Here is a 124,941-nt window from a genome sequence, read left to right as displayed (position 1 = left end):
ACAGTGGAGGTGCTAAATTCTTTAGGGTAACTAAATCCTCCTTCCTAGTCAAGTAGGCAGATCTTTGTGTGATTCTGATTACTGAAGCATCGCTCCTACTTCTACACCTCAAGATTCCTCTACATACTGTGCCTTCCTCTGATGGAGATTTAGTCATTTTTCACTCTGCAAAGAGACACTTTTCCTAGAGTCACTAGAACAAATATCAAACAAGAGCCTTACAGCTTATCAAATATACTCACTTTAGAGCAAAGAATGTGTCCCCAAGCACTGATTTTACTTATCTTATGATACTACACATCTCAGAAAAGTCATGTCATTTTCTAACCTAATGATTCCAGAGCTGGGGCTGAAGCCTAACCCTCTATACATTGGGCACCTGGCAGGAACAATCCCCTGAACAGGGCACCAGTCCATCTCAGGGTGAACACACTCACACACACACCACATCCGGGCCCATTTAACGTCACAAATCCATTTAATCTGCATGTCTGTAGAAGGAAACCAGAGTACTCGGTGTAAAGCCGTGTAGACATGAGGAAAACATGCAAACTCCATGCAGGGAGGACACAGCACATGAACTGTAGCCACCTTGCTGCACAACAGCAGCACTACCATGACTTTTTAAATAAATAATTGTCCCTGTAAAAGTGCAGGACTCCAATCGGATGTGGGTGTGTTAATTGAGGTGCAGGCTGATAGTGTTGCACAAACGTGCATAGGAGGGTGGAGGAAACTGCACTTAAAATTACGCAGCAGGGTTAAAAGGAGCCTGAACAGGACAGAATTGAGAACAGAAGGAAAAGACAGGTTAAAGGACAGAAGAGAAGGGCTGTAGCGAGTGAGACCCTGTGCGATAAGAAGGAAGAATGTGAGCCCTGGGAGAGGAGTGTGCGGCCGGTTCTCCAGGGGGCTGTTGAGTACAGAAGCAGGAGCAAAGCAATTACTCTGAAGGAGTCCACCGCAAAGATGTCAAGGATGCTCTGCAGCGTCCTGTGGATTGCCACGGGATGGGCAGCAGGGACATAAGCAGCACTGAAGGTTGCATGCGCTTGTTGGAAATCATCTCTCCATACTGCGATCAGGGTAGGCCGGGGAGACATTTATTGAAAAGGGAAGCACTGGGGACAGAAGATTCCTGACATGTTTTAACCTCATTTTTATGGATATTTATTGAGTATTAACCTCCACTGACACTAGCTTTTATGGATTAGTTATTTATTGACCGATGATGCACTGCAATTTGTTTGGATTGTTTGTAACAAAAGCACAGTTCACTTTTTGCACCAACCCCTAGTTTAGAATATATGTGCCCTCATCTGCCAGGCTCCTCTCAGTAATATTATCAAGGGTGGCGGATTGAAGAGGGTCCCAGAAGAGATGTTAGCTTGGAGCTGACCTGCATCCTCACAGTCTGCTCTGTTTTTAAACAAGTCTTGCTGTCCTCTTTTTGTTCCAGTAGTTTCTCTGCTTGCATCCTTGACGCTCTGAATTCAAACCATTATAGATGCTGTAAAAAGGCGCTATATATGCACCAGACCCGACGCAGATTAGACACGGAGGCACACGAATAAAATAAATAAACTATTTATTTTCTTCACCTCTGGGGCACGCCTTCCCCATAATCCCCACAGGCACAACACAGTCCCAAGGACAATATACCAATACAAAAGTGTTCTTTCTCTGCACCACCATTCCTCCCAGGCAACCTTGTTCTCCTCCACCCGACTCTGGCTGCTGAGTGGTGGTTGCTGGCTCCTTTTATTGGGCCCCCAGAAGTGCTCCAGGTGCATGATTGCTGACATCTGGCTGCACTTCCAGGTGTGGCGAAACCAGTGACCGGAAGGGTCCAGCAGCTCCTGCTGCAGCAACCCCTGGTGGTGCCTGCGGAACCCAACAGGACTGCACAACACTTCAACCCCCATGAAGCCCTGGGGAAGTCTAAAGCACTGCTGCAACTCATAGAGGCTGCCATGTAGCATCCAGGGGGAGATATTGTGTTTTCCATGCTTGCTCCCTTGGAACATATACTGCAGGGCGTCCCAGCTGGGCATGGGCCCCGGCCATCTGTCACAATGAATAAATATTAAATAGTACCATTTTTATGGTGTCTTAGAAACTTGGGTATGATTATTGTATATGTAAGGCTGGGATTATTAAATTATTTATATTTACACTTAGTTGTTTCGCATTGTTGGCTGTTTTGCAATTAGTTATTAGAAAGTTTATATTTAGTACATTTCCACTTTAAGCAGTTAGTGTGTTTTTCATATTCTAATGTGTATTTTAGGTTACATGTAGGAATATAATTCTATAGTCAAAATCCCTTCAATACACCATTAATGTTGTCTGAAGACCCTTGGTGTCTTGTTGACCTTGGTGTAGGCCATCTCTTCTGCACAATTCCAGATGAGACCCCAGTTGTCCATGCCAGGTCTTCTGCTGCCTCCTCAGGACAAAAAATCTACTAAATGCTTCACTTGATCTGCTGAGTTTCAAAGCTGTCAAATTATACAAAAATTAGAGTCTGAGTACTAATATTAAAAAGTAAATATCTGAAAGTATTCAAACATAGGTTAAAGGTTCTAAGTGCTACTGCAAGTACATTTGTTTTTATCATGCCTTTAGTATTCATGTTTTTAACATGCCATTAGTATTCATATTTTTGCTTTTTACTTATGGTATGCCTGAAAGAATGCAGCTCTTATGAATCATATGCTGATGCAGCCTCCACTTGGGAAAACACAGCCTTTCCTTGAGCATGGAGAGTGACACGAGCAAAGAGAAAAGTGGAACTGGGACCCCTGACATGTCAGTAATACATATACACTGTGCAACTGTTACTGGCCTCAGGCCTAGGGGAACCTGGGCCAGGTACAATTCACTGTTGCTACAGAGTGTAGCATAAAAGAAACAGGCAGCAGTCCCGAGACTCAGACCATACTGTACTTCTCTGTTCTACTTTATTCTCCTTTTACCAGAAATATATAGTTTCTGCATAGATCAATATGGCAATCAGTGAAACAATGGTGCAAGCCAATTTCCTTCTCTAGAACAAATGGTGTAAACACATTTACTTTGGTTCAACAATGGTATTGTGGCCAGCTATCAAAAAGTACTTTAGATTAGAAAACACATGTCCCCAGAACTCGTTAATTTTCAAAGTAAGCAGACAGTTCTGTTATCACCACATTGTGTGTGGATGAGATACTTAATCAAATTACACTAAGAAACACACAGAAATGTCATTTTCTTTAGAATACTGAATTCTAGCCCATTACACAACCTTTACAAAATCGCTCATAACTACTTAAACATGTTAAAAGCACTCGATACTTTAGTCCCCTGCATTCTGCACCCCCTCCAGCCCCCTACTCCGTTATGTAACTTCCTGGCCCTTGATGTGATGTCAGTGCCCATCTACATTTTATGTAAGGCAAAGCTCTGTGAGACTATTTGTGTTTTGCAAATTAAGTTACTGAATATAATAAAACTGGCATTGTAATGAACTTTAAGTATTTTTCTTCATTATATTTTTTATTTGGCAAACACTTTCAATAACAGCAACTTAAAAATTCTGCTACTGAGTAAAACACATACAGCAAAATTTTACAACAAATCACAAGAAGCGTAGGTAGATCAACTGTGTCTCCTGATTTGAGAAGCTTGCAGTGTGGAGTGGCAGCCACATGCAGCGGCAGGGGTCCAATGGTAAAAAATATAAGATTACACTAAATGGGATTCTTTATCCCCTTTACAGATTCAGTGAGCATATCACACATTTAATATTAATGCTTATTTTCATTACGCCTGGATTTAGGAATTATGTGTTAAGCCAGCAGCCTCCAAAATACATGTGTTGGTTGAGGTAGCTAAGTATGCTTTCTTGACACTAAAAATGCTCTTCAAAATTGTGATTTTAAATAATTAATTTTATAAATGACAATACAAACTAACAATAAAATGCTAAAAAACACATGCAAAATACAGAAGTACTGTAGCACAGTCTGTCTAGAGTAACACAAAGCCAAAATTAGTGTGAGGTAATACAGAAATGTAGCAAGCATATCGACATAACGGTATCCCGTTTAGTTTTCCTCCCACCACTAATACACAAGCAAGGCGAGCACGGCGGCAAAACTAAACCTCCGAAGAAACTTTCAATTACCTGACATCTCAACATTTCAATTTTTTTTTTTTTTATTTATTAATTTTATTACAATCAATACATAGCAATCAAGTTTTTATAAAAAAAAAGAATTATGCTAAGAACAGATCGATCCCCACCCTTGAGAGAGAGAGCAAGCCAAACGGTGTAAAATTTAAGGCTTGTAAAAAATACCTAAATCAACAAATTCTCTGTGCTTTATAAACTCATTTCAAAATATTACTGATTAGATCCTGCCATGTTTTGAAAAAAGTCTGCACAGATCCTCTAACTGAGTATTTGATTTTTTCCAATTTCAAATAGTATAACACATCGGTTTCCCACTGACTTAAAAGAGGAGAGTTTGGGTTCTTCCAGTTTATCAGAATAAGTCTGATTCAATTTTTTTTCTGAGGATTTCAATAGTTTCTAGGACCTCATGCTTTTTACAGCACAGGCTTACACAGCTAGTTGTATTATAATAGTAAAGTGACTGAAGTCTTTAAAGTTTGTGGTAGCTACCTATCATTTAAGTCCTGATAAAATGATGATGCTTCACACTGCCATCAAATTTAACTTCCTTTTGACTTTCTGTTGGTAACTTGGGCTTGTCTGATTTTTCACACATTTGTCAGTGTCAGGGGTAGCTGAAGAGAGTGCACAGAGGAATATGTTTTCATTTGCTGGTGGCTGAATCGTGTAGAACTTTGGAACAGTTATCTACTGGAAGACGACCTGTTCTGTAATTGTGCGTGCTTTCCTGAATTTGGCAGTTCAGTGCGCTATGAGACAATGCCCCAAGTGCCTGCTGACCTCTTAAACAAACACTCCGGAATGTTTTTTGTGAATCCTCAAGATTTTCATTTTTTGTTGTTCATTTAAAAGAAGTCAAGCAATTTACCTCTGTAAGTAGCATGCTTTGTTTCCATTTGTCTTGTGCAGACAAAGCACAATGGCCATTGCTCGCCATGCTTCACAGTAAAAGTAAAATTAAAACTTTGGAAAATGTGGGTTGTGAGCTCTTTTAACATTCTTGTTTGGTTCAGGTTTTTAGGATAAATTTTTTGAGGCTGATACTGAGTTGGAAGAACAGGTGGTGCTACAGGACATTTGAGGAACCTGTCCATGTTCGTTGTCTTTCTTAATGAAGCGTGTGGTGTATAGTAGTTTGTCAGCTACTCAAAAGTGCAAACTTTTGTCAGTCGTTTCAGTTCCACAGTATGAAGGAGCAAAATATCTCTTTGACTGAATTCTGCAAGCAGTAGCCTCCTAAAACATTAAAAAGATGGCCGTTTTGTTTTCTGTTATTATTTTCTTTTTAATAAAGCTGATGATCTATGTAGAGCCGTCCAGCAACCCACATATGGGTCACAATCCACAATTTGACAAACACATCAGCAGGGAATTCAACTACTGGCTAACACTGGGAGTGAAGCTGGGCTTCAAAGGCAGCCATAATTCACCTTTAGTGCAGACAGTTTTCTAAAGTAGGAGGCTAATCCAAGAGACTGGTCAGGTTTGAGAAGACTGAAACCCAGATAAAAGATTACATTAATACTGTAAGATCCTTTTCTTTAGAAATGCCCTAATAAAAAAAAAATATGTTGAATAAAATAGTTGGATAACATCTACTGGGTTGTCTATCGCTTTTCAACAGGTAAAATTCACACATCCAAATACTTTATAAATGGTATACCTCATAACAGTGTATTTTAAATATGAATTGAAAAATAAATGAACAAGCAAACTATAAAATATTTACCTGTTCCATTGCTGAATGTTCCTTCTGAGCAGTTATAACATTGGATGCAGCAGGGACTGGTCTTCACACCGCTTTGCTCGACTGAACAATTTTGTTTGCATGAAGATGGATGAAACTAAAAGATCAAAATAGCAAGTGCTTAATCTTTCAGAAGTATAGGTTATAGCTGGGTACTCTAGATCTATAAAAATAATAGTTTACAATTTTCAGCAACCATTCACAAAGATACCAAACATCATGTGACTTAAAATGTGCTTACTCTTGTATATTCTCATGCACAAACTTTACACTCATTGGCCACTCTTTTAAGACCAGATGCTCTTTAGAGCAGGTGCCTGTTCCTCAAAACAGTCCATCATGTTGCTTCATCTCAATGTAAATAGCACTCAGACATTGTCAAGAATATTACTTGTTGTCCAACCAAACATTAAAATTGACAAGATGTGAGATCTAAGCAACTTGGACTGAATTATCATGGTTGGTGTTAGATATGGTGGTTCCAGTATCCCAGAAACAGTTGCCCTTCTCAGATTTTGTCCACTGTAGTCCAGAACTTAAAGAATGAAACAGTAATAACAGTAATAAGCACTTTGAGCTACTGTTTGTATGAAAATGTGCTATATAAATAAATGTTGTTGTTGTTGTTGTAAACTAAAACCTCCAATGAGTAGTGGTTCTGTGGGTGGGAACAATTTGTTCATAAGAGGAGTCCAAGGAAAACATCCAAGTTCAAATAACAGATTGGCCTCAAATATTCACACAGCGGTGCTCAGAGGGGCATTAGACATTAGACTGGTCTTTGAAACTAATACAGGCTATTATTCCATCGTAGGAAATGTAGAGGAGGGTTGTGCTATTGCATTGGACTAGTGAAAGTTTTCTCGGCACATACAATGCCTTTTATTATCAACTAGCAAAATACCTGCGCTTCGCAGCGGAGAAGTAGTGTGTTGAAGAAGTTATAAAAAAGAAAAGGAAACATTTTAAAAATAACGTAACATGATTGGCAATGTAATTGTTTTGTCACTGTTATGAGTGTTGCTGTCATATATATATACAGTGGGATGCAAAAGTTTGGGCAACCTTGTTAATAGTCATTATTTTCCTGTATAAATCGTTGGTTGTTACGATAAAAAATGTCAGTTAAATATATCATATAGGAGACACACACAGTGATATTTGAGAAGTGAAATGAAGTTTATTGGATTTACAGAAAGTGTGCAATAATTTTTCAAACAAAATCAGGCAGGTGCATAAATTTGGGCACCGTTGTCATTTTATTGATTCCAAAACTTTTAGAACTAATTATTGGAACTCAAATTGGCTTGGTAAGCTCAGTGACCCCTGACCTACATACACAGGTGAATCCTATAATGAGAAAGAGTATTTAAGGGGGTCAATTGTAAGTTTCCCACCTCCTTTAATTTTCTCTGAAGAGTAGCAACATGGGGGTCACAAAACAACTCTCAAATGACCTGAAGACAAAGATTGTTCACCATCATGGTTTAGGGGAAGGATACAGAAAGCTGTCCCAGAGATTTAAGCTGTCTGTTTCCACAGTTAGGAACATATTGAGGAAATGGAAGACCACAGGCTCAGTTCAAGTTAAGGCTGAAAGTGGCAGACCAAGAAAGATTTCGGATAGACAGAAGCGACGAATGGTGAGAACAGTCAGAGTCAACCCACAGACCAGCACCAAAGACCTACGACATCATCTTGCAGCAGATGGAGTCACTGTGCATCGTTCAACCATTTGGTGCACTTTACACAAGGAGATGCTGTATGCGAGAGTGTTTATTAAATAATAATAACAAAAATTTCAACATAAAGTGCAGTTTTTCTTCTTAAAAAAATAAGGCAGAAACATAAAAGGTAATTTGACCAGCTTCACCTTTAAACTCTGAGTAACCTTAGCAAAATTGTTTTGTACATTAGGCTAAAACAGTGTGATCATTGAACATTTTGTAATTAGATGTAATTAGAATTACTAACGTTCACGGAAGTCCAATGATCCCCAGTAAGAGCCACAAAATCTGCTTTCTGTAATGCATCTAATTTTGCTTGCTTTTCAGTGTCATAAAGCTGTTGAATTTTACTTGAAATAGTCTTTCGGCACGGCAGTTGGAAAGTTGGATCTCCTGACGCTAACTGTAGCACATTTTCTAACCCCCTATCTCCCACCACTGTTAGTGGTCTACAGTCCAAAGCAATCCATTTTGCGAGAGAATTTTTAAGTTTGACTGATGCTGACTTACTAATTTTGGTCCTGAAGCCAGTCATTTCATGAGGTTTGGGCTGCCGACACCTTTTGTTGGTACTCGAACTCGTACTGCTAGTGCTAACAGCATACACAGTTTCTGTGCTCACTGTAACATGTTTTGCATTTAGATGGTACCGTAAGGTTGAAGTGCCTCGGTGGTATGCAAACTCATTTTTGCACAGTTTGCACAAAACCACGCTTTTATCAAGGCTTCTGTCGGGTAGTCTTTAGAAAGGAAATTTGCCTCCGATCAGTCCTAGCAACGCACTTTCTTCCGACTCTTACATTTTTGTAGCTCTGATGTGTGCATCAATGTAATCGATGTACCAGGAAATCATGCATTGACAAATGTTCCCCTTTGCTTGGAATGCAAAGTGTGATTAAATGCGTTATTTTTTTTAACGCGTGTAGCACACTCCTAGTTGGGTATAATAGTAAACGTGTTTATTTGATGCTAAAAACGCGCGCGGCTTTCAGTGCCACAGGAGAGCGGGAAGGGAACTCGCGCGCCAAGAGGTTGACTCTTCACCTGTTGAAGACTGAAAAGAAAAAAAACGCGGCTGCACAGTCGCGCGTTTTCCGTTTTTTAAGCAATACAGAGTTCGGTGATAAGGACTTTTTTTGGAGGACCGCCACAGCCGCATTCCACAGAGGGCACAGCTGGCATGCAATGCGTCTGACATGATTTATCCCAGAAGGAGAAAATGCAAATAAGCAGTGTCAGAAATATCACAGGAGGCAACAACTAATCAGGGAACGCAAATAAATCCCGCATCAAGACGAAGCTACTGGCGTCATCCCAGACGGAGCTGTGAGATTCCTGTGTTTAACCAAGAAGGAAAATGAGAAATGTGGGGAAAAGTTCTGGAAGGACACCGTGAGTACACGTGAAGTTATGTCCTGCATATGAGCTCCAACTAAGCGCGCCAACGATTTTTTTTATATATATATACCTATATATTTATTGTTGATTTCTATGTGTGAACCTTACTTGTGCTGAAACTCAAATTTAAGTTGAACTGTGATAATATCCCATAAGCGGTGTGTTTAAATAAATGTGTTTTATGTTTTTTAAAACATAACTTCACGTGTACTCACGGTGTCCTTCCAGAACTTTTCCCCACATTTCTCATTTTCCTGGATGGATATTGTACTTACATTCTTCATGACATCACTGAAACAGGTGAATATTACATTTGCGTCGTCTACGTCCACATAGTATATTGTGATATTATATTTATTTTCACTCATGTTGCCATAACGAATACTGTCCAGGAATGTAGTCTTTTCATACTAGACAAAACATTTTAAAAGTCAAAATCATATTCAATAGATACAATTAAAACAATTGTCAACATGTGGAAAGTGCACGGGCTGATACAGTGGTAAAGTCTAAAGTGGAAAATATTCAGACCCTGCACTTTCTGCACATTTTATTGTGTTGTAGGTTTAGGGTTCTGTAATAATTCTTAGCACTCTTGTGGTCTACTGCACTGCAGACAATCGGTCATTGTGATATAACCAAATGTATTAAAATGCAACAGTCCTATGTGGTCCAAGTATGGTATAGCTCAAAATACGTACATATTTGCATGTGTAGGTTATTAATATTTTTTTGAAAAACCAAAAGTAACTTATACATTGGATATTGATCAAGCAGTGAAATATTGAAATACCAATTGGTGTCATAGTTGCAGGACTATGTCAATTCAAATATTGATGTTTCACTTATAAAAACCATGCAGAACTTTATTTGAATAAATGTTTTGCATTTACTGCTGTACAGCCTGTGATTACTGTATGTATCAGTGTATTACTTGAGCTCTGCCTCTGATGTTGCTTGTTAGCTGATGTGTGATTTAACAGGTAGGTCTATTATGAAACATTTTTACTTTACACAAGACAAAAATGCTCCTATTAATTTAACATTTATTTAGATGTTAAAGAATAATGGATTTTAACACTAATAAAATAAATAGAGCCCTTGGCTATAAGTGGATGTTTAGCCAGTAGTTATTACTACCCTCACCCATGGTTTAGATATGTATTTTATTATAGAACTATGATACCACAGTTATGCTCTGTAATTTAAGAAAAATGGAAAATTCTCAGTTTGACAATAAAAACATACAATTAATTGAAATTTACCACAAAAAACTGGATAACCATCTATGTCATCATGATCAGTGTTGGTCCTGGAGGGCCGCAGTGGCTGCTGGTATTTGTTCCAACATAATTGCGTCAAGAGAAGTCATTTTCTGCTTTTGATGTGCTTATTGATCAAATTACATTTTTCTGTTTCATTTGAGTTGTCTCACTTAAGATCTTAAAACCTTAACTGCTTATTTTAGTCTTAAGTAGCTGTATTCACTGTTTTGAAGTTCTCCTTATCTACTATATAATAAAACACTAAGGTCTGCATGTCCAGTCCCCCAGTACAGTGTGATTGGTCAGCTTGGCTTTGGTGTGATTGGTCAGTTGCAGAAGCGTGAGGGTGAGAGGTTTGAGGAGGATTACAGGTGCACACTGAGAGAATCCGCTTCAAATATGAAAAGTATAAAACCAGTCAGGAGTTGAGAAAGGAGACTCGACAATAATGAAAGTCTGTGAAGCAGGCTTTATGGGAACAGGCTAGAGAGAACGGAGCACCAGTGAAGAGAGGATCAGCAACACGAAAATACAAAGAAAAGGTACATATAAAGCAAAAGACAGCAAATATTTTAAAATTATTCTGTTGCATGTCTTTAAAGGTATTGTGGCTAGCTAACAATAAGATTCAAACGTCAAAGTAAACAGCAGTTCTCCATCTAGCTTGTTTCCATCTACACCTGTTTTCATTGTGCACTGTTTGGTGAAATGCTTAGAAGGAAACTGAAGAGAAAAAAGTGCAGGACTGAAAATTACTCATCTGTTTTATGCTTTAAATCTTTTGGATGATATTCTTTAAAAGGAAAAAATTGACAATATAAGAATGAGCTGATATTGCAAAGTTAAAGCAATAACAAGCCATGAAATGTAATAAGATTTGTTACTGGCAAGGATTGTTCATTAATTAAGCAACTGGGCTGGAACAAAAACCTACAGCCTATGCAGCCCCCCAAGAAAGAACTTGCTCACCACGATATAGAGTCAGAATATACAATGAATTGAATCTTCTAAAGTGAACCTACCTCTACAGAATTATCTGACATATTAGTCCAATTCTGGCACCTTTGCATGTTTTGCACACACGTGCCATTAACAACATTATAAAGGTTTTTGATAAAACTGTAAAGTTGTGAGGCCACCACAGCATTTAAGTGAAACAATCCATTGTAGAGATTCCAAACAGTCGTACTACACCTCATAGTGATATTGACGGTGGTTGTGTTTTGTTCATTCTCAAACAGATATGTTTGATTTGCCAAATCTGCCGTTAGTACTTAAACAAAGAAAACACAAACACTTTAGAGCCATGCTTACATTCACTAATGGTTTCTGTATATTTTTGCGTTGTCACTGTTCTTTAATGTCCTTGACAGAACCGGCTAGGATTACACATGAAGTAGTGATTATGAGGCTAATCAATTTTAAGTATAAAAATCAAAATCGAATCAATTTTTATAAAGCACACTAGTCTAGAAAGAGAATTGTGTTGGGCTGTGAATTACCTCAAAATATTCTTTAAAGCCATCAATTATTTTCATCTCATAGTAGGGCATATATGTGCCATTTAGTTTGGCATTAATACTTGCCAAATTAAGTGACAAATCATTTAGATTGTCAAGACAACAATATATGAAAGTTTGGCTTAAATTCTTAGTGTTATTGATTAGCTCCAAAAACATTTGAATTTTTCCAAGATAAACAGTGGCATTGACGATAGATTGCATGCTGTTGGTATTGAAGTCATCCTCGTCAGCAACAAATTCAGTAAGTACAAGGGTGCTGTCTTCACAGTAATTTGTGCTGTGTTCATTTTGAAAAACTTCAACATTTGTGGATGTTTCATAAATAATTCTCAGGAGATTCCACTGGCATCTTGAAAAAGATCCTGCAGTCCTTTACTGATATTATTTGCAGCATCAAGTGGAGAGGCATTTAAGAGTAAATCGGTATCATTTATTACAATCTGTGGAGGTAAAAATAAAAAAGTGTAAGCTCACAATAGTGCTTGAGTATGGCTTTTATTTGAAAACATCATTATTTAGTTTCACTGATCTTTTCATGGTCACTACATTCTAACAGAAACTTGACATGCGTTAAATTTGGAATGAAAAATCTGTCCATTTACATTTTATGTTTTAATGCAAACAAATCATGGAAATAAAAAGAAAAACGAAAACCAGAGTGAAAAAAGAAAAAAGAAAAGAAAAACATGAGGGGCTGATCAGTCAGAACTAGTGTTTGAACCCAGACTGAGAGTAAACAGGAAATTTACTATTTTCTATTCATTTACATATATAAAAGTAGAACATATTAGGATATTACATTTGGTTATGGCCAAGGATGGTAAATGATACAACAATTACCTTAAAAAATATTTGATCCTAATGGTTTTAATATACTTCCCAATACCATTCATGTCACTTATAAAATTATGAACAGCACAGTCTTGACTGCATTTATTAAGGAGAAATCTTATTAATAGTGCTTTTCAAGCTACATTATCATATCATTTTATCTACTGTAATATATAATGAGAAGTCAAGCAAAATTACACCTTTTATTGGCTAACTAAAAAGGTTACAATATGCAAGCTTTCGAGGCAACTCAGCCCCCTTCGTCAGGCATACTGCATATTGTAATCTTTTTAGTTAGCCAATGAAAGGTGTCACTTTGCTTGACTTTTCACTACATTCATAATGGCTAACACTGTACAACACCCTTGTTCTACTGCATAATTAAATACTAAGGTTTGTGTGTCCAGTCCCTCTGACCAATCTGATTGGTCCGTTTGGCTTTGCAGATGCTTTCGAAAGAGGAATTGTGAATATGAGACGCTTGACGAGGAGAAAAGGCAAAGGAGGCATGCTGAGAGTCACCTTCAAGGATGGGACGTATGAAAGCTGACAGGGGACGAGAGAGGCGTCACGAAATGACAGAGTCTAACAAATAGGCTTTACAGGAAGAAGGAGTGCTGATCAAGAGAGGTTTAGACACCTGCTGCTACCAAGGAAAGGTGCACATAGGGCAAGAGATAGGACACATTTTGAAATGATTCTATTACCTGTTTTTGACAAGTAGCGTGGCTAGTATCACAATAAAGGCTGTTGTAATGGGGATTAAAAACTGGAGCTTTTTTAGATTATTAAGTAAGACTCATAATATTTAATTTGAGTATTTTATTTAGATAAGATTTAGCTTTTAGGTGAAAAGACTGTGTGGCCAATTCTTTAACATTATTATAGAGCTCATGAGGGAAAACAAGAATTATGTTTAATTGTGTGTATTTGAAAAGATTTGGTGAAAAAACTGACAGGCAGACGACAACCTCATACTATCAGGGAAAGAGGAGATGAAGCTAAATGAAGACAAGTATTTGAAGGGTCAGTGAAAGAAGTAAAAGTTTTAGAAGATATTGTGGCCTTCTGTTTGAGACCATTCTAGAAAAGGGGTTAATTAGATCTGCTCTTCTTTTGAACAATCATTGAAACAAATTGACGTGGGATTAGCACAGTGGTGAGTTCTGGGACATGCAAATGGGATGAGAATTTTGAGATGGACATGTAAATGTAAAGCAAACTTTAGGAAGAAGTGTTACCTGTTTGAGTGTTATTAGTGTGAATAGGCGCTTAAGAAGATATGAAATTAGGATGTTTAGGGACTTTGTTGTTTAACTTGAAATCTCATAATTAGCTTCAGCTAACTTCAGGTTTACAGGTAGCAAAGACCAAGGGTAAGATCTCAATCGCTTAATTTTTGACTGATTAAAGTTTCTAAAAATAGCTATAAAGCCATAGTATAACACATGCTTTACAGCATTTGAGAGAGGCAGATGCTATATTACTATTTAAAGGGGAAGGATGACATACAGCTTCTAATTCTAATAAGAAATGAGAATGCAGCGTTGGTATGAGAGAGACAGAAGGTGTAGGCAGTAATGAAACCACACCAAAACAACATGCTGTCCAACGATGAGAGCATAACACTGCTTATAAAATAAAAATGTGCCGTGAAGAAGGAGAGGACAACAAAGACTGCACCATGACGATGGTGGAAAAATTCAAAGAATGTTTCAGTTGAATTAAGAAGAATGGGCTCTTTAAATCACAGGCTTTTCACACTCCTGATTATACTAAAGCCAAGCTTAGTGTGTGGACACTGATTTGAACCGTTCAGGTTGCTCATATCTTTTCTTCTGCTTTTGACTTTTAGCATATATTGCCTGGTTTCTTTGTAAATGAACATAAGTAATGATTAACGTTTGAATATTTGCTTACTGAAACATGCCTTGTTTAATGACATCATTTTTCCCCAGTGTGCTTGTTCAAATGAATCGTAATTTGTTTAGCTTTGTCAAAGACAGAGATCTGGCCGTGTTGGTGCATGTTTTGCATGTTAGCTAAACTGAGGGCTGTACTTGCTCTGCTAGAATCGTGCAGCCATTTCAGAGGTAACAATGGGTTTAAGTAGCCAGCATCTGGCCTCTACTATGGTTCTGAAACTGAGCTTGCCAACTTCCACCATATTGCTCTGTTTGATTCACAGAGCGCTTTCAAAGGTAGTGGACCTGAGAAGTCCCAGCAGGAGTGCAGCTCTTGAAGTGGCTCTTGGCCCTTGCTAAGGTATTTGTATTTCACCTGTAGACCAGCAGGGTCAGTGACAGTCCCTTAGCCACTCTTGTGTTAAAACTTGAGTGATGAATGAAAATCACATGGGTGAGCAGCATGTACATGTAAATCAAGGCTAATAATTTAAGCATTTCCAGTATTAACTTATCCACTAAGAAGACAAGAACCTTAGAGGTTAAAGTATCTTTTGTGAACACTTTCACACAACAAAACACCAATCAAGTTTATTTTGTCATAAATGATGCAGGAAGACAGAATACATGAAGCTGTAATGAGTACTTGCTTAGTTCTATATCTACAAATGGTGGTCTTGTTGTATGGTTTAATTGCATTTGTTCATACTGCAGGGTTCTGTAGCATTTAGCCTTTTTCTGGGAACTTTCATATTTTAGGAAATCTCAAATTATGTTTGTAGATACCCGAGCCAACTTCCTTTGAAATCTTATGTGTTGAACGGACATTAAACATATGTTTTATCAGGTATAACACTCTGTATACATATATAAATAATTATATACAAATCTAAGTTATTGTCATTGTGTAAAGATTATCTTAAAAGAAAAGATGTGTATCAAACACTGCTTGGCTATGAGAGATCTTTCAGTCAGAGACATGAAGAAAAGTAAGAGGAAGTATATACTAAAACTGAAGTGTTAAGATTTGTAGGCAGAAGAAACTGCTAACAGTGGAAGAAAATCTAGAAAATAGAAAACATTTTAACAAGTGTTAGATAAGGAATTGTCATAAGTGAGCAATGGTTGAATTCCAGAAAAAGGACAGGAAAAAAACTATTGTCACACTACCATATGTAATCCAAAAGTAGTAGGTAGAAATCTTAAATTCATAATATAAATTGCCTTTTCCTGGTTTCTGAAGCCAAAAAAGGTTTTCTCCTTGAGCCTATACATAGTAACTTTAAATAAGAGGATGCAACAGGATGAAGGCCAATCACATCTTAGTAACAGTACACAGTAACCAACCAGTGCACATATTACTATTGAATGCAAAAATTAAAAATAACGATTCATGCAAAGCAAATGAATAAGACGTTATTTCAATGAAATAATTGTCATAACGACTAAAATATTTAGCATAAATAAAATATACTAACACAATGATCACAAACCTAGAGAGTGTGTGAGGTTTCCAAAGCACCAGGTGTGAATTGTCAATGGGAAGAAATGAAGAAAATGTTGTTGGAAATAACAAAGAAAGTTTGTAGTCAGCAACGAGGCCAACAAGATACAAGGAGACATGAGGCTTTAGTACTGATAAAGAGAAAGAAATTTAGGGGAAGTGGAGATGATGAAAATAGTGCCAAAGAAAAGGCAGAAAGTAACAAGGCAATCAATATGGAAACAACATAAAATGCAAAAAAAGCAATTGAGAGCGCGTGTGAAACTAATACAGAAGTTTTGAGTGAGCTGGAAAATGAGGAAGGAAAGAGGAATCTGTTCAGCTCATAAAAGAGAACACAAAAGACAGGATGTCGTAAGTGAGAATTGTGTGAGAAATGCTGAGAAGAAAACCAAGATCGATAGCAATGGGATTAAGGATACCTGCAAAAGTACAGTGATCCCTCGCTATATCGCGCTTCGACTTTCGCGGCTTCACTCCATCGCGGATTTTAAATGTAAGCATATCTAAATATACATCACGGATTTCTGCAGATAATGGGTCTTTTAATTTATGGTACATGCTTCCTCAGTTTGTTTGCCCAGTTGATTTCATACAAGGGATGCTATTGGCGGATGGCCACCCAATCAAAGCACGTATTACGTATTAAATAAAACTCCTCAATGATATACGATATGCTTCCCACATGGTGCTTCACACACTTCAAAGCTCTAACAGCCTGCATTGATTTTTGATTGTTTGCTTTTCTCTATCTCTCTCACTCTCTCTGACATTCTCTGCTCCTGACGGAGGGGGTGTGAGCAGAGGGGCTGTTTGCACAGTGGCTGTTTGATTAGAAGATATGGAAGCACCTGTAAAAAATGCTGAAAGATTACTTTCACATTGCTCCCTTCATTGCGGCGGCTTTATCGCGGTGATTCCCATACTTAAAAGCCCAACAGCCCTATTTATTTTTGCTTGTTTACGTTTCTCTCTCTCTCTGACATTCTCTGCTCCTGACGCGCGCACTCCTCTGAAGAGGAAGATATGTTTGCATTTCTACTTCACGGATTTTCACCTATCGCGGGTGGGGTGGGGGTTCTGGAACGCAACCCCCGCGATCGAGGAGGAATTACTGTAAATGGACAGTTGCTGAAAGAGGAGAATGACTGGGATAATGATGTTCACTGGAAGAAAACAGAAGGACCTACAGTAGCTGTAAGTTTTCAAAAGCAGTGGTGTCAAATATGTTCAAGGCGCTTGAATGTTCTGGAGTGGAATGGTTGACAGAACTTTGTAAGATGATTAAATGTGAAGGATTATTCTTGAAGACTGGAAAATAACTGCTTCTTTCAGTATGCAAAGGAAAAGAGTGATCCATTGAAGTGTAGGTCATATTGAGTAAATCCGACTTTTAAAGGAAGTGATCATGAAAAAGATAAATAAAAAAGTCAGGGATCACTTAAACATTAACAAAATACAGCTTGCTTTCATGCTAGGAAATGCAACAATCGATGTGATCTTTGTTGTCAGGAAAATGAAGGAGGAAAAACATTAGCCAAGACAAAGGACGCTGCATTTTCCAATTTTGGATCTGGAGAAGGTTTCTAACAAGGTGCTGTGAGAGGTAGTGAGGCAGGTAATGAGAAAGGTAGGTATGCAGGAAAGGTTAATGTCTGTGTTGAGGACAGCAGATATGGATAGTAAAAGTGGTGAAGTGGTGAGGTGAAGAATGGATTCATCCATTCAGAGTTCATTGCTTTTTGTGATAGTGACTAGTTTAGTTTTGCATACTGTTTTGTGGAATTGGCACTAAAATTCATTTTCATGTGATTTTTGACATCACAAAATGGAAAAGTCAGCAAAAGAAGAGTTTTTTGAGAATTACTTAAGGTTTTTTGGGTTCAAAAACAAGGAATATTCCTTCTTAAAGCCTCATTCACATTACTGTGTTTAAGTGCATGTTTTTCTGCAGCTGTGTAATGCAAGTAATCCACAGCACTCCAGTAAAATTAATTCACATCAACACAGATGAACATGCTGCATTTTTAAAAATGGTGACATGCTGCATATTTTCCATACTAAGACAAGTCAAAATACATAATCTGTGTTGTCTCCTCAGGAGAACTCAGTATGAGGACAACCCACCCTTACCATTACCTAGCAACCACTCTGTGCTGTTTCTTGATTCAGATGATCTTGAGAATATCCACACTTCTAATGCAGTGGAGGAATTAAATGAATATTCCTTGTCTCTCTGACACAACTTTGGAATTGTGATCGTCAAGGTTTGCTTCACAATTGGCACACAGGACATTGTACTACCAGAATAATCACAACACACATCTCATGGCTCAAGAAAATGTGCACATGTGACAGGGAAGTAGTCCTGTAATTATTTTTGCTTTTCCACTAGAGATCTTTTTTTAAAGGGAGGCACATATCAAATTAACACAGAAAATTGTTTCCAGATTAGAACTAAACACTTTCATTCCTGAATCAATAGCACACATCTTTTGGCAGGGTTTTTGCTGGAAATTCAGTTTTTCATAACATTGCTAAAAGTGATGGAGAAGTTGACCAGAGAATTGCATGAATAGTTGTCATAGGAGCTCTTATACACTCATAATGATGTGGCAATCTCATAATGATGACACAAAAAATAAATGAGAAGATACTGAAATGTGAAGCCAGTTTAGAAGTCAGGGCCTCAAGGGGGCAGGCGTTGAAGAAGAGGTGAGTGTATGGCCATGCAGCAAGTGTAGTAATGATATTGGGAGAAACTGAATCCAATGCACAGTTTGTCAGAAGTGGACACACAGAAGATGTTGTGGTATGAAGGGTATTCTGCATGTACAGAGTGCAATCTTTGTTTGTAGTAAGTATGTGACAGGAGTGCAGAATACTGATAATGTAAAGCTAGAGATGTTTTAGAGAAAGTAGGGGGGTTCTGCTACAAAGGTGACATGTTGAGATGCAGGCGCAGCAGTGATTAGGCAAGGTGAGTAATGTTTTGAAGAAATTTCACTATTTCTCTGACACTGAACAGTCAAGTTTATGAAAGCTGTGTGAGAAGTAGTATGCGCTATGGGAGAGAGACATGGGCAATGAAAGCAGAAGATAGATTATAGCCGAATTAACATTTAGAGATATCTCAAAATGAATTTTGGATATCTTAAAATGTAATTTACTTTTTAAGATATCTGAAACTCGCTTTGAGATATCTTGAAATAATTTCCTTTACATTTTAAGATATCTGCAATACATTTTGAGATATCTCAAATGCATTTCAAGATATCTCAAATACAGTTTCAGATATCTCAAAATAATTGTTTCTGCATTTCAAGATATCTCAAATAATATTTTCAAATATCTTAAATTGACCTTTCATGCATTTTAAGATATCTTAAATGCATTTCAAGATATCTCAAAATCATTTCCTGTAAAATTGCCTATTATTTCAATGGGACTTCTTGTTTATTATAAGATATCTTAAAATGTATTTGAGATATCTTGAAATGAGCAGGAAGTGATGTTGAGATATCTGAAAATGTATTTGAGATATCTGAAAATGGACAGGAAGCTGTTTTGAGATATCTGAAAATGCTATTGAGATATCTTGAAATAATTAAGTGTCCTTTTAAAGATATCTTAAAATGCATTTTAGATATCTTGAAATACAATTGGAGATATCTTGAAATACATTATTAGATATCTGAAATGGAGCAGAGACCCATTTTAAGATATCATTAAATTAATTTGAGATATCTAAAAATGTATTTTAGATATCTCAAACAACAGTGAATTTTAAGTTATCTTAAATGTTTCTTGAGATATCTTAATTATTTTTTGAGATATCCTAAAATAACTTCCCAGTCATTTTAAGATATCTCGAAATAGACAGGAAGTTTGAAAGAATAGGAAATGTTACAGGAAGTGATTTCGAGATATCTCAAAATGTATTTGAGATATCTTGAAATGCACAGGAAGTTATTTTAAGATATCTCGAAATGTATTTGCGATATCTCAAAATGCACAGGAACCTATTTCAAGATATCTCGAATTGCATTTAAGATATCTTAAAATGCATTTCAGATATTTCAAAATGTACAGCATATCATTTCAAGATATCTTGAAATCTATTTAAAATATCATAAAATGCTTTTTAGATATCTTAAAATAGATGCATTTTTAGATATCTGTAATTCAATTTGAGATATCTAAAATGCATTTCCAGATATCTTAAAATCCATTTTGAGATATCTCTAAATGTTAATTCGGCTTGCCATATAGATACAGTAGATTATGCAAGACCTGAAGAATATGTGGAGTGTCATGGAGTGGGAGAAAGATGAATGCCAAAGAAAGACTTGGTATGGTGTTTTGTGAGGAGAAATAAACTAAGGTTGTTTTGGCAAGTAGAACAAAGGCGAGAAGGTGAAATGGATGAAGAGATGCACCAAGATGGAGGTGGAGGGGATGAGACCAAGACTGAAGCTAAAGATGGTGTAGTTAGATTTCAGGGGCAACCAGCCAACCTTGGTAAACCTGGTAAATCCCCTTTAAGCCAGTTGTGATAATAATCATGATGCTGATAACGATGATGACAGAGTATCTTCTTATATAATACGCCACCGTGACTGTCCGTTTCTCTGTCCAGGATTTTGTTTTACCTGTAGCTCGCAAACCGTTTGAACTATTGACCTGAAATTACGTACACATATACTATATGATGTCTAATGTCTGCTTTCGGGGTGATGATTGACCTCCAAGGTTATTCCTCTTTCCAGTTTTATTTTATTGTAGAATCAACTCTTGGCAGTAGCCAGCAGGTCGGCCGTGCAGCACATGAGTACAAGCACCTTTCTCATTTCCTACCAACTTTGTCGTCACTACCCTACCTCTTCATATCTTAAATCATTCTTGAGACAGATTGAAGACTTAAGTGCCAGCTTAAGTGAAAAATTAAAGAAAACGTACTGAGTAACTGCAACACAAACAATGACTTAATCAGTTTTAACGCAAAAAAATGCTGACGAAAAAAGAGAAGAAAAGAACCACTAGGGTGGAGGAAAGAAGAGCTGCTCAGGAAGCAGCAAGCACATCAGCCTCTGAGCAAATGAATGATAAATGTACAGAGAAAGAGGATGAAAACTAGGAAAGCTCAAGTCAAGTGTATTCACTGCACTTTATCGTGCAGTGTGCAATTACTGGTTTCGAGTTGAAACTGTTTTTGAGTGGATCACACATACAACACAGCAGTTGAGTCTTTTGTGACATGGATGTGACATCCTAGGCTCCAGCTTCACTCCCAATGGCATCGTGTGTGACTTTTGCACATTCTTCTTGCATCTGCATGGGCTTTTCTTCACATACTCCATTTTTTCTCACATTTCCAAAGCGTTTGCCATCCGTATGGACCCGGGCAGCCCCTGCCTGGTAAATACAAAATATTATTCGCCCTCCCGGGCTGGCTGTCGGCAAGCAGGGACCTACCGTCCCGGATCCTTTCTAACTGAGGTGCCTGCCCCGGCATGGTCTTCATAAACGCCACGCCATCATTCATTGGCAGCACCCACACAGGAGCTCGCTGCACCCTTGCCACGCCCGTTGCTGTATTGCCGCACCAGGTAGGAATCCGAATTCCAGTGGTGGTCTTTGGGATTTCTTCTTGGGGATGTGAGCACTTCACACCCTCGAAACGTGTGTGGGGGTGCCTGCTGCTCCGGGTTGTTCACAAATATTTATTTTGGGGTCCCCGTCTTGGAACAGACAGAGGGCCCCACGTTGGGCGCCATTGTGAACATTGCCCTGGATACAGACAGGCAGACACGCTAAAGTCACCCAAAACAGGTTTATCTTCCACCTGACTCTTGTGTCTTCTGCAGGGAGGCGGCCCCTTTAAATAATCACCCGGATGTGCTCCAGGTGTGATCCCAGCAATCTCCCATCGACACGCCCAGTGTGGCGGAAGTGCCGGCTGTCTCCACGGAAGCACTCCGGATGTCCCTATTTTCTCTTCCCCCCAGCACTTCCTGGTGTGGCTGAAGTGCTGAGGTCTAGGGTCTTCCTGGTATTGGGTCCCCCTGGTGGTAACCCCGGGTCCCTACAGGGTCGAGCTTCCCAGCTCTTTACCCGAGGCCTCCAGGGCGGTCGCCCCCTCGAGGTCTGGAGGAGGCACAAGCCCTCCTCCTGTCTTCTCAGGCGTCCCGGCTGGGTACCACCTCCATCCGGGTATGACACCGTATTTATTTTTTTTGGTTTTCCAATTAGAGCCCAGGCAGATCAAGTGAGTTGTTCATGGTCCCACAGTGTCAGTAGCCAAATTTGAACCCGTAAACCTCAGGGTTTGAAATCCAAAGCCTTAACCACTGCACCACACTGCCTGCCTCACTGTTTTTATTAGGAAGGCTGAAGAAAATTAACATTTCTGCCAGCAACCTACAGAACTATATTAGACATGTCGTATTGAGAGCATACTAACTTTTTCATTCTTGGCCCGGTCTGTTTGTGACTAATATAAATAATCCAATTGGGGTCTGCTTTCTGTGGACAATCAAAATTAGGGCTTCAATAATGATATAACAAAATAGCAGAAACAAAAGTGCATACTATTGTAAAGAACCAGACACCTTACTTAAATAATTGTTTCGAAATTCTTCCTTCTACACAGTTAAAAATCAAGGTGCCAGAGTCTTTTTTCTGAACAATACCACAGGGGACAAATTTTTGTTTCCAAAAAATCCCTTCACATGAAGATTCCAAAAGGAACTTAGTTTATTTAGATCTGTAACAGTGAATTACCATGAATAGATGGTCACAGATTTGTGAAATAGGATTTTATAAGGACTCTTGCTGCACAGGTCCAGTAATAGAAGATAAGTTCAGGTTTTCTTATTCTTTTATTGCCCTGCTCAGTAGCTTACTATACATTAACAATATCATTTTTTCAATATTTAAGGAACTTTTTCAAAGCACAAAGAACCAACTTCATATGCAAAGAACCCTTTGCAGAATGAAACAGTGCTTTGTCAAGCAATGGTTCAATGAGAAGCCACATAGTGCCGACATGCAGCAATAAGGTAGATACTTCATCGTCGACGACACGGTCCAATGCGGCCTCTATGCCAGAAATCTTGCGAGGCACTTAACATTAACTGCTGGTTTAACATAGTTTAAAATTCTAACATTCCGCACTATGGAATGGCCAATTATGAGCACTTTATTATTCTCAGTTTCCACAGGCGCTCTGATGATATTTATTTACAGCAATCTGAGGTATTAAAGCGGAACTTCATCTCTCTATGCACCAAAGCTAAAAGAAAATGTTGGAATTTAATTGTATCTGGTCCCTTACCAAGATTATATAGAGGGGATGTGATTTATAGCAGATTGCATTCCTTTCACTGCTGGCTAGAAACCTGGTGTGCAAATAAAAGCATAGCATTTGTGAACAATTGGGATGATTTTTGGGAAAGGCCTGGATTTTTCAGAAGAGATGGTCTTCATCCTAACTGGAGGGATCTTATGTATTATCCCAAAATATGGCAGCAAAACTGCCTGGTTGACTGATTAGAGCACCATCCAGGCCGCAGTCATGTGATCTTAAATCACAGGCTGTTCTTTATCCCACCTGTTATTTTCCTGAAGCTGTTACCCATAATCCCTGTTGTGGGGCATCCAGTAAATTTAGTCTTGATACAAACCTTAAATTAATTGATAACCAAAAAATAAGGTGTATAATTAGACCAAGGGATAAAACCAGACCTCCACCAGGGGCATCTGTAATAGAAATTTACTTCAAATTAAAACAAAAAATATATCAGCAGTTCAGAAAGAACCATGCAGTTTTAAATGCTGTTTATTGAACATTCGCTCTCTTGGCACTAAAGCTGTTTTGGTAAATGATATTATATTAAGTACAAAATCTGATCTGTGTCTTCTCACTGAAACCTGGCTTAGTAAATGTGACACTGTTCCCTAGCTGAGGCGTCACCAGATGGATACTCGTTCCTTCATAAGTCTAGAGATTCTGGTCGAGGAGGAGGCCTTGGAATAATTCATTGTAACAAAATGCAAATCACTTCTAAAAATTTAGGCAACTTTACATCCTTTGAGGCATTCATTTTAAATATTAAAACAGATTCCAACACAATTATAGTGCTAGTCTACAGACCACCAGGGCCATATTCATTGTTCATGACTGAATTTAGCAACCTTCTATCTGATTTGGCTATAAATTATGATCATGTAGTTCTGATGGGGGATTTTAATGTACACATTGATGTGGAAACTGACACTTTTAGCAAATGTTTTACTTATTTGTTAAATTCAGTAGGATTTTGTCAGATTGTCAAAGGTCCAACTCATAATCATAACCACACATTAGATTTAATTATAACTTACAAAGTTGAAATTCAAAATTTAAATATTACTCCATTAAATGAAGTTATTTCCGATCACTTCTTAATTACATTTGATTTAGTTCTGCCCATGCCAATGCACTCACAGATTAAAACAAAGACATCTAGATTGTAATTCTGCTTCAAAATTTATAGATACCTTGAGTAAGTCGAGTGTAATTGTGGAAAACCATTTAGATCAGTTAACATCAAATGTAAACGTGGAAAACAATTTAGATCAGCTAACATCACATTATAATGTGACCTTGAGAGATGCTCTGGACACAGTGGCTCCCCTTAAAACAAAAATGATCAAAGCACATAGAAACTCTCCCTGGTTTAATGAAAACACTCGAGCTCTTAAATTAGAGTGTCGAAAACTGGAGCGCAGATGGAGAACAACAAAGCTACATGTCTTTCAAATTGCATGGACAGAGTGTTAATAAATATAAAAAAGCCCTCTTTAAAGCTCACTCAGAATACTATTCTACATTAATAGATAGCAATAATAAAAATCCTCGGGTACTGTTTAGAACAGTGGCTAAATTAACAAATGGCAATTCAGATCAACAGTGCAAAATACCAACAGATATTAGCAGTACAGACTTTATGAACTTCTTCAATGAGAAAATTAAAAATATAAGATCCCAGATCTCAGCATCACAGTACAAACCAAATACTAGCTTAGCAGACCCTGCCGCACATTGTAGCACTGAGGTGTCCTCTGGCAGCAGAAAGAAGAGTACTGTTTGAACGACTCCTTCATGCACAAGACTCGCTCTACTTTGCATACTTCATAATGGTGTCTTTTCCAAAAAGGAAATGATTATTAAAAAAACACTTTGCATATTTTAGAACACTCCCTCTTTCCATTGAAGCTATTGAACCTACTTCTTTGTTGTAATATTAAACTTAAATACTAATATTAAATTAGCAGCTGGGCAGCAAAAGGATAAATGTTTATGTCATATCAACAGGGTCCAGGCTCAAGTCGCATGTTACATTTTCTCCCATAGAAATGCTGTTCTTTTTTTTTATTAACTACTCTGAATTGACCAGTATGAGTGATCACAAGTGTGCCCCCTGGTAGACTTGCTTTCCTAGTTAGTGCCCGATGGTGCCAGATAGACCCGGGCCTGCCATGGACTTAAAATAGCAGTAAGTTGGTTTATAAAATGGATGTATGTATGGACTTTACACATTTGATTACATTAAGACAATTTCTGAGGGGATAAAAAAACAACTTTTGCATCATGACATTAAATTTAGTGGCTATGAAAACACAGCAGACTCAGAACCTGAAATAAAGATTTGTAGCAATTTGTATGTCTGCATGTGTTTTTCAATATTTCATAAAGAAAAACCTCCAGGTAATTGACTTGTAAATCCAACATTTTGTTATATTTCTGATTTTTTTTTTTTTTACAATATGCTTTTTAATAACTTTTATTCATTTTCAGATATACACAGCCTCGTAGTAAGAAGGCCAGGATTTGTGTCCTGGTCCTTCCTGCATGGAGTTTTCATGTTTTCCTTGTGTCTGCATGGATTTCCTCCATTGTGCTCCAGTTTCGTCCCTTTATCCAAAGACAGGCAGGTAAAATTAACTGACAACACTATAAAGGCCCTGATGTGTGAGGTCACCCTGCGATGGACTGGCTCCTTGTCTGGGGTTTGTTCCTACCTTATGCCCTGTGCTAGCTGGTATAAGCTCCAGCCCCCCTCAGGCACCTGGTCTGGATTAGAGATAGATAGATAGATATATAGATAGATGTAAAAGGCACTGATAGATAGATAGATAGATAGATAGATAGATAGATAGATAGATAGATAGATAGATAGATAGATAGATACTTTATTAATCCCAAGGGGATTACACAGGTTAGAAAATGACATGACTTGAGATATATTCATTAGGATAGATAAATTATGATGCAGCAATCAAACACACAGTTTTAGAAACAAAACCTGGAAAAGCAGTCATGTCCAAGGTATGGTAACATCTTGTAAATCTCTGAGATGGTTAACATTCTTTAATCTTAACACTAAAAATCCCCTCCCTGCCCAATGTGGAATGCTACTGCAAATAATAAAGAAAAGGCCATCATGTTATACTTTTTCATATTGATTGAAACAAACAATAGGAAGTTTAACAGCAGTGTTAGCAGGAGGTCAGATGACTTCTTTTAGAATAATTCATATTTTTCAAGCAGCACGTGAACGTCTTCTTATTCCTTTTTTTGCTGCAAAAAGCTGATAAGCACTGGAGTGGTCAAACTGTCAATGGGGGTGGTAGAACTTTTAATTTAGTCGTGTTTTTTTGTTTGAAAGTTAAGAGGCATTCCCCAGGGTGTGCGAAATGTAGTTAAGTTAGTTTGTGCACAAGAGTAAAGTGATCATAAGGGAATGGATTCCCCCATTTTGTTTTAAGTGCTTTGTGCACTTCGAGCTACATTTTTTTGTATGAAAATGTGCTATATAAATAAATAAATGTTATCTCGGTGCTCTTCTCATAACACAAGCACTGGGAAAACAGGAAACAAAAGATTTCTGTTTAGGGAAAGAAATGTTTATATCTTGTACAATTAAATCTCTAATCACGCATACATCACCTGCGGTTGCCGGCACAGTGGGGGAGCGACGAGGGTCTAACCAGTCCATTTCCTTATGGCAAGTCGGGTGGAAGATGTTAAAAGCCCTTGTGCCATTAGTTCAGGGTGGTCAGTGTTGAGTACAGGTGTCACTCTTGTGCACATTGCAGATTTTTTTTTCTTTTATTTAAAAAAAAGTGCTGTTGTCTGTTTTAAAGGTGAATTTCAACCTTGTAACACCAGAGTACCTCCTATTTTTTGGGAGTGCTTCAGCACTTGTTCGAAATATTCATTTTTGGGCTGCAAAAGAGTCATTTCATCAATTATCTGAATTTTTTCATTATTATTATTATTATTATTGACATTTGGCAGCATTGGATTATCTGCATTTACAAAGCCGTTGCCAGTAACTACACTTACTGAAAGTTCTAGTTATTTATTGAATTTATTGTCTTTTCTTTGAGGCTTTGGATTTTGTTGGATTGCTGCATATTATTTTTGCAGATTGTTACCATTTTATTGCACATTTTCTTGTTATCTTTTTTTGTTCTTCTTCATTTTCTCACCAACAAATACTTGATTGTGACTGTTCATCCAATGAACATCTATGACTTTGGTTTATAAATACTTTGAGCTTCATCTGTGTTTTAGGACATTTTGAGCGCTTTCTGGCTATGAACTACTAGCGGGCACTGACACTCGCCAGTCTATCATGACAGTTTGCACCATAACAAAGTTATAAATAGAAAATAACAAAGATCAGTATGGGAGATTTTTAAATGCAATATTGAAGGCATTCATTATAAGCACATTGTCTTGGAGCAGTATTAGTTGTGAGATGTAGACATTTAGAGTAAAAAAATCCCCAAACCTTAAAATTCATCTATTTTTCATTACAAATTGGCCCATTCTGGGCAATAAAAGGATAAGACAAAAAGTGCCAACGGTCACTGCCTGAGTGCGTTTAGAGCTTTTGGGATGAGCCAAGAGAACCACAAGGTCCCTACAGGAAAGGCTCTGAAGTGTTTGTAAGAAATTCAAATAGACTGAGTGCATGGCTGAGGCAGCATGTGGTAGATGCTTTATCCAGATAATCCGATCTGCTGTACAGCTGTGATTCCACACTCAGATACAGTGGGTTAAATACTCTGATTGGTGCACTGAGAGTAACAACGCTAAAGCAGTGATGGTTTTTGAAATAGTTTGGCCATTCCGTGCACCATTAGAAAGACGTGGAGAGAGCAAACCAGATGAACAACTTCTTTAACAGGTTTGACCACCCTAACCCACTCTCACCTCGGAATACTGCACCCTCCACCCTTCCTTCTGCTGATATCTGCATAGGAGAGAGTTTCCCCCCACCCACAATTACGGCAGTCCAGGTAAGCAGAGAGCTGAAGAGACTTCATGCTAGCAAAGCAGTGGGTCCAGGTGGAGTATCGCCACGACTGCTGAAGGCCTGTGCATTGGAGCTGAGGAGTCCTCTACAGCGCATCTTCAACCTGAGCCTGGAACCGGGGAGAGTTCTGAGGCTGTGGAAAACATCTTGCATCAACCCAGTCCCAAAGTTATCACGTCCTAATGAGCTGAATGACTTCTGGCCTGTCGCTCTGACGTAACATGTAATGAAGACCATGGAGCAGCTGCTGCTTCACCGCCTGAGGCCACAGGTCCGCCACGCCGTCGACCCTTTGCAGTTCGCATACCAGGAGAAGGTGGGAGCGGAAGATGCCACCATCTATATGCTACACCAATCCCTCTCCCATTTGGGCAGAGGCAGTGGTGCTGTAAGAATTATGTTTCTGGACTTCTCTAGTGCCTTCAGCACCATCCAACCTCTGCTCCTTAGGGACAAGCTTACAAAGATGGGAGTAGATTCATACCTGGTGGCATGGATCGTGGACTATCTTACAGACAGACCTCAGTATGTGTTTCTCGGGAACTGCAGGTCTGACATTGTGGTCAGCAACACAGGAGCGCCACAGGGGACTGTACTTTCTCCAGGCCTGTTCAGCCTATATACATCGGACTACCAATACAACTCGGAGTACTGCCACGTGCAAATGTTCACTGATGACACTGCTATCGTGGGCTGCATCAGGAGTGGGCAGGAGGAGGAGTATAGGAACCTAATCAAGGACTTTGTTAAATGGTGTGATTCAAACCACCTACACTACACTAGTGCTGGATTTTAGGAGGCCCAGGCACTTCATAGATCCCGTGATCATCAGAAGTGACTGTGTGCAGAGGGTGCAGACCTATAAATACCTGGGAGTGCAGCTGGATGATAAATTGGACTAGACTGCCAATACTGATGCTCTGTGCAAGAGAGGACAGAGCCGACTATACTTCCTTAGAAGGCTGGCATCCTTCAACATCTGCAATAAGACGCTGCAGATGTTCTATCAGACGGTTGTGACGAGCACCCAGTCCTACGCAGTGGTGTGCTGGGGAGGCAGCATAAAGATGAAGGGATGCCTCACGCCTGGACAAACTGGTGAGGAAGGCAGGCTCCATTGTAGGCACAGAGCTGGACAGTTTGACATCTGTGGCAGAGCAACGGGCACTGAGCAGGCTCCTGTCAATCACGGAGAATCCACTACATCCGCAGAACAATATCATCAAAATTCACCTATTTTTCATTATACATTGGCCCATTCTGGGCAATAAAAGGATAAGACAAAAAGTGCCAATGGTCAGCTCAAATGACATAGAAAATATTTAAAAAATTGTATAAAATTATTCATATTCAGTATATGATTTTGATTATGCTTGTTTTTATCAGACAAAAACAAAAATAGATAGTAAATTATGTGTTATAGTAAGCTTCCACTAACATTAAACTAATATTATATCCAAACTTGTTAAATGTACAGTTCTGTCTGATTGTGACACAAAACTAAACTCAATAGTAGCTCTTTAATCATACCATAATTACTGAAACTAAAACTGAAAATAATAGATATTTAAATAAAATAATAATAATAATAATAATAATTACACATTTTAATTTGTAGGCTCCTTTCTAAACACTGAAGGACACCGAACAATAGACAAACCACAGATTATAAACAAAAGTAAAATACAAAAGTTAAAATCAGACAGAGCAATTGTAATCAAAGAGAAAAAGCAATAGAAATGTCTTTGTGAAATAAAAACTAAATTAAAACTAAAAATATTAAATGAAGGAAAACTAAAACTAAACTGAATTTCTAAGTAATGTCAGAAAAAATCTAGAAATAAAAACTAATATAACAAGGGGAAACTATAATAACCTTGGATCTGTCTCACATCAACTTTTAATCCTTATTAATCACTACAACTACAGCGTGTCCTCTGTGTGTTGGCTGACTAATGTGTTGGCTCAGATCAAAAAAGTGCAAGAGGTTCATGAATTCTTTTGCTTTCAGGTCACACTGATTATTGATATGACAATTAAAGTTGCCAAATATTATGAACCTGTCATAGCTGGTAATTACAATAGACACTAAATCTGAGAATTCCTCAAAAAAAGATGCATTATATTTAGGAGGTCTATACACAGACAATACTAGAGACTGAGAAACTCCATGAATAACAACGGCAAGATACTCAAAAGACTTTAATGTACCAAAGCCAACATCTTCACACTTTAATTGGCTTGTGTAAATATTTGCTAAACTGCTGTCTTTCTTTCCTTGGTGATCTACATGAGTAAAGCTGTAATTCGGAGGTTTTTTACATGAACTGAGGTTGGTTATTAAAGTATTGATGCAGTACACTTTTGAAGAAAAGTTCGCTATAGAGGTATTATGTCCTAACATGGCATTATGGAAAGAATTCGAATTAAAAGTACATAGTCAAGAGAAACAAATTACCTTAGGAATGTTTTCCGAGAGGACCTGGGCGCCGAATCTATTTTGATGCAGACCATTTCGCCTGAAGAAACTCAGCCTTTCCCAGAAGAGATCCCTGATGTTTTATCACTTGCAAAAGCGTTTCAGCCAGATGTTTAATTCCAGCAGACGACTATAGTACTCATTTGATCTTCTAACCAGAGGTATGGGACCTGAGATGAAGAAATTTCGCAGACAGGGTCCTCTCCTTTAATATGTGCTGCAAAGGCCGCCATAACACCGATGCTGACTGCTGGTATCTCGCGTTGTTTACCTCAGCATGTACTACGATGAATCTCACTGCCCTGTTCTTGTGCTTCTCAACTACTGTCAGCACTCTTCTCATAATACAAGCACTGGAAAAACAAGAAACAAAAGATTTCTGTTTAGGTCAAGAAATGTTTATGTTTTGTACAATTGAATCTCTAATCACACATACTTCACCGGCATGGTGATGCTTGCCTGGGCTGATGGAGGTGGTCTAGCCATTAAACCCCCACCTGCATAGATGAAACAGACCGATTCCCTTGTTGTTGGTGTTGTCACTCCAATGAAGCATGGGGGTAAAACTCACTTGTCCCTGAAAGTGAGTGGCACAGCGTGGAGTCAAGGTGGCTGAATCGTGATTTTCTGCAACAACCTCAGAGGTCGGGGAGGACTCATTTAGTAGGTGAGCCTTCAGTTCCCTCGGGTGCCTCCATCTGGACAGGAGTTTCTGGATCTGGTGGTTCAACAACACGCATCATCTCATTGTTGGCCATTGTCTGCTTCCACTTCTGTTTCGTGCCATAGGAAAGAATGAAAAAGAAAGAAGGTCAGTCTACAATGAACGTGTCAGGAGTTTTTGTTGAGTTAAATCACAGTGGGATGATAATAACAAATTTACATAGGAATTCAAGATTATGACTTTGTTCACTGACTCTTATGGGACCAGATATGATTCTTAAACAAAATACACATCTAGGAACAATCTGTTAAAAAGGTATGTAGTAAACAGCAGTAAAATCTGCCACTTCAAAGGCTACACCCAAGAGGGCTTCTTCCTAAAACACCTCTCTCCAATTTCTCCAGTCTGTATACTTTAAATTGCTGGGATTTAGTGGAGTAACCAAAAGAAACTGAACAGAAGACTTGCTGATTTGAGAAATTAGAGAAAAGTCAAGCAAAATGACACCTTTTATTGGCTAACTAGAAAGATTACAATATGCAAGCTTTCAAGTCTAGCAGTTAGGATTCCTGGTTTTCACCCACGCGGCCCAGGTTCGACTCCTGGTATGGGAACAAAGAGTTTTGTCCTCACAAGTGGCGCAGTGGTAGTGCAGCTGCTTTGCAGTAAGGAGACTGTGGAAGATTGTGGGTTCGCTTCCTGGTTCCTCCCTGTGTGGATAGTGCTTTGAGTACTGAGAAAAGTGCTATATAAATGTAATGTATTGTTATTATTAGGCAAGATGTAATACAGAAACTGGAGTTCCCTGTGTTTATATGCACACTTGGACAAGAAACAACACTGGTAAATCTTTAAGTGAGAAATCTTAAATGTAAAAATTAATAGATTCCTCCAGGCTGGGGTTCATTTAACGAGAGAGAAGAACAATGTATGGTCAAGATCTTTGGATAAGATAACTGTCCAACAAAGTCCTTTGAAGTTTGTGATGAGTTTTTCAAAACAATATGGGTCTGTAGGCAGGTTATCTGTGTCAGTCTGAGAGATGCAAACAGTCCTTATACCTGGCCATAAAACTCTTGTCTCTGTTCAAGCCATGTTCTAATGTATTAAATTTTAACATGAGTTTAACTTCCCATTCTTTTCTCTCTTGCTGTGTTTTGAAGTTGCCCATAAGCCCTGTGACTTTAAAGTCCCTCTCACAGTGTCCATTGGTGTTGAAGTGGGCCGCAACAGGAACATCTGTGTTGCCACGTTTAATGTGTAACCTGTGTAAATTAAAGAGCTAAAATTACTGTTATCAGTTCAGGAGCTCAGTAGTTCAAAGTAACTGAAGTCAGTCAATCATTTGATAGCCTGCTTAGTCCTGAACAGTGTCCCAGGGAATGTTGGAGCCTAACCCAGCAAGCATATGGCGCAAGACAGGAACAACTTGCTGGACAGGGCACCGGTCCCTCGCAGGGCATTAACTGAAGCTTAATAATTAATTTGTACATTTTAAGAGCACGGTGACAGAAGAGACAGACACGGTGACAGAAGAGACAGACACACACACCTATTTGGCATGTTTGAGAAGAGTTTCCGTCAGCTATGTTATTTGACTGTCATTTTGAATATTGCATCACAATTTGGTATAACAACAACAAGCATTGTGGCCTATGATATGCTATGTGTTAAGATGCTGTGGCTATTTTGTCATGGCATGTTTGCATTTCCCATTAGACAGTATGAATACAAAGGGACACCAGAGAATCTCAAACCACAGAAACAGTATAACACCAGACATTATATGAATCAATAAAAGGCATTTATTTACATCATCCGCCTTTCCAATAATCACCTCTTTGAAAAAAAACACAATTACATAAAACAAATTCATTCTCTCTCATCTCCACCTCCCATTGAGTGTTGCCCACTGCCTCCCAACTATGACATGTCCATGTATGCCATATGTATGTTATATCTTTCGGGAAGCACTCCGGGCCATAAAGGAAGGGAGGTCCTACACTGTCAATACCCGTTATCCTCCCATGGGGATTCCCACAGGACTGCATTTCTGGTTTTCACATCTCCTAAGCACCCTTGCGATTGTCCTGACAAGGTTGTCATATGAAGACCACTGCCACCTGACGTATGGGGGATGGAACCGCTCTCCAATCTCAGCTTCTGCCTGTCCATTTATTAATTCATACTGAAAAGGTGCAAAATAATTTTCCTGTCCCACTGGCCACTTTGTCTGCATTGTCGTACTGATCTGAGGTAACATATTTTTCTCCTGTTTCAACTGGGATGCCCGTTCTCCTCCTACAACAGTAATGTTGAAATAGTTGTTAGGGTGTGTTGTCAGAAACTAGATGTTGTGGACCCTTGTCCATGCCTTTACTGGTATCATCAGGCAGATCTGATATATAAGTTTTTCCTTCTGAAATCTGCATCTCCTCTGGCTCTTCATTAGTAGGTCTCTTGATAGCAGTCCTTTTGATGGACTGTGACACACCATTTACTTCAAATGCATATTTTGCAGCTCATATTTTCTAGGATGTAGCTGCCAATTCTTTCATGCTTACATTAAATCCTACGCTATCATCATAATGCAGAATATCAGAGAGCACACACAGCACCTGCAATAACGTATCGTTCATGTTTACCACTCTTCCATCGATGCTGTTTAATGCCAATGTACTGTGTAATCTGAAGCTAAAGAAAGATTTTTTTCTTTGCATCATGTTTATTTTTAAAACATTCAGCATTCTCTCTGCAAATAAGACACATGTTTATGTGTCTGATAGGGTCTTTTTAGGAGACTTCTCAGCTGTAGATGGTTCATCATAATCAGAAGTTTGCTCTCAGTCAGACTAGGCCAGCACAAGCACCTCTGATCTTTGCAGTTCAACATCACCACCCTTAAGAGGCATTGGATTGGTTTAGAAATGTGACACTCAGTGAGCCATATAATTGTTCCCACCCACTTTTAAGCACAACTCACTTATGGTTGTCTCCAGACGTACTGTATATATTATACAGCAGGCTCAGTGAAACTATTGTACCAAAAAAGGTCTAGGGTTTTTCTACTTTTTACACTTTCCACTGTACACAACTAAAGCTTATGGTTACGCTTGATAAAATTCATTATGAAAAATGTGAAAAAATACCAAATATCCACATCCTAAACTTCAACTTTTAAAAATATTTTTTTATTTTAAATGTATTTCCTACTTATGTAAACAAACAAAGGTGTGGTGTACTGCCAACACTTCTTGATACGAGAAATGATTTTTTTTCGTGGTACTTAAAAATACACTTGAATTCAACCACTGGCTCTGCCCAACCTTATTCAAAATGTTTACTGTGTATCACAGATATGTAAATAAACAGACCTTTTTTTTTACATTGTATGTTTGTTCATATCTTTTTGCTCATGTCCACAATTTGCATTCTAGCCTGACATTTTTGAGGAAGTTTGTTAAATGTAAATGTACTGACATGGATAATGAATGGCTGTATAATTTTATTTAAAACTGAGTAATTTTTCTTAATTTCAGAATTCAGACAAGTGAGTGTCACTGCTTAATGACTGGCATTCACATTTTCAATCTTTTATTATTTGTAGGGTCTTTCATTATTACCACTGTTCAAAGAGGATTACAAAAAGCAATATACACTGTGTAAAAGACAATGCAGTGTCCACCAGACACACGTTTATTTACATAAATATATAAAATTACTATTTACCGTTCACAGTCCTTGGTTCTCTCGGCCACCTCAACTCCTGCCACGCAAGCTCCATCCTTCTTCCTCCAGACTCCGGCTCTCTGAATGGAGTGAGGCGGCCCCTTTTATCCAGCCCGGATGTGCTCCAGGTGCCTGATGATGGACCTCCGGCTGCACTCCCAAGTGTGGCGGAAGTGCTGCCGTTGGACCCGGAAGTACTCCGGGCATAAACCTTTCCTGTTCTGTCAGCACTTCCTGGTGTCCCGGAAGTGCTGTCCCACAGGGATCATGGACCGCCCAGGTACCCAGGGAAAAGAAGTGCCGCTCTCCCGGTTCCTCCTTCCTCCAGGCATCCTGGCGGGGCAGGGTTCCTGGCCATCATCTATCACAAACGTTGAGAAGAAAGCAAACAATGGTCTTATGCAATACATGTCAGTTCTAAAGTGTTTTTATTTTAAACGACAAACATGCATTGACAAACTATCATAACAATTTAAAACAAGACATTCTTATGGCGAAATATTTGATGGGGATGCCAAAAAGGGTAGCAAGATGCATCAGTAAGTCTTACCAATGAGCCATCTCCCTCCCAGTAGTAGTGCATGGCAGAGACTCCTAAGTGTTCTGTGGCTGCCATCAATGAGCTGAGAGTCCAAACCCAAGACAATCCTGAGAGAGGCAGAGGTACAGGAGGTGAGAGCGAGTTCTGGAGTCACCTTAAAATCTTACCACACAGAACCAACTTCCTGATTTCTTATTCTTTTGCATGTTTGTCACACAAAATGTTTCTGATCATCAAACACATTTAATCATTAGTCAAATATAACACAAGTAAACACAAAATGCAGTTTTTAAATGATGGTTTTTATTATTTAGGAGAAAAAAATCCAAACCTACTTGGCCCTGTGTGAAAAAGTAATTGCCCCCTTGTTAAAAAATAACCTAACTGTGGTGTATCACACCTGAGTTCAATTTCCGTAGCCACCCCCAGGCCTGATTACTGCCACACCTGTTTCAATCAAGAAATCACTTAAATAGGAGCTGCCTGACACAGAGAAGTAGACCAAAAGCACCTCAAAAGCTAGACATCATGCCAAGATCCAAAGAAATTCAGGAACAAATGAGAACAGAAGTAATTGAGATCTATCAGTCTGGTAAAGGTTATAAAGCCATTTCTAAAGCTTTGGGAGTCCAGCGAAACCACAGTGAGAGCCATTATCCACAAATGGCAAAAACATGGAACAGTGGTGAACCTTCCCAGGAGTGGCCGGCCGACCAAAATTACCCCAAGAGCGCAAAGATGACTCATCCGAGAGGTCACAAAAGACCCCAGGACAACGTCTAAAGAACTGCAGGCCTCACTTGCCTCAATTAAGGTCAGTGTTCACAACTCCACCATAAGAAAGAGACTGGGCAAAAACGGCTTACATGGCAGATTTCCAAGACGCAAACCACTGTTAAGCAAAAGAACATTAGGGCTCGTCTCAATTTTGCTAAGAAACATCTCAATGATTGCCAACACTTTTGGGAAAATACCTTGTGGACTGATGAGACAAAAGTTGAACTTTTTGGAAGGCAAATGTCCCGTTACATCTGGCGTAAAAGGAACGCAGCATTTCAGAAAAGAACATCATACCAACAGTAAAATATGGTGGTGGTAGTGTGATGGTCTGGGGTTGTTTTGCTGCTTCAGGACCTGGAAGGCTTGTTGTGATAGATGGAACCATGAATTCTACTGTCTAACAAAAAATCCTGAAGGAGAATGTCCGGTCATCTGTTCGTCAACTCAAGCTGAAGCAATCTTGGGTGCTGCAACAGGACAATGACCCAAAACACACCAGCAAATCCACCTCTGAATGGCTGAAGAAAAACAAAATGAAGACTTTGGAGTGGCCTAGTCAAAGTCCTGACCTGAATCCAATTGAGATGCTATGGCATGACCTTAAAAAGGCGGTTCATGCTAGAAAACCCTCAAGTAAAGCTGAATTACAACAATTCTGCAAAGATACATCCATATATATACATATATATATATATACATATCTACATATATACACAAACATATACATACACAGAAATACATATATATATATACATATACACACACATATATAAACATATATATACATATACATACATATCTACATATATACATATACACACACACACACATAAATATATATATATACAGTGATCCCTCGCACGCTTACGTCACTACACATGCGCTTTATGAGAACTTTTATCTAAGCCCCACAATGGCTCCTAAACGTGCTGCTTTTTCTAAGCCTTCTGAAAATAAAACTAAGCGCCGGAGGAAGATGCTTACCATCCAGGAGAAGGTGAAACTCTTGGATATGATCAGAGATGGCAAGAAAATCATGGAGGTTGCCCGGCATTACAACTTGAATGAGTCTACTGTTCGCTGCATCCGTAAAGATGAAAAGAACATCCGTGAAACGGCTACTGTCTCTTTTAACAAAGAAGCAAAGCGCATTGTGACAAGTCGTAGTAAGTTCATTGTGAAAATGGAGTCTGTCCTAGCAATTTGGATCAGCGACAGCCGCAAGAAAAACATTCCGTTGGATTCGCTAGTCATCCGGGAGAAGGCAAGGCAGCTCTATCAGCGCTTTACGGCAGACGATCCTCAACCAGGACCCTCTTCTGCAACGTTTATGGATTTCACGGCGAGCAAGGGTTGGTTTTAAAAGTTCCAGAAGAGGTATCATCTGAAGAGTGTCGTTCTCCATGGAAAAGCTGCCTCTGCTGATCAGCCTGCAGCAGAGGACTACGTGAACAACACGTTCAAAAAAATCCTTGAGGAGGGCAAGTATCATCCAGAACAGGTGTTCAATATGGACGAAACAGGACTTTTCTGGAAAAGAATGCCTTCCCGGACATTCATTTTCAAGGATGAGGCCAAGGTCCGTGGCTTCAAGGCATATAAAGATCACGTGACTATTGTTATGTGTGGAAATGCTGAGGGATTTTTGCTCAAGCCTGCCCTTATCTATAAAGCCAAGAACCCTAGAGCCCTGAAGAATAAAAACAAGAACCAGCTGCCAGTGCATTGGATGCACAACAACAAGGGCTGGATCACAAAGCAGCTGTCATCGGACTGGTTCCACGAGTGCTTCATCCCCCAAGTCAAGCTGTATCTCGCGGAGAAGGGACTCGAGTTTAATGTCCTTCTCCTCATGGACAATGCTAGAGGTCATGCGCAAGACCTATCCTACGGCGGTGTGCGGATCGAGTTCCTTCCTCCCAACACCACTTTGCTGTTATTCGGCGTTATTCGCGCGTTCAAAGCCCTCTACACGCGAAACACCCTGCAGCACCTCGTCGAAGGCATGAACCTTGAGGAGAACTTCTTGCTGAAGGAGTACTGGCGGCAGTATACCATCGCAACCTGTCTCAAGAACATCCAGGCTGCATTGAAGGACATAAAGACGGAGACCGTGAAGGCTAGCTGGAAGATGTTGTGGCCTGAAATTGTCCACGACTACAGAGGACTCACCCCAGAGGATATAAGCGACTCGGCAGTGGATAAGGCAGTTAGGCTAGCCCACATGCTGACAGGAGAAGGTGATGACGTGGATGAGCTGCTGGAGACACACTCAGACCCCTTAAATGACGAGGATCTGGTGGAGATGACTAAATCTGCGAGTGAGGAGGAGGAGCAGGAGCAGCCAGAGGTTCCTGGGGGTCAGGAGGAGGAAGTTGGCCTTACATTTGAGCGTCTCTCACAAGTCGTGAGAACTATTAAGGAAGTACAGGACATGATTGGCGAATGGGACCCACAAATGATGCGTGCATTGCAGTTCCAGAATGCGCTTGATGGAGCGATCGAACCATACAAAAGCCTCCTCGCGCAAATGAAAAGACAGCGCCAGCAACTGCCTATCACGATGTTTTTCAGCCGCGCACCCAGACACCCACTGCCTACTCCTAGTACTGCTTCAGTGGAAGAAGGCAACGATGCACCTGCTGAAGATACTGAACCACCTTAAGACGCTCCTACTGAGGTCGTGCCTTCATAGGTTAGTGGTTGTGTGTAAGAACGGTGTGTGTGTAATTAATTGTACAGTACAATAATAACATTATATTTGTAACATCTAATATGTCTTATTTTCTCTTATTTTGTGTAATATATTGGGTAATATACTGTGACTAACGGGTGTTTTTTCATGTCTAGAGGGCTCTAATAATGTTAAAAAACGTATTTAAAAGGTCGTAAACAGGTTTTCTATACTCTAACTGCGAAAATGTTCGATTTATAAATAAAGAATCCTACTTCGCGAAAATTCATTTATCGCGGTAGAGTCTGGAACTGATTAACCGCGATAAACGAGGGTTCACTGTATATATATATATATATATATATATATATATATATATATATATATATACATACACTCTTTGGGGTGCGAGCAACTGTTGCTGGGGGTGGCAGAATCCATCAAGGAAGAAAAATGAAAACATTATTTGTACAAAATCTTAATTTATTTATCCATTCCTAAATAATTAAATGGGCAGGCTATTTCGTATCAGTGCAATACGCTGTTTGTTAAAACAGATGACTCCCGCTCTTACGTGCAAGTCTGCGTGGATATTATGAACTATTGTATCTGTTCAAGTTCTATTTAAATTTTAAATGGAAGGAATTTTTATTTAGTCGACAGAAGAGGTTCTGTGTTGTGGAGATTCTCAGGATGGACCGCAGGTGCTCATCAGTGAGGCGACTCCTGTGTGCTGTTTTATTAGTCTTCATCACTGAGAAGAGCTTCTCACACAGATATGTGCTACCAAACATGCACAAGGTTTGAGCCGCATGTAGACGGAGCTGGTGCATTTCTGCGGCAATGGAGTGAATAAACTGTGCGGGCCCTGCAGTATCGTACTTTGCCTTCAGTGTGTCATTACACTGCAGCTTAATCACCTCCATCTGAATCTGTACAGGTGCAGCTTCCACATCGACGGCAAATGGGTTGCGAAACAACTCAAAATTATTTTTTTGTTCTTCAAAGTCACCAAAGCGCAGTGCGAACTCAGTGCGCAGTGCGCAGTGCGCTCAGTTTATCAGCAAAGTGCGTATTTGGGAACACCGTTGTGCCGACTTGGTTCAACATTACTTGGCAACAGGGAAAGTGGGGCAAGTTGCACTGGTGCGTTTGTGTCTCCCATAAAAGCAGCTTCACTTGAAATCACTTTGTGATTTTGCACGGGTAAAAACGTCTGCTGAAGTGTCAGATTCTTCTTTAACTCTTCTGCTTTCTGTATCTTCTGCATTGCATTCAGGTCTTTCAGGTTATCTTGATGTTTTGTCTCATAGTGCCGTCTTAGATTAAATTCTGTAATTACAGCCACATTAGCTCCACAAATGAGACACACGGGTTTAGCGGCAATGTCAGTAAACATATACTCAGCCTCCCATCGGTTTTTAAAGGCTCTATTTTCAGAATCAACTTCTCTCTTCGACATCGTGTGGGCTAGCTTTGCAATAACTTGCAGCATCATAAGCTAGACTTGATTAACACGGTAAGTGTTTGGCAAGGCAGCTGAAGCGCTGCATTATGGGATCTGTAGTTTATTGTGTTACCAGCGCTTCATATATATTGTTATCGTTAATAACAATAATACAGTATATAAAATGATCTCGCGAGCTGGATATAATTACACGCTGGGCCGGATGTGGCCCGCAGGCCTTGAGTTTGACACATATGGACTAAATAGAACTTGAAAAGATATATTTTTTCGAATGTGATTGCGCAATTCAGATCGAGTTGACGCGCACTACATCGAGCCCGCGTGCTATTGTGGTTTTGCCTGCGTGCCTCAATACGACACCCTCCCCTCGCTCTTACTTTTTTACCGTTCATCTAATAAATACACTGAGTATGGCTTTACCAAAACAATCATTAATGGCGAACAAAGTATCCATTATTCATAAAGCTTCAATTGGTGATCTGTCTTTCTGCGTTAACCGCATATTTTTTCATATGTCTCAAACCAAGGGGATGCGAAGGTAAAATAAATAGGGAAGCGCGCGTACATACTCAGTGCATCCCCTCTCGGGAATCGAACCTCGTCGCTAAAGGCGAAGTGTCTATCATTGTGCCACGGCATGTGGTTTATTTATTTGAGAGTATGTAGTTCGAGGTATATATATATATACCCGCGCTTCGCAGCAGAGAAGTAGTTAAAGAAGTTATGAAAAAGAAAAGGGAACATTTTAAAAATAACATAACGTGTGTCAATATACAGTAATTGTTTTGTGAGTGTTAGGAGTGTTGCTGTCAGCAAGGATTTGATTATCATTATTTCTTTCAATCAGGTTCGTTTTTGTAGGATGTGTTCAAGTTACATTCCGTGTTTGTCAATCGTTGTAAAGATAACAGGTTTCATTCATCGATTCGTTTCTTACTGCATCAATAAACAGCTCGTCTTCCTCTTTATCTGAGATATGACACACTGCATGCACAGGTTTTTTTTTACACTGTGTTCCTTTAGCGGGACATTGACTTTTTCCACCGTGTGCTTTGTTTCCGCAGTAGCTGCACTTATGAATATGCTTGTATGTATCACACGCTTCATATTTTTTTGCTGCCTTCTCAATTGTGTAATTCGGTTTTTGTTCAGCACTCTTTGGAACTGTTGCTTTTTGTCTGTGCACTGCGTCATTTCACCTGAGCCGCTCGGTGTACATGCATCGAAGGTTTCCAGCTGTGCTGGTGCCATCTCGTGCGATGTCCACGGCTGTATGTAATGTTAGCGAAGACCCGGCACTTAAAAGTTTCTCTCGCAGTTTTGTCGAGTTTGTGCCAAACACCACCCTGACCATCTCATCTTCCTCTGCATAAGCACAGTCCTTCACCCGTGAATATTTAGCGGCAGTGTTTCTATTGGATTGCCACTGACGGACGGCCTTATATGAAAAAAAAAAATAGGTTCCAGTTATGACCATTACGCGTAGAATTTCGAAATGAAACCTGGCTAACTTTTGTAAGTAAGCTGTAAGGAATGAGCCTGCCAAATTTCAGCCTTCTACCTACACGGGAAGTTGGAGAATTGGTGATGAGTGAGTGAGTGAGGGCTTTGCCTTTTATTAGTATATATACAGTATATATATATATACTGTATATATATATACTATATATATATATATATATATATATATATATATATATATATATATATATATATTATAGTCAGTCATCTTCTAACTCCCTTAATCCTGAATGGGGTTGTTGGGGGGATTCTGGAGCCTATCCCAGCTGGAGGCATACCGGGAGTTGGAGTTTGGTACAGCCCTATTGGGTTCCATGGGGACTGCCAGGGTGCTGCAGAGCCATTAAATGGATTTCCACCACACCTGGGAGTGATTCCATGTAATCCTGATGAACCACCTGAAGCACTCTTAGGTGCTGAATAAAAGGAGCTGCCTCATTCCATTCGGAAAGCCACAGTCGGGAAGTTGAGGACAAAGCTTGCAGAGCTAGGAGTGGAGGTGGCAGTGAAAGAGAGAAGAAAGAAGGAAGAAGGGACTGAACATTACGGCTTGTGTGCTTGATGTACTGTGCTTTGTAGTGGGGAACAAGGGAAAAGTTCTGCCCCAGTTAAATAAAAATGTGTGTTACCTTGGACTTGTGTCTCTGTGCCTGTCTGTGTCCGGGTTTGTAGAGCTGTACAACCCCGGTATTACACTGGAGCAGGGAAGAACCAGGAGAGGGGCAATATCTCCCCTGGGCGAAGAGGACAGCACCCCTGATTTCCATCAAGGACCACAGATGCAGAGCTAGGAAGCTCAACCCTGTGAGGGTCAGTGGCCAACCCCAGGGGGGCCGAACCCTGGAGGACAGCACTTCCGCCACACCAGGAAGTGCTGCCACCCAGGAACTGTGTACGCTCGGAGTGCTTCCGGGTGCAAGGGCAGCACTTCCGGGACATCAGGAACTGTTACCGGAACACCATCTCAGAGCACCTGGAGCACATCCGGGGCGTTATAAAAGGGGCCGCCTCACTCCATTCGGAGAGCCGGAGTCAGGAGGAGAAAGATGGAGCTTGCAAGAGGGGAGTGGAAGCAGCCGAAGAGAGAAAAAGACTGAGTACTGTAGTTGTGAGTGAGTTGGTGGAACCGATTTGTAAATAAGTGTAAATAAACCGTGTGTGTTGTGGACATCTGGTGTCGTGCCTGTCTGTGGCCGGGCTATCTGTTGCAATATAAATACAAAATGTAATTTTTGCCCAAGAAACTGTGACATATATTTTTAAACTGAAAGTACATTTACTTTTGGCTTTCCATATATCACAAGATGTGACATTTATGTCAGTCTTCCTCATGTAGGTTACTTTCGCTAGGGCCTTTACAAGAAGAGCACCTTTCCATTAAGGGCTATGACTATTCATATCCATGAAAGACACTTTATTCATAGAGAAAATAAAGTAATAAGGTAACGTGGTGTGTTATAACAGACAAAGTTACAGTTCTGATGACCGCCTTCTCTTGGCCATTCTACATAATTTCATGTTGGACAGTCTAATAAAAACTGGATTGAATGCTGTTATCACTGAATTCCAAGGCTCGCGCATCTGTCTCTGTCATTTTCCATGGACAGGAGTGGTAGTTTGGCAATGCCATGGTGGCACCAAGTGCTATTGCAGAATACTGAGCAATGAGACAGTGTGGAGGGAATCAGAAACCGTTCATGATGATTGACAAGCTTTGTGTAAATGACTAAGAGAGTTGAAATATGAAGAACAGTAAGAATGAAACATTTGCTTAAGTGTCATCAGATGTAGTTTGTTATTGTTGTAAATATGGTTATGGCTTTATGTAGGGCCAATAGGGTCACTAGTAGCGTTTACAGAGTACAGTGAAAAAAACCATACATGCACGTGAATTACAAGATCAGGCTACTTTATTATTGTTCACATTTTATTTTAAATTGTAGCAGAGACAAGTTTTGTGATAAGTATTACACAATAAAGTTTAGCACCCCTGACACTGTGCCACACTTACTGCTAAATAAGAACACACACCTCAAAGAAACAAATAACATGCAAAGAATATGCAGAAAAATAAAATACAGGAAAAAGCAAATACATAGTATGTAGAAAATAAAATATATTAACACGAATGCTAGTTATGTGTCAATATATAGATAAAAAGAATGAAATATATGATAATACAAAAAACATCCTTCAAGTCAATAAAATCTCCATGGAACTGAGAATGATAAAATGGTTATACTTTGACATAATCTAAATTGCAACAATAAGCAAACAGTAAAAAAGAAGTTTAGATAATTAACAGACCCAACAACCTTTATTTTATATAGCATATTTAAATAGATTTGTGGCAAAATGGATATACTTGGTCCTGGGTTCAAATTTATGGAGTGGGTTTTTGTCCCTCTGTCCAGCTGGGTTTTATACTCCGGGTTCTCCAGTTTTCATTCTACTTCTCCAATATATGTAGGTTAATTATCAGCTTTAAACAGCCCCCATGTGGGGGTTTACTTGACTAAACCCTGAGATCCCCCTGGCAATCTACTCAGGATTCCATCCTTCCTTTCAATGGATACTGTTGGTGTAGATGCTATCCTGAATTTAATTAAACTGGTTTGAGAATGTTAGGTTACCTGTTTAGGTGCATTCGAAGATCCTATTGCGATAGCCATGTCTTTCTGTCTGTTGGCCTGAAATAACTCGGCACCTGGTGAAGGAATTTTGTTGAAATGTGGCACACTTATTCTTGAAGGACAGTTCAGATATCTTCACAATCTCTTGAACAGATCTCACTGTAAACAGCTTTATGATTTTAAAATCTCCCATTAAAAAGCATTGGCAAACTCGTGAACTTGTGTATCTTAAAACACATAAACATTTTGCCCATCTTCAGCTGTGAAGTAGTGTACTGTTTCAGTTTTACTTTGACAGCAGCAACAACTACTTGTACATCTTTTTCACCTCTGATAGCCACTACTAAAGGCAAACAGATCCCCAGTACAAGTAAATGAAGCACTGGCAGACTGTGAGCGCAGGTAGGAAGTCGCTGGCACTGGCTGCTGGCATCACTGAGTTGTTTGTACTTAATGAAGTCTTTCCGGTGGCATGACGGCAAGCAGAAGAGAAGCAGTGCATCAGACATTTCACATCTTCTGATACTTTAAGTTGTAATAAGTATGTGAAATGATCTTCCTGACTTTATATAAAATATAAAATGCAAACAATGAAAACAAAAGGTTATCTAGATATAAATGAAGTACCCTTTTTGTTTTGTGCTCTGATTATTTAGTGTTGATGATGAGATAAAGCAGACATTAAACAAATGAGGATGTACTTTATGTTTGGACATACATGCTACACAAGGGTCCCAGTTTGGGTAACCCAGAATTTACCATCAGAGTGACACATTCACCTGATATCCATAATGATCACTTACTGTCATAAAGTTTGCCTTTTACTTCTGTTATTCCTTAATTTGTCATAAATGAATAGTTTTGCAAGCCCCATTTTATGAAAATTACAACAGTCAGACATGCTGAAGCCAATAATGAATTCATTAGAAAGGTATATTTATTTATTAGATTATTTGTGTGAATATGAAGGGTGTGCGTATTTGTGTGTGTGTGTGAGTGACAGTGGTCTCTGTCACAGACTAAAGTCTTGCCCAGGCCTGTTTTCAGTCTTTCGTCCAATCCTGGTGAGATAACCTTCAGCCCCTGAAACCTTGAGATGGATTGAGAAGGTTCTAGAACCTACCTTCTGAACTATTTTGAGTTACAGTGCCTGCATAGCCTTTACTTGCACCTAAATGTTATTCTATGTGCACATTTTGTGTACAAGTTGGTAAAGCAAGTACTATCCTAAAGACTCCAAATACACTTCAGTAGAACAGCTACTATGTGCTTACGGCTGAGGTGGAATTTTGTAATAAATTAAATATGATGATCTCCCTGGGATGTAGGAAATGTGCACACTCTATGCAGAGAGCCTGTGGGGCTGTGAGGCAGTTGTGATAACTTTTGTGCCAGTTTGTCTGCCAGATTTATAATCCACATTAATAAAAGGGCAAGTGTCTGTCAATCTGTGAGTCTGTCCAGCTGCTGTGTCTTTGTTATGTGCTACTTGGTATGGATTTATTAAAGTAGTGCTAAAGTTTCTCATGTGCTATCTGTTTCAATTAAACACATAATGCAGTTTAATACTACATGCATTGTACATTCCAATACAGGGTGAACTGCAAACATTAATGCTGAATATGCCCAACAGAGAGTTACTGCTAGACACAAAACATTGGCTTATCCCCCTAAATAAAAGGACATGTCTGTCTGTGTGTGTGTTTGTCTAGGATTCTGTTGAAAAAGTTAAAATAGGCAAAACATGTAAAGGAAGGGGCAAAACTAATCAAAAATCATGATACCAAATAAAGGTCTAAAAATAAAAAATTGGTATTATTCTGTCTTCTGATGATATACAGCAACGACAGCACATGGTAGCAACATTTTTGCACCTACTCAGGCCATCTAAGTGACATTTATAACAATATTGGTAATTTCTGATAACTATTCGTAGTGGGCAATGGATGAGTAAAAATAACAATAAATTGATGTGCATACTGAGAAGCCAAAATCACAACATGACTAGGCTAGAGTCACTAAACCACGCCAATGCACTAACAATCACCCCTGCATTTTCTCAGCAAAACACTACGACTACAAGAGTGGTCCGTTCAACAAGCAACACAGAGAAGAAGCAACAAAAACAGCAACTCGGTCCAAAGAGGAAAAGCCACCACGAGAGAAAGGAATCAGGTATGTATTATTATACCAGACCAAAGGGACAATCCATGTATTGATTAAAAAAACATGAGAGCAATATTGATTATTTAGATTTCAACCCTTCTTAGATGGGTAGCACAGCAAGTCTATAAAATCAACAGAACATGAAAGTTGTGGTCAAATCAATTTACCTTTCAGGAAGACAAAAATGCAATCCCTGACCTATAACATGCTGAGTCTACTACTGTAGCACTAAAATGAAGTTCTGTTAAGAACTGACCTGTTGTTCCTAAGTGTTACTGATCACACCTCATTGTACTATCTGGCAAAGAGGTGGATGCTTGCTGGATTTCAAATTTCAGGTCAGCTTTGAAAGCGACATGACGGCAGTATTCGAAAGTGATGTAGGTTATCCACTTCTGGTTGTTTCTCTCTGGTCTGCACAGAATGATGAAGATTTTGGGTAAAGTGATACAAGTCAGGATACCCCAGCAAGACAGGGCAATAAACACCCCAAGTATCACTGCCTGCATTGCTTGTAAATTAACCACAATTATGAACAGCATAATGCACCAGATAATGAAAAAGATCATCATACTGAAGGAGGTGGAGCGGGACTCGCTAAAACTGGGAGGAAGAGACTGACTTTTAATGGCGAGGCCCCATGAGGCCAAACACAGTACGATAAGGTAGTTCAGACAAAGGTAGTACCAGTGCTTGTTGTCACAGTCACACACCATGTTGGTAAGTGTCTGTCCTTCTGGCAGGTAATTAAATTTGAGGGGATCCAGAAACATCCACAGGAAGCAAATGGCAGCTTCTCCCAGAGTACCCAGAACAATTATTAGGATGTAGAAGTGCTGCTGGAATTTGGTTGGCCTTTCGACAGTGTTGGAAAAGGCAAACATTATTTTACAAGTCCTGGCTAACATACTGGAGAGGCAGAGGGAAAACCCCAGAGCGGACAGAGGCAGGCCCACCCGACATGTGCCATCTGATGGATGACCAACGAATAAGAAAGAGCTGAAGAAAGCGATGATGAGGCCTGCCAGGTAACAGTAGAAGATGTTCCCTCCAGAGCTTTTCACAATGGGAGTGTTGGAATATTTTAGAAAGACACACAAGGCCCCAAAACACATGAGAATTCCAGCTGGAGACAGGATGGAGATCAACACCACATGACCTACAGGAAGAGGGAGGCAGTCTTTAAAGAAAAAGAAGAAATAAAAAGAAAGTCATCCCTATGGCAGTACAAAAAAAGTCAGCTCAATCACTCTGGACTGCAAAACTGAGCAAGATGTAGAATGTCTAAAAATTCAGGCTTGCCCCTGGGCAGTCTGCCTATTGAAGATCTGTTTGTGAAATAATTACATTAGAAGAAGAATAAAACAACCTATTGTTTATGGGAATGGACAGAAAGAAGGTACAACAAAGTCAACATCACAGTGTCTCATTAAAAATATAGAAAAAGGTGTAAGCAAAGTGGCCACTCCAAAAGTGTGGGCAAATGTATAGGACCAAAACACAAAGTTTGAGAACAAGAGAGTGTCCCTGGTGAGCAATCAATCTGGGTCTTGTCCCTCTCCGTGTCAGGTCCTCATATGGAGTCAGTAAGCTGCAGCTTATCTAGCTGAGCTAAAGGAGAACTTGCTTAGTACCGTGTAGTGAAGACTCTAAGGTTCAAGTTAATATTCTGCTGTTTCTTCCATCTTGGAGAGGATGAATAGCAGGTGTCACGCATGCGCGAGAAGGAGACCGCGGACGGATTTTAACACACCTGGGAAGACATTCACCGGCAGGGAATGGCGGGGTACTAACTTTCTCCCTCTGCTTTCTTTTAGGAAAAAAGATGCTCCGCCACCATAAGCTGGGTTTGCCCGCAGTACGTTACTTCCGCCCTTCCTCCTCCATCTTTTCCTGATGTCATCGATCCCATCCTCCCTCATGGTTCCTTCCCAGCATTCCTCCACTTCCAGCTCCTCCCTCATAAAATGGCCGCCGACGCCATGTTTCGGCGTCACGCATATGAACGTTTAGTTTATATTTTTTGACCTGCTTTTTCTTTTTATTGTGGATCTTCTACAACATACGGGGCCAGAAAACCACAAACCTTTATGTTGTATCCTTCTCCATCTTTTACACAGGGAAGACAGTGAAATTAGGGAGTAAACACAGCAGAGACTGAGAGAAAGCCTACACTACATAAAAACAATTAATTCATGGACAGATATCGTTGAGTTCCATTTATGTTAATCAGTTTCAAATAACATTGTTTCCCTGTCTGTTTAAAAAATTTTTGACTTTATGTGTACTCATGATCTAAATAGTAGCTGGTAAAGTTTGTATTTGCATTTTACTTGAAAGCTTGAACAGCGCTATATAAAAATAAACTGAAAAGTATTTAATGTGATCTCGATATAGGTGATGACACAGTAGATAGCTCTGCTGTCTCAAACATTCAGTTTACTCAGTTAGAATTCTAAATGTGTTGCTAAAGGGTATGCATGTTTCTTTCTCCTGGTACTCCAGTTTTCCTCCTGCATCTAAAGGACATAAATCTTGGATTAATTGATAACTTTTCTACCAAAGTGAAACACAATTTTTCTTTAATTTCCTGAATTTCTTTTGTGTACCATAGAGTCCTGGGGCCTCATGTATAACGCCGTGCATAGAATTCACACTAAAACATGGCATACGGACAAAATCAAAAATGTGCGTACGCACAAAAAAATCCAGATGTATAAATCTGTGCATACACCAACTTCCACGTTCTTCTGCTACATAAATCCTGGTCAGCGTGAAATGTAACGCACGTCCATGCGCTTGCCTCCTCACCCCGACTCCTCCCAGAATTACGCCTCTTTGACTATGCAAATCAATACAAATAGACTCTTAAGTTCAGCGTTAGGTGAAAAGACAATGGCAAAAGCACGGGGAAAAAAAAGAATTTCAGCAAATATCAATTGGAGACAATGAAAAATGTACTATTTGTTGGTTTAAGCAATGGTATAAAAACAAATGAAAGTTGATCAAGAGACAGAGTGGCGGAGAATCTCGAAAGTTCAAGTTCAGAAAGTGCCTGAAATAAAAAGAAGTGGTCAGATATCAAAGTCGCCGTGAAAGGGCGAGTCATAGCCCTCCGTCTGAGTGTAATATGGAAGCATATTAGGGTACAGAGAAAAAAAAAAACAAAAAAGGGACAGAGTGGAAAAAAAGGTAAAAATTTCCAGTTTAATCACATAGTTTATTTTGTCATTAAAGTAGAACGTCATAGACTTCATCTTAAAATCATTTCATTTAATAGTTTCTCAAATTCCATTGTAACTAATGTATCGCGTTAAATGCTTTGTATTCTGAGTGTTCTTCTGTGTAATATTTGTGTTTGAATCGCTACGTGCTTCTTAAATGGGCTTTCTCTTATGCCGACAGGACACAGAATACATTACATTCATGATATTACAGCTCTCTGAACAATTTAAATACTAAGATGTATACTTAATATCATTTTAATGATGATTGGAATTATAGCATGTATTAAAAATGGGGGCACAGTAGCGTAGTAGTAGTGACAAGCTGATGCCTATTCCAGAGATTGTTCCTGCCTCCCACAAGATGCCTGCTGTGCCATGCATGACCTTCGATAAAATAATTTATTGCAGCAGTACTGTCTCTTTCAAACATACTAACCCCCAATTCCTGTTTTTCCTTTTATTTCTCCAAGTAACCAATTGACACACAATCAGCTCTTTAATAAATGTCAAGCCATTTGTAAGCTTAGAATGCTGATTCTTTAAATCTTTTAAAGAACATTGAAGTATCTTTGTGTTTAATTGTTCCATCCATCTATCCATCCAGGGTTGCGCCAGTCCAGGCAAGCATACAGCGTAAGTCAGGAACAATATCTGAATGGGGTGCCAGTTCATCGCTACTGCTGTCCACTGTGTCCACACATTTAATTAATAACAGTGTACACTATTTGAATGTTGCATTTCATCCTAAAAATGATATAAAGAGCTCCAAGATGATAGCTCCTGGAAATCTAAATCGATTTAGAAGCTAGCTGCCATCATCTGTAAATATGCGTTCTCTTCTATTGAATTGAATTGAATTCCCTTATTGTTATTGTATGGGACAATGAGATTCAATCTGCTAATCCTCCATAAACTTATTTTCCTATAAAATGTTAAAATAACAACAACAAGAACAGCAACAATAACAATAATAATACGATAAAAAACAATGAAAAATATACAATATGAAAGCATAAGTAGCTCAGGTTGTGCAATAATACAACTGTAATGCAAGTTTACAGTGAAGTAATTGTACTTATAAGTACAAACTGTTCTGCCGGGAGCACTTGATTAAGTGTGTTTATAGCTCTTGGGGTGAAACTGTTTCTGAACCACGAGGTCTGTACAGGAAAGGTTATGAAGCGTTTGCCGATTGGAAGAGGTTCAAATAGACTGTGCGCATGGCCAAGGTAGTGTGTGCTAGAATCTGTACCTCGATAATTTCCCCTACTCTTGACACAATCTGCCATAGAGCTTTCTGATCAGCTGCTGTACAGCTGTGATTCCACACTCAGATACAGTGGGTTAAAATACTCGAATGGTGCACTGAGAGTAACAATGCTAAAACAGCTGTGGTATTTGGAATAGCTTGGCCATTCTGTGTACCATATTTTTACAGGTTGATTACAATCAGATGCCTTGAACTAAAAAACGATGTGCAGTTAATTTCAGTGTATTTGATAAAGCTGTATCAGGGATGTGAATCTAAAAAATAAAGGGAAACCACACAGGAAAAGTACCACAGCTTTGGCGCTGGGTTCTGCCAGTTTGCAAAACTGAGCCAAAAACTTGCATATGCAATGGCTTGAGCTGGCATGAGAATGTGCATAGTGATATGAGCGTAGAAACGGGTGTATGCAACATTTTTGTGCGTACGCACTATTTATACATGAGACCCCTGGTGAACTGGAGTCTATATAATTGTGTCCGGACAGGCAGGCGATTTACAGGCAAAAGAAGACCCTAAGAGATTCTTTCAGTATTTTAGTAGTAAAAGAACAGTCAAGGAGGAGGTCAAGTACATCAGAAATAGCAAAGGGGAATTAAAAGATACAGACAGTAAAATAGCGGATGCCCTAAACTTACATTTTTCTGAGGTGTTTAGAAGTGAGCAAGTGGACAACCTTGTACAGGTAAACGTGACTACTATGGAGGTACTGAGGGATCTGGAAATTGTAGAGGGAGAAGTGCTGCTCAGATTATATAGGCTGAAATCAAACAAATGACCATGATCAGATAAGATTTACCCTCGAGTACCCTAGCTCTTAAGGAGGCTAGCGAGTACGTACTGTACTATATAAACCCATGACACATATTTTTAGGAAGTTACTGTGCACTGGAGAGATTCTGAAGGACTGGAAAATGGCACATATCATTCCATTATATAAAAAGGGTGTATTGGCAGATCCAAACAATCATAGGCCAGTAAGTGTAACATGCTTCACAGAAAAATTAATGGAAGGAATTATTAAGGATAAGATTGAGCAGCACATGGCAAGGGCAGGAGTTAGTCTGAACAGTCAGCATGGATCATGTTTTACTAACATGTTGGAATTCTATGAAGAGGCAATGAAAGGATCTGATCAAAGTGGAGGACATGATATTATTTATCTTGACTTTCAGAAAGTATTTGATAAGGTGCCACATGAGAGGTTGTGCATCAAATTAAAAGAAGTGGGAGTTCAGGGTGATGTTTTTAGATGGGTGCCGAATTGGCTCACACACATGAAGCAGAGGGTGATGGTGTGAGGAGCCTCATCTGAATTGATGTTAAGAGTGGTGTTCCACAGGGGTCAGTGCTAGGGCTGCTGCTATTTTTAATATATATAAATGATTTAGATAGGAATATAAGTAAAATGCTGGTTAAGTTAGTTAAGTTTTTGGCACCCAACATGGGGTATTCAGATTCCTGCCAGTGAGGGACACCCAGAAGACTGGGAATATCAAGAGATGTAGGTTCAAGTCCTGCTCCAAAGTCCGGCAACAGTTAGGACAGGCCCACTCTTATTTGCTGGGAACCAAAGACTCTAGGGGACGCAACCCAGTTTTGAACATGTGTAATATTTGGTATAATTAAATCGTCTCCACTTCGGCTTATGAAATTGTTTACAAATGTGCAAACTATATTTCCTTCAAACCTTGATCAAATTTTAAGGATAAGTGTTCTTTTGATAATTATAAAATACAGTGGAGACTGTATTATTTATTATTATTTATTTCAAGAATAAAAATGCTGCTGGTGGGTGTGTGTGAGATTGAGAATACTGTGATGTTTTTGGGAAGTGCATAATATATATGCTGAGCATATATAATACTTCATGAGAATTATTGAGGAGGAGTGGTATGGTGGCACTGCTGCCTGGCAATAAGAAATGAAGGTTCAGGCTTTGTATATTCTGTTTGTATGTTCTGTCTGTGTCTGTGTTGGTTTTCCTGGGAATGTTTTCTTGTCTAATAGTTTTCTCTTTGGCATCACTCTGGTTATGAGGGATATTACAAGAGTGCCACCTCCTTATACTATAACTATGATATGTAAATACACAAACCTTAATACTCACCTGTTCCATTGCTGAAAGATCCTTTCTCACATTCATAACAATTCACACAACAGGATCCAATGGCCACTTTCATTTGTGAAGGCAGACAAGTGGTATTGCAAGTAGATGGATGCTGCTAATGGAACAAAGCAAATGCGGTCGGCTTTAGTGCTTCATAAGCAAAGCCTATGGTAATACAACGTGTACATCCAGAAACAAAATTTGCATACTGTATGTCCATACTCGTAGTCTCAGAAACGTTATACGGTAAAAATGCATTTATTATACTTGCAACAAAACTAGAAAATTATTAACATTATTAATAAGTTGTAACTTATATAAATTACTTAACTGTAATTGCTCAGATTATTATAGTTGTTAATTGTGTGTATTACAAAAAAATTAAAACTTTCTACCATATACTACATGTACATTTTTCAACAATGGCATCCATGTTCTCTACTCACAGTTAGATTGAATTCGTCAGAGCACATCAGAGTTTCATTTGGTCCATTTTCTTGTACATAGTAAGCTTTGTAGCCATATCCAGTCGACACTGCATCTTGAAAGTTAACGATATTGTTGCAGAAATGTGTTCTTATATCCTAGTCACACAATTTAAATATATATTTCTGTGAAAATGTATTCATTTAAAAAAGACCAAACAAATCATCAAACAATGAAAACTGGGTGTCCCTAAATTAAAATAATTTTTAATTCAGAAAACAAATTCATGACCAACAGAAATTGTGTAGAAAAGAAGGAGTACAAGACAATACAAAGGATCCATAACTGCTTTTTAAGTGCAATGAGAACCTGGGGGGAACTACCAACATTTACAGTGCCAATGGATGACTGTTTAATAGATTTTTCAAACTGTTTCTAATGTGTTTTTCATGCTAACTCATTTATAGCTGGAAATTGTTGTCCATATCTAATCTGTTTATAAGAACATTTCTGATAACCTGTATTCCATTATTTTCAGTGGAAAAAACAGCAATGTGATCCTGGCACATCTGAAGTTCCCCCAAATATCTTGTAAATACTTTTAAACACCATTTTAATGCTCAACCAAGGATATCTGTATAAAATTAAGCATTTGAAGTATCAACTACCTACTTAGTGGAATACTTGATTGTGTGTGTGTGTGTGTGCAGCATGCACATAAGCAATACTAGACAGTATCCGATACCAATTACAGTTTTCGTCTGCTTTAGAATGAACATGTACTGCTGTACTGCTCTGTCTTTTACCCTTTTTATCTACTCCTGGATTTATAGCCACACTGAGAACATCAACCATCAACAAAGGTGGATTTTGTTCTGTCTTTGGGATTAATTTAGTGTTAAGACTAGAATTACCAAAGTTTACGAAAAAACTCATAAACCCGGCCCACCTTAAATCCGTTTGCACCTCTCCATCAGCGTCTTTTGTCCTGTAAATGTGTCGATAAGTGCAAGTAGCCTGGTATCCCATCCCCCCACCCACCGCCGCAGTTGAATTCGCAAAGAAGTTTCTCAGTGCTCTGTGTTTATCTTGAAGTGAAGTACCTGTTATACTAAGGTTGTTATAATATTAAGAATTGTGTCACTGTATCTGTTTTAGCTCTCTTTAAATGTATTTTTCATTCTTTTTCTGCGTAACATGCCATGAAGAGCTGAGCCAGCTTTAGCACAGAGTGTCAGCTTTCAGAATTGCTGGGCTAGGCAAAGCATAAAGACAGACAAGAACAGCTGTTGTCTAAGTGTTATATGATCTGACTGTCTGATGCTTAGCTTAAGTTTGTCTACCTTGTTTAGCATTGTACTGTGGGATTTGGTCGTGTGGACACAATATAAAAGAACGCTGGAACCTTGCCAAGCTTTGAAGACCTGCAGGAGTGGAAGCCATAGACTCCAAGGCCACCTCCATTGTGACAGAAAAAAAGCAATTTCTACACGACCTAATCCCCGCGGTTAAAAGATGAAATTTGACTGGTCTTCCCTGTCGTTTTATAGCAACGTAAGCCGCATTAAACAAGCTAAGTATATTCTGTCTTTTCTGTGACTTTGGCGCCGCCTATCGCCGAAAAGAGGGATATCGCCGTTATAATTTATACTTATTTAAATAAAGGTTTATTAAAACGCCTCAATATAAAAGAACATATTTCCACGGAGCTAACACTCCCATCGGAAACATAATTGGTGCTGCGAGCAAGATTGTAGTGATATTTAATAACCAAAATTAATATTCATAAATCATAATTTTATGATGAATAATATTTTTAAAACATATGCTTTGGATAATAGCGGAAGAGGTGGGCTCAGCCAATTTCCTGGGTGGTCACGCGCACTGTCATGGACACCCGTGTCTGAGTTATTTAATAATTATACATCCCCAATTGCATGGCCTGAGTTAGAGGGAGAAGTGACTCCTTCAAATGTCCAACAGGCGGTATTGGCGCTCAGGCTGGAGCACAGGGGAAAAAAGGAACAACAAGCAGCCGGTGAAATCAGTTGGCTTTTATTAACTGCAGTACGTGAGTTGGATCATAAACTGCAGAATATGATCATAGAATGTGGGGAACTGAAACAAGAAATAGAAAACTTACAAGACAAGCAACTGATTACTCGAGAATGAATGGAAAATGCGACGTCTCGGTCGAACGAGTGGGAAGCTAAATGTACTACGCAAGCTGTCCGTTTAGTGCATGCTAAGCGCCGTAAAAAAGGCAAAACACACCCCGTTTCCTCTTTTAAAGTACGAGCCATAATACAAGGCGATTGGAACCCAGAAACATGGGATGGCAGTATACATAACTCAGATAGTGACGACAATATCTCGGAAGACGACGAAGGGGACAGAGAGGCGCTAACGTATAATACTGACACGTGTACAATTATAGATAAAAAAAGCCATATAAGCCAAAAAAGACTATAAATAAAGCCAAGGGGCACCCCGGTGGACAGCACAGGGTAACGCGAACCGTACGCGATTTTACACAATCAGAGTTTCTGGAACTCGGTAAACAATATAGACAGAAACCAGGCAAGAGCTTGATGCAGTGGATTTTACGTATGTGGGATGAAGGGGGTGATAGTTGTCAATTGACAGATACAGAGATCAAACATTTAGGCTCTATCACCACGAATCCGAAGTTAAGAAATGTCTTACGAGGGGGACAGAATCAAGCGATCGTATCAATAGTGGAATGGGTTGTAAATGCTGTGAAACATGCATATCCAGACGCGAGAGACGTGGAAGATATTGATAGATCTTGGCGTACAGCTTCTGAAGCAATTCAGCAGCTGCGAGAAATGGGTGTGCAGGCAGCTATTTATAAAGCTGCACCAGGAGTTGCGTTTGCTGGCCCTGAAGCTTTCACTGCCGGAATTCAAAACCGTTCAATAAAAAATGCACCGCATCATTTAAAAGGGGCTCTATTATCTATGCTCGCCGGAGTTAATCAGCAGACAGTATGGGATGTGGCCGCATTATTGGGCCAGTTAGATGAATTGGGTGCAACGGTATCGGCTGGGCAGAGACCAGTTAGAGCCATAGCAGGGCATACAATACAAAGAGTAAGCCGTACAAAAATGGTGCGTGATCTGATAGAAGCAGGAATAAATAAAATGGATATCGATGGCAAACCAACAGGGGAAATTTTTCAGAGATGGCAAGCTCTGAGAAAGTCTAAAAAAGACGAAGGCAGAATCCCTCCAACCGCACCGCCTAGTGAGGAGGAAACGAAATACTCCGAACATAAACCGAAACGCTTCTTTTTAACTTTCGGAACGAGTGGCGCACACCCCGACCAACATATTGAGGAGAGGGCAGGTCTCCTGTAGGCGGGGAGGTACGGCCCATTCATACAGGAGACCGACGCCCATACGTCCCGCTAACCATTTACTGGGGTAAAGGAAAAAAAACACATTAGGCTATGGCACTTATGGATACTGGGGCAGAAGTCACTTTACTTCACGGGCAACTGTGGATGGAGGTACCAGGCTTTGGAGAGCAGTGGCTTATCAACCTCACACTGAGACCATCCTGAAGCAACAGGGGGAAGGTAAATCAAGCCAGTGGGCTGAACTTATTGCCGTCGCTATGGCATTAACAGAAAATCAAAGCTTCCCTGTTGTTGTTTATACTGATAGCTGGGCAGTTTTTCAAAGACTAACAGTGTGGATCACAATGTGGAGAAGGGCTGCTTGGACTATTCATGGGAGAGAACTTTGGGGTGGCACAGAACTGTGGGAGCAGCTTTAGACAATGGGCACAAGAGGGGAAACTCTCATTGGTCATGTAGATGCCCATGCCCCTCTGATATCCCTTGAGAGGCTTTATAACCAACAAGCTGATCTAATAGCTGCTGTTCGAGAAATCAACCTGGAAGAAGCCTCTGTAGCAAATGAAGACCTGTGCACCTATGCTGAAGTAATTGTAATCAAGCCTTCCTTAATATCATTAGCAAGGTGGGCTCATGAAACTTCAGGACACATGGGAGCAGAAAAAACATATCAATGGTGTCATCAGCGATGTATACCAGTCACTATTGATATTGTTAAACAAATAGTAAACAATTGCTCCACATGTACAGAAGTAAAACAATGGCCCCTACAGAAGAAGGCAACTGGTAAACTGAAGAGAGGAAGGGGACCAGGACAAATTTGGCAGGTGAATTACATTGGGCCACTGCCACGAGAAAATAGACTATTATATGCTTTAACTGCAGTAGATACTTATTCTGGACTGTTACAAGCTTATCCATCAACAAGAGCTGACCAGAAAGCTACACTTAATGGACTGAGCCAGTTAATCCAAGCATATGGAGTGCCTGAAGAAATCCAAAGTGATCAAGGAAGCCACTTTGCTGGAAGAGACATACAAGAGTGGGCTCAAGGAGCTGGCATTCAATGGACTCTGCATATCCCTTATCACCCACAGGCTGCAGGACTTATTGAGAGAATGAATGGCCTGTTGAAAGAACAAGTTAAAAAACTAACTGGGCACAATCATCTTAAAGGCTGGACTAAAGTTTTAAAGCTAGCTTTATTTAATCTCAATAATCGTCCGTTGGCTGGGTCCACACCTTTTTTGAGACATCAAAATGTCGGAGGAGAGCCACCTGTGTGTGCCCTCCGCCTGACAACAATTAGTCCACTGGCAAACAATGAAGTAACTCCCACAGGGTTATTGGTTAGGGCACCTAAATCACTTAAGATCAAGTTAAACTCCTCAGAAAGACTCAGCTTGGGGAATAACAGGTCAGTGGCCAAAGGAATGGGAGGTGAGAATAAATGTTGAAATGCTTGTAACAGATGCATGCTTAACAGAGACATTAGAGATCTGTGTAAATGAATGGTATTTAGTTTTAGAAAATCAAGGCAATAAAGACATACACATAGCTGAAGGACAGGCCATATGTAAATTGCACATAGAAAAAGTCACACATGTTTTAGTCAGTATTGAACAGTTTAAAGGAGAAATAGGAGGGAAGGTATGGGTTTTAACCCCAGGGCAAAAGCCGAGGGCAGGAGAAATAATAGCTGCAGGACCAGGAGACACTCGAATGGTTCTTTTAACGGGCTCTCAGCCGCCCTGCTTTCCCTTACACAGATTATCCTCACGTGTGGAATAATCGGGATAGATGGTTTCTGGACCGGATGGAGTCGATGCACCCCCTATAACAAAGTCTTTTGGGCTGCTGATACGCCAGGAACGGAAAAGTATGTAACCTTGAACTTCACCCTTACCAAGAACTGTACCTGGCAGTTACGAGACAAGACATCTACGGCTCCATTTCACATGAAACTGGAATATCCTGACTTGTTACCTTTACCTGTGATGACTTATGAAAACACTGAAATAACTGTGACTGTGCATAATAACGTATCTGTCTGGTTGGCTATGATGAACTGTAAACCTGATTCTAATGGACTATCATGTTGGACAATTGAAGGGGGGCAACAACTGACTGCAATATCAACACCTGAAAATGATGTAATATTATATGTGTTTAAACAGGAAGCAACAACGAATGTAAAAGCAAAGGTAATGTTATGGGAAATTCATAAGACTAGGAGAGGAAATGGTTATCCATTTGATGCAACATTACTTAGACAAATGAAAGGTTGTAAAAAAGCTAGGATAGCACATAAAATAATTACTGTAGCACTCAACATTAATGTTAGTGGGTTTGATATAAAACATCACGAGTTTCCAAGAGGAGAACATATAGTACCACGCAGTACAGGTGCGACATATAAGTGTAAAAACATACAATCCTTATGGCCTCCTCATAAGGTAGAAATAAAACGAAGGCCAAAGCGAGACATGTGGGGAGCTATAGGTACTGGTTTAGGAGTAGGAGGTTTAGGTTTAGGATCTCTTAATACTGCTGATATAGCAGCAATATATCACAAATATCATCTATTGGTGTGAAACAAGCCAATAGTCTGCAAACTTTGGCTCATTGGGGGCCAGAGTTGGCAGACAGGCATATACAGGAGTTGCTATTATGGAAGACTCACCATGGGTGGTTAAATGAGTCCTTATGGACTGGTTTACAAAGCCAATGGGCCATAGATGAAGAATCAGCTTGCTATTTAAAACAGATTATTACTATACAGCAGTATTTAAATTTTAAGACAGATTGGGGATTAAAAAACCCCCAACATTGGAAAAGAATTAAAATTACCAGCAGACTGGTGGTTGCAGCCTAAGTCCTTCATGTGTGAGGAATCAATATGCCAAGCTGTATTTCAGGTAGCAACCACTGCTGAAGAAGACAATGTTTGGTGTCCGTTTCATGTCTTACCTGTTTTACTAGGAGGAACATGGTGGACACCCATAGTAGATAGACAATGGATAGATCTAAATAATAATACTGTTGAACCTGGTTTTTGTTATAACTGGCAAGAAGGGTTCGGTATGTCAAAGGGTGGGTACATTGCCACACCCCTGTTTGCATCCTTTAGCTGGAGACTGTTATTGGCGCCAAATAGCAGTAAACTCCACTGAAGTGTTTCAAACTGATACCACTTCTGCATGTGCAGTGACAGTAAATAACATCACTTGGAGTGATGGTACCCACTACAAAGGCCCAGGGGTATCCTGTCGCACCAATGTGAGTAATATACGAGATGACTATTTTGGAAGAACCTACATGTTAACTACATGGGAGGATATACATTGGGAAACAGAAGCTAACCCATTTCTGAATTTACAATTTACCTACGAAATAGAACTACCGAAATATAAAGCGATTTTAGAGCATGCTAAACAATATGAACATCTTTTTAATGTAACGTTACAAAAAGCAAGGGACCTACTAGTAAGATTGAAAACAGATGAAACAAAAGTAATTACCTCTGCAGAAGAAATATCTACACATCACTGGTGGGATGTTTTCACTAAGTGGTCACCATCGAGTAATACTATTGTAAATGTACTTGTTCATCCAATTGTACTGTTAATTATTATTATTATCATTTTTACCATTACCAATATTTACTTACATTTGCGTATTAGACAAGTGAAGCAGGAGCTAGACGGCACTACACCCCACGTCGTTACAAGCATTCTTGAGGAGCTGTTTACATTGTGAAGGGGGACTGAGTACCTTTTGCTTTGTGAATAAGATTCTCAGGGATTGTTTTGTCACAGATCCAGTGACAAAGGGTGGTCTGTTATACTAAGGTTGTTATAATATTAAGAATTGTGTCACTGTATCTGTTTTACCTCTCTTTAAATGTATTTTTCATTCTTTTTCTGCGTAACATGCCATGAAGAGCTGAGCCAGCTTTAGCACAGAGTGTCAGCTTTCAGAATTGCTGGGCTAGGCAAAGCATAAAGACAGACAAGAACAGCTGTTGTCAGCCCTAAAAGGCCTAAGTGTTATATGATCTGACTGTCTGATGCTTAGCTTAAGTTTGTCTACCTTGTTTGGCATTGTACTGGGGGATTTGGTCGTGTGGACACAATATAAAAGAACGCTGGAACCTTGCCAAGCTTTGAAGACCTGCGGGAGTGGAAGCCATAGACTCCAAGGCCACCTCCGTTGTGACAGAAAAAAAAGCAATTTCTACACGACCGAATCCCCGCGGTTAAAAGATGAAATTTGACTGGTCTTCCCTGTCGTTTTATAGCAACGTAAGCCGCATTAAACAAGCTAAGTATATTCTGTCTTTTCTGTGATTTTGTCACCGCCTATCGCCGAAAAGAGGGATATCGCCGTTATAATTTATACTTATTTAAATAAAGGTTTATTAAAACGCCGCAATATAAAAGAACATATTTCCATGGAGCTAACACTCCCATCGGAAACAGTACCTGGAGCTTTATAGGGTAAAAAATATATCCTCATTCGGAATACATGCATTTCATGTGTGGTCCGTGTCTACAACAATCTATGTAAACACATCGTTAAAACAGAAGCGTTTTTCAAGTTTTAGGAATAATTGACAAAATGTAGACATGAAGTGTATAATGTGTGAAGCCTGAAATCCAAATATCAAATAAGCACTTTCACAAAAGGTACAAGTATAAGAAAACAAGTGCACTTTTATTCAAGAATATAACCAAAGATAAAAGAAAGCACGTTACAGTAGGCTGCTGATGCAACAGCTTGCGTGGTGCAATGCTAAGCACTGCTGACTCCCAATCAGGAGGTCGCGGTTTCAATATCAGGTACTTCTCAAATTTACCGTTTTGAGTAGTAAGCTGCCCTTATTGTTAATATTATACTATAAAAACATACATTTGATTTGTGTCTGTAACAGCCGGTGTAAATTTATAGTACTTGTCAAAGTTAGCGTTATTTATTTCAGTATTTGAAAAATACTGAATTTTTCACAGTATTTGAAATCAAAACTGTGATTCTTTCCTAGTGAACAGAAGGACACACAAAATCACTGATGGGAGCAGAAGCTATCCAACCAAAAACACAAACAGACGCGGACAAAAGTGAATACAAGATGGTGAGCTGAAATGTCCATCAGTCTATATAATGAAGTAATCTTAATTTGAAATTCTGCAACTCTAAAACACAAGGCTTGATGTTTGGTATGGGATTGTGGGTATCCCACAATCCCACACAAATTTAGTAATTCCTGCAAAGTCTTATTTTTAATGTGCAATTATTCCCCACACATATTTATTTGGTAAGCAAGCTCTCTTTTTCTTGCAAGAATATTCAATGTTTTTTAAATAAATATTTTATAATTGTGGCTAATTTGTACTTGAATTTGCCAATCTGATCAGCCATTTAGCATGCAACAGGATTCCAACACATGGCCAGCACATAATGCCCTGTGTGTAAACCCGGCTTTACAAGGAACTCAACAAAACTTTGTTTAATTGAAGGCTAAAATCAGGCTGAAATACATTTGTGTGCATAGATCAATGCAAAAATTCAGAAAATTGGCTTGGATTGCTTAGTGATTTGTATTCAGTTTATCTGGCATTTGATGAACTAACCATTTTCAGTTTGTAGATGCACTGACACACTCAAAGAAACTCATAATCATCACTGGGACCACTAAACCAAACCTACAATGCTTTGAAGAAAGCGGGAGTAGCCAGCAGAAAACTGAAGAGACACAGGGAGAACATGCAAACTCTGTGTAGGCAATCAGGTGCTGGATTTAAACCTACTGTAGTAGACTGGATCTGTGAAGAGGCAGAGCTAATCATTGTGTGCTACTGTACCCCTAAGCTAGGAATATGTTAATTATATTTGAACTAAATATCTCATATTTTTTAAATTAGCAGAATTCACACCTACATCTAATGTACTGCCGGTGTTTTAGAGTATTCTGTCAGCCTTCAGTATTTCCTTTGATCTATGTGCTGAAATTGTAACAAACACTTTTTAAATTGAGTCAAGAGTCTAATGATTTAATAGACCAATCAAAGGTGGGATACAGCTATCTAAATGAGTCATTCTGTGGTCCTTCACCAATACTGATGCAGATGTTAAATGTGCCTAAAGATGTTTGATCCTCAGTAAGGCAGCATGTTTCCAAGGGTAACATCTAGGTCAGCACCAACATTGATGGACTGAAAAACAGAAGTCTACGTGACCATCATCATCAGGTCCTTCCAGGAAAACCCTAAATACAAAGAGGACTGTTTGATTTATGTTAGGTAGATTGCCCAGATGGGACTGGGCGGTCTCTTGGTCTGGAACCCCTACAGATTTTATTTTTTTTCTCCAGCATTTGGAGTTTTGTTTTTTCTGTCCACCCTGGCCATCGGACCTTACTTATTCTATGTTAATTAATGTTGACTTATGTTTATTTTTTATTGTGTCTTCTATTTTTCTATTCATTTTGTAAAGCACTTTGAGCTACATTTTTTTTGTATGAAAATGTGCTATATAAATAAATGTTGATTGATTGATTGATTGAGTGTCAAAGCCTTCATTTAAATAATCTTTGAAATTTCACAAAGAGTTTTAGATTGTCACAGCATGCATGTATTACGCTCAATTGTACACAGTGACAACCCAAGGCATAGTGTTGTAAACAGCCCCTAAAATTATCTGAGACTTGCTATGACAAAATTAATTTTTCATAGCAAGTACCTGGTTCTAGGTTTGGGGTCTTGTGTGCATACAACACATAAAAGCAGACATAGTGATACTCCGATCATTTGGCCATCAAATCTAAAACAGTGAATATTCACTACAAAAGACTCAAATTGGTGAATGGTAAATTGACCGATGACAAAAAAGCTGCATGGTAATTCAGTTGAAGTAGAGGTATTATAGTAGCTGAGCATGTGTGAACACCTTTTTTTGCAGCACACTACCTGTAGTGCAAACAAAGAGCAGCAAGTCAAGGCGGACATTACCAGTGAGAGAATATTCAGATGTTTACCTTTACGTTAAAGGACGTGGAATAATAAAGTAAAAAAAAGCAACTGGAGGAGTTATGCTGTGCAATTAGACAAACAGCAAGAAAAGCTGATTTAATGATTTCAGGCCCTTTTATTTTGTCCTTTAACTCTTTCAGGGCGGATATCAACTTTTGTCAAAAGGAGGGGTTGACGGTGGTAATCAACTGTAAACAGTGACAAACCCCTTCATTATGTTTTAGTTGGACTGTCTTTGCTAGAAAGAAAGTTACCTTCATTGGTTTGACTGAAATTCCCCGCACTCATGTGAGTAGCAAGTAGCTAACAACAACAAAAATGGCATTGATATCTGGTGAGAGATCGAAGCGAATGTGTAAAGCAAAATACTCCATTTTGCATGTTATTGCTGAATTGGACTGTGACTTGTTGGATTCCAATTTTGATACAAGTGATTGACAATGAATGAGGTACCAGTATCAGCTGATCAGTCCCCAGCTGATCATAGAGCTGAACAGGTTCGTGTAGCTTGTATACGATAAAGTTCGCCTGGGAGGATCCCCACTTACAATGACAAGAGGTACAAACCAGATTGGGATGCAGATTGTATGTGATCTTCTATGTGCTCTCTGTGTGTGAATCACTACTTGCTTCTTATACCGGCTCTCTTCCTCCAACTGGACACAGAATCCATTACATTCGTGATATTACAACTCTCTGAATAAGTAAAATACTGAGAGGTATACGTGATATCATTTTCATGAAGATAGGAGTTAAAGCACGTTATTAAACATGGGTTTCACGGCGCAGTGATTGTGTGCGACCTTCAATGAAATAATTTATTGCAGCAGTACTCATGGGCGGCTCTAGGCTTGTGGCGGCCCTGGGCAGAGAAAGAATCGGTGGCCTCTTCGCCCGCCAATGTCAATATGTTATCTTATGCACGGTGGATGGCCACGTCCGTTGCGGACACTGCATTGCCGCCTCATGCTCATGACACAAGCGTTTAACTTTTGTTGAAATTTGCCGCTGCGTTTTTAGCTGTGTTGTTTTTTTCTCTTTCTGTTTTATATTCAATATATATTGGTGTGGCCTCCCCTGCAGTCCTTGCTTTTCTTTCTCCAAGTAACCGATCGCCACACAATCAGCTTTGTAATAGACGTTAAGCCATCTGTAAGCTTAGAACGCTGATTCTTCAAAACGTTGAAGGAACATTGAAATATCTTCTTAGTACTTGTTTAATTATTCTATCCTTCACGCCAGTCCCAGTGAAGAATATAGATTATTTAAATGAAGTTAAAGTTTTATCTGTATAATATAATCAACATATTTTGCTGCATTTCATCTTAAAAATGGTATTGTCATCATATGTAAATATGAGCTTTATAAAGTGGCTCAGGTTGTGTAACATTATAACTGTAGTGCAAGTTTACAGTGAGGTGATTGTACTTATAAGGACAAACAGTTCTACAAGGAGCACTTGATTGAGTGCGTTTATAGTTCTTGGGATGAAACTGTTTCTGAACCGCGAGGTTCGTACAGGAAAGGCTTTGAAATGTTTTGCTGTGGCTGAGACAGCGTGTCCATGAAACTGTATACCGATAATTCTCTTTCCAATCAGCTGCTGCTGTGATTCCCCACTCAGATACAGTGATATAAATACTCCGAGTGGTGCAGTGAGAGTAATATGGAAAAAGATGATCCGCTGTGGCAACTCCTAACGGGAGGAGCTGAAAGAAGAAGAAGAAGATGCAGTGAGAGTAACAACGCTAAAGCAGTTATGGTATTTGGAATACTATGGCTATTCCCTAGACCATCATATTGTTACAAGTTAATTACAATCAGATGCATTACACTAATAAACAATATGCGGTTAGTTTCAGTGTATTTATAAAGCCGCGTCTGTAAAATAAAGGGTATCCACACAAGAACAGTACCATTGCTTTGACACTGGGTGCCGCCAGTCTGCAAAACCTAGTGGAAAACTTGGGTACGACAAGGTATGAGGTACCGTGGAAAAGTGTGTGGCTTTACGCCAAGTGTAGGTTTTATACATCATGATTTGAACGTGGAAAAGTTTTACGCAACATTTCTGTGCGTACACACCATTCATACATGAGGCCCCTGGTATTATAGGTGTATAGAGTGAAGGGAAAAGGACTGTTCCTTGTGGTTCTCCAGTGTTCCTCACATCCGTAGAAGAAGCACAGTCCTTGACATTTTGGTCTGCCTAACAATAGTCAATTATCCAGGACACCATAGGCTCATCCACCGCCATATCTCAGAGTTTACCTCTTACCAGGAATGGCTGGATGGTACTGAAGATGCTGAAGAAATCAAAAAAACATAATCATCACGGTGCTGCCAGCTTTGTTCAGGCAAGAATAGGACTTGTGGAGGAGATACTCCACTCCAATCTTTGTCCAATAGGCAACCTGCAGTGTTTCCAGGTGGTGTACCATAGGGGGATTCATATAGTTCAGAACTAGTCTCTCTTAGGTCTTCATGTTGTGAGGCATAAGTGCCACTGGTCTGTAGTCATTAGTTGAAGAGGTGCCTGCCTGCTTTCTTTGGAACAGGAACAATGCTGGATGTTTTCTACAGCAGCCGCGTTTTCTGAAACCTTAGGAACAGACTGAAAACGTGACAGAGGACACCACATGTTTGGTCAGCATAGGCCTTAAGAACTCGAGGACTGACTCCATCTGGTCCTGCAGCTTTTCCTGTGTGTAGCTTCTTCAGATATCTCCTTACTTGGTCTTCAGTTGTGGTCAGAGGTGGAGTCGTCAGTGGATATTAAAGTTGACATGGTAGGAGTTGTTCATGTTGTAAGTATGGTGTGGGGAGACTGGTCATTGGAAGAAGGTGGCAGTGGAGGGGAAAATGTATTCAAAAATTAGTACAGGGTGTTAGCTATGTCCGCATCCCCTTTTAGCACCCATGAATCAAACAATATCTAAAATGTTGTGATAAAATTAAAAATGAATAAATATTACTGGAAAACCTGAAGATGAAAAGAGGATGGATAATTCAGTAACACAACAATCCAAAACTTACCCTAACCCTAAACCCTAACCCTCAAAATCATCTATGAAATACTTACTGGAACAAAAATGTAACGTTTACAATAAAATTTTCTTTCACCAGAACTGGAAATTATGGAACATGGAAACATATTACATTTTTTGCTTGTAAGATAACCAAAGAATATTTCTAATCTAAAAAAAATCTAGAAGAAAATGTCTGAAGAACTTCCTAAAACAAGAACAGAAAGACTACACTGTGGCTACAAGAAATATTTTGGAAGAAAGAATTTCAGCCAGAGTTGGTTTTACTAAGTATGACTGATAGGGAGACTAAAATTTTGCAAAACCCCCTTTACAGCAACTCATACAAAGTTAAGAAACCTTGAAAACAATACATGAAAAGACACTGAAAGAAGTCAATTGTGGGATCACGGTCAGGGATAGTAGGAGCCATTAACACTTTAATGCAATTATGCTACAAAAGGTTTAGCAGGAGAAGGAGTGAAGTATGTAATATCCATCTTAATAAAAGGACAAGTGTCTGTGTGTGTGTCTGTGTATCTGCAAATCTGTCTGGATGCTATATCTCTGTCATATGCCATTTGGTATGGAATTTGTAAAAACTTGTAATACACCATTTGTTGGTGTGAAAAATGCAATGCATTTTATTACTACAAATGTTTGATATGTTATCTTTTGGAATGAAAAACACATTAAAATATTTGGTACACTGCAAATGTCAACTCTGAATATGTTGAGATCTATGTTGGCTATTTAGATTTCAATTTATGCTAGAAGGAAAGCACAGCTAGTCATGTAATATTATAATCCTGCATGTATCATATTCAGCATAAACAAAACAGGATGAAGCACATATCTTTTAAAGTAGAATAGATTTAGTATGTTGTATCGATATTAGAAGCAAAGAAATCTGACGATGATGCACATTCTTTTCTTTATAAGAGCAGTTATACCCAACATCAGAAAACCCAAATGTTACATTGTCAGAGTTTTGTTTTTGAAATCTATTGAGATTGGCAAATAAATAATAATTAAGCATTAAAATATACAGAAATAAACAGTTTAACCTGTTGCATGCAGAGGCTGTGTTAACTTTTCTTTTTGACATAAAACAATAAAACATTGTGGAAGAATAATTTTAGGGTAACAAAGCCTTCCACTACACTAGTTCGAATGGAATCAAACAGTGTGAGGTTCTTCTTACAGTGGCTGGAGTGCCAATCCTGCAAGCAACCCACAGGTTTTCCCTGCAAGTTGGAGGCACATCAGGAAACCAGATAAAGGTCAAGTGAACAGTGACAATAATGTAATACACAAAATGTACTGAAGCATGTCTAAGACATCAAATGTCCTGTAAACAACAAGATTGGACAGTTGTTATATACACAGAAATTTCAAGGGTGGTGGCTAAATCCAAAGGATAAAATAATAATAAGTATATAGCAAAATAGACTTTAATTTTATATAGATCATTTGGGTGTAAATCAACAAACTAACCAGAGTAAATGTATGCATCAATTGACACTGTTATGTAAATACAGTTGCTTATAAGTAGACTGTATTTTAATATTTTTTAATATTTGACTATTCTGATCATGCTGTTGAAGAATGCTCCCTGTTCAAGCATTACCAGAAAAATAATAAATGACAAGATGGATAAGCTTTTTTCCTGCCTGATTACTGACTACAGGTTATCAGATTTGTCTTTATAAGATTCTTTCTTTAGTTAAGATGTTGATTTCTAGCACAGCTTTGGTGTCCCTGGGTGGAAGGTCAGTTTCCTCCATTGGGAGACATCCCGTGGATTGTCGGTTTGTTTCCATCTGTGCGTGAAACTTCCTCTGGAGATTGTGACCGTCAAAAATGAACAGTAAGAGAAAAGCTTGTTCTTTTGCAGATAAGGCACTCGGTTAGATCCCAAGCCATTAGAACAGGAGGGGTTTTGTATCTAGAGTTGGGGTTAGTTTTTAGTGTAGTTAGGTTAAGAGAGAATAAAAAAGATTTCTGTGACTGCCTTTTGCTTGCTAGAGAGAGCATATGTCTTGTTAGAGGACTTAATTAAGATGGTGATTTCTACCACAAAATACAATTTGACTATGTATACCCATACTTTTTATGCAAGTGCAGTTTGTTTAAAAAATAAATGCATTTCAATAATAAATACACTGAGTAAAGATGAGGACATTCCATATCACATTTACAGTTACCTTGAGTCAGCTATGCTGTAATGAATTTTCACTAAAGCATCTGTCTGCACATCCTGTGCTTCTTGCTTGATTGATTCGTTTAAAACCAGCGCCCAGTTTTTAATTTACCACACAACATTTATTTTTTATTATTTCAGTTTCCAATATGTAATATAGTTAGTTACCTTTTTAGACATCAAGGAAAATTATTGAAATTTAAATTATAGGTTTAAACTTTGTTAATTGAAAATAACATGAATTTTATAATAGTACAGCTTTGTATTACAATTATTGGTGCTCTAATACATTAAGAACTTTGATTTATCAAGAAATCTTTCACTGCTTGACTAAAGCCTGTTTAAAAATTAAGTTGACAATTAGAATCTATAATAAAACTGAAATGTGAGTGAAACAAGGAAACTTACATGAAACGTCTTTATGAAGTGGGAATTGTGATACTTCTTCAAGTCCTTCACACATGTGCTGTTAAATGTTTCATAAATGTACCTTACGATATTGAATATTTGAAGACTCCACACCACACGTACTTGAGAACGATCACTGTAGGGTTGACCAGCATTCTGACACCGAGGAATTATTATCCTTTGACAATATTTTGGAAATATTTTTAATAGGATTTGTTCAAAATTCTGAGGAGAGAGCAAGAACATTTATAAAAGTAGAACTACTACAAGATTCAGGAATTTTTGCAAATTGTCTTAAATATCAGTTAGTTAGTTAGTTAGTAGTTAGCATTGCATACTAAATCGGGCTAACAAATACAAAAGAAACACAGCCTACAAATGGCAGTTATAAGCTGGAGCTCCACCCTAGACTCCTCCCTTATATACCTCTAGTTCTGCCAATCTTGTTATGTTGCTAGGCAATGCTTACAATACACAGTCATGTGATCATGGAGTTGGAGAATAAAAGAGAAGTAAGCCGTTCCAAGGTTGTCCTTGCAGTGTGTCTAAATGTCTTTGTTAAAAGCAATTTAACATTTAAATGTTTACAATTGCATTTTTTTAGATTACTTACCTCTGCATGCATACATTTTGACTTTCTACTCAACACCTTACCATTCATTTTAATAAAGTACAATAACATTATAATCTTGTTTTAACTAATCCTGGTGTGTTCAAATGAATCCTCCTCTTGAAAACAACTTTTCGAACTTGGACAAATGCACAAAGTCAAGCTCCATTGCACTATAATACTTTAAAGGAACTGCTGGCCAATGCAGTCAAACCAAAAAACAAGATAGTTAGGTTATATTTGGAATGAGTGACCTACCATAAAGTATTCGTCAAAACCGTCAGGAAATTTATAGTCACAGTACATCAGAATTGTTCCACTTAAGACTGATTTATTCCACAAATCAGAAGGAGAAATTTGTTCATATCCTGTTAAACAACAGTATATAAATGTTTTGTTTGTGTTGTTAAATTTACGGAGTAGTGTTATAAAGTGTTGAAATCTTCCAACATACACTGCAGCATTAGCATTAGATGTCATGATGCTATTTATTACTTTCTTTTCTTCAAACTCAAAATTAAAGATTGTAAGTGAGTTGTCATTGCAATAACTTGAGTTCTTTTCATTCTGTATTTCTATGTGCCTACTGCATCCATCATAAGTAGTCCCAATGACATTCCAGTTTTGTTTTGATAAAAACTCCTCAAATGCTTCGTTGACATATTTGGAATCATCCTTTGCAGATATAAATAAGAAATCATTTGGGTCTATCAATATCTAGAGGAACAGAAAAATAAATGAAAACAACAGACAGATTATTATCACTGTTGTGTATGCATCACTTTGTATGTCTTGGGCAATAAAATATGACTCAAGTGAATCTAAACATACTGTAGTATGATTTTATATTTTGGCATTTTAAGTCTGAAGATGTGTCAGATGTGAATTGAGGGTGAACACAACAGAGCTGTGAAAAACTGCATAAAGAAATCAGTCAGACATGAATCCTGGGGATTGTGTGATCCCGGTCTGAGAATGAATGCTGGCTTGTTTGATTTCTGTTCATTCAGTATGTTTCCTGCACCATTTTCAGTGATTTAATAGTGGATGTGTAACCCACTAACTCAGCAGAAAAAATGTAAATAAAGTATTTGCAGATTAGTTAGTTTAACAGAACAGAATTTGGTAGAACCTATTCTGCTTGCATCCTCTGGGTGACATGCCTCAGGTGACTTTCGGCAGTTGATGAACTATGAGCATATGAAAAGAGTAGGAGGTATAGGCAGGAATCAAGGGGAGACTTATCATGGGACAAAGCTGAATGAGATGGTGGAAGCTAGCGAGAGCTGAGAAACTACTTTCATGAGAGAGCTGCAATAGAGAGACCCAAAAGGTTTGTAAGGATCACTGAGAAACAATAGGGGTTATTGTCATAAGAGAATTGTGAGATCCTGACCAACAGAATGCTGTTAGAGTAGCAGGACGTCTCTGGCAGTTGATAGAAGTTGGCATGAATGTTAGAGCTGATGTGTGAGAACCATCAATTGCCCACAGAAATGGCTTGGAGTTTTGAACTGTGAGAGAGGCACAGTAGTTGCCAAAGTATTTGTGTACACCAGTATTGTTTCAGTAAGAGTGACATCACATGTCCCAACCATCATTCTGGGATCAACGCGGAGCTTATACTGTATGAAGAACAGGAAGTGACATAGAGGCACATGGGTAAGGACAGACATAGTAACAACTCTCTCTTTCTATGTCATTTCTTGAGGCTTGTGGTATAGCGGGTCCACAGCTCACTGAGCAAAGGCCATTTTTAAATAATCACCGCACCCGAGGCGGCTTCGTGAGGGGGATGTGTAGCGAGCAGCGGGGCGTGCGTCAATGTGGGCGCTTCTCACCGTGTGCACAGGTGAGGAACTGCCCACATTCGTGATTGCTCCCGTGGCTAATGCTACAGCTGTGATGGCCCCTCACGTTATAAAAAAGCGCAAGTGGTTGAAGGGGGTGAAAAAAGAAACGATTGGGGAAAAGATGGAAAGAGGAGAAAAGAGAGAGAGGAAAAGAGGACGGAGGTTACAGGGAGCGAGGAAGCAGGCGGTGCGTGCGTGTGTTGAGCGCGCGATCGAGGGCAGCTGTAAGGAAGCTGGGTGTTAGGCCAACATCCAGACGTTTGAGTTGATGTTGCTCCCGCTGAGTGACCAGGTAGCGGGAGTGCCTAGAGGAAAGCGACGAGCCGCAGAAGGCCGCGGAAAGGCAGCGGAAGTCGGGAGGCTTGGTGGTGGAGTCCCCAATGTGTGCGTCCTGGTCATTGGTGGACATCAAGTCTCGGGGACTGGGATGAGAGCCAAACCAAAGCCAGGGATCGGGAGGTCTCCAGTCTCGCGAAAGTGTAAGAGGAGGGCAGCTGCAGAGAGCGTCTTGCCTGCTGCTAAGCCCAAACGGGATAAGCAGGTGAGACGCTAACAGAAACGTTACACCGGATTTGTTGTTTTAAAGAACTGCTTCCTAAAGAAGATTTTAACCTCTCGTTTTAAAGGATTGTTTTTTCTATTTATTGATTTTAACCTCCACGTTCTTTTATTGGATTATTTATTGAATGAACTGCACTATTTATTGGAACACTGTTTTTGTTTTGATTGTTTCTTTTAATAAAAGCACTGTTTCACTTTTAACCATCCCCTTGCTCAGATGCTCAATTATTGCCTGCACTGACTAGCTCACTCGGTAACATTATCGACGGTGTTGGGTTCAAGGATTCCCAAACAGCCATGGGAGTGTGGAGCCAGAACCCACATCGTCACAAGGCTCCATATGCATCTCAAAATCTAAATACTCAATGAAGGCACATTTGTTTTAAATGATTTTTAATTAGTGTCCTTACACTCAACAGTGGTATCATTCTTTATACTTGTACTACCTCAAAGTACGGTATAATGTTTAAAAGTTTGTGTTATTTCATCTGTTTTGTTATGTACAGTTTTTTTGCAATCAGGTTTACTTCCAAGGTCCTACTGGTGTCTACCAATGATTTTTTTTATTTTGTACGTTTTTAATTCTAATAATGTAACATGACATATGAAGGCTATTGTTAAATATTGGAAAGCAAGTAATTATATTATTATACTAAATTATTACAATCCAATCTAGAGTCACATAGACCCCAGGCCAAACCTGAATCTGGTGCCAGTCTATTGCAGGGCCCAATCTCACACACATTCACATTCAAACATGGCTGGCATGGAATCTGCAGTATGTCTGGAATGTGGGAGGAAAACCAGAGGAACTGGAGGAAAACACATGCTGATAACGTGTAAACTCCATACAGACTGGGCACAGGATACAAACCCAGGACTCTAGAACTGTGAGACGGCAGCATTAACAACAGTGCTACAAAATCCTCATACTGTACTTTTCAAATTTTATATTTTATATTGTATTGGGTTGTATTTTTATCTCTTTAATGTGTGTTGTGATAGTTCATGCCATTAATGTTGTTATATAAATAAAATAATTGATTACACTGTACTGCATGTTTCTACTATAAGCTCCATACTTCCTGTAATGGACAAAACTCCACATTTCATGGCTTTCAGATCTTGTAGTACCTGGTGGTATATTGGTATGAAAGTGTGGGATTTAACCATCACACACTTAGAAAGCAATAATATGAATGTGGCCTTCTTGAAAAGGTCATAATGTGATATGTCTCAACGCATGTAGCACTGCACTCCATGCACGGCTCATGTTCATAGTATGTGCAAAATTATGAAGGTGGCTTGCCGTACAGGAGACCCGTTACTCCTCACAAAAGTGAAATAAAGACATGTCCCTCATAACTCTTTGCCCATTTGTTTGCCAAAACCTTATGGTAGGACCACCCCCTCAGTCAAGTGCATAAAACCCCTACATCTGTGAAACTGAACTTACTCTCATATTACTATCATCAAACATGTCAAAATGTTTCAAGATATTTTGATTTCTCTGACTAATTTGGCCTTCAAAACACATGAAAGTATGACTTTCAGTTGTAAGAGTTCATTATATTTATCTAAAGTTCATATTGCAACTATTTCCGTAAAATTACATCTCTTGGTAACAGTAAAGACTTAGTAGCTACTTATACAGAAAAATGTCTCAGGTTTTGCTTTTCAAATGATTACCTTATTAGGTGTATAGAAATTATAAGTAGAGTCAAACGTAGAGTCCAATGAGTCTGGCAAGATATGGACAAGCACACTTAAATTTTTCAGAGTTCCATTCACAGACAAATCATTGAAGCAACTTCCGCAGAATGTGAAGAGTTTATATCCAATCTTAAATTCAGAATATTTGACCGTGTGAGCATCCAGTGCAAGTTGAAATGTTTTCAAGAATGAATAAATCAATGTGCTGTTAAACATAAAAATACATAAGCAGAGGGTGGTGTTTGTTTGTGCTACATCATGATAGATAGATAGATAGATAGATAGATAGATAGATAGATAGATAGATAGATAGATAGATAGATAGATAGAACTTCAGTTGTCCCAAGGGAGAATTTTGCGTTTTTACTGAAGATCAAAAAATAAATAAATACATAAATATTATAACAAAAATACATATGGTTTGCTACAAAGGCATTTCGACTGGCTAAAGACAAAAAGAGCAGTCACAGTCATGGGGAGTCATTGTAGTTGGTATAAAGGAGCCTTCTTGATATTTCTTGATACACTTCAGCTGAGTAATTGATTTGCTGAAAGTCCTCACTGTTAAAGCTTCAGGGAGAGGATGTGCAGCATTGTTCACAATGGCACTCCGTTTTATTTTAATATTCTCGTGTGCTACTGCCACTAGGGGTTCCAGTGTGTGTTCCGTAACTGAGACTGCCTTTCTGATAAGTTTGTTAATTTATTGGGCCTCTCTTGAAGAGATGTTACCAGCCCAGCAGAGAAAATGTTATTGGCCTTCACAGATTTGTAGAATATGTCAAGTATGTCACTACCTACATTAAAGGAACGCAAACTCCTAAGAAAAAAGAGGCCGGTCAGCCCTTTCTTGTCTAGCTCCTTTATGTTACCAGGCCAGCCCAATTTGTCATTGATGTGGACCCCCAAGTACACCACCAACACACCCATTCCCTGAATAGTGACTGGACATAGAGACTCTGGTGCGGTGAAAGTCACTAAGCAGTTGTGATGTTAAGCTGCAGATAATTCTTTCTGCACCAAGAAACAAAGTTCTTTGCTGCTACCTCCGTTATCAATACACCTCATAACTGGAGAATTATTTGAGAATTTCTAAAAGTGACATGACCTGGTGTTATATTTATAGTCTGAGGTGTACAGAATAAAGAGAAAAGCAGACAGGATTGTCCCTTGTGGTGTTCTGGTGTTGCTCATATCCATATCAGAGACACTGTCATTGAGTCTCACAAACTGTGAATCTGCTTCACAGACATTCCAATATCCAGGACTCCATAGACTCATCCACCCGCACACTCTGAGCTCAATCCTTAACAGGGATGTCTGGATGGTACTGAAGTCACTGGAAACATAAAAAAACAGAATCCTTGCCGTGCTGCCAGCTTTGTGCAACTGAGAATAAGACTTGTGGAACAGACAGATAATTAAATCCTCCACTCCAGTCTTTTACCGATAGGCAGACAGCAGTGGGTTCAGGTGGCCTTTCACAAGAGGACTCATATAGACCAGGACCGGCCTCTCAAAGATTTTCATGAAATTGGATGTAAGGGCCACTGGTCTGTAGTTATTAGGTTGAGATCCTTACCATACAGAATGTTTTTCACAAACACTTTAAGGAGGCTTAGTGACTGACTGAACAGGTGGCAGAGGACAGGATTGACAGGTTTTGTTGAACTGAACGGCATGTTCTTATCCCAATGTTGTAATGTGTGGATATGGAACACTAAACAACACAATGCACTGAAAATACAAAGGAAAAAAGTGTGCAAAAACACAGACACAGAGGAATATGGGGCTATAAAGCTTTTAAGCATAAAGAACAGCAAAGTAGTGCAAAATAATGAGAAAAGTGGTCAATCTGAGTATGCTTTTAGGTCTCCTATATACAGTGGAACCTCGGGTCACGAACGTCTCTGAACACGTACAAATCGAGTTACGACCAAAAAGTTTGCTAAACTTTTGCATCTGTTCACGACCACACACTTGAGTGACGAGCAAGCCAGTTTCCCTTCCGGTTCGTACGTGCCGATGATTTCCGCACATGTTCAGTCTCTCCCTGTGCATTCGCTGTGAACTCTTTGTGCTCTATTTCGTTTCCCTTCCGGTTCGTACGCGCTGGTGATTTACACACGTGTTCAGTCTCTCCCTGTACAGTACATTGTTCTCGGTCAGACGTGCATCGCTCAGAGGGAATTTACCTCAAAACTTTAATCTCCTCTCCACCCAGCTTCCTGCTCACTTCCTTCAGAACTCGACTCCTGCAAGGTTTGTTTTCTTGGTTGTTTATGGTTAGTTTTTGCATAAATTACGGATTTTTCAAATGTTCATTTTTTTCCCTGTGCTTAAAACTCATCAAAAAAAGTGTTTACAGCGAGCGGTTCGTAAGGCTATAAGCGTGAACTCTTGCAATGTTAATTTTCTCTGTTCAAGGTTTTCTTAGTGTTATTCAATGTTTTTACATTTAGTTTACTATTACACTGTGCATTCTATGGTATATTTAACTATTTAACTATTTTTGTGCTTAAAAATCTTAATAAAATATATATTTACAGGTACATACAGCTGGTACAGTCCGGAATGGATCCTATGGGGGAAATTACTTCGTGTCACGACCAAATCGGGTTCGACTAGAGTTTCCACTGTACTAATGTACTTATGGCGTTGGTACGATTATATGTGGATCAGTCACTTAGAGTTGGACTGTTACATTTCTGTTAATTCGAATGAAGTCTGTAAAGAATGATTTTGAAGAGTTGTCTGACAGCCATGGGTCAAAGAGAACAGTAATCAAGGCAAGGAGACAGACAGATACATCAGGCAGAATATCAGAAAGCCACCAAGCCTAAACACGATTAAACTACACAAGTCACTAAATGTCTCTTGCCAGTGCTGGCAGACTTAAAATTATTGGATGCTGTCCTTGGAATGGAAAGCTCACCAATAGTGCTGATGGTCAAATTCTCCAAACGTTTTTATTTGAAATATGCCCTGTTTGCTGATAACCTTGTTCATGAATATTACTGGAAACTCACCATGCTGCCAGCTTAGATTAACATTTTTTTCCCAGCCATCTCAACGATGCCAACTTGACATCACAAAGCTGAAGCGCCCAGAACTTTAATGCTTGCGTACTATAAGATTTCTTCCAATCTCCTTCAAGCAGGCTTGATGTGGTGGCTCTGAGGCTAGGGATCTGTGCTGGCAATCAGAAGGTTGCCAGTTCGAATCCCGTAAATGACAAAAGGGACTCTGCTCTGTTGGGCCCTTGAGCAAGGCCCTTAACCTGGAATTGCTGAGCGCTTTGAGTAGTGAGAAAAGCACTATATAAATGAAAAGAATTATTATTAAGCGGCCTTGATATCACATAACATGCTGTGCTCTTGCCAGATTTCCACTCTGCATGCATTTAAAAAAACTATTAGCTGACCATAACGAGAGTATTATCTGAGTACTGCTGCTGGATATACAGCTCTGATCCCTGTCTGCTGGCAGCTGTCACATTACAGCTGGGTCTCATTTCTAATGTGCTTGGAGTTGGTGAGTGTTACTTGTGTATTGCTGTATGTTTTCATATTATTGGATATTTTCACCTTTTGGTCTGCTTTTTGACCTTGTTTCTGGATTATTTTTTAAGAATTTGTTTGCTTTGGATTGTCTTATTGTTTTAGTCCACTACTTTATGCCTTTCTACACTTTTTGGAGCTGCACAGTGGAACAGAGCATTTTTGTTAAGAAAAAAACTTTTATTTTACAAAGATCTTGTGTTTGCCATACTTATTGCAGGATGTTTTAGGTTTACATCCCCCACGAGAAACACAAGTTTAAAAACAATTTTCAAAGTGTTTCATTTGCATTTTAGACAGTCACGTTTAAAGGAAAATGTAACCACACCTCATAGGTCAGCTAAAGAAGATAAGAGTCATAGGCATCATTTATAGAGGGCAGTGGATCAAATGTTCTACTAATGCTAAAACTCGGGGTGGGAGGCAATGCCTCAGACCCTGGAGTAAATGTGGATAAAAATCATGTGAGTCTATAGTTATTACAGATAAGATGCCCAAGTTTAACAGGAAGTCAACCATGATGGCGACAACAAAATCAGTATGTTACCAAAGCAGCCCCATAAACCATAAACATATACTGTAATTACATTTAGGTCACAGAAAAAAAAAAACTGACTAGACCAATATAATCACAATATTTAATTAAACAGAAACTGAAATATAATAACTGCTTTAAAGCATTTATTCATGAATCGTGTTTACTGTGTATGCAGAGAAAGCACACATCACCATCTACTCAGTGCATAATGTCAGGGAGTTTTTTGAACTAGAAAGCACTAACTGAAAGTTTTTGTGAGCTACAAGAGAACAGGAGGAGTGTCATCAGTCAATTCATAGATGATCATTTTAATGTAAGTTTTAATAAAAGCCAATTTTGGAAGATGCTTCTACTGTAGATTAAATCATTCTTTAGCAATGAATTAAAAGCTGAGAGTTACAGTCATGTTGTTGCACAGATTGTTTCATAATATTTTGCCATGGTTAGAAAATGATTATTAATGATACTGTTGTTGTTTCATGAAAAATAAAACACTACAAACATAAGTCTCAAGCAAAGAATTTCCATCAGCCTTGTCATTATTCCGAATCTTTGTTAAATCTTGTAGAGCAGAGGACTTTGTGAGAATGACTTTTTTGGGGTTCCATTATTCCATACAGCCACCATATTCTTAGAAAGAGGACAAGTCCAGGATGGCACAGATGTCCATGTTCATCTGTCTTGAACTTTAACAATGAACTTTGCCACCTGTCATGGCTGGTATTTAGGAACTGTCTGTAATATATTTATTCTTTAAACTAGTCATATTTCTTACAGTTACTGACAATTTGCTTTAATGTAAGAAAAAATAAGAATTTTTCATATTGAAAGATTTAAAAAGTGATTACTACTTAAAACAAAAATCTAATCATTCATTATTTTTACATGTCTGTACTTACTCGATATAGTCATGGAAGCAAATATGGAATGTTCCAATTATATATATGTCTCCTTCTTGATCTAACACACACGGTGGACTTTCTTGCTCCGGTCTCATAGGAACAAATCCCAGTATAAAGAAAATAAACATGAGCAATACAGATTGCACTTTGAAAATCTCCTGTAAAACAGTAAAATAAAAATATATAAGTAACATGACACATTGAAACTCTTATTGTACTTACAGCGTTGTTGTGTTTTCTTAACCTCCTCACATCACTTGCAGGGATTGGCCACGGAGTCAGTATTTCAGAGATTTGCCCTTTAGTGGCTGCGGGAAATCCAAGTTAGCTAAACCAAAGTTCCTGTTTTTAACTCACGATTTTGTTAAGAGTTAATTCCTTGTTTTTAGTGCCCTCTGCTGGTCACATATGTTGCTGCTATCATCCTATACTTTACACCAGTGGTGTCAAGCTCAGTTCCTGGAGGGCCACAGTGGCAGCAGGTTTTCACTCCTGCCACTTTCTCCATTGTTAACCAATTACTAAGACTAATGGAGCAGACTGTGTTGCCTTAATTTGAATTAATTAGCATTTTAATTGTTTACGACTAGACGATAGTAACACACAAAGCAAACCAACAGATGGCCAGGCTAATTAACTTTCCATTTGCGCTCAATTCTTTCACTCAGTAGCTGTCTCAATAAAATATCTGAAAAGTCTGAAATATACTCATCTGCAGTGGTGCAAAATACACGTGGACTGTGATCTCAGAAGACAGCAAATCTTTTGAAATAACTAGTGCGGCAGAATGATAACACTAACAAGCCATAGAATTAAATAACGGGTTTCATTAATAGTTAAATAGGTGAAAATACTGGCCCTCTGAGACTTTTTGAGGTTTAGATGGTCATCTATAACCTTGCTTGCATTTCTTTACAGTTGGCCATTAGTTAAGAAAAAAACCAAAAGAATTACGTAAGTCAGATATAATTAAGGCAAAAGACGTATGTTAAATAAGCACCAGTAACTGGTAAAAAATTAAGGACAGCAGCTGAAATAAAAATCTACAGCCACTGCGGCCCTCTAGAATCTGCATTTGATGCCCTGCTTTACACCATCTATGCTGCACCTTCTCATTCTTAATCTAAGTCTCCATCAGATGTTCCTTTTTTCTGATCAGTTGGTTTTGGTTGTTCTGGTAAAGATCATTGCTGGTGTACTTATGTTGAGTATTTAAAAGAGTGTTTTATTTGACCAGGTTTTAACAAATTAAATCCCATGTAAATTTCATTATTGTGACAATAAAATATTACTCAATTATGTTTTGCTCTATACATTGAAACACCTTACCACTCCATCTCATGATGTCTGCTGCCAGTTTTGTCTAACAAGACTGGATTTATTATAATGGATGTGCTTTATTTTGTTCCTTCTGAAGGACCCTGGTCAGTGAATTTCAAATTGCAATTAAATATATCCTCATCTAGCACTGCTGACTGAACACACCATCAGAGTACTTATGTTTTACAGCTACTGTATAGTATGATAAAGGTAAAGTAGAAAACTTAAAAATATTTGCACCTATCAACGTGAACAAGCAATGAAAATAAAAATCAGTCTCAGTGATTGAATGAATTGAATGAAAACAAATTCAGGCTAATAAAAAATACCAATTAGCATACAAACAGAGATGTGGCCTATCAAAATCTCCACATTAACCTTTAGCACTTTAGTCATTCATGCTGGGCAAGGTAACAGTTCAGCTGAACCCACCCCATCTACCAGACACCCTATAATTTAGTAGACACCTGCTGAAACCAACAGATGTATAAAGTGAAAGGATTACAAGGTCAAATTTGACCCAAAGATTCCAAAATCCTCTTATATGTTCAACCCCATTAAGAACAGCAGTCATTTCATAAAGTAGCCATGGACTTAACAACCAGAGCTGGAAATCAAGAAGACAAACAGAATATATGAGGGCAACAGATGACTGCCAATCAGAAGGCACATGTGTACTGTGAATGCAGAGGTATATGTTTCTAAATAAAACTCCAGATTTCATTCAACTTAGACAAAATCAGGTAAGTCTTGTGTAATAGTTTGAAAGTAAGTGCCTCATATGTCCATTTCTTTTCTATCAAAAGAAGACAGAAAGCTGGAGCCTGTTCCAATAGTTTAGGGCTCAATGTAGGAAGCAACCATGGACAGGATATCAGTACATCTCACAAAACACATTATATTTCTCAATATTAAAATGAATTTATATTTAATGAAAACTGGGGGAGCAGTATGATCATCTGTTAAAGGATAATCAATTGAAGGTTATCTCCTAAGATGAAAAAAAGCAGACTGAATGTGTTCACAGAGATGAGGCTTGATTTTACAACTTATTTTGATTGTAAAATATACTTAAAGTTGTTATTAAAAATGAATTAATGTTAAACAAACAAATGTATGGGTAAGCAATTACAAAAGATCAAAGTCATGAATTAGATAGATAGATAGATAGATAGATAGATAGATAGATAGATAGATAGATAGATAGATAGATAGATAGATAGATAGATAGATAGATAGATAGATCCTGGAGAGGTAATTCATTATCCCACTACTTATTCACAAATGACACATAAAAAGTAATCTTTAAAAGTAAAACAGACCATGAAACGTCTTCTGTGTACTGAAGTCCAGCTACGTTGAAAGCAGAAGTAGAAGCTGTGATGATCACTGTTTGCAGAAGTTGAGTGTGTTTGTGATATTTAAGCTCCATTATTTTGCATAATTTGTCATCCAGAAGGAAAGTCAAGAATGAGAGGGTCACTTTGCATAATTTAACAAGTAAACACACCTTAGTCCTTTTTGAAGTTAACAAGTTACTTTGAGTGTAAACATAAACTGTTGTTGCACAACATTTATGGATGAATATCAGGAATCATCCTTCTTCCTCTTATGGTAGTCTACCTCTGTATTTGGCTTACCTTGGACTATTTTACAATTCCTGAAATTTCTTTTCCTTAATGTTACACTTATCTTTGGTCCAACAAGGACTGCCATGTTGCTGGCTGGACAGTTGTAGATTTTGTTTAATTGGGATGGTTTGTTGGACTGCCTGCAGATTCAAACCCACAGATAATTTTAGACCTTCAACTTGAAGAGCTTCTGAGATATCAGTACTGCACAGACGTATTTCTGCTTCCAATTCCTTTGAAAAGAATGCAATTGGGGAGAATCCCTGCAGAGGGTCATTCTTGAGAAGATGGACTGATAAAAATTTGGTTGTCTCCTATGTATGTTTGCATGGACGTGCCTATCTTTGGAAAATAAGCTTGTTGCGCTGTTTTTAAAACTTGGTGTTGATCATTTTTAAGAGCATATTTAAAATTAGAAATCTATTCATCTTTATTCACTTTATTATCTGTTTGAATTCTTGCTGTTCTAAATTCATACCATTATAGAAGGTGTGATAATAATCAGACCAAGACATCATAAAGATTTGGGGCAACCTCCCGTATATTGTTTTCCCGGCTGCAAAAGTTTGAGTTTTTAAGCACATAATGTGCATAGAACAGAGTCCAAAACAGAACTGATTCTCATAGACAAAAATGGAGGCTTCAAAGGCCCATACAGTATGTGACGTCAGCAAAAGGGCCGGATTCGGAAGTGTTGTCTTCTGGACCGGATGTGATGTCAGCAAAGGGGTCGGCACTGAAAGTGATGTCTTCTGAGGCACCGGTACCTTGCAGGAGTTCCTGAAAAAGGTCTGCAGGGAATTGAGAAAGACGGTCAGCACACTACCACCCCCTGTTTGGATGTTTTATTACAATTACTCAGGCCCTTTAGCTGCCTCCTACTCGCACATGTGTGACAATGGTTAAATTCTATATATTAAATATTGACATCTTCATGGTGTCAAGTTGGCCATGTGAAGAGTATTTGATACATAAGGCTGTGGTTATTAAATTATTTACATTTATGGGCAATTGTTTCATATTGTTGGCTATTCTGCCACTAGTTAGTAAAAGTTTTATATTTAACACATTTCCACCTTAAGCAGGTTGTATGTTTTTCATGTTCTTATGAGTATTTTAGGTTACAATTATGAATATACAGTACAGGCCAAAAGTTTGGACACACCTCCTCATTCAATGTGTTTTCTTTATTTTCATGACCATTTCCAGCACTCAATCGCTCTCCTTCTTGGTCAAATAGCCCTTACACAGCCTGGGGGTGTGTTTGGGGTCATTGTCCTGTTGAAAAATAAATGATCGTCCAACTAACCTGACTTCTGCACAACCCAACTGCTGGTCACAACCCTATTGATAAAGCAAGAAATTCCACTAAATGATCCTGATAAGGCACACCTGTGAAGTGAAAACCATTTCAGGTGACTACCTGTTGAAGCTCATCGAGAGAATGCCAAGAGTGTGCAAAGCAGTAATCAGAGCAAAGGGTGGCTATTTTGAAGAAACTAGAATATAAAACATGTCTTCAGTTATTTCACCTTTTTTGCTAAGTACATAACTCCACATGTGCTCATTCACAGTTTTGATGCCTTCAGTCATGAAAATAAAGAAAACACATTGAATGAAGAGGTATGTCCAAACTTTTGGCCTGTACTGTAATTCTATGGTCCTTCAATACACCATTAATGTTGTTGGAGAACCCTTGGTGCATTGTAGACTGGGGTGTAGGCCATCTCTTCTCAGCAATCACAGTCTTTCCCAGAACAGGCCCAAAGTTGTCCATGCCAGGTCTTCAGCCACATCATTCAGGGAAAAAGTCTATTAAATGTTTCACTTGATCTGTTGAGTTTTAAAGCTGTCAAATTATACACAAATTAGGATTTGAATATTAACAGTAGGTTAAAAGTTCTAAATGCTACTAAATGTACATATCATTAGTATTCATATTTTTGCTTTTTTGCTCATGGCGCGTCTCCAAAGAATGCAGTACTTATGTCTTGTGCACTGACACAGTCTCCACTTGGAAAACACGGATATAACGTGTATTGAGAGCAAAGAGAATATGTCTGTAATGCATATACACTATGCACCCTCTACTAAATCGCTAATGACTACTTAAAACATGTTAAAAGAGTGTGATACTTTAGTCCCATGCATTCTGTTCCTTCTTCCAGCCCCACTGCTCCACCAAGTGCCTTCCTGGCCTTGATGTGAAATCAGCGCCCATCTACATTTTATATAAATTAAAGCAAGATGAGTTAATTTGTGTTTACAAATAGAGTTAGTGAATTTACTTATTGTGACATGGTAATGATCTTTAAGTTTTTTTTCCTCATTATATTTTTTTATTTGGCAAACACTTTCATTAACAGCAAATTAAAAATTCTGCTACTGAGTAAAAATAATACACAGCAAGATCTTATACCAAATCACAAGAAGCAGAGGTAGATCAACAGTGTTGAGTAACCTGATTTGATGAGTTTGTGGAGCTGGGCAGCACTCACAAGAATAACATATAGAATTAAACTAAATGGGATTCTTTATTCCCTTTACAGATTCAGCAAACATATCACATATATAACATTATTACTTATTTTTCATTATGAATTTGATTTAGAAATTTTGTGCAAACTCAGCAGCCTCCAAAAGACAAACGTTTGTTAAGGTATCTAAGTATGCTTTCTTGACATTGAAAATGCTCTTCAAAATGGGGATTTTAAATAATAAAAGGAAAATCAAAAACATGGTAATTGTTTCACATTATATTCAAAGAAAATAAAGGAAACCAGATTTGATTCGCTACGATGAGTGCTTAATGGTTTTAATATAAAAATACAGCAAATTGGGGATCTCAGGTTCAAGAGTGAAACAGAACAAAATCAGGAGCAAAGTGATAGGAAAACTCTTTAAAAATTGTAGTTAGTTCACCCGTTAAGCAAAAAGCAGAGCAGTGGGGTTAAAAAAATCAATTAATTTTACAAATGATAATACAAACTAACAATTAAAATGCTAAAAACGCTAACTGTGGAAGTCATGTTCAAAAACACATGCAACATATGGAAGTATTGTAGCATAACTTGTCTCGATTAACATAAAGCCGAAATTAGTGAGGTCAAATAAAAAACAGTTTGTTTACAACTGAATGTCAGTGTTTGCCTTCAAAAAAAGAATTTTGTCATGTACTTTAAAATTACATTCCAGTAGTTATATTTGATTTGACAGCCCTACTGAGCTGAAACAATTATCATTGCAGATTTTGTCTTCTCTCTGAAAGTGTGCAAAACTGATGAAAGGTCTGCTTTGAGTGGCTTGACTTGGCAATGTTCTGTCATTTACTGCAATGTTTAACATTAAAATGTAAATGTTCTTTTGTGTTTGCTGAAAACAGTGGTAGTATTCCTTACTATGATTGAAACACGGGTGCCGGAAAAGAGCAAGACGTTAAATTCAAATGTCTTACTAGTAGGGAAAGGAGATGTCTTTGGAGCTACTGCTTGTCATCATCAGCTTGGGTGGAGGAGAATGGGCTTTCACTCCCCTAGTGCTGCTCATATTCATAAACCTCCATGATAGATAGATGGATACAGGGATAAAGCAAGATTTATTTAATCACTGTTACAAATTAAATAACAACCAAGTTCCTGGTGTTAATGAGCCCGGCTTAAAAAACGGGCTATGCCATGATACAAGGGTGCTTTCTTATTTTGTTTTATATATATAGCAATTAGGATTGAGAGATGAAAACCTTATCTTGTGAAAGCAGATTTATATAAATCCCTTCTCTGTGATTTGGGAACTGAAGTGTCTCTGACTGTAAGATCTTAAACGGATAGTGCACACAGCATACAAGATCATTGGGACCTCTCCACCCACCATTGAGGACATTTTTATCAGGTGTTGTACTTGCCAAGCCTATGGCATTGTGAAGGATCACTCCCACCGTTTCCACAATCTCTTTGTCCTACTTCCACCTGGCAGAAGGTATCATAGCATTCAAACCACTTCTGACAGATTCTGTAGTCCATCCCACCGATCATTGCCCCTCTTACTTGACATTCGGCTCCTGGCTATAGCAATGCCCTTCTCAAACATGTGCCTACTGAAGACATGAGGAGTATGCATAATGAAGCCCTAGGCAGGACCCTGAAACACCTGCTCTCCCAACAATATTTCCTGCCTATGTTAAATAAACATCGAACAAAAAGGGGCACAAAAAATTTGGAGCAATTTAAATAAAATACACTGACATGCATTGAATTGTTACACCGGCTTGTTTGCATTTCCCATTAGTTGTTTGGTTACTCGTTTGGGTGTGCAGTCAGAAGGGTTGTCTTTGCCTTTACTCGTATCGTCTAGTAAATTTGGTATATTTATTTTTCTCTCTATTATTGCTTCTCCTGCAGCGGTTCGTTATCAGCTCTTTTAATGGCAGTCCTTTTGATGAAGTGTGACACACAGTTTATTTCGAATGCATATTTTGCAGTTCATACTTTTGCAAGCAATGCTTTGAAACTTATATCAACTTTTGCCGAATGTCGCTATGCCGTACAACAGAGAGCGCACACACAGCACCTGTGACAATGTATCGTTCGCGTTTAATATTCATCCATTGATGCTGTCGAATGCCAATGTATAATCTGATGCTACAGAATGTTTTTGTTCCCTTGCATCAGGTTATGCTTACTTTTCGAACATGCAATGTGCTTTCTGCACACTCGAAACACATTTATGTCTAATAGGGTTTTTAGGACAGTTTTTGACTGTAGATCGTTGATTATAATCAGAAGTTTGCTGTCTGTCAGACCAGGTTAACGAGAGCATCTCTGATCTTTGCAGTTCAACATCCCTGCCCCTACTTTGAGCACCTGCCTTCAAGAGGCATTGGATTTATTTAGAAATAGAAGGAACAAAACAAAGTAAATATATGGTAAAAAGTACAAATGGTCAATTGTTACAGTGTCGGAAGGTAGAGTGGTGACCAGGAATCACTTGTGTTGACAAAAGAGTTATAAAATCTCACAGCAGTAGGAACAAATAATCTTGTAAGGCTTTCTCTAAGTCCAATGAGAGAAGACAACTTCTACCTTTACTTTTCTGACCTGCCATAATGTTGTGGAGAGGGTAACTGCTATTGTCAAGGATGGCCTGTACCTTCTTCCCCATGCACCTTTGCACCATCATTCCCACTGAGCCAGCCTTCCTCACCAGCTTTTCCAGCCTCTTCATGGTCTTATCTGTGACATTCAGTTAGCTGTCTAATTGTTCCCACCCACTTTTAAGCACAATTCACACATGGCTGTCTCCAGACAGACATATTATACGTCTGGCTTCAGTAAGACTAAAGGCAAGTAATCAGGTAAATATATAGACTTCAGCGCAACATGCTGTCACTGTTCTTATAGTTATAAAGAAAATGAGATTGGAAAGATGCAGAACTATAAATGGATGGTCTATCAGCTGAACGTTGATCAATAGCTGAGGTATTAGAAAGGTATCCAACATTTTCCCTAAATTGCTTTCCTATGTGTAAAGATAAGGTAACTCTCACAGTAAGGAGAAGTGTCAGAACAAAAGCCTGTGGGTCCTCAAAGCAAAATACCCCACTTAGTTTGAAATGGAGTGAGACAGACAGAGTGGATCTGTGGAACTTCACTGTCGCCCAGGTTGAGAGTACATGGCTTTTTAATGCAAGTTTCTTCAGTTTAACAAGAGTCCATAAAGGATGTAGTTCAATTGTTTTTTAAACCAAAAAACAAATTTAAAAAAATAAAAAATGCTGCTACACGTATTTCATGTGGTCTATAGCTTTAACCGTTTACACCTTTGAAGGAAAAAGTATACAAGTGTATATTTGTCAAAAATATCTGCAGAAACTTAAAGCCGCATTCAGTAATACAAATGTACAAAAATGTGCTACAATTAAAAAAAATATATTAGCCAATTTTCACAAGAGCCCAAACATCTCCTGAAGTTTGAGGGGTGGGAATAGTGGTTGTAATAGTAGTAGTAGTAATATTGTCATATGAAAGTGAAATTCATGTGCAACCAGCATGCAACACATCACCACTCTTTGGTGCAATGACAAAAGAGAATGTACAGTATGAAGACAAAGCAAACAGATCACAGCCACTTCACTAACAGACAAAAAATACACAAAACATTTAAAATGCTTTCAAATAAGAAGTGCAGGATATATACAGGTATGAGGCAGCAGTGGTAGCGTTGCTGCCTAGCAGTAAGGTGACCCGTGTTCGCTTTCCGGGTCCTCTCTTTGTGGAGTTTGCATGTTCTTCCCGTGTCTGTGTGGGTTTCCTCCCACAGTCCAAAGACATGCAGGTTAGGTGGATTGGCGATCCTAAATTATCCTTAGTGTGTGCTTGGTGTGTGGGTGTATGTCCTGCTGTGGGTTGGCACCCTGCCCAGGGATTTGTTCCTGCCTTGTACCCTGTGCTGGCTGGGATTGGCTCCAGCAGACCCCTGTGACCCTGTAATTAGGTTAGAAAATGGATGGATGGCTATATATGAGAGTAGAAATTACAGAAGGCAACTGTTAATAAAGAGGGGATTCACCTCAGTAGAGCAACTCCAATCACGCATCTGCACTGGGGTTATGGTTGCATTATGGACACTGTACCATGGATTCTTATCCTGTACCAATTTGTTGTGTATGTGGATCTTGTGCTTTCTCCCGATGTATGCATGAATTCTCTTCCTGGTCCTCCAGCTCTCCTCCTACATTATCAAGCATTTGCATGGTAAGTGGGATTGGGGACTCAAAATTGGCCCCAATTTGAGCGAGTGGTGTTGTTCACGTGCGTATGTGCCCTGTGATTGAGTGGCATCCTGTCCAGTGTTTCCTGCCTTGCATTTTATGTTGCTGGGTTAGCCCCCACCCCCATAACCCTGAATTCTACCCATTACATATAAGCATGATCTAAACCCCAATTAAAACATTATTGAAAAAAATAAGTTGGAAATGAAAGCCTAAAAGAGCAATGAGTCCATTCATTCACAGGTGCTGTGATATCTTGAGACCTCACAAAGATGTTGTGGAGAAAACGTTTTTCAGAAAAAACAAGCAGTCTTCAGAAAGGCAGTCAGAATTAGACTTTATTACACAGCATAGAAAACCATCGCAGAGCACATCAAGCCTGTCTCAGTTCAATTGAAGTGAGCCTAAGCTTAAGGTGAGCCTCAAATTTATTACAATTCTTATCTCAGAATATCCCCCCTTCACAGTGTTCCCCATCATCTGTTTTACAGGTTTTCTACATGATAATATGTTTTTCATAACAATCACCTGGTTTTGCAGACTTTCTCATAACAATACCCTTGCCCCTTGGACTTCCCCATAACAATCTTCTTCTCAGTAGACCTTCTGATAACAATTTTCTTTCCCAGTCCATCTTCTTTTAACAATCTCTTTGGCTTGAAGGACGTTATTTGATCACCTCTGCCTTCATTCTAACATCCCTAATTCTGAGCTGTTAAAAACTGATGGCCTTTTGGTTAATCAGTTCTCACCATTGAGTTGGAATCAGCAGACCCACATGTGAATGCTGGACTGCTCAATTAATAATAATTACTTGTTGCACTAGCATCCTTTAAGGCTAAAATAATAGGCAGAAAAGCCGGTAAGCAGCAGCACACAGCTTCACTGACAAGGGCTAAGCTGTAGACAGCCTTGGCATGGTGCTTCCTGGCAACTTAAAAGAAAGGAAAAATACAAGCCTTTAACAATTAATTCTTACATAGCTAAAAGCTAACTAGTTTAATACATTCTGCTGTAACTTTTTTTATTATCATTCTGATTCATAAAGAAGCATTGAAGTATAAATTTAAACGCTGTCGAAAATATATGTATGAGTGCCAATGTGAAAGCCTGCGAACAAAGGCAGCTGCACGTAGGTAGTGGCACACAGTGGCAAATTATCTGACTTGCTAGCACAGAGGCTGAGTTGCTGGGCATTGAAGCAGGCAACCACCGCACCCCTCTCCTCAAGCTCACAGGCATCCGCTTAAAAAAAGGCAAAAGTTCCTAGCCTTCATTAATCAATTCTTAAACTCCTATAGAGCTCAAACTAGTTAACATAAAACATTTTACTTTAACTTGTTCACCTAAGGTATTAAGGAACCTTAATATATAAATCTAAATGCCATGTAAGTGCTTATGTGTTTACGCGCTAACTTGAGAACCCGCTTAGTTTTCTTAAAATTAAAGACCTTGAATGCATGCAGAAGCCTGTTTAGTCTAAGGTCAGTCAGAAAGCTCAGCACCTGCATTTCCAAAACAAAATCTGCCTGCCTGAAAGCTCAAAGCAAATAAAAAGACAGGCAGGCTAATGACACTTAAGCTAAAATAAATGGTGACCATTTAATGGTGCCTCGGGCCTAAGCTTTTTAAAGCTAATAGCACTAAAACAAGTAATAAAGCACATTGATCCTTAATCGAAATTCTCAACAAGTGGAGTTGCCCATGTGTGTGCGTACCCTGCAATTGAGTAGTATCCTGTCCAGTGTTTCCAGCTTTGAAGGTTATGATGCTGGGTTAGGCTTCATCCCCCCACAACCCTGAAATAGATTAAGTAGGTTTGAAAATGTATGTATGTTGCTCTACCCATTACATATAAGCATGATCTAAAGGACAATTTAACCCAATTTGGAAGTGAAAGCCTAAAAACAGGAACAAGTCCATTCATTCACGGGTGCTGTGGTATCTTGAGACCTCATAAAGAAACTCAATGCTGTTTTACAAGTCAACAGAAAACACAGTTTCTGTTGAAGAGGCATTCAAATGCTGAGCCTTAAAATTCAAATCAGCTTCGTAAGCGACATGCCGGCAGTACTCATAAGTTAGGTAGTTTATCCACTGTTGGGTATTCTTCTGTGGTCTCCACAAAATGATGAAAACCTTAGGAAGGGTGATGCAACCCAAGATACACCAAGAAGACAAGACAATGGACACTCCAAACATTACTGCTTGTAGATCTTTGCTTTGGTTCAGAGTGATAAGCAGAGTGCAGCTCCAAATGGTGAGGAAGAACAGCATGCTGAAGGAGATGGAGTGAGACTCAATAAAGCTTGGAGGAAGAGCCGTACTCTTGATGGCCAAGCTCCATGTTGCCAAACACAGCAGCGCCAGATAGCCGAAACAAAGAATGCACCAAAGTGAATCAGTGAGGTCACACACCACGTTAGTGAATCGCTGTCCTTCTGGCAGATACTTGACTCTCAGAGGGTCAATCAGCATCCACATCAAGCAAATGACAGCATTTCCCAGAGTACCCAAGACAATGATAACAATGTAGAAATGCAGCTGAAACTTGCTTGGTCTTTCTGAAGTGCTGGAAAAAGCAAGAAGTATGCGGCAAGACTTGGCCAGAATACTGGAGACACAGAGAGAGAACCCCAGGGCAGCCAGAGGTAGACATATGCGACATACATCATCTGTTGGCATTTCTGTGAATAAGAAAGCACTGGAGAAAGCAATGATGAGGCCAGCTAGATAGCAGTAGAAGATACCCCCTCCGGAGGATTTTACAATGGGCGTGTTGGCATGAGTCAGGAAGATGAAGAGTGCCACAGCACACAGGAGGATTCCAGCTGGTGACAGAATATAAATCACATACTTATGGGCAACCATGATGGGCAGGCACTCTGGAAAGACGACAAGATGCAAAGAAGAAAGGAAGATTAGAAAAGATAAAGTGTGCAGACAATTCCTAAACTATGGACAGAGTGATCACTGAGATCCAGTCCTTTAAGAGCAGGGCTTGCTCATTATATTTTTATAGAACATTTCATAATGATCCCTTCAACACTGTAATGCCATGCCATGACATGTGAATGAACTCCTTAAACTCTGCGCTGGGTGATCAGCTCCTTCAGAAAGTTTTCAGGCCCCTTTTCCTTTTATACATTTTATTACATTGCTGCCTTGTGCTAAATCATTTCTATTTATTTTTTCCCTCATCAAGTAATACTCAATACCCAGGAATGACATAGCAAAAATGAAATTTTAGAAACTTTTAAAAATTTACACATTTTACAAATCTTTGCAAATCTCTCTCTAAAAAAATCCTGTAATGGAAAAGCAAGGCAATGATACGTGATCTTCTCGAAAGTTCTCGAAAGACATTTTAAAGACCCGCAAGACAAAAAAGACGGGCCACAGAGCGTCTTGCAGGGACCGTAAACATGACACTTGGTGCCAAGAGATTGTCCCAGGGCAGTCTCACGGGACGTGGAACATAAGATTTTTGCAAGACACGCCCTTCTCAAAATTATTAACTGCTGATGATGTGGATCATTTTGTCTGTCCAAACAGAGAAACCTATCCTAAATTATGGTGCAAAGTCATTAAACACAAGTCTCACAGACCTCATTTAAAAGATTCAGCATATTGGGACACGAAAGATTCCAAATATTGTTTTTACAGAAGTTCTGAAATAAAAGTGAAACTAATAAAATAGCAACAATTCAAAGAAAAAAAAATCTTACAAGTGTGTATCCTTAAAACCAAACACTGGGGATGGCGAGCGAAACGAGCAGGGGGCAAAGCCCCCTAGTTTATTAAAAAACAACCTCAAATATCACCTTGACAGGAGTATTCAGATTCTTTACTATGACACTTCAAATGACACTTCAAATTTGGTTCATGTGTATCCCATTCTTTTGATCACTGGTCAGATGTTTCTACATCTTGTTTGGAGTCCACCTGTCATCAATTTAATTGATTGTACCTGATTAGAAAATGCACACACCTGTCTATAGAACAGTCCAACAGTTGACCAAAAAAACACAGAAGTCTCTCCTCAGTCAAAGACAAATGGAAGCCCGCTTGTATTGTATTCAGAAATAGAACAGACGTGAAATCAACACTGAAATTCAATCAGTGGCCCGCATCCGGGCGAGAGAAAACGCCATCCAAAATTTTTATTCACCATAGGAGGTCTATTGAACCAAATACAAGCAGCTGAAATGAGTTTCCTCCGCAGGGTGTCTGGGCTTTCCCTTAAAGATAGGGTGAGAAGCTCAGTCATCCGGTCAGGGCTCAGAGTAGAGTTGCTGCTCCACCGCATTGAGAGGAGTCAGATGAGGTGGCTCGGGCATCTGATCAAGATGCCTCCTGGACGCCTCCCTGGTGAGGTGTTCTGGACACGTCCAACCGGGAGGAGGCCCCGGGGAAGACCCAGGACATGCTGGAGGGACTATGTCTCCCGGCTGGCCTGGGAACGCCTTGGGATTCTTCTGGAAGAGCTAGGAGAAATGGCTGGGGAGAGGGAAGTCTGGGCCTCTTTGCTCAAGCTGCTGCCCCCGCGACCCGACCTCGGATAAGCGGAAGAGGATGGATGGATGAATTCAAGCAGTTAACCATCTTTATTCAACTCACAAAAGCCCTTCTTCTTCCAGGTAGCTTCTTTCACCTCCCAGATTATCTCACGGATAGAGTTTGCAAAAACTGCACCTAAATAATTTTCAGACTGTGAAAAACAAGCTTCTTTAGTCTTCTAGAAAAAAGAATACAGTCACATCTTTAGGAAATCAGGCACCACTCATCACCTGTGCAATGCTGTGAAGCCTGATGGTGGCAGCATCATGCTGTGGGGTTGTTTTTCAGCAGCACAGATCGAGAGACTAGTATAGTATAGAGATATCCTTAATGAAAAATCCTGGGAATAGCACTCTGGACCTCAGAATGGGATGAAGATTCGCTTTCCAACAGGACAAGGTAGGGTCAAACTCAGTGCCAGAAACAAGTATTCAACCCAGTCGAACATCTCTGGGGAGACCTGAAAATAGCTGTCCACTGACGATCCGCATTCAACCTGTCAGAGTTTGAGAAGATCAGAAAGAGGAAAGGCACAAAACCCTACAAATCCAGGTGTGTGAAGTTTGTCGCATCAAACCCAAGCAGACTTCAGGCTGGAAATGCTGACAAAGAGGCTTCAACTAAGTACTGAGCAAAGGGTCTGACTACTTGTGTCAATGTGATATTTCAGTTTTTCGTTTAAAAAAAAAAAATTGCAAAAATTTCTTAAATCTTGTATTTTCTTTGTCATTTTGGGGTATTGAGTGTTGTTTGATGAGGGAAAAACTGAATTTAAATGATTTTAACATTAGGCTGGGACATACCAAAATGTGAAAAACTGAAAGTATCTGTGGACCTTCTGAACTCTCTTTATTTTTTCCACATTACCTGTTCCATTGCTGAAGGTTCCATTGGGGCAATCATAACACTTGGCACAACAGCTCCCATTTATCACCTTTTTTTTCCATGAGGGACAGACGTTATTGCAGCTTGATGGTGACAACTAATGCATCAAAGAATATGTCATATAGTTAGTTTTTGGAATAAAAATGCACTTTTGGAATCATTATGCACCTGAAGTTAGTCTCGGAGAAATCACACATTGTTTATAATACAGTGGTTCCCAAGCTCTGTCCTAGGGACCCCCTGTGGCTGTAGGGGTTTTTTAAATGTTTTTACCTTATATATTCAGGTATAAGTTTTGTCTTGAAACCCAAAAAATCGATCATAAAATCAGACCCTGACTTATATGCCTGTTCAAAAATGCAACAATTAATTTTTTTTACATCTTTTTGCCTCCTCCAATCTCGCACCAATTCCTCCGACATATCGAATTTTGTGCCAACAGCACAGTTACCAATTTCTTTCACCACATCAATGACTTTTGATTTAAAACCAGCTTCATATTTTCTGATCGAATACTCCATCGTAGATAAAGGATGCTCTTACGATAAACGTGTACGAGGGTGTGAGATATAAAAAACACAAAACAGTGCAAATGTCGCTTTGGAATAGTTTGGGTATTACCGTTTGGTCACGTAGGCAGAGTACATAGTAGAAAAAAGGCCGTGTGCTCTGTGGTTACTCTCTCAGGTGGACGTTAGCATATCGTAATATCTTGGACCAATAGTGTGAGTTTTCCGCATTCGACTTATACGACCGACATTATAAAATACCAGAAATTATACTGTAAAATCAAGCCCCAACTTATCCGCAGGAGAACTTAAATGCAAGTACATATGGTAATTAGAATCCTTGCCTAATTAAGTGAACTGTTAATTCCCAGTTCCTGTGTTTTGGGTCAATGAAGAAATTACAAAGTTAAATCTGGTAATTTTCTTTTGCTAAAATGTTCTAAGCAGTTAAAATGGGATACATTTTTTATAGTTTAAGCAATGTTTTCATACTCATTTCCTGCTTTTCCAGGTTATATTATTCACTAATTAGTGTTTCTGATGCAAAAGTAGCTGCAGTCTTTCATCATTCAGTGTTGTTTGCTCAGGTGCCTGCTTTGTTTGTTTTTAGTTATCTTTCTTAGGGTACAATGAAGGGAGTAAACTACTGTACATGAAAACAAAACAAAAGAGATTTAAGAATCTAAAGCTGTAGCAAAAATAGAAATATTTGTACATGTATTATAAATGTAAACATTCTGTTTCTCTGCTTTTCTGAATGTAGAATACGAGAAGAGAAAAAAGAGCAGCAAATTAAATGAGATCAATGTTTGTCTGATCTGGTTGGAACAACAACCCACAGCCACAGTGGGTCCCAAAGACCAATTATGGGATCAACTGACATATACTATATACTACATACTCCATATTGTACATACTATATACTGTATGCTATATACTACTTACTGTATATACTATATACTATCTATACTATATATTACATGCTATATATATACTATATACTACATAGCATATACTATTTTCTACATTCTATATCCTACTATATACTATGCCCTCATAGCCAAAATTGTTTTCTAGAGCCAACATATAGACAAAGCTGTAATTTATTTATTTATTTTGATATTTGGTGCACTTATTACAAAATAAACTACAGAAAGGACACTTTATATTTAAAAAAATGGAAGAAAAAAAAGAATAGTGCCTGTTTTGTTTCCAGAGTACTGCCTCATAATTAAGAGTGCTGAATTAAAATCTCCCTCCACACGCGTGTTCTCCCTTATCTGTGTTGTACTATTTCCACATATTACACCTCTAGGCCAGGAGAGCTGCAGCCTTCCCCGGTTACACTGAGCAGCATCTGGGAACCACAGGATGTCAATCCACCACAGGCCACACTCGTGTACACAATCACACACACTCACCTATACCGGCTCAACAAGTGAAATCTATTTTAACCTCAAATACAAGTGTAAACTGGCTTTAGCTAAAGGTTTCATTGAGCTTACATTTTTGTCCATTATCCACTTATTAAAGGTACAGTACTGCCGGAAACAGCATCATCCTTACAATTTGAAGTTAAATCCTATAAGCATTCTACTCACAGGTAGACTGAGGTCTTTGCTGCAGGTCAAAGTGATTTCCGATTTGTCTGCTTGCACATAGTAAGCACTTAACTTGTATGCAACTTTGAAGTTCTTCAGATTTTCAATATCTCTCTTAAATTGTGTCATCTCACTCTAAACAAATAATAATTGAGATACATTTAAAGTTTAAATTAATATTGAAATCAGTACACTTACATTGTCGGCTACTATTATAGAATCCTGTGTCTTAGTAAAGCTGAATTCAACCTAAAATTTTCAACTGTGCTTTATTTAATGCCATTGAGTCTTTAAAATGATAAGGCGTTGTGCTGACCTCATCAAGATGGGCAAGCTGTTCTAGACCTTAGGACCCTCCACTGCATGTACTGACTGCACAAGAAGCAGCAGCAGGGAGAGGAAATTAATTGAAAATCAGCACGTCTAAAGAAAAAGAGAGCAAGAGAAGAAAGCAGGCTGAACTTTATTTATTAATCAAAACGTCTAAACCAAAACACAAAACTAAATCATAGAAGAAGTCAGAAGCAAAAAATTAAATCACAAAAATTTTTGAATGTATTTACAAATTTGACTACCAGAAAGTACACAGCCCTGTGTTTTATACCTTTGAGCCAGTGATGCATACACCTCACATTTCACTTTGACTTTACCTATCAGTGTCATAGAAAAAAAGAGGCAGAAAATGTCTCAAAATGGCAGTGCACATATAAACAAAAAATGTGGCATTAGCTAGTGCAAGTTATTATGTTCTGCTCTTTGCTTGGGTTAACTTTTTTATTATTCAAAAAGTGAATCGAGCTAGTAAATTACTGGCTGGGCCAATAGCATGTGCCATCATAGGTATTGTGTGGGGAGAAAAGGCCATGGACAGGAATCATTCACAAGTCTAAATGTATGTGGATAAAATCGGTTCTGTTGTCTTGTAGTACTTGACTTCACACTCATATAGCATCTGCCTAATGGTGGTGGGTGTTCTCCTTTGCACTTTTGTGGAATCTACTGATGACTCTAGCATAGTAAAAGTCCCTCAGAGATAGAAGAGTTGTTCCTGAAATATTTTGGGTAATCCTGACCACCTGTGAAAGGGCTTTGTGCTCCTGACCTGAGCAATTACCTAACCAGGCTGTGATGGCCTTGATAAGAATGCTCTCAATGGCACCCCTATAAAAGCAACAAACACCCTGCCTGGCATGACAAATTTCTTTAGCCTTTTCAAGAAGTACAAATACTGTTGATATTTTTTTTTTTACCAACTGATGGCGTTGTGAAACCAAGTAAGATCTTCAACACTGAGAAAGTTAAAGGTTTTCCCGCTCCATCTTTCCCTGACTAATGTACAGTGGTGTGTGTGCTACCCCCTCCTTTTCTATGGGTTCACAATCATCTTCTTGGTTACATTTAAGGAAAGATGAATTATTGTCCTGGCAACACCTTTCCAGATTTTGCACTTTCCTCCTGTAGGCTGCTTCATCTCTCCCAGTAATCAGTCCAGTGACTGTCGTAACATCAACAAATTTGATGATACTTGTGTTATTCTGAGAGGCACCACAGTCACTCGTGAAAAAGGTGTAAAGCAGGAGGCTTAGCAAATAGCCCTGAGGGGTATATAAAACCAACAAGTTGGAAATGTCCAGGGGTGGCACGTTGGTACAGTGGTAGCACTGCTGCCTCGCAGTAAGGAGACCTGGGTTTGCTTCCCGGGTCCTCCCTGTGTGGAGTTTGTATGTTCCCCCCGTGTCTGTGTGGGTTTCCTCGCACAGTGCAAAGACTTGCAGGTTAGGTCTGGCCTGGGTTATTGTCTCAATATGACTGTGGACCTCTCCTAAACTTATGTTTTCCCTCAACTATAAAAGCACATCTCTACCAATGGAGCCAAACAAGCCACTTAAATTTCCAAAAATTAAATTTTCAAAATGGGGGAGGATAAAGTTCTATCTATCTATCTATCTTTATATTATTACTTCAAAATGTGTGCAGCATAAATACAATTTTATGAGGAACAGTTCTTCCACCTCCAGTGCTATAGAGAAAACTCAGAAATGCCCAAATACATTGGATACTTGTGTAAATTCTTGTGGGTTTAAATACTCACCAACAACATGAAGCATCAAACAGCAACCTGCTTTGTCTGTGGCCATCAAGCTTATATGTGGCTACCTTTAGACTGGTGTGGAGGGGCTTACTTGGCCTATGTGCTGCCTGACATGCTATGCTTCACCTTCTGCTCAGATTAGGTTATGCTTCCATCTCAGTTCCTCAGATAACTCCTATCAGCAATGGCATGCAGTATGAAGAAATTTTTTCAGCCCCACATTTTTGGCAGGCCCGTCGCGACAGGGCAGGCAAACCAAGCAATTGCTTGGGGCCCCGAGCTGGCCTGGGGCCCCAAGACAACGACTGGTTAAGAATAAAATGCAGCGACAAACTGTGTGAGCGCCCCATTGATAGTGAATGCAGTAAAGTGCAATGACACTGTTATCGGGATCCCCCTCAAGGGGGCCCCCCTCGCTGACAGCAGCCAGGCAACCACGCGATCTCTGCTGCCGGCAAAATACAAAACTTCCTCGGCAGTCATGAAGCGGAATTATGCTTCAGGAAGCCAAAAAAGAAAGAAGAGAAAGGAAGAGGAGGATAAGAAAAAACAAGACAGTGGTAAGTGATAAATTACACACATAAAATAGCTCTATTTGTCTTGTACAAATGGTGCAATTTTGCAGCAGGTAGGCTAGCAGAAATATGTTTATGTATCATACATAAATGACATGACATTGCTATAGCTTTGTAATAGGTTTTGATGAAAGTGGCATAGCATGCTATACTAACTATTCCACTGTGATAATCTATTTAGGAAAACCACACAATAAATTCTGTGCATCAAACATTAGCTTGGGATGTTTTTAAGCATTGGTAGTCGACTCACAGCACTACTAAGAATTAGTAAACATTTAATTATAATTTCATTGTTTGTTAACAGTAAAAAGTTTATTTATATAGCACATTTCATACACAATGGCAATTCAAAGTGCTTTACATAGAAGAAATTAAAATAATAAAAAGAAATAAGAATAATTAAAACAGCTTAGAAAAATAAAATAAAATACAGTACAGTCGGACGAACAGCTGCACAGTGCTCATTCAGTAAATGCATAGCTAAAGACTAAAGATTAATTAACTGTCAATTTACCTTCTATTAATGATTGTTTATTTGTACAGTGGTGTTTTTGCAAATGTTCAATTGTTGAAAATGTTCAAATTTTATGCACTTTATATGCAACAGCAGTATTTGCACTCTAAACATTTTTTTATTTATGCACAGTATATGCAACAGCAGTATTTGCACTGTAAACCTTTTTTATTTATATAAAGTGTGAGTGAATTTAAACTGTATGGCTATGCTGTGGTTCCTTTGCATGCGTGCGTGCGTGCGGGGGGCCTCCATGTCCATTTTGCTTGGGGCCCCCAAATTCCTTCAAACGGCCCTGATTTTTGGGACTGCAGATGGAGCACAAATAAATAAACTGTTGGCTGTTGCTACAAGAACTGTGGTCTTGCAAAAACAATTGGCCCCGAATATGCCCAGGGAGACACCTGCAAGGTCATACGACAGACACATTGCTTCAACATTCCAGACACTTCTCACAATATGTCGTATCTGGCCTATAAAATTCTCCATGCAGTTGATCGAGTTTTTGTTTCAGATTGGACATCAGGACTGAATATTGACTGGTTTACTTATTTTCTTTCTTTTTACCCAGCTTGGATAAAAGTAGCATTTCTTGCTCTACTTTTGTCATCATCATTCTATTGTGCTACTGTATTTTAAATGTACTATGCTAGCCCTTATATCATCTGTCACCAACATCACAGTGAACTCTTCTGCTGTCCCTAATGAGTTTGGTTATGCTGCCTTGTCACTTGAACTGCCTTATGCTAATGTACAGTAGACTTACCTTCAACCAATTGCTTAAAGTAAATGTTAATTGATTATTGTTGTTCTAGAAGGACATAAAGAGGGGGACTGTCAGAGTTGTTTTTTACTGTAAAATATGATCTTCACTATTTGCTTATTATACAGGGCTATTTGAAATGAAAGAGCAGATTTCAAAAATGTATTTCAAACAAACTGTATAGTGCAGAAACACATTCTACACATCACTGGATAGAGGAAAGTTCAAAGTTTGGTCCTATGGTCCTTGAGGTTACATTCACTCAACATGAGCACCATGTGTAGTGCGACAAACATCAAAATGGTGGACCATTTCTTGCCACACACGAGTCAAATGGGGCCTCATGCATAACGTTGTGCGTAGAATTCACACTAAAACATGGCGTACGGACAAAAGCAGAAATGTTCGTATCCACAAAAAATTCCAGATGCATAAACACGCTCTCCAGCTTCCACTTTCTTCCGCTCCATGAATCCCAGTCAGGGTAAAAAGTAACGCACGTGCACGCACCTGCTGCCCCACCCCAACTCCTCCCAGAATTACGCCTCTTTGAATATGCAAATCAATATAAATAGCCCTTAAGCTCAGCGTTCTGTGAAAAGGCAATGGTAAAAGCATGGGGGGAAAAAGAAGAATTTCAGCGAATACCAAGTGAAGTCAAGATAAAATGTACAATTTGTTGGTTTAAACAATGGTATAAACAACAAAAAGAAGTTGATCAAGTGACATAGAGTCTCAGAGAAACTCGAAAGCTCAAGTTCACAAAGTCGCAAAGTGGCCGAAATAAAAAAGAAGTTGTCAGATATTAAAGTCGCCGTGAAAGGCGAATCGTAACCCACCGTCTGAGTGTCATATGAAAGCTTATTAGGGTACAGAGAAAAGAAAAAAAATAGAGACACAGTGAGACAAAAGCTCGAAATGTCAACTTTAATCATGAAATTTCCACTTTAATCACATAGTTTACGTTGTCATTAAAGTAGAACATCATAAACTTCATCTTAAAATTGTTTGATTTACTACTTTCTCAAATCCCATCGTAACTAAAGTAGCAAGTTAAATACTTTGTTTTGTATTTGTTCTTCTATGTGCTCTATGTGTGTGAATCACTATGTGCTTCTTAAATAGGCTTTCCTCATCTAACTGGACACAGAATCCATTACATTTATGATATTACAGCTCTCTGAATAATTTAAATACTGAGATGTATACTTGATATCATTTTCATGATGATAGGAGTTAAAGCATGTTATTAACACTAGAACTACCAGAGCCTATGAAAAAACTTGAACCGGTGGCCCCTTGATTACAAGTCAGCAAATCTTACCGCTACGCCACAGAAGCTGTTGTATTGTCCTTGAACCTTTTGTGAAAGTGTTTATTTGATCTTTGGACTTCAGGCTTCACACATTCTATAGTTTATGCCTACATTTTGTAACATTTATTACTAAAATTTGAAAAAGTTTCTGTTTTAACAATGTGTTTACGCAGATTTCTCTTGTGGTGTTGTCACCATTTTACTATAAACGAGAAACAGCACTTGGTGGCATTCACTGGTACTTTTAGCCGGGCTTTTACACTTTGAACTTTCCTCTATCCAGTGATGTGCAGAATGGGTTACAGTTTGTTTGAAATAAATTTTGAAATCTGCTCTTTCATTTTGAATAGCCATGTATAATTAAATACTTTTTACTGTTAGATTTTGCTGTTACCATTTTAATTAAAGCCTCTTGATCTTTGACCCTGTCACACTGGTATTCCATGTACAAAGTTAAGAATCATTAAGTAATCAGTGTAACAGACTTTCTGATTCTGCAAGTCCACTCATCAGTAACTTGCAGGGACACAAGGAATGCCACAAATCACACATTTCTATAATTAGCTGTATATTTAAGAAGTGTAATCAACAGCTGTAATTCAGTCATCCTTTTCACAGCACTGTGGTGGCTCCACGCATGTATCAATAAAGGTATTCTACCCATCCTGAAAAGGCTCTGTGATTTTGACTTCCTTCATCACAATAGGAGTCAGCACACCTGCTCAATATAACTAGAAACTTGAAGAACTGAATCTCAGTGATTAAAAGTAATGATACAATGACATATTTTTAAGAAGTCAACAATGAAGAAGTTAAAATAAATGATGATAATTAACTCTAGGCTCTTTGGGAAACAGTCTGTAAGTCAGAATCAAAAATAAATGAAAGACTGGAAAGTTCCAGAAATGAACCTACTGTCACATTTGACGAGTTGCTGGCCCATGTCTTGCATGCATGGAAGTTTGGAACACACGTTCTGTAGACATTTTTATAAAGGCTTCTGGTAAAATCGTAAGTCCAGAACATCTGCACAATATCCCGTTCATTCATATAACTGCCATTTTGCCATGGCTTATTTTGACAATTCACAGTGATAGTGATATTTGCATTGTTGTATTTCCAGTATTTCATGAATGTCTAAAGAAAAGCAGAGGAAATGTCAGCACATTGTAAGTACAACAAGGTGACACCAGAGGGTGTTTAGGAGGTTAACACTTGCCAAAGCATAACGTAATCATTCTTTTAAAAATGGCACAGCTCTAAACAACCAAATAAATTAGACTTCATTAAACATGAGGGTTGTGAATGTTATGTTGAGCAATGCCAGTGTAGGCTAAAATTCTGATTGAGTGATGCAGCAAAAAAGAAATCAACCTTATTAGAACAGACAGAATTCAGGTTAGGTGGCATACCGTAATGTATGCTTCAAATCCATTACCAAAACCTTGAAGGTCATAGTAGAGAAGAACTGTGCTGGTTAAGTCTGTTTCTCCATAATCAGATTGCAGATTGTGTAGATTTTGAAGACAACAGTATATAAATGTCTTTCTTGTGTTGTTAAATGCTTTAAAAAGTGTCACAAAATCCTTAAATTTGCCAAAATATGCAGTAGCATTAGCACTGGACTGCATGACTTGATTCTTAATGACATCTTCCTTTGTAGTGAAATCAGTTATTATCAACGGCTTGTTTGTACAGTAATTAGCACTGTACTCATTTTGAAACTCAATGTATTTACTGGATTTTTCATACATAATTTCAGTGACGTTCCAGTGTAGCTTTATAAATAAATCTTCAAATGCTTTCTTGACAGCTTCTGGAGATGTCCTTGTATGCATAATGTCTTCAGTCAGTTCAATCTTGGAAGAGAAAAAAAAATACATTGAGATCAGCCATACTCTCTGAATGTTGGCTGTTGGCTCAACACAGAAGTGAAAACAGCCTGACTCAACAAAAAGTATATCAATGGGCAGTGTAGCTGAGTTTTCCCAAAATTACCAAAGTTCATCAGCTCTAATGTAAAAGTATTTAAGTTCTGTTCAAAGCTTAAATCTTGTTACATTTCTAATCATTACAAAGTCACTAGTAAACATTTCTGAACCATTTCTAAACATTTCTGAACCATTTCTAAATCTTTCTGAACCATTTCAAAATGTTCAGAAAACTATATGCCTATCCCATTTCTATGTTGAAATGGATCTTTTAAGTCCTTGAGGACTGGGACCTATTCTAAACAACCATTGATTCAGTTATCACACTGTATCTTAATTATAGCAAGAAAGTTCTATCTCTTAGTAACTTCTTCTTCTTTCGGCTACTCCCATTAGGGGTTGCCACAGCAGATCATATTGTCCGCATAATGATTTGGCAAAATTTTACACCGGATGCCCTTCCTGATGTAACCCTCCACATTTATCCGGGCTTGGAACCGGCACTGAGAAATACACTGGTTTGTGCATCCCCTGTGGCTAGGTTTCTATCTCTTATTAACTTACAGGGGGTAAAAGGCTATACCATTGTCTATGGCAATGACTAAGCAAATACTAATATGAATTTAACTTAACTTAAAGCATTACTTTCTAGGTTGGATCTTACAGGTAGAAAGGTTTGAAGCAGGAATAATAATAATAATAATAATAATAATAATAATACATTTTTATTTCTATAGCACCTTTCCCATGCTCAAGGCATTTGAACAAGGGAAGAACAAGTACTCTAACCGACAAAGCTTGATCTGGTCAAACATGAAGAGCGTGCCCACAACCCATGTACATGGTGAAGGCCTTCATCAGAGAAGACTAACGGATTGTATTCTCAGCGGTTGCTGCACATTTGGTTATCACCTATGGATCAGCACACGCCATATAGTGCATGATGAGTTGGGGTACCTTAAAGTTTGTGCAAGATGGGTACCCAGACAACTTACTGATCTGCCCCAGCCAACATCCTTTAGTGCATTTTGGCAGGTTTCACTCCCTCTGTGCAAAGAAATCTCACTTTGGCGCATGGTTCAACAATGGTGCAGTCCTGCAGCGGAGTGTTCGCGTTCATTTCATCTTTGTTTCAACTAGACTAATGGCAGAGCACTGCACTGTGCATGTTTGAACTACCCAACAGCCATCATTTTGTACTGTGTCAGCTCCTATTCAATGTAGTAACTTTAAAATTGTCTTTACTTTTTGCTTTACCCTTCTATAAACACAGACTTATAACAAAATCAATTTGAATCAAAAACGTCTGCAATTTTACAGCCATTTGCGATTGCATGGCTATGTGCTTCAGCTTAAACACCAATAAAACAGACAAAGTCAATAATTTAGAGGGGTGTCCTCGTACTTTTGGACACTTAGTCAGTCAGTGATTCCCTAACCCACTTAGTCAGACTGAACAGAGTTGTGGGGGTTTGCTGCCGCCTATCACAGCTAGCATAAGACGCAAAGCAGTTACACACCTGGAACAGGGTGCCAGTCCGTTAGCAGGTGAACACACACACATACATACACATCCACCCCAACCACACATTAGGGCCAAATTTATATAGAAATTCCACCTAACCTGCATGTCTTTGGACCGTGAGAGAAAATCAGAGCATCCAGAGGAAACCCATGCAGACATGGGGTGAACATGTAAATTCCACCCAGAGAGGACCAGGACACAAACCCTGTTCTCCTTCTTGTGAGGCAGTAGTGCTACCACTGCACCACTCTGTGTATTCTGTAAGTTAGGAGGTCATTATGCATTTAAAGTTGCAAAGCAACTTGCCTAATTCCTTATAAACAGAAGTAAATCTGATTTGATACTTTGTTCAAGCACTGCACATTTTAAATAGCCAATACAGCAAACATTTCGTACATTTTCACATTATTTGAGGTCTACTTGTTTTATGCTCCATTCATCGCTGTCTACTGATACTTCATGGGAATGTTTCAAATTCTTCCCTCGGTTCCCCTGATCAAATTTTAATCTCTTTCTTTTTTGCCTAACACTCCTCTATTAATTTCTATCCTTTAAAAAAGTAGCTAATTTAACTGTTCATACAACATCAGCTTAACGTTTTTGTTACCTTAGCAGGTGCATAAAAATCAAAATTGAAGTTAACTTCACTGCTTGTCACGTGAACAAGCACTGTCAAATTTTTCTCAGCAGTTTGGTTAAAGCAATTTCCGCACATTGTAAAGATTTTGTAACCCATCGTAAATCCAGGAAAGTTGCCCAGGAATATGTCCAGTGCAGGTGTGAGTTCCTGGACAAAATGTTCCCAATTAGAGCTGCCGAAAATAACACAAGACAAAAAAAGTGTTAGCTGTGCATTTAATGTAAATATGTTAAAATGCCTAGTCACGTACACACTTACAAAGGGTCTACAATGGAATGGCAGATTAACCAAATCTACATGACTATGAGAAGAAACCAAGAGTACCTGAAGGAAAGTCCATACAGACACAGGATGATTGTGTTACCTCAACATGGACAACACCCAGGATTCTGGATCCATGAAATGGCAACCTCTAATAAGACTGTTTTAATAGTTGGCACAGTTACCCAAAGCGAGTCTGAATCCTGCACATGATCGCTGTCTGTGGACTTTCCAGCATTTATTCTGGTTCTCTTCAGAAATATCAAAGACATGTTTGCCACCTTAATCAGTCAGTGTGGGTGTGTGCATGACTCGATCCTGTGGTTTTTTTACTCCATTCAAAGCCGATTCCTGGTGGTTTAGATACGCAATGGCTACCTGCTACTGTAGATTGAATTAAGTGAGCTTGAGACTTTTGTTTTCACCGTTATTTTGAGGTGTTTTTGTTAAGTATATTGACCACCCATTTGTTCTTTTTCTAAGTCTAACAAATCTGAAACACATTTGTGGGGGGCAGAAGCCCATCTCAACAGTATCACTGAGAATCAACCCAAAATGCATTGCTGAGTCTACAATTTAGGCAACATTGGGACTGGGTCTGTAACACTATGATTCATATAATTACCATCTTAGGATGAAATCAAACTATGATAGGTCTCTCAGAACTGAAGCCCACCTGTATTTAAATAGAATGCTTTTTCATCAATAATTCTATGATAGAAACTGTTTCTAAAAAATACGCAGAAGAGGTTTTACTCATTGAAAATAACATAAAACAATGGCATTAATATAACAGGAACAGTATCTGATGTCCAGAAAATAATTTGCAATATTAATTTACAAGTATTTTCACTCCTTGTAGTGTACATTCTTTAAATTTGGTAGTCAGTAAGGCAGTTTCATGTTACATACAGGCAGATCTGCTTTGATTGGGTACAAAAGGTTTATATCTCAGCTCATTATTGGGTTCTTTTGAAAGGTCATATATCAGATTTAACAGAAAAACCACTGAGTGGCACAAGAGTCTAGTCAAGTTGATACTTTAATGCTACTCTGCTATCAACTTGGTAGAATATATGAAGCTTTACTTGAAAATTAGAACATTAGAACAACCTAGAGGTGAATGTGAAATTCAGCCCAACAAAGCTCACCAGCCCCATCCACATTATTCTTCCAAAATAACATCAAGTCAGGTTTTGAAAGTCCCTAATGTGCTGCTGTCCACCACATTTCTTGATAACTTTTTCTATGTGTCTCTGGTTCTCTGTGTACAGAAAAACGTTCCTAAAATTTGTATAAAATTTACCCTTAACAAGTTTCCAACTGTGTTCCCTTATTCTTGATGAACTCATTTTAAAGTAACAGCCCCGATCCATTGTACTAATTCCATTCATAATTTTAAACACTTCAGTCATTTGTCCTCTTAATATTCTTTACTTAAATTGTAAAGGCTCGGCTCTTTAAATCTCTCCTCATTATTCATCCCCTGTAGCCCTGGAATCAGCCTATTTACTCTTCTCTGGACTTTCTCAAGTACTGCTATGTCCTTTTTGTAGCCTGCAGACTAAAATTGCACCCAGTACTCCAGATGAGGCCTCACTAGTGCGTTATTAAGCTTGAGCAGAATCTCCTTGCACTTGAATTCTACTGTACACACCTAACATTGTGTTAGCCTTCTTTATGGATTCTGAACACTGAAGGTGTACTTCCATTTTTTAGAGCTCCTACTGTGTATTCAGACCTCACATTTTTACCTCATACATGTAATACTTTACATTTACTGACATTAAATTTCATCTGTCACAAATCTGCCTAGGCCTGTATGCTGTCCAAGTCTCTCTGTAATGATTCATTTGATTCAAGATTATCTGCCAAACCACTATCTTGGTATCATCTGCAAATTTAACCAGCTTATTAATTATATTCCTATCCAAATCATTTATATACAGTATATTAAAAACAGCAGCAGCAGTCCTAACACTGACCCCTGCTGGACACCACTCTTAACATCAGCCAATTCTGATAAGGTTCCTCCCACCATCACCCTCTGCTTCCCGTGTCTGAGTCAATTTTTCACCCATCTACACACAACACCCTGAACTCCAACTTATTTTAGTTTGATACCCAACCTCTTATGTGGCACCTTATCAAATGCTTTTTGATGATTCTTCTCTAACAGGTTGTTTTGGTAATATTACACATTTACAAGCACAAGAACTTGAAAAAACAAATACGTGTTTAGCTTCAAGTTTTGGGTTTCTTTGGTCACATGGTACAGCGTCCTCTTTCAAATAAATATCTCCAGCAAACTTCTACGTAAACATTTTTCTGTTTACAATGCAGTTGATGAATTATAGAAAATGAAAACACTTCTTGAAAACTGTTTTGCTTTTTTGTTGATGTTATCAACATTCAGCATACACATCAACACCACACACACGTGTACATACACCTGCATAATACCACAAATGGAGTTTTATAAATTCTTTTGTTTTATTAGGGGAACAATATTTTTTGGTTTGCAGCTTAGTTTGTTTTAAAGGTAAATTCACTTTTTTATTGTTAAGAGTCTGAGACTCTGGACTGAGTAGCAGTCCTAGAAAAAATATCAGAGTATAATCCTGTCTAGTTTTTGTTTCTGTCCATCTGGTGGTTTTGTCCTTTTTGTTTACCCTGAATCTCTGATTCACTAAAGTGATGACAGTCTTGGCCTTGTTTATTTATCAGCTCACTATGACAGATAATGTAGTTGATAAATATATTGGATTTTATGTTTTTTTATCGTGCAGATTCTGTTTTAAAGTTTTTTTTTTCCATTTCAACTTATTTTGATAAAGTCTTGTTATTTTATTTCCTGTCTCATTCTGTTTATGCATCAATGAAAACAATTCTAGTGTTAGCATTCAAACAAGTAGGCTCTGGTGCCAGGTTTCAATGCCAGAAAACTGATTTCTACAGAATCTGCTCCCAAGTTAGTGGAGTTGTATCCTCAATTTACTATACACAACACAATTTATGTTGCTTTATCACTTTATTGGTATCATAGGTGAGCGGTCAACCCAGTTGCAGGCGGTGGCTCTATGGAAGGAAGTAGGGCAGTGGCTTAAGCCTCCGGAAGAATTTCACCCAGCCAGTCTGGGGAACATTTAAAAATATGTACAAGCTGATAAAGCACATAGAGACAATCAGGACAGCCTCACCAACTGCAAGGGAAGAACGGCTCCTTAGCGGACGCCAGAAGGAGTTTGTCCCAAAATCTCTGCCTCCCCCTCACAAGCCAGAGCCTGTTCCAAAGTCCACAGATTTACGAACGTGCTGCAAATGAGGGGGAATACAGGGAAAGAAAGAGAGAGGAGGTTGGCGTGCTCTGACAAATCCATTGATGGTCCCACATACAGGGGTGGTGATTGTAAACGAATTTAAGACTGAAGCTTTGTTTGATTCTGGCAGCAACATTTCCATCGTTGCCCGCCGGTTTGTGCTACTGCGACAGTGGGGAAAAGTTAAGACCAGTCTAATCTGCATCCACGGGGAAATCCGCTGGTACAGGTCCTCCACCTGTGTCATCAGTTGTGGAGGATCGCTAAAAAAATGAACTGTAGCGGTCCTCCCAAATCCACCACTCCCAGTGATACTGGGGCGGGATTGGTCTGATATTAAAACCGGTTGGGAACATACCACTCCTAAGTCAAATTTGGGCCTAATTATAGACGGAGATGAACCGTCTCAAGCTGCCTCCACCCTGTGTAACCAGCTGGCAGAGAGAGACAAAGTGGTATTCCCGAGTGACGTGGGGACTCCCAGACCGTCCAATGATGATACGTCATCAACCAAATCTGAAATGGAATGGGAGGAAACCACTCTTCTTGAGGTCAGCCCTGACCCTCTCTCTATCTTACAGTACCAATTTAGAGAGACACTGGCTTCTTTTAAAAGGAAGCAGTGGAATGACAACTCCCTTAAGTTTGCAAAAAATGCAGTGGTCCTTGTCAATGGCCAGCGCACTCATCAGCCCATGCCACAGGGTCCTCACTTTGTTTTAGAAAATGACCTTCTGTACCGTGTAGCAGATGCTCTTTCTCAGGTTCACGACCTCTCTGCCTTGTCACACATGTGGGAGGCAGCTAAAGGGCTAGAATGAGGGAAATTCCAAATCAGAAAAGGATGTGGGAGAGTGCACTGATTCTTTTTCTCGCTTTCCTGCAGGCCATTCACAGGAAATTCCACTTGGTCCTGTTGACCTTCCTTCTGGGTACAAACCTATGGATAAAGACCTTTCTGGTTCCAACCCCCTTGATGTCATGTTTGGGCCTGAACCTATGGTTGACGACCCTTCCAGTCCTGGCCCCTTTGACGTCACTTCCTAAACTGACCTCCACCTTTTCTCCACCTTTTCCCTATTCCCTCAGTTCTGTTTTGGACTCTGGTGTGTGCACATCAGTGCTATCATTTATTTCGCAATTTAGCAGCCAGAAAAAAAATATATGGGTGGCTTCCCCAAACCTTGCTATGGCTCTTATGCAAGCTTGTGACAAACATTAAAAAGATTTTCAATTGCTGAACAAATTGAAAGAAGTAATTGATTTTTGGCCCTTGAATACCTGATAGTGTCTGTAGAAGATGAGCAGACTGGAAGGGTCACTAGGACATACATGTCCCCTTCCTTCTCCAGCACACATGATATGTTTTGTGATTCTGTGTTCACCAAAAAGCATTTCAGTATAAGGAAGGCACAAACAATTGGTATTGATTGCATTTTTGGAATTTTCCTGGAAAAAGAGAAAACAAGAGAAAAGCAAGAAGACACAATACTCTCACTTTTGGTAATCTGAACATTTCATCAGTCCATATCCACGACTGGACAACTTTATGGAATATCATTTTATACAGGTTGCATGATTAACTTAAAAACATTAGTCTCAGAAGCAAACTGAACCGAGACATTTAATATGACAAAAAAGGACAGATTTCCAGGGAATCTGATATAGGTTAATGCAGTGGTAGAATTTAATTTGTAAAAATTACTGAATAGCACATAGCAACTAATCACATTTTCATATGTGTAAGACGCAATAATGTGATAAAGCTCATCCAATTTCTAAATAGGCTTATAAAGTTTAGTATTGGCTTATGGAAGATAGGAGCCAATCCTAGATTCAAGAACCGACTAGGGATCCTAGATTCAGATCACAGCCTTGGATTTCAGGCCAGAAATGGGCTAAGGGCCTTCACCATGCTTGTTCAAATCCACAATTACTAGTGTTACCTGACCTCCTTGCTCAGTGGCTTATTGTCAATCTGCTCTTTGATTTTGGTACACAAACTTTCAGAATTACCCCTGTCTTCTTTTGTCTAATAAAGATCTGGCACTGGAAGGCTATGCTGCACCTGATCCTGCTGTATGGTGAAGGTGCACCCAGGAAACCTGATGGATGACTTTGGAATAGTTCAAGAATCACAGGATTTCAGGAATGTCTATTTATTGTGGTATGATCTGCCAGTGTGCTGGCATCTTCACAAATATGGAGCCAAATTATTCAAACACCAGAACCTAATTACTTTCTTTAATTGTAAGTGACTTTAGCTTAGGAACGGACAATAACTTTTTCACATCTTTAAGGTGTATATGACAAGATTTTTCTCTTGTTAAGATTGATTTGATGTGCTTTGAATATTTTTCCTCATTTTGTTTAATTCAAATCAAGAGATGCCCACCTAATCAACAATCTAATTAAGAGGGCAGGCTCAGTTATGGGATATGCACTTGACCCCCTGTATTTAATAATGGAGATGAGAATGAACAGAAATAGACAATGCTGCCCATCCTCTGTATGACACACTAGCACTGAGTGATTTCAGCCAGTGATTCTTTCAGCAGCAGTGTGTCAAGAAACCCAACTGGCACTCCTTTACACTAATGACAATTCACTTTTATGATGCATCACTGGAACTGCTCTCTTATCAGCAGCTAAGTTGTAGCAGCACTACTTGAATTCCTTACAACTCTGAGCAGCCGCGGCAGTTTTACAGCATTGGACAGCTTCAGAGTGGCTGGGATTGCTGTGAATTAGGCACTCTCTTATAAAAAGAAGCAAAATGATGCAGCGAGGATGGCACTCATTTGTATACATTCATATAATGTATATTTCTATGCTTCTCACCCCTCCACTGGAATGTAATTTTGTTTGTATTACAGTTTCATTCTGGACTTATGTGCTTGTCCTGTGCCTGCTTGTTTGTGCAGTTTCATCTGAGTCGATATACATTATCATCTGGGAAAACAATTCCAACTTTAACATATCTTCACACAACTGGAACATGATAGGACAAAACTTTCAGGAAACTGTTCACTTGGCATCACAATTCATTCTGTCCATTATCCACATTTGATGCACTGAAAACTTGTTTTGGATTGAGTCATAACGTCTAGTGTTTAGCGTTTCGTTAAGTTTCTTAAGTGTACGGTTTATAAAAATTATTATTGCTGTCAGAAGAGAGGACTTTTGCATACATGTTTGTTTAAAACTTTTTTTTATCTTTTCATTATTTGCTTAATATATACTTTAAGCCTGTTTGTCTCTGTGTTAAGTGCATGAGTGTGGGGTCAAGGCTAGATGTGTTCCTTGGGGCCCCGTAATAAAATAAATAAATAATTTGTGACGGATGGGCAATGACCATTACCCAGCTGGGATGATAGCTGGGTGGAAGTACCGAGGGAAAGACCATATTTAGGACACTAGAGGGCACCCCCTTCCCCCTACCCCCGGGTTGCTACAGCGCCACAGATTCTCGCAGGTCATGCCATGAGTTGTACCTGGAAGCAGCCCTGTTGGGCTTCGTGGGTACTGCCAAGGAGTACTGCAGGTACAACTGAGCCCTTTGTGGTACCATTTCCACCACCCAGTCAGGAAACACCTGGAGCACATCCGGGTCCACTATAAAAGGAGCCACCTCAACCCCAGTCAGAGAGCCAGAGTCCAGAGGAGGTGGACAAAGCTTGCAGGAGGATGAGTGAAGACTGAGAGAAAGAGAGAGGAAGAAAAACACTGTGATTATAATATTTGGTGCTCCGTACTGTGCTATGGGGAGCAAAAGAAAAACGCTTCCCCATTTAAATAAAGGTGTGTTGTCTGGCAAGCCTTGTATCTCAGCCTGTCTGAGTTGGGGTTGGAGGAGCCATATGCCCCCTACTGGTCCACACACAGTGATCAGTCTGTGTGAATCTTAGCATCCTTGTGACCACTACAAAGTTACAAGTTTCCTTCTTAATGCTTGTGTGTGATTGAGGGTGTTGATGTTTTTTGTGAATAATATTTTTATATTTCTTTAGCTTCTCCATAGACAACATAAAGCACCATCTGTTTAATGGAAATATTTTCTACTATTATTCTTTTTTTTTTTTTTTGCAGCATGAATGGCATTGCACATTCTCACCAGTAGATGGATGCATTTTAAAAACAAGGGTTTTCGATTAGCACTGGTCTTAGCTTTATCACCAATAACAGAAAGACTTTTGAGGTTTTCTAAAAATATTCAAATATAATAAAGAATTTCAGACTTATAAAAATGCATTAGTAAATTAATAATTCCTCTTAGCCTCTGACTACATTTTGCTAAACATTTTAAGATTTTTCAATCTCTAAGCTGCCCAAACTACTGAAATGCCATAAGCACCACCTCAAATGCCGTTTTTCTACTGTGAAGATAAAGACAGAAAAATGCTAAATAAAAAAGAAACAAGAATATCTGCATACCCTTCTACTGGCAATAGAAAGGATACCTGAGAAGAAAGCGCTATAAATGAAACAACATTTTTCAAGCACAGCAGCACAATGATGTTGATATCACAGACTGACAGTACTGAGCAAGGCAGGCAGCCAGCATTTAGTGAAGCATTCAATCTATTTGCAGCCAAAGAGCTACACTAGTATCAAATTATTAAACTTATTTTTGTCATTTAAAAATACAAATACACAAACATAACTTAGTTAAAGTAAAAGTCAAACCATGAGGTGTAAACAGTAGACTGGAATCCCATTATTGCCCAGTTCTGAACAAGTCACCACAGACGTTGTCATTTGCTCTTCACTGTTTACACAGAACCTCCTTACTCTATCCTCTTATCTTTTAATAAATATTAAAATGAGTTCCATTCAAAACAAGGCGTAGTTATTAACAAAAAAAAGAAGTCAATTTGCAAATCCTGTCACACAAAGGCAAGTTCCTTCTTTCTTAGATAAACAACATGTTTTTCATATTACAATAGGTTGCCATAGTCTACCAGTTCTTCACACGTTTGTCTTCTGTTAGGTCAATGCTACTGTTTGACAAGCAACGAAATTTGGGACAGGTCTTAAACTCACAGTGCACAGCCATAGTAACAGCCATGACCCTCTTCCTTGGTGGCCTTATTTGTTTCTTGAAATGACAGACTATCTTGCCATTTTTTAAATATTACACATAGATTGTTACGATCCTGCTGCTCAAGAGTCTCAAATAAGGGATGCATGTTGTGATCCTGCCTTTCAAAACCGGGTGCAGGTCGACAAAAACTAAAAGCCAGACCTATCTTCTTTACATGTCTAAACGTCTTGAGTGGGCCTCACGCCAGGCAGCCTAGCCCTAACTTTGAAAGGCACCAAAATAGCCAAAGGTTTTTAAAGTGTTCACAAAAATGAGTAGAGGGAAGCCATACAGATCTGTAGTTAAAAGAAAAAAAGGTCTTTTGACATTTAAATAATTACTTAAGCATATTTCCAAAGAATTACCTATAATAAGGCAGTGACAAAATTAAGAATAAAAGTAAGTCTACCAAAAGCAAGTAAATCGAGAAACACCAAGTCAAAAAACGTATCTGGAAATTGGAGCAGCAATCAAAGGCTGTGAATCCCACAAAGAACCACAAATCTAAAAACAGGAATCACAAACAGAATTAACGGCAAATTTAATCTGCTTCTTTGTGTTAAATACCAGTGGATGCAGCTCCTCAACTGGCCCCACATACAGACTTCAAGTAAGATAATTTAAAGAGTAAGACACCACGGGTCATTTGTAGCATACCTGAGACAGTACCACACTAGCAGCTGATCAACACCAGACTATGTCGTATGGAACTAAGAGGAGGTGATCCTCAGGTCTAAGTGCCGTCTCAATAAACTGCTGAACAAGATCATTACCACGTTTCACTAATCCTCAGCTAGTCTTCTTTTTGTTTCTTTTTTCTCCTCGGTTTGCCCAGCTGGTCATTGGATAGCCAAAAACGGTGGTATTCTGGTTAATTAACGTCTCTCCCTCTCACAATTTAATTACATGCTGCTACACATTCCTCTCAATTTAAAGGATCAGAGCAAAGGGAGAAAGTATGTCCTCATGTAAATTTATTTAAATTGCATTTATTAAGCTTCATTAGACAGGCTGGGAATATTGTGAAAATTATTCACTTTGAGTTAATGAAAAGGATCAGAAATCCTTATATGGAAAGTAATGACAACGACAGATAAATGTTAATAGAATCATATTTGAACCATGATTGTCTTTCTGTAACTCATGGGTGATCTGCCATCAGTGCAGCTTTGTTGCCAACTCCAATGGAAGAAACCGGCAGTTTAAGAACCATCAGCTGGGCATTTTTTTAATTAGAGAAACTGACTCTGCATCTTTTTTATGTAAGATTAAATGTTAATTATATACTAATCCATAACTTTCTAATTTTTATACTACATAATTTAAATATTTCCATGCATAGTTAGTCTTTATCTGTAGCACTGAGTTAATTATAGTTGACTCAGTATTATACTATACTTCAGTCCAAATATAAACATAAAATATAATTTCTTTACTTTCTAATGGCATATTTGTGCTTTTTCATGTCTGTAACAGTCTCTCTAATGCATGTATCATTCATTTTATGATATTACCCACCATATTAAGTACTTTAAACCTGCTTACAAGGTAGTCAAAGTTAGTACACAACTAAGTTTCCCTTCTCAGACTCCAGGAAGCACATTGCAATGGCTCTTAGTCTTAGTCTTGGTCTGCTGCTAGTTTGAAGCTCTGGGGCACACTGCAATGGTGCCAAACCCAAACATTACTCTTGTTACCGTAAATACCTAGTAAAACTAGATCAGCACGGGATCATCTTGAGCTGACAGCACACTACATCTGACCCTACAAAGCTAAAATCACTCATAAACCCAAAATGATCATTAATAAGACATTAATCATATAATGCAGCAAAATGAATGGAAAGAAGGACAAAATAAGTAAAACTTACTAAATAATATTTAAAAGACAACAAAAAAGTAAAAAAAAAAACACTTGAGCCAGGGATAAAATCACAGGTGAACCATGAAAATGCAGACCTTAAAGAAAACATAAGCCGGACCAACACTTAATAATAATTCTTGCATTTATATAGTGCTTTTCTCACTACTCAAAGCGCTCAGCAATTGCAGGTTAAGTGCCTTGCTCAAGGGCCCAACAGAGCAGAGACCCTTTTGGCATTTACAGGATTCGAACCGGCAACCTTCCAATTGCCAGTGCAGATCTCTAGCCTCAGAGCCACCACATCACTGAGGTGTGGCTTCAACAGAGTAGGCCTCACTTACTGAAGGCTACAAATTGCAGGCTTTGTGTCTGTACAGGCCCAAAAATGATCAGTATATCATAATGTAAATGTATATAGGATGAATAAAAAATTTGAAATATAATATCAAGGCTAATTGCAAGAATACCTCATTCTCTTCCAGTTCTTTGCCATCTATAATTTCATATTTTAAGTATAAGGAAGGTCTGTTGCTGCTCCACTGAACAGATGAATGGCCACATGCAAACTTTGCCACACCCTGAGCTACTCCACTGATCCAGAAAGGCTTTATTATGCACTGTCTTTCTGTAAATGCCTTGGGGGAATAATGGAGGCCTTAGGACACTGTGTGTATTGTTTTGTTTGGGAAATAGGTTCCAGCACCAGGATTACTCCACCTATGTGTTAGAAAAAGTCATTTGTAAATCGGTCTTCGTTCATTTTCGTTACGCAAAAATACTGAGGCACAAGACTCAGAAAAATATATATATACTGTATTTATCATTTAATTACCTCAAGTACAAAACTTTAAGCGCTGTTACTTTGAGTCAGATCAGGAGAGGCAGGCAGGCGAGCAGGCGGTGCGTTAGAGTGTGATCATCATTGACAGAATAAAACTCAAAAAAGCTAACTTTTACAAGTACCATAAATGTATATCCAATGTCCCATATATTCGTCTCTTTCTTTTTTTTTCTCCGTACTGCAAGAACCGTCTTTCCTATAGTACGACGTGTGTACCTGTTGCAATGCGCACACTTTTCTCTATGCTGTGGCTTCTATTACATTGAAAGGGCACTTGACACTGACTCAGTTTACTTTCCTGGGGAAGTGGCTGTCTTGGAACAGAAGCTTGCCAATGTTGTATCCTCCTTTTTTGAGTTTTATTTTCTCAATGAAGATCATGCTCTAAACCCCTTTCTTCAAAATGTCACATATACATACGTCGGTGTTTTTTTGTTTTTTTTTGACATCATACACCATAAAATGCATATTAATTCTGCGTGAGCAGGAACACTCAATAAAACTGAATTAAAAAGAATAAAGTGACAGTGAAATACAAAGACACATTTACCAGGTATGTGTCAGCTTTTATCCCTAGAGATCAGAGAATGTCCAGTTCCATTGCCTCAAAACACTACTCACATGTACAGTTATTCCCAGTTTCAAAAAAAAAATTAACAACGTCAGATCCCTAGGGCGGTAGTATGTATAGTGATCGTGAGAGAATAAAAGTGAAAAAAAAGGTAACTTTTACAAGTACAGTACTATAAATGTACACGGTCTGTAATAGACACAAACCAAATTTATGTGTGTACTGTATAATATTAACAATAAGAGCAACACACTACTGAAAACGGCAAATATAGGAGGCAGCGAGTATCGAACTGATGGCCCCTTGATTACAAGTCAGCAAATCATACTGCTGCGCCACAGAAGCTGTTGTCTCATTCTTAAACCTTTTGTGAAAGTGTTTATTTGATCTTTAGACCTCAGGCTTCACATATTCTATAGTTTATGCCCACATTTTGCAACATTTATTACTAAAATATGAAAAAGTTTCTGTTTCAACAATGGATTTACACAGATTACTGTAGAAACGGAACACACATGAAATGCAAGTGTTCCAAATAACAATATAGTATTTACAGTATAAAAGGTGTCATTTTGCTTGACTTCTCACTCTATACAACTGACACGCAGGTAAACAGACTTGAGCAGAGAAAACTGTGTGGGATGGAGGATGTGATAGCAGATTGCTTGCGGTTTGCTGCTTATCAACACATTTAAAGGACAAAAGACGCTGACGTAGAGGTGTGAAGCGTTTTAAGGTGGGACAAATCTACAAGTATTTTCATAGGCTCTGGTAATTCTAGTGTTAATAGAGGTGGGTTAGGATTCTTCCAATTGAGCAATAGTGAAATACAGGCAATTACAATTCGTTTGTCCTTCTCCACCTTATTTCCATCTGGGAGTACACCAAACACAGCTGTTAATGGATTAGGAGTGATTATCACACTGAGGCTGTCTGAGAGGCATTACATTTTTTTTGTCCAGTTTGATGTTAATTTGGTACACACCCAAAACACGTGGCCCAGTGAGGCTGGAGCTCGATTGCAATGTTTGCAGGTCGTATCTTGCCCTGGAAAAATTTTGGAGAATTTTATATGGGAGATGTGCTTGATTAAAAAGTTTAAGCTGAATAAGTGAATACTTTGCACATATAGAGCTCAAGTGAATTCTGTGCATGGCTGCCTTCCACTCTTTTTCTGAAATGTTGAGTAAGAGATCCCTTTCCCACTGTATTTTTGGATCATTGAAAGGAAGGGACTTTAAAATAGTTTTATATATTATAGAAATGCTATCTGAGTCTTCAACACTAACCAATATCTCTTCTGGAATAGAAATAGGTGGGAGTTGAGGAAAATTGGGCAGATTTTGTTTAGCAAAGTTTCTAATTTGGAGATAGTGGAAAAATTGTGTTGATGACAAGCTAAATTTAGAGTGTAATTGTTCATAGGATGCAAAGACATTATTTATATAAAAGTCTGTAAATGATTTAATCCCATATGTTTTCCAAACATTAAAAACTAAGTCTGAGAGGGTGGAAAAAAGTGGTTATCATGTAGAGGTGCCACTGGTAAAATATTCTCTAACTTGAAGTCCTTCCTACATTGGTTCCATATTCTGAGTGAATTAAGGACAATTGAGTTGTTAGTATATTGATAACTTGTATTTACTGGTGTAAAGAGCAAGGAATATAAATAGGTACTGCAGGATTTTATTTCTATTGTAGACCACGGTAGTGTGTGTTCATCTGTTTGTGTCATTGTCCAGGTTTTTATAGTGTGTATGTCTGCTGCCCAGTAATAAAACTGAAAATGAGGTAGAGCCTTGAAGCCTTCTCATTTAGGTAATTGTAGGGTCACCTTTTAGATGTGTGGATATATTGAATTCCAAATAAATGAGGTTATGATTGAATCTAACAATTGATTTGTTAATGTATATGTGGATGTTTGGAAATTCTCTCAGCTAAAGTAAGATGGAGAGTAGGTCATCTATGCATGTCTTGTTTAATTCTGTCCATTTAAAGAACAAAATTTTATTGAAAAAGAACTTTATATTTACTTGTGATGTTTAACCCTAGATATTTAAACTGATCTGCAATGATAAAGATAATTTTTTTGCTAGAGAATTTACTGTAAAAAGCACACTTTTGTTCAAATTTATTTTGAGTCCAAATATCTTTTGAAAATCTGCTAGTGCTGTAAGGACTGCTGGCACATACAGTATATACAGTACCATATCATCTGTATATAGTGATATTTTCTGTTCGTCCTCCTCTGAAAATCCCTTTTATCTCTGATGCATTTCGAAAGTGAACAGCCAATGGCTCAATGATGTTTGCAAATAGCAGTGGTGACAAAGGCCATCCTTGTCTAGTATCGCATTCTAGTTTGAAGTAGTCTGAGATAGTGTTGTAGTAGTTTTATACATGCGCATATGTTAGGGCCAAAGCCAAATTTAGGCAAAGTGGTGAACAGGCAGTCACATTCAACCATATCAAGTGCTTTTTCTGCATCCAAAGATAATAAGATCTCTGGAGTGTATTGAACTTTTTGGGTACATATATTACATTAAATACGCATCAAAGATTGGAAGCCAAATGTCTACCTTTAATAAATTTGGTTTGGTCTTGTGATATTACTGAAGGGAGCATTTTCTCAGTCCTTCTAGCTAGGACTTTGGAGACTATGTTAACATCACTGTTCATAAGTGAGATTGGTCTGTATGATGCACATTGTAATAAGTCCTTATTTTTATTAGGAAAAATGGTAATTAATGCTTGGTGAAAAGTTTGAGGTGGAATTTTATTGTCTCTGGCTTCTATGAATGTTGCTAATAAAAGGGGAGATAACTTGAAATCTATACTAATAAAAGGCAAAGCCCTCACTCACTCACTGACTCATCACTAATTCTCCAACTTCCTGTGTGGGTGGAAGGCTGAAATTTGGCAGGCTCATTCCTTACAGCTTACTTACAAAAGTTGGATAGGTTTCATTTCGAAATTCTACGCGTAATGGTCATAACTGGAAGGTATTTTTCTCCATTTACTGTAATGGAGTTGAGCTCGAAAGCTGTGGGGGGCGGAGTTTCGTGTGACATCATCACGCCTCCCACGTAATCACGTCAACTCACTGTCAACGCAGTGCGTAGGAAACCAGGAAGACCTCCAAAAAGCGCTTAAGAAAACATGCATTATATAATTGAGAAGGCAGCGAAACAATAAGAAGCGAGCGAGTGACACATACTGTACAAGCATATTCATGCCTGCAGCTACTTCGGAAACAAAGCAAGGTGTAAACCTAAAGTTTAAATTAAGTTCATAGACAGGCTGCCGCTGGCATTTGTCATGCCCACGGCGAATGCGGGATACAAGTTTAATGAGAGGACGCAGGGTATAAACGACAGTTTTGATCACTTTCTAACTAAGTTCAAATTGCTGGTCAAAGGCTGCGCTTATGCAAGTTCCAAGAGACTGTGTTTGTGGGGGGATTGACAGTTAAGGCGGGTGGAGGAGTGACGTCATCATCTCCCCTCTCATTCACCTCATTTCGCTCTGAGCTGAGCTCCGCGGCTAATGCCGTCTTTCGAAGCAACTTCGTCACACTGCCACTAAATACTCAAAAGAAAAATCCACAAGTTAATACACACGCTGTCTCTAGAGTTTCTCCACACTGAATCCTCCAGGCACTACTTACAAAAGGTTACATTGACAATTGTGTTACGTTATTTTTAAAATGTTTCCTTTTCTTAGCACAAGCACAGCTGAGAAGCTTCGATGCATGTGCTTCATAACGCGTTAAAAAATAATGCATTTAATCACACTTCGCATTACAAGCAAAGGGGAACTTTTGTCAATGCATGATTTCCTGGTACACCGATTACATTGATCAGCGCTTCCCGATTCATTTTACCCTCGCACCACCTTAGTTTGAGAAGAAGTATGAAAAAATATGAGGTTAACACAGAAAAACAGATCACCAATTCAAGCTTTATGAATAATCTATTCGCCATCAATAGTTGTTTTGGTAAAGCCATACTCAGTGTAATCCTCCTTCCATTTTATAATTTTTCCGCCACTAGCCATGATTAAATGAACGGTAAAAAAGTAAAAGCAAAGCGAGGGTGACTTATTCAGGCAGGCATATATATGACAGCAACACTCATGACAATGTCAATCATGTTACGTTATTATTAAAATGTTTCCTTTTCTTTTTAATTACTTCTTTAACACACTACTTCTCCGCTGCGAGGCGCGGGTATTTTGCTATATATATATATATATATATGAATGACCTCCAAAGAGCGCGGAGACTTTTGATAACGTGAACGTGTCTGCAAAAATTGTGGTCTCCTGCCCAGCAAAAGTCGAGCAGCCGGCGCGCGCATAGCTATGCCGGCCTTTGAGACGCTGACTGCGCTTCTGCCTTAAGTCAAAGTGAGCACTTTTAATATTTTTCATCCTCCCCCTGAGCTATAGCCCAGACAAGTGCAAACACGGGACCCCATTTCTACACCGCGGCAAACTAATATTAAGGCGCTTCACACTTTCTTTTGCACGTATACGATTATGAGGTCATCAGCTCGGATTATGAAGACACGCACACGAGTGGAGGACTGAAAGTGCCATCACAGCCGATTAATGGCAGGGGCGTCTCACCAGTCTACACAAGACCCACCGCGACTGTCCCCAAAAGGCTCATATCGTCAGCGAACACATCTCTCTATACTATATAAAAGAAAAAGGCAAGTTTCCTTTCTTTACACCTTTTTTCCTTTTATCCCAAACCAAAGCCTTTCTCTCTTAACACTGCAGAGGACACAAAACTAATTTTCTTTAATTGCTGGTAATGCCGATAAGGCACATTACCAGAGGCAGAAATTTTGACGTTCACATAGAAAATGTAATTTCTATACCACAGCCGTCGTGTAGCGCCTTTCAAAAGGGATCAACTACCGAGAGATGATCCATATACATTTTAGCTGCTGTTAGTACTACTTACCTGTTCTGTTACACCGTCTTTAAAATGTAGTTTGCCCGCAACCACTCCAGTAGTGCTCAATGTACCTGTACTTCTTAAAACATTAATGTTTTACTGTTTAATAACTTATAGACTACATTTTATTATTTTTCCCTTGCACTCAGTGACCAAAGCTATACACACACATATAGACACATACATATATATACACATATATATATACCTGTGTGTATGTTTGTATGTATGTGTGTATATATATATATATATATACACACACACACACCTATCTACATTGTATATATATACACAGACACACACACACACACACACACACAAACATACATACCTATCTACATCATATATACACACACATACATACACACACACAAATTATATGTGTGTGTGTGTGTATGTATGTGTGTGTATATATGATGTAGATAGGTATGTATATATATATATATATATATATATATATATATATATATATATATATATATATATATATATATATATGTGTATATGTATATGTATATATATGTAGACTCAAACCCATTATGACAGCAGCAATCCAAGCTGTGAGAAAACAATAAAAAGGAGGCGTGTCAGACGTTGTGGTACATTTTCTGATGCAGCTGGATGAAAACAACTTCGTGACGCTGCCGTCAAATGCACAAAACAATTACTTTGACAATCATGTTACGTTATTTTTAAAATGTTTCCTTTTCTTTTTCATAACTTCTTTAACACACGACATCGCTGCGAAGCGCAGGTATTTTGCTATATATATATATATATATATATATATATATATATATATATATATATATATATATCTATACTAATAAAAGGCAAAGCCCTCACTCACTCACTGACTCACTCACTGACTCACTGACTCATCACTAATTCTCCAACTTCCCGTGTAGGTAGAAGGCTGAAATTTGGCAGGCTTATTCCTTACAGCTTACTTACAAAAGTTGGGCAGGTTTCATTTCGAAATTCTACGCATAAGGGTCATAACTGGAAGCTATTTTTCCCCATATAATGTAATGGAGTCTTGAGTTGGAGATGGCCGTGGGGCGGAGTTTCGTGTGACATCATCACGCCTCCTACGTAAGTACGTAGAGAACAAGGAAGAACTCCAAACAGCGATGAGCACAAAACGCCATTTCACAATTGAGAAGGCAGAAAAACATTATGAAGCAAATGATGCATACAAGCATATTCATAAGTACAGCTACTGCGGAAACAAAGCACGGCGTGAACCGTAAGTTTATATTAAATTAAGTTCATAGACAGGCTGCCACTAGCGTTTGTAATTTAGTGCCTGCCCATATAAGGCCGTCCATCAGCGGCAATCCAATACAAACACTGCCGGTAAATGTTCACGGTGAAGGACTGTGCTTATGCAGAGGAAGATGAGATGGTCAGGGTGGTGTTTGGCACAAACTCATTGAAACTGCGAGAGAAACTTTTAAGTGCCGGGTCTTAGCTGACATTACACG

The 124,941-nt window shown here is 38.8% G+C and overlaps 2 protein-coding genes across 9 annotated transcripts; both read right to left on the bottom strand.

Moving 5' to 3' along the window:
• Positions 1–44,529: 44,529 nt before the first annotated feature.
• On the bottom strand, positions 44,530–80,069 carry LOC120542992 (extracellular calcium-sensing receptor-like). 5 transcript variants are annotated; one of them, XM_039775793.1, is made up of 5 exons: positions 71,051–71,132; positions 70,265–70,407; positions 54,156–54,293; positions 53,710–53,824; positions 44,530–48,285 (listed from the first exon to the last, which is right to left on the bottom strand). In XM_039775793.1, the coding sequence occupies exons 3-5, from the start codon at positions 54,180–54,182 to the stop codon at positions 47,378–47,380; spliced, it is 1,050 nt and encodes a 349-aa protein (XP_039631727.1). In that variant the 5' UTR covers positions 54,183–54,293; positions 70,265–70,407; positions 71,051–71,132; the 3' UTR covers positions 44,530–47,377. The 5 variants fall into 5 exon arrangements, with proteins under 5 accessions (XP_039631727.1, XP_039631724.1, XP_039631726.1 ...); XM_039775790.1 differs by having other exon boundaries at positions 70,306–70,407; positions 71,051–71,126; XM_039775792.1 differs by having other exon boundaries at positions 44,530–48,264; positions 70,306–70,407; positions 71,051–71,126.
• Positions 80,070–89,956: 9,887 nt separating this feature from the next.
• Positions 89,957–114,887, bottom strand: LOC120542938. 4 transcript variants are annotated; one of them, XM_039775693.1, is made up of 8 exons: positions 114,817–114,887; positions 111,412–111,579; positions 106,517–106,724; positions 103,866–104,312; positions 103,369–103,590; positions 97,192–97,326; positions 95,064–95,178; positions 89,957–92,521 (listed from the first exon to the last, which is right to left on the bottom strand). In XM_039775693.1, the coding sequence occupies exons 1-8, from the start codon at positions 114,846–114,848 to the stop codon at positions 91,614–91,616; spliced, it is 2,235 nt and encodes a 744-aa protein (XP_039631627.1). In that variant the 5' UTR covers positions 114,849–114,887; the 3' UTR covers positions 89,957–91,613. The 4 variants fall into 4 exon arrangements, with proteins under 4 accessions (XP_039631627.1, XP_039631628.1, XP_039631629.1 ...); XM_039775694.1 differs by having other exon boundaries at positions 106,517–106,721; XM_039775695.1 differs by lacking the exon at positions 114,817–114,887 and having other exon boundaries at positions 111,412–113,785.
• Positions 114,888–124,941: the final 10,054 nt, after the last annotated feature.

The sequence above is a fragment of the Polypterus senegalus genome, chromosome 13, assembly GCF_016835505.1.
Source record: "Polypterus senegalus isolate Bchr_013 chromosome 13, ASM1683550v1, whole genome shotgun sequence".
Lineage (NCBI taxonomy): Eukaryota > Metazoa > Chordata > Cladistia > Polypteriformes > Polypteridae > Polypterus > Polypterus senegalus.
The sequence above is the reverse complement of the archived record's forward strand: the minus strand, read 5'-3'. Positions and strand labels throughout refer to the sequence as shown.

What these genes read in the sequence shown, in the direction of transcription:
- LOC120542992 (XM_039775790.1), bottom strand. Translation starts at nt 71,098, where the DNA reads ATGTACTGTGACTATAAATTTCCTGACGGTTTTGACGAATACTTTATG. An exon ending in CCTACAGTGATCGTTCTCAA is followed by an intron (nt 54,294 to 70,305) that starts GTACGTGTGGTG and finishes TTGTGTGACTAG; the next exon opens with GATATAAGAACACATTTCTG. An exon ending in CTGACGAATTCAATCTAACT is followed by an intron (nt 53,825 to 54,155) that starts GTGAGTAGAGAA and finishes TTGTTCCATTAG; the next exon opens with CAGCATCCATCTACTTGCAA.
- LOC120542938 (XM_039775693.1), bottom strand. Translation starts at nt 114,848, where the DNA reads ATGGGATTCCAGTCTACTGTTTACACCTCATG. An exon ending in GATTTGAAGCATACATTACG is followed by an intron (nt 103,591 to 103,865) that starts GTATGCCACCTA and finishes GCTTTTCTTTAG; the next exon opens with ACATTCATGAAATACTGGAA. An exon ending in GCAAAGACCTCAGTCTACCT is followed by an intron (nt 95,179 to 97,191) that starts GTGAGTAGAATG and finishes TTGATGCATTAG; the next exon opens with TTGTCACCATCAAGCTGCAA.